The sequence below is a fragment of the Podarcis gaigeae genome, assembly GCF_964106915.1.
Source record: "Podarcis gaigeae genome assembly, chromosome: 5".
Classification (NCBI taxonomy): Eukaryota; Metazoa; Chordata; class Lepidosauria; order Squamata; family Lacertidae; genus Podarcis; species Podarcis gaigeae.
In genome coordinates this window covers 63,725,279-63,869,457 of record NC_139681.1, presented here as the reverse complement: position 1 = coordinate 63,869,457, position 144,179 = coordinate 63,725,279, and the positions used below count along the sequence as shown (strand labels likewise).

The 144,179-nt window shown below is 43.5% G+C and overlaps 3 protein-coding genes across 10 annotated transcripts; all 3 read left to right on the top strand.

Annotated features, from left to right (window-relative positions):
• The first annotated feature begins 64,100 nt into the window (after window positions 1-64,100).
• LOC310844554 (uncharacterized protein) lies at window positions 64,101-83,996 on the top strand. 6 transcript variants are annotated; one of them, XM_083738651.1, is made up of 12 exons: window positions 64,101-64,246; window positions 65,285-65,331; window positions 65,656-65,820; window positions 67,428-67,545; window positions 68,459-68,509; window positions 70,085-70,162; window positions 75,609-75,665; window positions 77,278-77,337; window positions 78,185-78,244; window positions 80,695-80,714; window positions 81,764-81,815; window positions 83,694-83,996. In XM_083738651.1, exons 1-11 carry the CDS (start codon window positions 64,232-64,234, stop codon window positions 81,795-81,797), a joined length of 705 nt encoding a protein of 234 aa, XP_083594777.1. In that variant the 5' UTR covers window positions 64,101-64,231; the 3' UTR covers window positions 81,798-81,815; window positions 83,694-83,996. The 6 variants fall into 6 exon arrangements, with proteins under 6 accessions (XP_083594777.1, XP_083594774.1, XP_083594776.1 ...); XM_083738648.1 differs by having other exon boundaries at window positions 78,185-78,249; XM_083738650.1 differs by having other exon boundaries at window positions 78,185-78,249; window positions 81,764-81,819.
• Window positions 83,997-88,229: 4,233 nt separating this feature from the next.
• Window positions 88,230-96,897, top strand: A4GNT (alpha-1,4-N-acetylglucosaminyltransferase). 2 transcript variants are annotated; one of them, XM_083741942.1, is made up of 3 exons: window positions 88,230-88,360; window positions 94,395-94,830; window positions 96,267-96,897. In XM_083741942.1, exons 2-3 carry the CDS (start codon window positions 94,420-94,422, stop codon window positions 96,888-96,890), a joined length of 1,035 nt encoding a protein of 344 aa, XP_083598068.1. In that variant the 5' UTR covers window positions 88,230-88,360; window positions 94,395-94,419; the 3' UTR covers window positions 96,891-96,897. The 2 variants fall into 2 exon arrangements, with proteins under 2 accessions (XP_083598068.1, XP_083598069.1); XM_083741943.1 differs by lacking the exon at window positions 88,230-88,360 and adding an exon at window positions 93,624-93,681.
• Window positions 96,898-99,910: 3,013 nt separating this feature from the next.
• On the top strand, window positions 99,911-133,742 carry DZIP1L (DAZ interacting zinc finger protein 1 like). Of its 2 annotated transcripts, none has more exons than XM_083741816.1 (17): window positions 99,911-100,184; window positions 104,711-105,289; window positions 108,720-108,804; window positions 117,660-117,772; window positions 118,816-118,977; window positions 119,600-119,737; window positions 120,403-120,465; window positions 120,750-120,890; window positions 121,449-121,479; window positions 123,385-123,432; window positions 124,478-124,611; window positions 125,784-125,976; window positions 126,224-126,446; window positions 127,704-127,906; window positions 129,752-129,891; window positions 131,270-131,673; window positions 131,776-133,742. In XM_083741816.1, the coding sequence occupies exons 2-16, from the start codon at window positions 104,774-104,776 to the stop codon at window positions 131,444-131,446; spliced, it is 2,367 nt and encodes a 788-aa protein (XP_083597942.1). In that variant the 5' UTR covers window positions 99,911-100,184; window positions 104,711-104,773; the 3' UTR covers window positions 131,447-131,673; window positions 131,776-133,742. The 2 variants fall into 2 exon arrangements, with proteins under 2 accessions (XP_083597942.1, XP_083597941.1); XM_083741815.1 differs by lacking the exon at window positions 99,911-100,184 and adding an exon at window positions 102,149-102,812.
• Window positions 133,743-144,179: the final 10,437 nt, after the last annotated feature.

Here is a 144,179-nt window from a genome sequence, read left to right as displayed (position 1 = left end):
TGCCTCCAATTCCCCTTGTAATAAAATGTCCCCAGTTTATAGAAAGCAATGTGATAATACTGACATTTTTAAAAGTTCTGAATATAGGTTCATACTATCTGGAGCCAGTGAAAAGGCAGGTTAGATAATATTCCTAGTGATTCTAATTGTTCAGCAGTTTTCCTAATATAGCAACATTTCATTTATATAGAACGAGGGATATGAAACCTCCCAGAAAGAATTCAAATCCCCATTTGTACACACTAATAATAGTACACACATAAGAATCCACCTGCTTGTTGAATTGCTCATTTGAATTCCACCCCAACTTGTGAGCCTGCTCCTCAATAGTTCATTTCACATAAAAGTTACAGAAATTTTTGTGCCTGCATATTTCACTCACAGGTTCACTGCTTTATGGGTTTTGTAGTAGTCTGTGCTTTGTTTTGTTGTTTGCTCAGTTCGAGTAAAGGCCACTAGGCATTTTAACCAAATTCACCAGTGACCCTCTATAAAACAAACTGTGGGCTTGGCAGAGTTCATTTGGCCAAATGTTCAGCCCAGCAAATATACCTGAGAGATCAGGAATGTTAAATAATCCACAGCCGGAACTAATCCCACAAGCTTTAGTACCACAGTTCAAAAGATGTCTGGGTGTTATCATAAATAAGTCAATGTCAGGAGGAAAATGGATTAGAAGTAGATAGCTAGAGTTATTGTAGATATTAATATTGCGCAGCTTCAAATAATTAGATGAATACAAATTGACTCCTCTTGGAATAAAAATTGTCCAGACCCATATTATGGTTTCAAAGCTTTCCTAACAGAACTTTCTTCTAAACAGAACATAAAACAATAGTGATACATCCAATTAGTTATGTAATATGATGTGGATGTCCACAACAGGTTCAGCTTCTTATAAAAATGAAATTACTCAAACAGAGCTAAAATCAGAGGTCTGTCTTTCTCCACACAGACTCTGTTAGCCTGGAGCTGTTTTCTCTCCAGGAGAGACCTCATTATCCCATCCTTTGTTCTCTGTGGCTTCCAGAAAAAGTCTCAAAGACAACTCCCTAAGATGGAGTTTTGCAATGGAATAACCTGCACACATGATCTAGAGTTAAACCCCATGTGAGAGAGCAGAAAACATAAATGGTTTATTATCAACCCATTTAGGTGCTCAGAGAGCTCTTCTTAGCCTTAGTCTATAGCCCAGTGGAATTCTCCATGTTAAACCTTCAGCAATACACATTCAAAGTTATTTCCATTTCAGTGTTACTTCAACAATTATAGTCAACAAGAGTTCCCAGGGGATAAGATTTAAAGTATAAAAAATATCAAAAAAATAAAATGTTGTTTTTAAAAAGTATCCTACTCATTCCCACAATACTTTTTTATGTGTATACAGAGAACATGTAACCTCTATCCTACACTGAGGTACAGGAATGCTACATGCATCTCTCCACACGCTCCTCACTACAGAGGGAGAAGAATGAGTTTCCAAGTCTCATGTAACACAGAAAGATGAAGCTATGCTTCTCCTGTTGCCACTTCTTTGTAACATCTGAAGCTGCCCTGAATATCTCCAATCTTTCCCAATTGCCTGGTTTATAAAGAACACCTCTACTTTTATCAGTGTGAAGATTCATACTCTCAAGGCTGGCAACCATTGAGGGGGCACAGTACTCTCAAACCCAGGGACCAAATGTCCTGGGAAGGGTTGCTGGAGCAAAGGCAGGAAATTGCTAATCAATGAAAGGTGATTACACTAAGAGTTACAGTCCCAACACAGAAATTAACCTTAAGAGAGAGCATATCCATGAATAAAACAAATTGACTCTTCTGCCGTAACTTTGCTGCCTCTCAGGTGAGTTATTAGTTTCACCACAGTGCACATTATCAGGTGTCAGGTCTGAAGGAAATCAGTCCACTGGTTTCAGAGTTAAGAGCACCAAGAGAGTCAATTTCATGGCTGTGTAGTAGATAGGTTCTTCTTTTTATTTGTTCTGCCTGTTGCTAATGTTTCTTTTTTAAAAAATTGAACAATTAAAGCAGAATCAGAAAGCTGTAAATTGTAAGGGTTATCTTCAAAAGTGGCTTAATTTCAACAATAACGAGCCTTGAGAACTCACAGATTCCCAATGAGCACTTGTTCGAAACAGTTTTTGCATCCATTAATGGATGGAGCATTGCATTTGTACTTCTGAGACTAGCAGAGCAATCCTAACACCGTCCAGCAAGTAATGAACTGGTGGATCCACTACTGCAAACCCAACATTCTCCCCACAGACCCCCTTGAAAATCGCTGAGGGTCTTGGAGAACCACTTAGTAATTTTTCTGCCTGTTGCAGCAATTGTCATGTGCTGTGCTAGATGCTGTGTGACTACCTGAATGAAGCTCACAAACCATTTGTGGCCCACAGACCACAGTTTGGCAGCCCCTGTGCTGCTGCATCCCAAGCCCTCCCAGCTCATGCTAGCTAGGGCAGGGGGTGGGGGTGGTTTAAAAGAAGAAAATGCTGTAGCAACTCCAAGCATGAGGACCTGTAGGACTTTGAAGCTAGCAGTTCCATAGCTGCTGGTTTGTTGTTGCTGCTGTTTAGTCAATTAGTCGTGTCCGACTCTTCATGACGCCATGGACCAGAACATGATATCAAGGCTTTCCATTGGTTACTGCCAAAGGGAGAACCACTGGCAGTAGCATCTCAGCCAACTGGATGAAGCTGGGAGCTGGCAGAGGCTTGTGGAGAGGCCACTATATACCATTATTAAAGACACATATACACTGCTATCAATGGGGGAACAGCAAAGTTCAGGGCAGTGCTCTTAGATTCCTTTCCAGCTGATCTTTCACAGTGCAATTCTGTACAAGTCTGCTCATGAGTAAACTCCCTTGCGTTCAAAAGGGCTTGCTCCCAGATCAGGCCTGCTAATCAATTTGATCCCCATTTTCCTCCCCATTATGGTGATGGAGAGGACAATAGTTATCTCTACCCTTCAGAGACCACCTCATTACAATGTTGGGCTAGGGTGATTTGGCATGAGACCAGAACTGCAATAGTGTATGACTGGTGTATGATTACATGTGTGTGTTTCTGTATGTGTGCAAATGAGAGGGAAAGTGTGTGATCTGCACGTTCTGTGAGTATGTATGTATGTATGCGTGAGCAAGGGTGGATGTGTGCTTGGTAGCATGGGTAGGTTGCCCAATTTTGAATGTAGCTCTCAAGCTGCCCAAGGTTAGCCACCCTAGTGTACAGCATTGCAGCCTTGTTGTTGTTTAGTCATCCGACTCTTCGTGACCCCATGGACCAGAGCACACCAGGCACTCCTGTCTTCCACTGCCTCCCACAGTTTGGTCAAACTCATGCTGGTAGCTTTGAGAACACTATCCAACCGTCTCACCCTTGCAGCCTTAACTCCCCTTAACTGGGCTGTCATGGACTGGAGCAAGTCACCATCTCCTACCCCTCAATTCGACACCTATTAAATGGGAATTTTAAAGGGTCTGTCTCACAAGGTTGTTGCAAAAAAGATTAATATAATGATGGTAAAGCACTTTGCATCCTATTCAAAAGACTATTTTTTCTGTAAGCTGTGAGCTAAAACTGACCCATAGTGACTATACTGAACATTTACCTTGTTATTATGCAACTTGAATCCCATTGAGGCTACAATTCTATGCACAATTACTCTAAAGACTTAGTTCCAAACATGCATGGAACCATGATTAATGATATCAAGCCCTGAATTAACCTTTTATTTCATTATCTTGGCTGATGTGTGTATGATCTGAACCAGTCAGTTCCTTACTCATCCCATCTGTCACAAAAGCTGATTGTCACTTTCATGTCCTGCTTGTTGCCTTCTCATTGGCATCTGCTTGGCCACTGTGGGAAAACAGACTAGATGGGCCTTTGGTCTGATTCAACAGAGCTCTGCTTATGTGTATTATTGTGGTACTGATGGTGAAAGCAACAGCTGCCGAATTTCAGTTGTCATAAAGCTCTTGCAGGCAGAAAGCCTCTGTCATGAAAAAGGCAGCAACCCAGCTTAAGCCCCAATCTACTTCAGTATCCCTGAAGTTGATAGCTAAATCGAGTGACCTCACTTGGTTTTTAACTATGGCTGAGTGGGAAGGGCTAGTTCCAAGTACTGCTCTGCCACACACCACTAAGAACAGAAATCATTTGGCCAGGAAGTATAAAGAAAGTGGAGGAGAAGAGTTTCTGGTTTCCCTATCCCCCCCAAACTGAGCAATCCCCACAAATCTGCACATATCTGGAGGTGGATTATGTCATACCCTCCCAACATTTCTCTGATGAAAATAGGGACGTCCTAGTCCATACCCTCCAACACTTTTTTTGATGAAAATAGGGACATTCTAAGGAAAAGTGAGAGCTGGACAACAAAGAAGGCTGATCGCTGAAGAATTTATGCTTTTGAATTATTGAGGAGGCTCTTGAGAGTCCCATGGACTGCAAGAAGATCAAACCTATCCATTCTTAAGGAAATCAGCCCTGGAAAAGACCCTGATGTTTGGAGAGACTGAGACCACAAGGAGAAGGGGTTGACAGAAGATGTGATGGTTAGACAGTGTTCTCGAAGCTACCAACATGAGTTTGACTGAACTGCGGGAGGCAGTGGAAGACAGGAGTGCCTGGAGTGCCCTGGTCCATAAGGTCATGAAGAGTCGGACACGACTAAATGACTAAACAACAACAAAGGAAAAGTGGGACATTCTGGGATCAAATCAGAAACTGGGACAACTTCCATAAATCTGGGACTGTCCCTGGAAAATAGGGACACTTGGAGTGTCTGCTATGTACATTGCTTTTGTGTGTGAGTATGAGTGTGTGTGTGTGTGTGTGTGTGCTTGTATGCAATTCACACACACCTCAGTGTCCATCCTGTTGGTTTCTGTGTTCTGACAAATCCAGTACGTCTCTCCCTGACAGTTGCCTGCTACTGCTGTGCAATTATTTTCCCTCTGTGATTTCAGCCATAGGCACTTTTTAACGTGAGGGTCACTTGCATATCTTTCCCATAAATATTTAGAGGCTTTTCTGCAACCAACCAAATGTCACTCTGCACTTCCAGAGATATGATTGATTTAATGGGTCCCAACTACTATGGATTTAATGCACCAGCCAACCCAGCTAACGGGGGCACATCACATACATTTTGTGAAAACCTTAAGAGCATGGTATTGTTCAAAGTCTATGAAATGGATCGAGGGACGCACATGAACCTCAGTATAATGAGTCTTTGTTATTCTTTTGGAACTGGGTGTGCCCCTGTCGGGATTGATCAAGTGTTCCGGTTCACAGGAACTATGAAAGAAAACTACATTGTTTATAGGCGGGAAAAAATAATGAAGCAAAACGGTACAAAAATCAATAGCTCATTGTGTTTTTATTTCAGGCCTGGTAAAAGCCTGAGATATTTACCTAGGGTCTCAGGAGTTCATAAACACCTTTATTTGCTGCTTCCAATTTGACTTTGTTCAAAACCGGGAGGTTGCAAATGCGTTTTTGTTTGCTAACTGCTGATGCTGCTACTTCCCCACAAAGGAATGAGCTGCCTTTTTTCATGAGTGCCTCATAAAATAGGGATTAAGAGTGTTTTTCTTAAATGTAGTTTTTGTAATAGCACAGTCCAAGCCCCTTCAATCAGAGAACTTCAGTACAACTTGACAGGCTAAACTGCCGTTCCGCAGCCCACAGACAAGCGGCCCCATTTGCACATGGTCGGTCAGCAAGCGTGGAAGATTCATGCTGCCTGCTAATTGCTTCTGGCAACTCTCCACGTCCAGAATGCCTCAACGTGGCTCACTTCTTTCCTCGTGGTTCTATCTTTTCAATTGCATCCCTTCTCCGTTTTAATGGCTCAGTGGCGGAATACATCTGTGCAGGTGGTTGAAAAATGGAGGAGGGAAAATATTTTAGAAGTACACAGGCAGACCACAGGAGCCAAATCTGGGTAGGTTTGAGTGGCAAGGTCATAATACAAGAATTTGTGAGGCTCGATAGCCTCTTTGTGCAAAGGTCACAGGCCAGTAGAGAGGCTACCTTCCACCTGCCCCAATCTAGAGCATCCCACTGTTTCACAAGATCCCAGGAAGGCTTAAACTGCAATCCTGCCTCTCACCAGTGACACTAGAGCACTCGGATGATGCTCACAACTACACACTCATTATGACATGGTGAAGCCTTTGTGTCTTGGGATTTTGATGCATATGTGCAACTCTGCATATAGTTCTTATTGGTTTCAGTGCACACAGTGTGGAATGCTCCCTGTCTAGCCTGAGGAATCCTCTCCCTCCTCCACTGGCACCAAAAAGCAGGGAGAAAACAAGGAAGTTCTTACTTATGATTTTATCCAGTCATCACGGTGAAAGACAAGAAATCCAGTCATTCCACAATGATGATGCTGCTCACACTGAGCCCCTCCCCCTTCCCTTCTAGCAACAACACCTCTCTCTACGCCGTTCTCCAGTGGACAATTGTCTCTGTGCCCTTTGTTCTTGCACCCTGAATGAATGCCATGTTTTGGGAAAAGGGGGGTCAGTTATCTGTCCCGCGACGTCCGCTAGCTGCTCTGTCTCCCCTCCTCCTTCTCCTAACACCACATAACTCTGCTGTTCACCTGCCCCTGAGCTGTTATCTTCCTCAAAGCCCTGCTATAATTTGAGACTGCCTTCTTCCCAAGGCAGGCGTGCTCCCAAGGGGGGCGGGGCACGGAGGGTGCCCTCCCACATGCCACAGTTCAGTGTAGGAGAGGGGCAGGGCAGCTGCTGCTCACTGTCGTCCTCCTCTCTGCAGCCGGGTCAGACATGACCCAGCAACAGAGCTGCTGTGGCTGGATGTGCCTCCCCACAACTGAGGAGAGCTGCTCTCTGCCTCTGGGTCAGAAGAGCTGCTGCTGCCAGGAGCGAGGTGTGCTGCCCACTCGCCTGCCGTTTTGTCACCCCCCTCAGTCATGACACCCGGGGTGGACCGCACCCCCTTCGTATGCCTCTGAATGGGGGGGGGGGGTCCCCACCATTCCTCTTCCTCTTCAGCCCAGTCCCTGACACTGCCTGGAGCTGAAGGGAATGTGACTATCCTTGCTCATGTGGTGATCTAAATATGTACACCTGAGCCTGTGGATTGGGGCATGTATGGTTTTCTGGGTGCTGGAATGTTCAGGGAAGTTCATCTAATTCAGGCATAGGCAAACTCAGCCATCCAGATATTTTGGGACTACAATTCCCATCACCTCTAGCTAACAGGACCAGTGGTCAGGGATGATGGGAGTTGCAGTCCCCAAACATCTGGAACCTTTTGTGTTTTCAATTTTCTTGCTAATATGTATTGGTGTGAAGCCAGTTAAACGGAAAGGGTCAGGAGCAAAAAGCCAAGATGATTTCAGACAACTCCCAACTCATAGCTATAAAGTCAGCATAAAGGAACAATGACTAGTAACTGGAATGTGCCACAATGATAGAAATTTATTATACAGTATTTGGTAATAATTTACCCCCTGGTATATCACAGAGGTTCAAGTCATGTTACAAAGCACCCAGTGGTTGGTGGTTAGTGCCCAGAGAAGCAGTGTGGTGTAATGATTAGGGACCTGGGAGACCAGGGTTCAAATCCTCACTTGGCCATGTTTACCACTGAATTGGAACAAATATCAATCCATAGGGGGTAGGGAAGTGAGTTCAATTAAGAGACTTATTCAAGGCTGCAAGTGAGCTCAGGTTTGCTGAGCAAGGATTTTTGATGCTGGTGTTCTCATTTCCATATCAGACTTGTTATTCTCTGTTTTCATGCTATCCTTAAGAAATGTTCTGTATAGGTGACAAACATCCTACTAACAAGCTGCTGACAGCTTCTGCTTTGAGGAGTTGTGTTCTGGGTTTTTGTTGCTGTTGTTGTAGGTTTCAGTACTTGTGTTTATTACTTGCATGCAGAGCAACACAGCTTGGCTAGATTTGCATTCACCTTGAATATATTATCAAGAGTTGCGCATAATTTTCTGAAGCTATGTCAGAGCCCAAGTTATCAGTAAAATGTACTGCATTAAGAGTCATTTTATCATATGTTTATGCAGTAATTAATTGCATATAGTTTATCAGTATATAAGGTCCAAAATTACACTTCAAACTAGGATAGGTTTTGGAGAAGAATGGTGAAAAGAACCTTATCTGGTTATTATTGGAAACTATTCATTACATCTGTCTTTCTGAGCAAATGTCTATAATACAAGGACCTTTCCCCAGGGAACCAGAGGTACAGGGATGGGCTGCACATGGTTCTCCTATGCTCATGGAGTTAACCCATCATTATCACCTCTCCCAGCCAGAGCTGATAATTTCCTAGCCTTCCCCTGCCAACTCTTGCAAGCTGGTACCAAACATACTGCTCTGCTTTCCTTTCGGCCACATCAGTGAGGCTGAGAGGGGGGGTCTTGTTGTCCAGGCAGCCCAGGTCCTCCATACACACTGCCCATGCTTGTGCCAAAGGGAGGTCACTTTGGTGCCATTAACACAGCAGAACGACTTCACCCCCAGAGGTGCACTCCATTCTCTCTCAAGACAGATGGATGCCAACAATGCACGAGACAGCAGCAAAATTTCTGGCAACCAAGCTTACCTATCTGACAACAGGCACCAATATTTTTGGTTTCTTAATGGTTTGATTGTTTAATCAGGCTAGGCTGGGGTGGGGGTGAGAGCAAGAGCGAGAGTGGGGTAACTTTTTCCAGCAGTGCTATGGCAGCCTTACCTCACCTACTTCCTCGGAGTCAGTGCATATTTCTTGTTTATCTACAACTGATTTCATAGAATCATAGAATTGTAGAGTTGGTCATCTAGTCCAACCCCCTGCGGCTCAGGATTCTCAGCTAAAGCATCCATGACAGATGGCCACCCAACCTCTGCTGAAAAACATCCAAGGAAGGAGAGACTAAAATCTCCCAAGGGAGTCTGTTCCACTGCCAAACAGCTCTTCCTGTCAGAAAGTTCTTCCTGCTGTTCAGTCGGAATCTCCTTTCTTGTAACTTGGATATGTTGGTTCAGGTCCTAGCCTCTGGAGCAGGAGAAAACAAGCATATGCTTTACCTTTTAGTGAGAACATGGGATTTAGTTGTTATGCCAATCCTGAGCATTTTGAACATTCTATAACAAGATCTATCTCCTCCTTAATGTCTTTTCCTGCACAATGTTCACATTACAGATAGGTAGCCGTGTTGGTCTGCCATAGTCAAAACAAAAAAAATCCTTCCAGTAGCACCTTAAAGACCAACTAAGTCAGTTCTTGGTATGAGCTTTCGTGTGCATGCACACGAAAGCTCATACCAAGAACTGACTTAGTTGGTCTTTAAAATGTTCACATTGATAACCTCAAAGCACTTGCTAAGGGAGGAGATACTTCATCTCTCTAGGCACCTATTTTGGTCTGAGCCACAAAGAGACTTGGGTCGGGCTTCCTGATCCCAGCCTGCCAGTCACTTGGGTCTTATTCTACACTGTTTTGCCTTACCCTGCACTTTATCACCCCACAAAGGATTTGCTTATTTTCCACCCCAACATCAGGGGTTGTTGCCTATTTAAAATGCACTCTTGTCTTCAGCATGCACCTACATACATATATTATTTCCTAAGACATATATACCCCTCTCCAAAATGGAAACAATTCTGTATGCATAAATTTAGAGGATTAAAAATATGTGTTTGGATTTCCTGTTTGCTTAGAAAGGATTGTAATTTCATAATATTAACTTAAAGGATGTATTGCAAGTTATTTCAGAAAGGAAGAAAATGCAGGGAGCAAATCATAGAGCAAACAAACATGAAATGAGAGAGAAATCAGTATATAACAGTAAATGAAGGGTGTGTTTGGGTGTGTGGGTGTGAAAGAGAGATTGACTGGTTAAACAACCAAAAGGTAATATTTGCAGAGACTAATATGTAGAGGGGGATTTATTTTTCATGGCAAGCAATATCCAACTGAAGGTTAAGTTTTGTGGTAAGTTGTCCAAAAATGGGGTATTCCATAATTATACATAATTTTACATTTCTTAATGTAAAAACAACCACAATAGGTTTTTTTGGCAAAAGAATTATAGAGAAATCTGAAAATGTCATACATTTTCTCTCTCTAGAAATCCTATTCTCTAACCCCTTATTTACATATTCAGCTTAAGCCAAACCTTATGCACATTCATCCCTTGTACTCAGGCCTCACCTCCTTCCTTTTGTTACCTCCTGTATTGTAAAAAGTTTAAACGTAACCTCCTGGATATGGAATGGAAGGAAGCAAGCCCCATGCCAGCAAGCTGCAGTGGGGAGGAACAACAGTAGCAACAACAGCCAGTCACCACTCACCTGCCTGCTTCTGTACAACAACCTTCCAGACATCCCTGTGTGGAGAAGCAGCCAGTCCCACTTAGGGGGTGTGTGAAGGGGGGGCAGGGCAGAGCTTGCAAACTTAAGGGGCTGGAGGGGTGAGAAGACAGAGCAGCAAAATTGGCAGTGAGAAGGGAAGCATTCTTTGAGTTGCTCAGTGATCAGGTGTTCTTCAGATATTGCTGGGATTGGCATAGGCTAGGCATTGGACTGGTGCCTGGGACAAGGGAGCTCCAACTACAGCCTAGGCCTGTTACCGTGGCAACAGGGATGCTTCTCCACTTCAACAGGAGAAAGGACCATTTTGCATGGCTCTGCAAGGGGCTAAAAGGCATGCATAGAAGTAACAGAGCCAGGATAATTCATCCCACAGCAGGGTGTGCACTAGTTGGGGTAGCTCTTTTTCAGACTCTGCATCCATAGTTGATTTCAGAGATTCTGAGCCCCAGGCTGACAATCCCCAACACTGACACAGGTTCTAATAGAAAACATCTAAGAGAGAGAGGGGAAGTGCTCCACTCTTCCTTTCTCCATCCCCAGACATGCCTGGGGGTTATTCTTCTATTATTCCACTGAACTGATCTGATGGGGCGAATAATTTTTTAACACATGTTTTCTTTTTCTGGCTCTGTGTGGAGAAAAAGGGGGCAATTGATTTGTCAAACTGGAGGGGGTGCAGTGGGGGCTCCATAAAAGCTAGACAGTTTTCTCCTGCTGTTGCAAGAGTGGTTGGATGCCCTTGAGGAAGACTTTGTCCCCAAATCAGTGCAGATTCGTGGAAGGAATTGGGACCCTATGCACACTTTGCTCACTTGGGGCATAATCAAACAGAAAAGGGAGCTCAAGGTTCCAGACAGCCAGCCATACCTTTTTTCTGGATACCCCATTCCATTCCCCACTCTCCCCGGTTTTTTATCTGCCCCCTCCAACAACCCACTTATTTTCCATGGCCACTGAGTATGCCCAGTCCACATTGACCTGCTTTGGGGTCTCACAAAATACTTAGTGGGGGGGTTTCACCTCTTAAGGAGGGTTTTTTTTGTACTTCTGCAAATCTTGGGGTTTGCACAAGCCTGCTGATAGCTGCCTGTGGTGAGTGGAGGTGCCATTTCTTCCCGCCTAAGGTTCACCTCTTGGAGAACGAGTTTGCTATTAGCATCTAGGATCTCCAGAGCTTTGCCTGAATATATTTACACTGCTGGATGGGAGGCAATCGCTGCCAATTGCCATATCTGGAGCCACCTGTGACGGCACCGCTCTACTGCCATTTGTGTCCCTGCTTATTGGCAATGCATTAACCTCTGGATGAAATGTTAAGCCTGAGCAACTACGCAGTGGCCTTTATCCCATCTGCGGTGATTGCTAAGTATTTCAGTGGGTTATGTTATTTATTCAGCACATTGCTAATGTCAGATTACAATGGGCCCCCCATCTGGAAGAGGAAGGGCCCCTCAGCATGAGGCTGGTGTGAGTTCATTATAAATCAGTGCTGCTTGGATAAAGTATATCCACGGAGACTATCTAAGCAGTGACCTTCATACAAAATGTATCACATCACATTTTCCATGAAAATAATAATAAACACAGTAAGCAGTAAACAAAACAATCAGAATGTGTCTTGGAAATAAATGAAGAGAGTGGGTGATAGATGGTAAGCTATTAAATGTACATTATGGGATGGGATGCATGCAACCAAGGACAATTTCTTCCTCACAAAAAAACATATAATTATGCAGTTTATAAAAACAGCAACAGGACGATCAGCAATGAAGGCATAATGCATGGATATGCCACCAGAAACCCTCTTGGTGACTCATTCACATGTTAGCTTTGTCGCTCTTATTATCCCAAGCAAAACATTGCAGGAATATGTCCAAACATAGCAGGGACATTTCATGTGGCAGCACATTGCAAAGAATGAGAGCTGCACAGAAACACACCTGCGCTGGGGAGTGCTTAGAGAAAAAGGTGGCTTACGGTGGGGGGGGGGGGAGACACACAATAGTGGTTTATAAAGTTATTGATGCATAGTGGGGAGAAAATAGATGGAGGGTGCATTCAGACATGGGAGATATTGTTTTAGTTTTCCTCATTATAATGCAAGAGCTTCTGTTACAGTTTCCAGTATTCCTCTCACATGGCAGTACCTGTTGCGTTATAAAATTGTGCATTTTTGACCGATATACCAACTTGCTGTGCTAAATTCCATCACTGGACAGTGTCACCTTATCCGAGCCTTTCCAAACATGTGTGCTTCTGTTCCGCCATGACCGCCCCCCCCCCAAAAAAAACAGCAGGAAAGAACTACATGCTGGTATACCGCCCTCAAATTTTGTCACTTTACTCCCATGATTCTCTGAGTTAAGGGATCCGCAAATACATTCCCCCCCCCCCCCCGGCCGAATCAGATAACACGGAAATGGGTGCTAAATATGTGCTATATTACATTAGCTTTCTGGAAGCTTTCAGGTGAAAGCTCAAATATGCTGTGGAAATTAACAGTTAGGGAAATGTCAGGGAAATGGAATAATCTGCTGTGTGAATGCAGCCAGAGACACACTTTTCTCACTCTCCCATATTACTATAACTTGGGATCTCTTGGGGAAATTGATCAGCTGTAAATTCAGGACAAACAAAAGCAAGTACTTTAAACAACACAAAACTGATGGATGGAGCCTGGGGAGCTCCTGCATCTCACATCTGACACAGCATCGCCTGCACCTGCCTTCATCATCCTGGTGACTTCCAGATGTTTGGGACCACAGTTCCCTTCCTCTAACAAGGCCATACTATCTTGGCTTGGTGGGGATTGTAGTCCAGAATATCTGGAGGGCACCAGGTTGCCAAAGGCTGGTTTAATTTTTTTTTTTATGAAATCTTTTCCACTTTTAAAGCAATCATTTTTTTATTTTTTTTAGAGTCTAAGTCTCACTGGGTTGGCTCAGTCAGTAGAGCATGAGACTCTTGATCTCAGAGTCGTGGGTTTGAACCCCCCCATTGGGCAAAAGATTCCTGCATTGCTGATGACCCTCGGGTCTCTTCCAACCCTACAATTCTATGAAAGGCTTTAAAACAAAATATCAAACACTCTGCATCTGGCTTGCCATGCTTCAATTAAAGCCCAGGGGAAAGCAGCCCAAAGGCATGTTACTAGAACCCTGATAGCTGTGGCCAGGTTATCATTGTGCAGGAAGGGTCAAAGCTGGTACACCTGCAGCTTTTGAGATTTGGTTCAGGGTTTGGAGAGTCCATCTCTGAAAGTCTTTCCTCATGTCCCAGTGCAACTGTATTTCTACATCTGGTTTATGGGGGTTTGGGGCGTCTGCATGACATCTGGATCATGAGGTCTTTCCTCAGTGCTGTCACAAACCACCCATGGAAAGTGGCATCAAACTGCACTGTCAGTTGCAACTTCCTATCTTACCCCCTATAAAAAGTCAAGGGATGTTTTCAGCTTGCTACCATTTTTAAGGGCTAAGAACCTGAGCTTTTGCACAGGGTAGCACCTTTCCGTGTCAGTCAAGCCTCTCTGCCAGCAGAGGCAATTACCTGGATTCTTGCGCTTGTGTCTAAATCAACACTTAACCCTGCCAAGATGGCATCAATTAGCAATATATATGGCCACTTCCAGGCAGCAACTGAGAAGTTGTTAGCTTTTCTTTTATGGTTTCAAGGGCCTCCTGACAATTGTCAGTCCATTGTTCTCTCCATTCTCTCCCTGTTTCCCGTTTCCTGACTATTAGGAATGATGTTAAACGTCTTGCAATAGCTGGATTTTTATCCTCACCAGAACCTTGGGAGGTAGGTTAGGCTGAGAGACTATGACTGGCCCAAGGTCACCCAGTGAGCTTCATGGCTTTGTGGGGATTTGAACCCTGGTCTCTCTGGTCCTAGTCTGACACTCTAACCATTACACAACACTGGCTCATGCTGTGCTAGTGTGTTCCATAAGCTCATTTTCTGTTGTGCAAAAAAAGTGCTTCTGCTTGTCAGCCTTAAGCCACATAGCCAGGTGGTTGTAGCATCATTCCCTGTGGACAATAGAATTTATCCAGGGAAGGAGGGGCATGGAGAAAAGACTGGGGGCTACTACAGACACCAGGGTCCCCAGGTGGTTGCTTGCCAACTACAGTTAATTTACTCCTTAGTAAATGGTAAATGTCTGCATTTTACTCTACGTTGTGTGCTTTCCTAGCTACAAAAAGGCTTCCAAACAGTGGCAAAGGCCCTCTGGGCATTTCTGCATTGCATGCTGTTCTGCGGCTATAATGATCTGATTGCACATGCAGGCTGTTCGGTGAACGAGGACGCTGTTCATTATTTATTTTTAGCCTCCGTGTTCCGTCATTCAGTGCTTTGCCTCGTTCGTTGCAACCCATCCAACTTGTGAAATGGATTTCTATATTGAATATTATCAGCCAGCGGCCATATGTGATTTCCCTTTTCTTAATGCTAATGAATCTAATAGTGTGCTATTATCAGGATTCCTTTATAATGTACATTTTTATGGATGGACTGCTAGGCAAATCTTTGTTAACGAAAACGAGGAGATAGGTGTGATAGGTATGCCAAGCAATGATCTAGCTTAATGTAGCCTTTAATTGTTGGTCAGTAATTAATGGATTTGGATGGTTAGGTGGAATTGAACTAGATTGATAAAATGGGGTGGGAGAACATCCTGTTTTGAACAGGGCCTGTAAAACATGGTGATTTTTGTGGATTCTTTTCGATGCATAACCTTTTGCAACTCTGTGCTAGATTTCAGGGGACATTTTGATCTTCAGCTCAACAGTGTTGCAGATATTCTCACTGCTACACCTGCAGCTCGGGCAAAAGACCCTGTGAGCAAAGGCTGCAGCATTTGAGGTGAGTAAGAGAGGACTTGAAGGAAGTGTATAAAAGAATGGCATGGAGAAAGTGGGCAGAGAAATGTTTGCCTCCCTTTCTCATAATGCTATAACTTGTAGACATCCCCTGAAGCTGAATGTTGGAAGATTCAGGACAAAAGAAACTATGTCTTCACAATAGTACATTAACTATGGAACTCGCTCCCATAGGAGACAATGGTGACCACCAACTTAGCTGACTGAATAAGAGGGAAAGGCAATGGCTAAACCCTGATGGCTATGTTCTGTTTCTACTGTTGGAGGCAGTAATGCCTCTGAACAGGGGCGTAGGAAGGGGGGCAGGGTCAGTCCGCCCCTGGTTCCATCATGGAGGGGGTGACAAATTCTCAAGGAACAATTACTGCCCTACTAGGGCGGTTCATAAAAAACTTATTTTTTAAAATGCCTGCAACAAAGGTCTTATCTTACTACACTAGGGATTATATAGCTGTACATGAAATTTCATGCATATCAGTTAATATATTGACCCTCCTCCACGAAAATAGCTGTTTACTTGGCCGTTTTCCTATGTCGTGAAGGTTGAAATTTCAATTCAGTGAAGCACTTACTGTTCGCAACCCTAACCCTCTAATTAGACTTTAATTTGATTTTGACATGTTTTTAGGAGGTAATTTAATTATTGTTTGATTTTATACCAATGTTATGTATCTGATGTTAGCCACCCTGAGCCCGACTTTGGCCGGGGAGGGCGAGATATAAATAAAAGTTGTTTATTATTATTACTTATTATTATTCCTTTATAAGAAAATATGAAATAACGTAAAACCATTTTTACAGGCAAAAAAAAAAATCAATGCGGGAGTGACAAGAAATTTTCCGCACTGGGTACCACCTGACCTTCCTACGCCTCTGCTTCTGAATGCCAGTTGCTGAAGACTGCAGGAGATAAAATATGCTCTTGTGCTCAGGTTCTGTTTAAGGGCTTCCTGTAAGCATCTGGTTGGCCGCTGTGAGAACAAGATGCTGGACTAGATGGGTCCTCAGCCTGATCCAGCAAGCTATTCTTATGTTCTTATGTCTTGGATCTTTCCAGTGCTGTGTATGCATCATTTAGTTACTAAAAGATGCTGAACATCTTTAAAAGGCTATCAACGGCTACTTAAAGCAAAACTGCATCAAGAGGAGGCTGCAGGACATTCAAAGGTGCAGGAAAATGGTGTGGATTTATATTGTAGCATTCTGACCAGACAGTGCCTTAAAATCTTGATCTTGTTTGTCCTCACAACAACAGTCCTTTGTGGCACCTCAATATAATTCCTGTTTTACAGCTGGAGAAACTGAGAGGGTGGGACTTGTGACAGCTACCCAATGCATCACTTGAGACGCAATTCTTCCAATTCAGATTCCAATACTCTGTTCCCTGAAAGCCCCCAAGTATTGCTTTTTCTGGAGACCTGCTGTGTGAAACATCTAGAGCTTTGCTGAATGTTCTACTGAATATTATTATCCCACATACGGAGCTTGTGGGGAGTTCAGACTCTGAATGAAAGCATCCCCCTAATAGCAGGCAGGAGGCCTTGTTCATCTGTGGTATTCTATTTGCCATCCTCTAGATTCCAGCCACTGTTGCTGATAAGCTTATCAAAGCTTTTTGGGTGCCTTGCACCTGCTTCAGGTTGCAATTTAATGCACTCTGACCTGGTAATAGATTTCCAAATAAACATGCAAAGGATTGCAATGGACGCATTTCTTTGCATTTGTGTTCTCTTTCCATTCATTGCTGTCTTTGCTCATTATTCAGGGAAATGTAGTGGATCCAGCTGATATTAATCATCATGAGGATAGAAGTCTGCTCTGGAATCCAAAACCTCTCACTGGTTTGTGAGGCCCTGAGCTGCCAACCAGTTTCCTCTGTCTCAGCAGCAGAGGAGCTGCGCTATTCAGTCCTGCCTCCCTTTGTTCCACAGCATCCACAATAAACAGTGCATTTTGCTTCCATGCCAAGTGCGTATGTGTTCAAAGGTTGAAATTGCTAAAACGAGACACTCTGATGCCCCCTATAAATGAGCAGTCACTGCCCGCCTCCCTCCCTCTCTCTCTCTCGCTTGCTGTTTTCAGAAACTCAACAGCAGTCTTGGATTTGAGAGGTAAAAAAAAAAAACTACAGCAGTCTTGGATTTGAGAGGTAAAAAAAAAAAACTAAGTGTAAAAAAGAACCCTTTCCCCAAATTTAATCAGTAAGGGTCACTTAAGTGACATGCCAAAGATAACAATGACAGCCATCCAGACCGTAGCAGCTTCTAATGGAGCAATGCTGCCATCTACGGACAAACAGAAATAAAGACAGTTTCCTCACTCCCATCAAGGCCAAAGACCTACAACAGATACTATGCAGAGCTTGAAACCTAATTCCTAAATGAATTTTAGCATTTTAATACCTATTACTGGGTCCTAATGCTTACGTTTCTACTGCCTTGATTCCATTTAATTTAAGCAGTTATAATATTATTCCCTATTGACCTATAACTGTTCAAGTCGCACCATTGCTCTATTGAGATAAGTATGGTCTACTCTACACCAGTGGCGTAGCGTGGGGGTGCGAGGGGCCAGCCGCACCGGGTGCAACATCTGGGGGTTAGGGTTAGGGGGTGCAAATCCACGGGTTAGGGGGCGCAAATTACTTGCCTTGCCCCTCGTGCTGACAACCCACGCTACGCCACTGCTCTACACTGACTGGATTCATCCCTCCAATTGGGTATGTTTAGCCTGGTGAAGAGGAGACAGAGAGGAGATACGATAGCCATCTTCAAATATCTGAAGGGCTGCCTATCTCATGGAAGATGGAGCAAGCTTGGTTTCTCCTTCTCCAGAGGGTAGGACCCAAACCAACGGATTCAAATTATAAGAAAGGAGATTCTGACTGAACATCAGGAAGAACTTTCTGACAGTAAGAGCTGTTCAACAGTGAACAAACTATCTCAGAAGGTGGTGGACTCTCCTTCCTTGGAGGCTTTTAAGCAGAGGTTGGATGGCCATCTGTCGTGGATGCTTTGGCTGAGATTCCTGCATTGCAGGGGGTTGGACAAGATCACCCTCAGAGTCCCTTCCAACTTTTCAGTTCTATGATTCTATGTACAAATGCAAATTTAGACATAATTACTGTGATTTAAATAGAAGTATAATAGGGGAGAAGACCCTGACCAGGTGCTAACTCCTTATGGGCAACTTCAAGGTCCCTACTGCTCTCCCTACTTAACCCTGACCAGGTGCTAACTCCTTATGGGCAACTTCAAGGTCCCTGCTGCTCTCCCTACTTAAGGTCATTTATCTTAAGAACGTAAAATGAAGCTGCTGTATCAGGCCAGTGGCCCATCCCGGCAAGCATCCTGTTTTCACAGTGCCTGTGGAGAACCCTCAAGCAGGACCCAGGCACAAGAGCACTCTCGCCAGTGTGGTGTAGTGGTTAAGAGCGGTAGCCTCGTAATCTGGGGAACCGGGTTCGTGTCTCCGCTCTTCCACACACAGCTGCTGGATGACCTTGGACTAGTAAAACTTCTTTGAAGTCTCTCAGCCCCACCCACCTCACAGAGTGTTTGTTGTGGGGGAGGAAGGGAAGGAGAATGTTAGCCGCTCTGAGACTCCTTCGGGTAGTGATAAAGTGGGATATCAAATCCAAACTCCTCTTCTTCTTCTTCTTCTTCTTCTTCTTCTTTTTTTTTTTTTTTAATAAATTTTTATTAGGGGTTTTTACAAAATAAAGTACAGAAATAAACAACCTTTCTTTTATCTCAACAAAGTTTCATAACTTCTTTGGACTTCCTCACATCTCCCGCTGCCATTTTCATCATCATAAATTTTTCCCAGCAATTTATCATCTAATTTGCAAATTTTATAACCACTCATTTAAATATAATCCTCTGTAAATTAGTTTCTCTTAATCTCACTTTACATCCCATTTCGATCCGATTTTGTGGTGGCCAATTATTTATGATCAAACATCCTACTTAACTTTCCGCCAAATCACAATATTTTTGTAAATAAATCTTAAATTTCCTCCAATCTTCTTCAACCCTCTCTTCTCCCAGGTCTCGAATTCTGCCAGTCATCTCGGCCAGTTGCATATAGTCCATCAGCTGCATCTGCCATTCTTCCAGAGTGGGTAGATCTTGAGTTTTCCACTTCTTGGCGATAAGTATCCTTGCTGCTGCTGTTGCGTACAAAAAGAATGTTCAGTCCTTCTTTGGCACCATCTGGCCGACAATGCCCAGGAGGAAGGCCTCTGGTTTCTTAAGGAAGGTATACTTAAATACCTTTTTCAGCTCATTATATATCATTTCCCAGAAGACCTTCACCCTGGGACAAGTCCACCAGAGGTGAAAGAATGTTCCTTCATTTTCCTTACATTTCCAGCATTTGTTGTCTGGCACATGGCATATTTTGGCTAGTTTAACTGGGGTCATGTACCACCTATAGGTGGTTCTTCTTCTTCTTCTTCTTCTTCTTCTTCTTCTTCTTCTTCCTGTGGCTTCTAGCAACTGGTATTCAGAAGCATTTCTGCCACAGTTCTGTTGGCAGAGCGCAGTCACCAGCTTCACTGGGTGTCCCTGATATCTAGTGTTATGGGGGGAACCTTTTCTTTATATGCTTCCTCTGTGCCATGCATAATTTTATAAATTTCTATCATGTTACCTCTTAACTCACCTTTTCTTCTAAACTAAAAAGTCCCGAATGCTCAAATTTTTCCTGGTAGGGCAATTGCTCCATCCCTTTGACCATTTTGGTTGCCCTTTCCTGAACCAATTGGCTTTTCATATTTTGATGGAGAGTCCTCTCTAAAGCATGGCACATGGTGATCCTAATGTTCAGGTGAGTTAGACTGAAAATACTGACTTATCAAACATTACTACTCACTGAGTTGCACATGTGTTTGGGGGACAGCACGATCCCGCAAGAACAGGGTTCCAGACCCTCATCCCGCTCCGCCCCCTTCTTTCTCCCTTTAGCTACTAACTAGTTCTGAAATTGATTAAAATTCAGATTTTAGAATATGCCTTTGCAATCAAATTACAGCTGGGGTTTGGCAGTAAAAAGGTTATTTTCATTATGAAGCTTAATCCAAAATCTGCATTCGGATGTGGGTGGGATAGCTTGAACCCTTAGGCCTTTGCATTTAAACTTCAGCTCCTGCAGCAGTTTTCAATATTTTGACACCCAGGCATTTTCATTTCAGAAGCATCCAAGTGTGCCCTCTGCATACTAATTAAACGAATCTGAAGCAGCAAAGTACTTGATTCTTCCCTCCAGCTGACTGCATACTTGCCCTTGGCTCCGGACAGTTTCCTAAAATGGGAATTGAAACTGGTTGAGCTGGCCAAGGATAGTTGGGTGCACTTCAAACTGAGAGTCCCTCCCTCCCCCCCCCCCCCATCCAGGCTCCAGCATCTTTCCTCCTGCACCACCAGAGTACATTTCTTTCACAATCTACATAGATGGAACCAGGGACAAAATCCAGGAAGGGGCAGGATGCCAACATACCAGAGTATTCTAGAAGGTGGATCCAGTCTACCTTGCTGTTTGTGGTGTTATTACTTTAGTTTATTAACTGCCCTACACACTGAGGTCCCAGGGCAGGTTACAACAATTAAAACACAATACTGAAAATAGATGAAAACAATGTGCAATCATAAAAATCGGTTGTGTCCCTAAAATATACATTTTGGATGCTAAAAGCCAGGGCTGAGAGATGTCTCTCCAGCATTTCCTGAATGCTGCATAATGAAGATGCCAGGCACAACTCTGTGGGGAAGGTGTTCCACAACTTAGGGGCTGCCACAGAGCATGCCTTCCCCATTAGCCACAACCCCCTCAGCTTCTGAGGGCAGTGGAACAACCAAGAGGGGTGCCAGGCTTTGGGGAATTAACTTCTTCCCCCGTGGCAGTAAATAAGATCAAACAAAAGGCACGTCTTACCATTTTGATTATTTAATAATCAGTGAGAGGGAAAAGAATACGTCTCCCTAGAAATGGCGGTGCTCCCAATTAAGGCTTACTCCCCCCCCCCCCCCCGTCCCTATTAATCTACGTCACTCCTACCTCTTATAATATGAGCTTGTACTGTCTGCACTTACTGTTCTGAGACTTTATGAGCTCTTCGTGACTTTGGGGAGATCAGAGGAATGCTGTCCAACAATTGTGAATCTGTTAACCCTCTCTCTTCCAGTGCTTCTTCTCCTAGCTGTAGCCCATCCAGCATTTCCCAGCTTCTGTCTTCTGAACTATGCCCCTTTGAAACCATTATTCCAAATCTATACTGTCCTCCTGATTCAGGATCAGGATCACAATCAAGGGGAGGGGTGGCTCCCACCATTCTTCCTTAGTGCAGCCCTCTTCATGGCAGTCCCTGGCAAGGGGCACTGTCTTAACCATACCACACAACTGTCCTGTTTTAAGCAGGACTTCCCAGAAATCTGCTCCACTTCCCAGTGGGGAGGAGTTACGGTAGACCACGTGGCCACCCAATCCCCTCCGGGGGTGGGGGACAAAGTTCTGCATCCCCCAGAGGTTCCCAGCCATGTCATTCTCCTGCCAGCCAATCCGATGGCTGGGGGGCATGACCGGGCCCCATTTAAACTGAGGCGCAAGCCGGAGAGTTTCCTCTTGGCTCATTTCCTCAATCTGCTTGGTTTTGTGCTGCGCACCCAGCTGTCTCTTTGCTCCAGCTGCCTGCCTTTTCAGGAGAGCACTAGGCTTTGGGGGGCGTTGCCGCTCCAACCCCCATGCTAATGGCTTGCCTCACGCTTCGGGAGAGCAGCTATCTACCGCTCTACAGCTGGCCCATGGCTCCCAGAAGGCAGCACGCAGAGGGGATTCCCCCTATAATAAGCAGGTTTTCTTTTAGTGTGAAAGTGCTTGTGTGGGTGGTCTCTTGGGTGAGCTAGGAGGCGTAGTCTCAACAATACTCAGGTTTCTTTGCTGTGCGTGTTGGTGTTCTGCGAAGTGGTGTGTGTATGTGCTGGGAGTTGAATGGACCGTGTTCCCTTACTCAGGCTTTCCCGGATGTAGCATTTTGGGGAGCTATTACTGAGGCTTTACAATAAAGTTAAATCATTGAGCAGTGCCAGATTCCGGAAGTATGGCAGTAGCAGTGAGCAGCCAGTGGCAGGTGGCAGACAGGTGGGTGGCGGCAGCAGGCGAAGGTGTGTGAGGGCCCATCAGCAGGGTGGTGCAGGTGGAGGAGTGGTAAGAGCCCAGGGAGGGAGCAGGAGCAGGAGCAGGAAGGAGCCAAAGAGAGATGGGTTGTGTCCCAATTTGCCTCACCCCTAGTATTTACAATTTTGAATGGTCCAAGCGACTATGCAAATTTGATTCTCAATAGATTACCACGCTGCCTTTCTCTTTGCAATGACAGAATGCATAAATGATTAACCAGTCCAGTGCTGATTCCAGTAATGTCAGCCTTCCTTTTCTGTCATTTTCACCCACAACTGTACCAATAATTCGAGCACCAGAAAGTCCCAGTGCTCAACCCAAAGCAAACTGACAGTGGCTGATAAATTGGCTGTGTAACTAAATCCAGCCCAAACTGGTATGTGCTGCCCAAATTCTTCTCTGACTGTGGCAAATTAGTGTTTATTTTCTAGTTTATTTATGGTCCCCTACATTTCGATCATCCATCTCAAAAGCTTCTCCTTGTGGTGAAATTTGCACTGTTAAATTATTAAAATGTTATCAAGGCCAAGCAGACATGCTCAGTATTTTTCTTCCTACTGCTGAATAAACTGTTGTATAATTCAATTTTTGTTCCACTTTCTTCCTTTACTCTAAGAAATGCCCAACAAGTCCTTCTTTGCTTATATGGGATTTTTTATTTTATTTTTTGCTACATCTTCTTCAGTATTTAGCATAACAAATTAGGTTTCTAAAATAAGAAATCATAATAAATAAAAGGACTCTTCTTTTATGAACATTTCCTCTTAGCTAATTGTAATATCAATGAAATAACATGGAATTCAAATTGCTGGTTCTCTGTGTCTTAGGTCCCGCGCCACAGATAGATACTTGATATTGTTGCTCTAAAACACTTGGGCTTGCTTCAGACATAACAGAAAATTATGATTTCCTATCACAAGAAGGTGTTGTAATAAGCCTCAGGTCCATACACTCCTCCTCCTCCATTCTACCTTTTTATTGTGTCGGGGGGGATAAGGTTCCTGCTTGTGATTTGTTCCAAACCATGGTTTCCTGTTACATTGAGTTGTGGGAAACTATGGTTTGCTCACATAGATGGTTATAACAATGTGGTTTCAGGTCTACAGCATCTCATATTTGGGTGTAAAAGGAAATGGTAGTTTGTTCTGACCCAAAAATAGAAGCTTTTTACTTCTTCCCTTGTGTGAAGGGGAGAGAAAACACACAGTTCCATGGACTGCTACAGCAGATTCTACTAAAAGGAAGTTGTGTCCTTTGGTTATATCTGAACAAGGCCTTTGAGTCTGCACTTAGGAATAAGGTCATTATATTCTGGTACTGGTGCTTGTGAAACTTGGGGGGGGGGAGTGAATTCGATGCAACTGCAATAACCAATATGTATTGCAGGATGTGTAAAAACATAAAACAGTTGCATACATAAAAACAGTTAGAACTATTGGATGGATGGATGGATGGATGGATGGATGGATGGATGGGATAGATAGATGACAGAGAGACAGACAGTGATAGATGATAGATAGATGATAGATAGATAGATAGATTAGATGATAGATAGATAGATAGATAGATAGATAGATAGATAGATAGATGATAGATGATAGATATAGATAGATAGATAGATGATAGATAGATAGATAGATAGATGATAGATGATAGATATAGATAGATGATAGATAGATAGATATAGATAGATAGATAGATAGATAGATAGATAGATAGATATAGATAGATATAGATAGATAGATAGATATAGATAGATAGATGATAGATAGATAGATAGATAGATAGATAGATAGATAGATCATAGATATAGATAGATAGATGATAGATAGATAGATAGATAGATAGATAGATAGATAGATCATAGATAGATCATAGATAGATAGATAGATAGATAGATAGATAGATAGATAGATGATAGATAGATAGATAGATGATAGATAGATATAGATAGATGATAGATGATGATAGATAGATAGATAGATAGATAGATAGATAGATAGATAGATAGATAGATGATAGATATAGATAGATATAGATACTACAACAGCAGCAAGAATACTCATCGCAAAGTATTGGAAGACACAAGATCTACCCACCTTGGAAGAATGGCAGATGAAGGTGATAGACTATATGGGACTGGCAGAAATGACTGGCAGAATCCGAGACCAGGGGAGAGAGACAGCAGAAGAAGATTGGAAGATATTTAAGGACTATCTTAAGAAACATTGCAAAATTAATGAATGTTAGAATGACGTTGGTTTAGAAATTACGTGGTTTCCAGCTGTAATGGATAAGTAAAATGAAAAGAAAGATTAAAAATTAAATGAAAAACAAGGGAAAGGATTTGCTGAATTAATAAATTAGAAATTGGAATACAGAAAGGGGAGGTATGAGGAAGTCGGGGAAGTAAGTTATAAGAAAATAAGGGATTGAAATTATACTTGTTTTTTGTTATTTTTGTCTGTTTGTATTTTTGTTTTGTTTTGTTTTTATATAAATCTCTGAATCTTCAATAAAAATCTTTTTTAAAAAAATAGATAGATGATATAGATAGATAGATGATAGATAGATAGATAGATGATAGATAGATAGAGATGATTGATAGATAGATGATAGATAGATGATAGATGATAGATAGATAGATAGATAGATAGATAGATAGATAGATGATAGATAGATAGATAGATAGATAGAAAGATAGATAGATAGATAGATGATAGATGATAGATAGATAGATGATGATGATAATAGATAGATAGATAGATAGATAGATAGATAGATAGATAGATAGATAGATGATAGATAGAGATAGATAGATAGATAGATAGATAGATAGATAGATAGATAGATAGATAGATAGATAGATGATAGATAGATAGATAGAGATAGATAGATAGATAGATAGATAGATAGATAGATGATAGATAGATAGATAGATAGATAGATAGATAGATAGATAGATGATAGATAGATAGATAGATAGATAGATGATAGATAGATGATAGATAGATAGATGATAGATAGATAGATAGATAGATAGATAGATAGATAGATAGATAGATAGATAGATAGATAGATAGATAGATGATATAGATAGATAGATAGATGATAGATATAGAGATAGATGCTAGAGATAGAGAGAGAGAGGGAGGGAGGGAGAGAGAGAGATAAAACAAAAGCACATAATATAAGCAATGCAAATCCAAGACCGATGCCAACTGGTATAAAGTTGTCCATTTAGAAGGGTTGTTGAAAGAGGAACATCTTTTACAGGCAATTGAATAGAGCTGGGTATCATTGGTGCACTTATTACATCTCAGCCTGTCTGTCTGTCTTTGACACACACAAACACACACACTGGGAAGCAGATAGATTGGGGAAATATTTATTGATTTCTTTATTCTGTCCAAAATATTTATAGCCCTATTGTTCATGGCAGCTTATGAAAACAATAAAACACTAAATATATCAGAGCATACCCAATTCCCCGGAGTCTGTGTGGCCTACCGCAACCCTGTAGTCAATGACACTGTGGTTTTGCAGATTGCCTCTCTCCACCTAGGGGACATATGTACATAAAAGGAAGCTTTTCTGTGTGTATCCTGTTTTGATGAAAAACCCCGAGTGCAAACCAATGATGTTAACAGTGGCTCTTTCTTGGATCCAGCTGTTGCAAAATTGCTTTAAAACTACTTGAACTTCACAGTACTGGCATGAAGTGCTCTTCCACCAAGTGCCACTGCTGAAAAATGCAGTAAGATGCAACACTTTTGTATAATCATATTTCCAGCTCAGCCCAATAGGCGACCTACATGCCCAGAGCAGCCTGTTGCTTGCCTACCCCTACCAGGATGAGAACCCACACATTCTACATACAAAAAATCAGACCCAAACTGGTACTGCAGGTGCCATTTCTTCCCAGATCCAGCTGGTACGTCTGCATATGTGTGTAGTTCTGTTAGAAAAACAAGCAAAGTATCCAATACATTTGTGAAGAGGGGTGTTGCTGTCCCTACAGCTGCGCAGTCAGTTGCAACATAGGACGATGGCTTATTACCAAGTCAGTCTGTTGGTGCATCCAGTTCAGTATTGTCAACACGGGCCAGCAGTGGCTCTCCAGGGTCTCAGGCAAGGAAGAGGTCTTTCCTAGGCCTATTTGCAGACGCCAGGGACTTTGCATGCAAAGCAGATGCTCTCCTGCTGAGCTATGGCCTATTCCTAGTGCAGCACATTGAGCAATTTTCTGGCATAGCCATGTTTGGGTGATCTCAGCCATGTGTACACTGCCGGAATGGAACTTTTAAGTGCAAATTAAAGAACTAATATTGGGAATATACCAAATTCTAGCATGATCCAATTTTGAGCAGGACACAGAGGAGGAGGCAGCTGTCCCAAGTCAAAGGGTGCTGAAGTCCAACCCGGATCCCAGTGCCACACCTGAGCAAAAGCAAATTCAGACTGGGATAAATTTTCGAAAGTTCCACTTATTTCAGAATTTTATAAAATGAAGTTTGGAAGTCTCTGTAAAGAGCAGGCTACATAGACCTTTTTTCTAACCCAACAATGTAGATCATTTACCCAGAGGTAGGATCAGAAAGAGACACCTAGTACTGCTTCAATGGCCACAGGAGCTTTTCTCTGTTTCTCTGAACTGCCCCTCTGTTTGGAACAAAGTTGTTGCATTGAGACCTGCCATTCTGTTTGCTGATCATCTGTCATGTATGATTTGGCAGAGATTCTTACATTGCAGGGGGTTGGGCTAGATGACCCTCAGGGTCCCTTCCAAGTCTACAATTCTATGGTTTTATTATTCTATGGCCAGACAAATTCTGAATTATTGCACTGGACTCCCTTGCCTGTATGTTGTCTTTTTATTTACTCTGATAGTTGCTTTCCAGATAAATGGACAAATTGGATAAATGGGGGTTCTTCTGTGTGCTAAGAAGATGTTGTTAGTAAACAGACATTAATGCTGTGATTAACTCTAGGAATCATATGCATTTTTCATGGTTCTTTACTCCTACAGATCCCACAATTCTCTCATCATAGCTCATCTTTTAAAACTGCACTTGTGAGGTTTTATGATCAATAGTGTTTGGCTGCTGTTGACTGTTGAGGGCATTGCATCCATGAAGCCTTGTACTGTAAGCATGCTTTAAAAAAAATTTGAGAAGACTCGAAAACAGCACTTCCTGTTGTGGCTTTTCTGGACTCCCAAGTTCCCTCTGTCTTTGTCTTAACCCGTTGCCCAAAATGCATCACTATTCATTTATCAACTGCATATTGTGAGAATAGTATTGTGCTTTGAGCCAGGACTGGGAAGAAAGGGGGAAACTTGTTGATGCTAAAATCCAAACAGAAAGGATCACAAGAAACTCTGAAAGAGATAGGCTTCCTTTCCCACCAGAGATGTTCAATATAGCAAGCACAGTAGGAAGAAAGAATTTACAAAATGAAGCTCCATTTCAAAGATATCTCAAATCATCAGCCATTGCTCTTGGGAATTCTATTTTATTTTCAGTTTCAGGTGTTCCTGTGGTCTTGTCTGTCCATTAGGAGGGGATCTCTGAATTCTGTGTGGAGATTAGTTGTTTGAATTTCACCTGAACTGATGCTAGAGAAATTGGATTGTATTTGTGCTTTGAAGTCTCTTTTTTCTGGGGATGTTGTCATCATGACAGCAGCTTGTGGTACAGTATCTGATCCATTTCCCTTCTGGCTGAAAACATATAAGCCCATTTTCCCTTTGCCTCTCAACAAGGCATACTTGGGAGAAAACTTTAATTTGAGGGGCCCCCCACACCCTCTTTTTTACAAGCTAAGCTTCTGATGTCCAGACCCTGCAAAGATGATGCAGGGATCAAGCTATATAAGACACATTCTCTCTCTCTCTCTCTCTCTCTCTCTCTCTGGCTAGGAAATGCTTCAAACTGCTTATTGTAATTTAAATTTGATCACTGAGCTGCATTCCTAGTGCTGGAGGGTGAGGGTTATTGCTGCAATTCACAACTTCTGATGCATATGGATGGGGGGGGGGAGTCTGTTTGAACTTGCAAAAGAGGCAAGAATTAATCTAATGTGACTGCATTTGTGATGAATACTCCCTTTGCCACCCTTATACTGGGATTCATAACAATGTGGTGTTTAAACAAATGTAATTAAATGCCCATGTAGATAACACTTTTTGGCAAATAAAACCTACATTTTGCAAGACAAGAATTTACTTGGAATTATACAAACTTTGAAAAAAAGGAAAGCAAGCATGGGAGTCAAGAAGATCTTAGATGTGAGTTAGAGACACCACATAATGTTGGCTAATAATCTGCTTATTTTTTGCCCTTTTTAGACCATGATTGCAAATATCAATCTTTTCTCCATGTGTTTATTCATTAGTTATTATTTTATTTCAGGTGACTTCATGCATGTGCTACTTTTAATTTAATCATATATTCTCTTACCCAACTATCCCTTCGTTCTTTTCATATTAAACTGTTTTTGAGAGTTGCACATGTATATTCCTTCCTGAGAACAACCTTGCTTTGAAATAAGCTTCCCTTTTTGTCTTACTAGCTTTCTTTGTGCAATGACATTTAAAGGGCCGCTTGCACTTTGTAAATCTGCCTGGACCTTATGATCAGCATCAAAGCCCTGCTGATGGGCCTGTCAGCAAGATCAATTAGATTAGCTGGCCCTAGAGACAAGGCCTTTTCACTGGTGACTCCATATATGTGGAGCTCTGCCCCTGGAGATACACATCCTGCCATGACTTTTTAAAAGACCTTTAACAGCCCAGGTGTTAGTCAGCTGACCAATTTTTTTCAGACTACAATTCACCTAGGTCCTGTTCGCCAGCTCCAGTTTTACTCTCACTACTTAGTTTGAAAGGTTCACACATTTGAGTTGGTTATTATTTGTAGTCAGCCAAAATCCTGCCACTCTTGCAGATGCAGACTCCTCAAGGGACTGAGAAGTTAGCTTCTCTCACTCCAAAGTCAGGTTTTGAGGACACTTGGAAGCAGCAAGAATCCCCCTTGAAATTTTGAGTGTTTTCAAAGCATGTTGTGAATAGAGAGGGGCCCTCTTCCTCCCCCAAGTCCTCTGTATTCCGAAGGAGAGGAGAGGAGAGAGAGAGAGAGAGAGAGAGAGAGAGAGAGAGAGAGAGAGAGAGAGAGACTGATTCTTTTGAACAGCATGGTCTGATTATGAATATATAAAATTAATGTGAACAAAACCTGTTGTCTTCCAGCAGGTTTCTAGTCATTGTGGCTAGGGATTGGGGAAAGAAAGTAGGTTTTGTACCTAATAGTAAATGGGGGGGGGGGGATTATTCCATTCACATTTAAAGATGGATCTATCAAATTCACAAATTCCAAAAATAATATGTGAACTGAAAAACAGCTAGCCTTTAAAATTCACACTTGTCCATATTTTGTGATGCAGCCCTCCAACCACCCAGTGTTTACAAAAATGTATATATTAGGGGAAAGTATGCACAAAAATAGGGACATTGGTGGCGCTGTGGGTTAAACCACAGAGCCAAGGACTTGCCGATCAGAAGGTTGGTGGTTTAAATCCCTGGGATGGGGTGAGCTCCCATTGCTCGGTCGCTGCTCCTGCCAACCTAGCAGTTCGAAAGCACATCAAAGTGCAAGTAGATAAATAGGTACTGCTCTGGCGGGAAGGTAAATGGCGTTTCTGTGCGCTGCTATGGTTCACCAGAAGTGGCTTTGTCATGCTGGCCACATGACCCGGAAGCTCCCTCAGCCAATAAAGCGAGATGAGTGCCGCAACCCCAGAGTCGGCCAGGACTGGACCTAATGGTCAGGGCTCCCTTTGCCTTTACCTATGCACAAAAATGAATATAATTGTATGCCTTTTGTATGGGGAAATGGCTTGCCAAACTAGTCAAATTATTCAAAACTGCATATAAAAATGTGTTTATATTGAGAAAAGCATACAAACATGTTGATGAATTTTCATGAGGGGTTGTTTTTTTTTAATGCAAATTGCTGCAGAAATGTCGTGAACTGAACTTGAGCATGGAAAATTAGAGACTGGGAGAAATGAAATTAACAGTTCTCTCTATTCCTAGTGCTTAATTTGTAGTTCCTGAAATGATTTGCAAGTCCAAATGCAGTTTGTTTTTGTTGTTGTTTAGTCGTGTCCGACTCTTTGTGACCACATGGACCAGAGCACACCAGGCACTTCTGTCTGCCTCCCACAGTTTGGTCAAACTCATGCTAGTAGCTTCGAGAACACTGTCCAACCATCTCGTCCTCTGTTGTCCCCTTCTCCTTGTGCCCTCCATCTTTCCCAACATCAGGGTCTTTTCCAGGGAGTCTTCTCTTCTCATGAGGTGGCCAAAGTATTGGAGCCTCAGCTTCAGGATCTGTCCTTCCGGTGAGCACTCAGGGCTGATTTCCTTAAGAATGGGGAGGTTTGATCTTCTTGCAGTCCATGGGACTCTCAAGAGTCTCCTCCAACACCATAATACAAAAGCATCAATTCTTCGGCGATCACCCTTCTTTATGGTCCAGCTCTCTCTTCTATACATTACTACTGGGAAAACCATAGCTTTAACTATACGGACCTTTGTTGGCAAGGTGATGTCTCTGCAGTTACCCTTTGAAATTTACATTTCTCCAAATTTTGGAATTCAGATCTCCAATGAAAAACTGTGCATAAATAATGTGTATATTTAGGGGAAAGTGCATAAAATGGGGGTGGGAACTATATTGGGGAAATTGCTTGAAAAATGTGAATATTAGAAGAAATGCACACTAAAATGCTGACTTTTTGTGATGGCCTTTTTTAAAAAAGAAAGAAAGAAAGCAACACATTGCAAATGGCTGCAAAAATGTGGTAAACTGAACTTAAGGTTGGGAAAATGTGAAAATGAGAAAAATCGTAACTAGCAAATTCATCCAACCCATCAGTACTCAATTCCACTAGTTTCTCTGATCCTATTCTCTAGTTTTACAAAAATACAGAGATAGAATCACTGTTCACAGGTAGCCCCTTTCGAACAGAGACTATGTTTTTTTGTATTTTTTGTCACCTGCTGATCCTTGACAACTTGGTCCACAGAGACCAGGTACATCAGAGAACCAGGCAGGTAGGACAGGTTGACCATCTAAGAACAATTTGAAGGTGTTTATGTATGTTCCCAAGAGTTCCACCTACAGTATCTTTCTGGGAAGTATGAATGCATCTTCTCGCTGTACAGAACCCTTTGCACTTGCTTTGCTCGTTCAATTTTTATCCTCCTCCTTGGCTTTGATCACAATGAAGGCTCTCCCCTGTGGCCTCAGCACTGTACTTGCTATAATTGCAACTGAATCCATAGAGATTGGATAATGGGCTATTGATGTTCATTATGTTCTAATTCTCTCCCTGCACCACCTTTACATTTCCTGTCACCCATTGGCAGGTAATCCTCAAGTGACCTTTTGGAGAAGTGCATACATAGAAACTACTTGGTATTCAGAAGCTCCAGAAGTGCATCTAGAATTAGCAACTACTCCAGGTTGCTCTCTGATCATTTTGCAATGTGCCACTTCACATCCCTTAAAGAGTCTGATTCGGGAAGTAAACGGGGTTTGGAGCAGGTGAAACATTAAGTAATTACAAATTATTGGGACACTTCATGGTGTAAGGACTCTTCAAATAATTTTAAATTGCTCTGCACTAATTGTGATCAGTGCTGCGTGCACTTCCAGCCCCTCTTCAGATTGACAGCAGTGTTGTATTTTAGTGCCTGACGTACAGAGCCAAGGCTTTTTAAAAAAAGATCAGATCTTGTTTTCGTTTTTTTAAAAAAAGTTAAATACTTCTCTGCAAAAGAATTGAAGATCATTTCAAAGTCCTAGCACACTGACTTTTATTTTTCTAGCAGAATGGTATGCTAACTGAAAGGTCAGAGTGGGTGAATTCATAATGCTGCTAACCATGACTTCGCAACTTATAAAGTAGCACTATGTGCGTTGGCAGCTAAGAAGATCAGGAGAAAAGAACTAGATAAAATAGCGGTCAATTGCAAAGGAGATTTGGACATTTAAGCTGGCACATTGTATCTGAGAACCCCCTGCTATTCTATTGTATGCAACAAATAATTTCTAGGAAACGTGACCATGGTTTATTGTATTTGCAGTGTCTGATGTTTTTATGGTTTTTATGGTTATTGTTGTTTTTCCTTTTGTTTCCCTTGTGAATGATGCCATGGACTTTGGCTAGTGCAATAAAGTTTATGATGACGACATAATGCTGCTTACCAAGTGATAATGCATGCAAGTATACAGAGGAGTTGATCATTGGCAGTATCTTTCCATGTGGGGATGAGTCAGTGAGACTTTTGTCATGTCTCCATCACAGTTTGGAACTGCAAGGAGAAAGGGGCATGGTTACACTCCCTTTGTTTCTCTCTGTCAGCAGAACCTACAGAAACCTGGTTCCACACAAGGCTGCATGCACAAGGCAGGAATTTCCCAGTTTGTTAAATAGACATTGCCAGCCACCTATTCGCCTGCTGGTCAATGTGCAATTAGTTAAAGTTGTGTTGGGAAATGGCCCTTAAGACTGTGATTTAGAATACATTGGCTGGAACACAGTGGGACTTAAATTCTTGCTGGGTGTTCCTTCATGTCGATTAATGTGTCTGGAGGGATACATTGGGGAATGTCCCTGATGAATGCTCATTTCTTTGGGGGACCCTGTGTGTGATCTGGAGCCCAGCAAAGTTTGACTTTTATTACTTTTTTAGTTACTTGTCCATCTAGTAACTATATGGATCTGCTGTGATGATATCCAAACATAACTATTGTATCTGTTAAATAAAGATCCCTTTACAGTGGTACCTCGGGTTACAGACGCTTCAGGCTACAGACTCTGCTAACTCAGAAATAAAACCTCGGGTTAAGAACTTTGCTTCAGGATGAGAACAGAAATTGCGTGGCAGCGGCACAGGGGCAGTGGGAGGCCCTATTAGCTAAAGTGGTATCTCAGGTTAAGAAAAGTTTCAGGTTAAGAACGGACCTCCGGAATGAATTAAGTTCTTAACCCGAGGTACCACTGTTTTTATTTATTTAACGACTTTGGAGGGTGGTAGATCACTGCGAGTTTTTGATACTTGTTGGTAGATCGCAGCTAACTTGAGGTTGGACGTGCCTGGACTAGATGAACCTTTGGCTCCCTTCCAACTCTACAATTCTATGATTCTATGAAATACTGTCCCTTTTTAGCAATGAACCTTTCAGAATGCCCCTGGAAACCTTTTGCTAATCTGAAACTTGTGGGTCATCTTGAATTTATATTATTATTATTATTATTATTATTATTATTATTATTATTATTATTATTTAAAAGGGGGTTAAAAGAGTAAAATAACTGTAAAATGTGAACACATTGAATATAATCTATTATGGGGTTTTCCCAATAATATGAAGTATAGATTTTCCCAGCCTGTGTTCATAGTCTCAGCCACCATATCTACATGATTGTAATATTTCATCATGGATTAGTATAATTTCCACTGATTATACTTCAGAAGAAAGTAAAGGGGATAGCATGAAATGCAGTTTTCTAGCTTCATTCACAGCAGGACTCAATTCAGCACCAGTGTTTCCTTCTCTCTCACTCTAGATTATTATTGCTCAGTCTTCATTTCTCCATCACTGTCATTCATGAAAATATAAAATTGAATGTGTGATCCCTGTTGAGTCCATATGTTTGACTTCGAGATACTGACAGCCCATAAGGTCAATAGACAGATGGCCAACATGCTGAAAAATTGACAGAGCAGAAATTCAGCCGCGACATCCATCATTCAAAGTGACAGGCAAGATAATTATTAACCTTAAACATCTAAGCAATACCATGCTGCTTTTTATGCAGGCTGCGCTATTCTCTCCAAAGTTGGGAGCACACTTAGAAACAAAAAGACAAATGATGCCGACAATTGTAGTGATTTTTAAATGCTGATTGTAAGAAGCCACATACGTCTAGAGTTTCTCAGAACCCCAGTAAAGAATACTTGCTCTTTATACCAGAGGAAGCCCACCATAGAGAAGCATGATTTGACTTGAAATGTTTAATAGTAATAATTAACCTTCTGCCAGGAGCTATGCCTTTTGCCTGCCTAGCTGGTCCTTTCCTCGGCCGTTAACCATTTCCAAGACCCCATTTACTCCCAGCTCTTTTGGTGTTAGTCTTATTTTCAAAAACACCCTCAGAGTGTCTGGCAAGAGATTGCTTCCTACTTGAGGGACATGTATGCACGAGTGTCTATTTTCCTGGTTGCCTTGCCACCAGATGCCTAAAGTAAGCTGTGAGCTTGCCATTTGTTCTTCAAGGTGGTGTGTGCCTTGTGTTTCCGTAATTTCATTTACTGCCATTCAAATATACATTGAAGAGAGTATTCAGCTCATCAAGAAAGTTTATCCACCGGGGCCTTGCAGTTGTCTTGGCATGTAGGGGATTGCTGAAGCCTTGAGTCACAGCCTTAGAAAGGGGCACCAAGAGGTAGAGAGAAGAGATGACCTCTGAAGGTGATAGGATAGTTGTTAGGAAGGGCAGTAGCTCAGCAGCAGAGCACCTGTTTGCATGCAGAAAGTCACTGACATCTCCAAGTAAAATCCTGTCTGTAATCCTGGAGACTCACAGCCAGTCAGTGTAGATTATACTGGGCAAGATGGAGCAGTGGTCTCTGTCTCAGTATAAGCAGCCTCCTTTGTTCCTATTGGCTTGGGCTAGGCAGAGTGGGAGGAGGTTAGAGGGGAGTCTTAAAAGAGTAGCATAGATAAGGGAAGTGGAAATGGGTTAGTGCCTGAAAAACATGAATAAACCTCATGTAGTTCTCTGTCCTGTGGTACCCCGGGTTACAGACACTTCAGGTTACAGACACTTCAGGTTACAGACTCCGCTAACCCAGAAATAGTACCTCGGGTTAAGAACTTTGCTTCAGGATGAGAACAGATATCGCGCGGCGGCGGCACAGTGGCAGCGGGAGGCCCCATTAGCTAAAGTGGTGCTTCAGGTTAAGAACAGTTGCAGGTTAAGAACAGACCTCCAGAATGAATTAAGTACTTAACCCAAGGTACCACTGTATTTGCTTGGGTCCCCCCCCCCCAAATAATAATAATAATAATAGAATATCAGGACATACCACATAATGAGTGCAATTTTTTTTAATAAGAACCACATATGCTATATACAAGGGTTTCCCTGTATTCTTATTACTGGGCAGATCCAGCTGTGTTTAGCTTCAGAAATGAAACTCCCTGAGGCATCATTCTCTGAGCTTTTGTGACACTCTGCTTGCCTGCTCTCCTTTAACTTAGAGCCACTTTCGATGGTGATTGACTTCCAAAGGGCACTCTAAGAAAATCATTAATGGAGCTCCATGACTGAGTGAAGATTTGACTCCAGATATCCCAGTCCTAGTCAGTCTGACCACTATGCTAGTCTGATTCTTCTCACGAAGTGAGAAAGCTGTTGGCAAGGCTGCTTCCCAGACAAAGGAATGCACGTGGCAGATAGTTAAGTCTTTATTGTCAAAGGTAACACTTACAGTCACTTCTACAGCTCTGGATAACCACACACACCAATCTAGCATCTAGGCAATGATGTTCAGGTCTGCGTTCTATGCAGTAGTTGTAGCAACAGGGTGCCATTTCCCTCCACCAGTTAATGTACCTTCCCCTGATGGGCTGTGCACATGCACCCGGAGACTAAGCCTGCCCGAAAGCTTCCTCTGCTTATCCCATTTCAATCCCTTGTTCTGGGACACAGTGGGGCAGGACAGAATGGAGAAGCACCAGGCCTGACCTGCCTCTTCCTCCTCTTCTTCTGTCCCACCCTGTGCTCCACCCTCCAGCTCCGAAGCTTCCCTGCCCCTCGACTCTTGCCTCCTGGCTGGAAAAGTTCCCCACAAATCACTGCCCCCCTCTCCCAAGTCAGACGCCAGCCCCTCTTCCCCGATGCACACTCTCTAGCATCCTGCCATACCCTGCCAGCTATACACACCTGTAGTTCTCTAAAGGTTGTTGGACTCCAACTCCCATCAGCCCCAGCCAATATAGTCAATTGTCAGGGATTATGGGAGCTGTAGTCCAGCAACAGTAGTTCTGAATCCCTGATTTGTGCCTTTTGTCTTCTTATAGGAAGTGTTGAATTCCTCAGCCAATCCACATCTTACTTTCAAGTAGATGCAGGCAGATGGAGCCAGTGTGGTGTAGTGGTTAAGAGCGGTAGTCTCCTAATCTGGGGAACCGGGTTCGCGTCTCCGCTCCTCCACATGCAGCTGCTGGGTGACCTTGGGCCAGTCACACTTCTGTGAAGTCTCTCAGCCCCACTCACCTCACAGAGTGTTTGTTGTGGGGGAGGAAGGGAAAGGAGACTGTTAGCAGCTTTGAGACTCCTGAAGGGGAGTGAAAGGCGGGATATCAAATCCAAACTCTTCTTCTTCTTCTTAATCCTTCCGATGTTATGAATTTTGTCACTCAGGCGATTAAGGGAGCCCTCTCTCAGTGAACGTTTTACTGTAGGAAATGCCCCTCAACTATCTGGAATGTAAGAGTAGTCCCATTGACTTAAACTGAACAAGTCCCATGGTTAACATTAAATATAAAGTGCTTTGCTGGATTGAGATTAGGAGGAGCATGTGCACCACATCAGATTCACATTGAGTTTATAATTAAAGCCTCCTGCCACCCGTTATTCTTTCAAGAGCAATTTAATAAGGTACCCATACAATGCAATGCCCTTGTGGTTTGCAAAGCAATATGAAAATCATGCATGCGCATATTCAATGTACACTCGAAGCTGATAAATATGTTCATTCATATGCATGCAGAGTGGTCCTACAAATCAGTCATTTTATATCCTTTACTTACTAGGAAAATTGGAGATGCAAGGTGCTTCTCAAGCTACAACAACAATTATTATCCACAATATAAAAACATCCAAAATTATGTAAGTATCAAAATTAAGAATAAATTGTGAATCCAGCAATTCTGGGATCAGTATTGGCATTGTAGGGTTGTTTATTCTGAAAACATTTGTTTTAAGAGCTTATTATAAATTTTCCTCCTTCAACTGTTCACCTTGGCCTGGTAAGCCACCCAGCCATTGACATTCAGGTCTATAAAAAGAAAAGAAGCAGAGTCTCAGTGCTCTCAAAGCTAGAGAACCAGTTCCCTTACTGGCTAATCTGTTTTCTTTTCTCCCCATCCCTCTCTTTTCCCCAGCATCCATACAACACCGTCTTCTAGTAGCAGCCCACACCTCCTTCTGCTAAATTTGGATTTTCCTGATCCACACATAATCTGATATTTTAATTTTGTCTCATAATGAAGGGAAGGTTTTTGTTATTTTTGCTGTTTTGTCATTAACTGGGATGTTGCCTCAGGTTTACAGTTCTGTTTTGTAATCTTGAGAATTTGTGTATAATTTACAGCACACTTAAGCACAAGAACAATTTATGCAAGAATATATATATATATCATCCAGTTAATAACAGAACCCAACACCGGCATAATGAAACATCAATAATTGTACAAAAGAAAGTTTATTTTATTGCAGTCCTATGGTCTAGCCTGTTGGGATGCATGACTTTCAGCATGCATATTATAAGACTGTGATGAAGAACTGAAAATTGTGGCTTATATTCTATTTAAGGCATTGACATATACGCTTTTGGTTTGGAGTTGGCACCAGTTTTGCCCAGCAGATCACTTGCTACTTGCTACACCCGGTGGGCAAAACCGGATTAAATTGAATGCCTCTCCTCTCTTCATCAGCCAAACCAAGTTGACACATTTATCCAGGATCAAGTCTTAGTTTGCAAAGGTCCTCCCACGTACTGGCCTGGCATTAAGAACATGAGAAAACCCCAAGGGATCAGATCACTGGCCAACCTGGTCCATCATTTTGTTTCCATAGTGCCCAACCTGATGCCCACACAATCAGGCCATGAGCATAAAAGCAACTGGTTATTCTGGAGCATACTGTTTCTGGTACTGGGAGTGATTAGTCATCATGGCCAGTAGCCATTGCTAGACTTATCCTCCATGAATCGATGAACTGTGGACTAGTTCATTTTGTCAGTCCAGAATCCACCTTCAGCTTGGAGGATTCTGGGTTCTAGTATTATGACAGAGGGAGAAAACCTTCCCTAACTGCTTTCTTCGTGCCTCTTATGATATCCCCATGTAATCACCTTTTTTCCCCAAACCTAAAAGCCCCAAGACATGACAAACAGAATTGTATACATTATTCCAAGTGGAACAGAACCACAGATTTTTAAAATAAAGGTATTGTGTTAGTGGCAATTTCTTTTTTAAAACATCTCTTTCCTGATGATCACCAAGATGGAATCTGTCTTTTTCATATTACCTGCACACAGGATCTACATTTTCATCAGTCTATGCACCACAACCTCAAGATCCATTACCTGATCAGTCACTGCCAGCTCAGACCCCATCAATGTATATATGAAATTTGGCAGTTGATGCCCCATATTTCATTTGATTTTATTGAACTGCATTGGCCATTTAAATGTCCATTCCCCCTCTCAGGACAGATCCTTTGGAGTTCTTTGCTATCCTTATTTGTTTTGTTTTGTTGAACTACATTTGCTATTTTATTGCCCCTTCAACCAGTTTGAAGAGATCTTTTGTGCAGCTCCACACAACCCTTTTCTGTTTTTGCCACCCTAAATAATTTGGTGCCAAAAGCAAACTTGGCTACCTCTCAGGTCTCTCTGAACTGCAGATCATTTATGAACAAGTTAGAAGGCATTGATCCAAGACAGTACAGATCCTTTGTAAACCCTGCTCATTACATCCCTCTAGTGTGAGCATTGTCTATCCATTCCTTCTCTCGGCTTCCTGTTACCATTTTGCAAGAGGACCTCTCCTCATCCCACAACTATCAAATTTGCTCAGGGGTCTTTTAGTGTGGGGCTTTGTCAAAGGCATTTGTTCCATAATTCGTTATTTTTGTGACCTCTGGGCTGCTTTGTTTTTCATTACACAAAGTACCACCAATTAGAATGTTATTTATTTAGATTCTGGCATTTTCCCTCTGGCCCGAAAGGGTCAAGGTTGGTCCACATTATTTACAGTTAGGGCAAAAGAGGGTGGGGGATATTCTTTTGCTGCAAGCACACAGAGAAAAGCCATTGGCTCATTTTGTGGTTGGTTTTGGTAACGGTTTGTATTAGCAGCAGTGTTGAAAAGAAATCTGGCATGACTCAATTTACCAGCATAGGGCATGGCACTTAACCTTTCATTAACGCTTCCTAGAGCTAGTTGTTGACACATGCTCAGTACATAGCATTTCATGGTGCCGTGATCATAGAATCCTAGAGTTGGAAGGGACCCAGGGGTCATCTAGTCCAACTCCCTGTAATGCAGGATGAGTGCTCTGAGTTGATTCTGGCAGTTCAGCCTGACCTAAGTAGAGAAAACCTGCTCCAGTATGGTTGAGAAGACCATGGGTGGCAGTCCCTCTGTCAACACAGACTCATCCTACCCATTCCTCTTGCAGACCAGAGATTTGTAGGCTAAACAAACAAGGGCAGCCCATTCTCTCCTGCTGAACAGTGCAAACATTTAATGGGGGAAAGTCTGGATTCAGTTTCTTCTGCCTCCAATAAGACGGCTGGAGCTGACAACATTAGTCATTGTGCTCAAGCCCTGCTTGCATCTTTCCCATAGGCAACAGATTGGCCACTGTAAGAACAGGATGATGGACCTCTACCCTGATCTAGCAGGGCTCAACTAGCCAAGAAGGGGATGGGTGGAAGTGCTGCTTAGCAACTAATCAGAGTGGCATGGTCTTCAATGAGCTAGCATATGCTCTGATTGGTGGTGTAGTTATGAGGGAGTTTTTCCTCTGTACATTTGGTTGCATGTCTCCATGCTGTGTACAAGGCCTGAACTGAGAAAGACAAAAAAACCAAAAACCATCCTTCATTTCTCCTCAAATTATATCCTGTTTTCATTCAGTTTGCTCAGTAAAGGGCTTATCCACACTTATGTTTCTTCTGTGTTTTCCAGGTATGGTCCACACTTGAAAGCTGAATCAGACTGAATGTCAATCTGAGGAAAACCTCAATTGCCATTTGATCCAATTCAGCTTTAAAGAGCAGGCTTTTGTAGGGAAAGTTCCAGGGTGGGCGGGGGGGGGGGGAGATGCTCAGACACAGAGCTTTAAAGTGTTGTTGACCTGTACCTAGAAAGAGCAGCATCTTAAAATCTTAGTAGAGACATCACCTTGCCTACAAAGTGTTACCATAAAGCAGCAATGCTGCAGCAAGCAAAGGCTCTAGCAGCTCAGTCAGCTGCTTGTGGCTACAATGCCAAACAGGATGTTTGTGACTGTTGCCATGGGAACAAAGGGGCAGTGCATTCTCCTTATTGAGCACCGGATGTGAGCTCAGTGTGTGTCATATGACCTGTACAGGATGTACATGGGTGGAGAGAGATTCTCTCTGTTGTTCAAAGAGTGCAGACATCTTTATCTGTATGGCTGCGAAAGACAGAAATAAAGACATGTAAATACGTTTCTGTCTGAGTCTGATTCCCCTCCCTGGGGAGCAGGGAGGAGGAGAAGCAGTGGTGTGTTTTTCTCACAGTCTGAGAAAAATCGCCGGAACGGACCTCGTCTGTTTTCCTGCCGGGAGTCGCAGGAGGGAGGTCAGAAAGGAATTCAGCCGGTGCCTGGAAGACTGGCACATCCCTCTGACCGAGGCAGAATTCTAACAAGTGGTAGCAGCCCTGCTGGTTTCTTCGATCCATGGGAGTCTGCATCAAGAGTAGCAGAGCTACTGTATTCATCGCTCCATGGAAGCCTGAAGTGAGAGGCTAATCCCTCTGCAGCCAGAAGCTGACCAGACGAAGCTGACAGCCAAGCCACGGAGCCCAAGGTATGAGATTTTCGGGCTTAAAAGTGTGAATGCAGATTGATTCATTCTCTGCTTTATGGGGAGCAGCGTTTGGGAAAACAGCTCCAAGTGAGAAGAGGCCTGCATTCCAGACATTCTTGTGGTTTCCTGTCCAAGGAACGGAATGCACTGTTGCTAAGCAACGCCCGTCACTGAAGTGAAAGTTACTCGAAAGGGCTGGACAGTCAGGCTGTGCCTCAGAGAGGCAAAAACAATCTATGTTTTGACTAGGCTCTAACGAACTGTTGGAAGGAACTTTCCAACACAGCCAGTGTCAGAGCTGCCAGGTGCACAAGAGTGTAAACAAACCAGCTTTTGGATTTTAGAGGCTTGTGTTTGAGAGTTAATGCAAGGACTCAAAATGGATGCAAAGAAGGGAGGTTTGCCTTCTCCATCCCTCCTGACCAATGACAATTATGCATCTTGGTCTATTAAGATGAAGGCCCTGCTGCAGAATCAGAGACTGTTTGGGGTGATTGAGAACCCCATCCCTGCAGCACCAACGCGTGCTTGGGAGTCACAGGATGTGAAGGCCAGAACGGCTATAATTCTGTGTGTGTCAGACTCTCAGCTTATTCATATACAAGATTTAGAGCACGCGAAAGATGTTTGGGACACGCTGAGAAGGACACATCAGAGAGATGCAGGTTCTTCAGCGTTGCTGTATTTTGAGAAGCTGACCAACCTGAGGCTTGCGCCTGATGGTGTGCTGGACCCGGGGGTAAGGTACCGTGGGCGTAAGCAGAGTCCACACGAAGAGGGGCGCGGTCCGAGGCGGAGAGCCGGGCGGGGAACAGGAACGCTGGAACAGGAGGCCGAGCAGGGAACAGGAGCACCGGATGGTCAGGAACAGGAGGCCAGGCAGGGAACAGGAGCACCGGATGGTCAGGAACAGGAGGCCAAGCAGGGGTCAGGAACACAGGAAGGTCCGAAGCCAACAACGACGTTGCTGCCGCAACCTGGGACCGGGCTGACTAGGCTTTTATCCTCTTCTAAGGCCGGGGCGGTCCCGGCCCCCAGGAGCCCCGCCTCCTCTGGCCTTAAGGCGAGACTCCTCCTGGGAGCAACCAGTTCCCTTCGCCTCTCTGCCCTAAGCCTCTGCAGATCAGGAGAGGCCGAAGGGTTACTGGGCCCTGGAGGAGGCTCACCTGACGCCACTGAGTCCTCAAGCACCTCTGGGGCCAGAAGGGCTTCACCTGGGGCCAGCTCCTGGTGCTCTGCCACAGGTGCAGGCTCTTCAGCATCTAGGCCTTGCCCCAGTTCAGCCGGCCCTGGAGGCGGGGACTCCTGTGCAGGCTGGGATTCCTCTGGTTCATCCTCTGAATCGGAATCCCAGGCCATCACACTATCCCCCCTCCCAGGCCCCCCCCCTCAACCGAGGGTCCGGACCCGGCTTGCCGGGGTACGTCGCATGGAACTCTCGGAGGCAGGCAGGTGCGTGGACGTTGGCCGCTGGTTCCCAGGAACGGTCCTCCGGTCCGTACCCCTTCCAGTCAATGAGATACTGCAGCTTTCCCCTGCGGTATCGGGAGTCCAGGATGCGTTCCACCTCGTACTCAGGCTCTCCCTGAACCAACACTGGCTGCGGTCGGGAACGGTTTGGGTGGAACTCGTCGGGTGGGGCCACCGGACTCAGAAGGGACCTGTGGAAGACCGGGTGAACCTTCAGGGTTGCGAGTAACCGGAGACGGAATGCCACAGGAGAGACTTGGTCCACGATAGGGAATGGGCCGGTGAAGCGGGCGTCCAACTTCCACGAAGGTCGAGAGGGGTGGAGGTGGCGAGTGGAGAGCCAAACCAGGTCACCGACGCGAAGTTCCGGCCCCACCTGGCGGTGGCGGTCGGCCTGGGCTTTGTACGCTTCCTTGGCCTGGTGCAGTTGCTCCACCAAAAGCTGTTGCTGGGATTGGAGCTCTTGTAGCCACTCCGTCACCGCCGGGACCGCAGAAGCCGGCAGCACATCTGGAAACAGCCGTGGATGATAACCGTAACTGGCCTGGAACGGGGTCTGCTGGGTGGACGCATTCGCCGCGTTGTTGTAGGCGAACTCCGCCAATGCCAGGTGGTCGACCCAGTCATCCTGCTGGTAGCTGCAGTAACACCGGAGGTACTGCTCCAGCACCGCGCTCGCCCGTTCCGTCTGGCCATCGGTCTGTGGGTGGTAGGCTGACGAGAGGCAGACCTCTGTCCCGAGAGTCTGGTGTAATGCTCGCCAGAACCGGGACATGAACTGAACGCCCCGGTCAGACACCACGCGCTCAGGTAAGCCATGCAGGCGGAAGACATGCTGAAGGTACAGCTGAGCGGTTTCCTTGGCTGTGGGTACAGATGGGCAGGGGGCGCAGTGCACCATCTTGGTGAAATGGTCGGAGAAAACTAGAAGGCAGGTACAGCCACGAGACGGGGGTAAGTCCACTACAAAGTCCAACGAAACCGTGTGCCAAGGGCGTGGTGGAACTGGCAATGGCTGAAGTAGGCCGGGGGTCACCCGGTAGGGCCCTTGGCGCGCCAGCAGACCTCACAACCAGCAACGTAGCGAGCCACGTCAGCCTTCAGGCGGGGCCACCAAAACTCACGACTTACCAGATGGGTGGTCCGATACCGTCCAAAATGCCCCGCTGCTGGGGCATCATGAGCCATCCGGAGAACCTCTAGCCGCAGTGGCCCTGGCGGGATATACAGACGACCGTGGTGCAGCAGAAGGCCCTGATGCAGGAGCAGCCCCGGATACTGAGGGCTGGACCCCTCAGCGAGCTCCCGGAGTCGTTCCTGGGCCCAAGCGTCGACCCGCTGCTGTTCCCGCACCCGAGCCTGCAGTGGCTCCGCCTCCTGGGTGGCCAGGAATGCAGCTGGAGGTAGGATCGTGGTGGGTACTGCTTGCTGTACCGTGTCTGCGTTGTCTTCAGGTTTCCGGGACAGGGCATCCGCTTTCTGGTTCTGAGAGCTAGGGATATAGCGGATCCGGAACTGGAACCGGGAAAAGAACAATGCCCACCGGATCTGTCTTTGGTTCAGCTTGCGGGTGGTCTGGAGGTACTCCAGGTTCCGGTGGTCGGTTCTCACCTCCACCGGATGTCGTGCCCCCTCAAGATGGTGGCGCCAGACCTCAAAGGCCACCTTGATGGCCAGTAGTTCCCGCTCCCACACAGTATAGTTACGCTCCGCTGGTAGGAGCTGGCGGGAATAGAAGGCACAGGGTAAGAGTGGCGCTTCAGGTCCATTCTGTTGAGACAGGACGGCACCGAGAGCCGTACTGGAGGCGTCGGTCTCCACCACAAAGGGTCAAGAGGGGTCAGGGTGTTGTAAGATTGGCGCCCTCTGGAAACAGGCCTTCAACCCCTAAAATGCCTCCTCTGCCTCCTTGTCCCAGGAAAACGGCGTCTTTGGGCGCAGTAGCCGGGTCAATGGGGTGGTGCGATGAGCATAATCTGCAATGAAGGTCCGGTAGTAGTTGGCGAACCCCAGGAAACGCTGTAGGTCCTTGCGGTTCCGGGGTGCCGCCCATTCTCGAACCGCTGCCACCTTCCCAGGGTCCATCCGCACCCCATCTGGAGAGAGCCGGTGACCAAGGAAGTCCACAGTCCGCTGATGGAACTCGCACTTGCTGAGCTTTGCGTACAAACGGTGCTCACGCAAGCGCTGCAGCACGGTCCAGACATGTCCCTCATGGCGAGCCGGGTCACAGGAGTAAACCAGTATGTCATCCAAGTACACCACCACGTACTTGTCTAACAAGTCCTGGAACACGTGGTTGATGTAGCGTTGGAACACAGCAGGCGCGTTGCACAAACTGAAAGGCATAACCAAGTATTCAAACTGCCCGTACCGGGTCCCAAACGCTGTCTTCCACTCATCCCCGGCTCGGATCTGAATCAAGTTGTAGGCCCCCCGGAGGTCCAGCTTGGTGAACACCTGTGCCCCTTGCACCCGCTCCAGCAACTCCGAGATAAGGGGCAAGGGGTACCGGTCTGGGATGGTAATTTTGTTCAGGGCTCGGTAATCATGGCAAGGGCGGAGTTCCCCACATTTCTTCTTAACAAAGAGCACTGGTGCCGCGGTAGGCGAGGTGGAAGGCCTAATGAACCCATGCTCCAGGTTCTTGCGCAAGAAGTCCTGCAAAGCCTCGCGCTCTGGCTCTGTTAGAGAATATAAGCGACTCACTGGTAAAGGCGCTCCGGGTTGGAGGTCTATGCCGCAGTCAAAAGGCCGATGCGGCGGCAGCTGGTCTGCCCCCCGTTCCTCGAACACGTCCTGGTAGTCCTGGTACACGGCTGGGAGCGTGGGTGCTGCCTCCTCCGTGGGCGCGGCCGCCAGCGTCTTGGATTGAGCATGGGAACATGGGTCTGGGAAGTGCACAGTCCGTTTGACCCAGTCAATCTGAACGTTGTGAGCTTCCAGCCAGTCCATCCCGAGCACTAGGGGGGACCGGGGCATAGAGGCAATGTCCAAAGTTCACAACTCCCGGTGCTGCTGGAGACACAAGACTAGGGGCTGGGTCTCCTGAGTAATGGCACCCGAACGCAGGAGCCGTCCATCAATTGCCTCCACCTGTACCGGTTCTGGCTTGTTCCGAAGTGGCACCTGATGATGAGCCGCAAAGGCAGCGTCCATATAGGAGCGGGTTGCCCCCGAATCTACCAGAGCGTGGGTAAGAATCCAGGGCCCACCTGGAGGGTAGAGACGCACCGGAACCATGAGATGTCGCAATTCCACTGGCGAGGGCCCCTCTTGCATGGTTTGGGACCCCAGGTTGCTAGGGCCTTCGGCTACCGAGGTTGGCGGTTTTCCTGCGACTGGCATCTTCTCGGGACAGGATCGGGCGTAATGTCCACTCCCACCGCAGTAAAGACACAGGTTCCCCTCCTGACGCCGCGTCTTCTCCGAGGGGGAGAGGCGAGGTCGCACAGCCCCGAGTTGCGTTGGCTCGTCCGGCAACTCAGCTGTGGGCGTGGACCTGCTGGGAAGGTCTGGAGCCAGGAGCCGGGGGTGCTGGCGGTCCCGGGCCTGGCGACGGTCCTCCAACCGATCGTCTATCTGCAGGCTCCACTGAATAAGGGCGTCCAGCGTGGTGGGACGATCCATCATGGCCAGCTGGTCCACTATCTCATCCGAAAGCCCCTCAAGATACTGGTCCCGAAGTGCAGAGTCATTCCAAGACAAGTCTTGCGCCAACAACCGAAATTCCATGGTGTAGGCGGCCGCAGTAGACTTGCCCTGTTTCAAACGCCTAATTGCCCGGTTGGCCTGACTCTCCTTCTGGGGGTTACCGTACGCGGCCTCCAAATGGTTGCAAAACCCCATATAGTCTGCCAGCAAGGGGGAGTCTTGCCTGAGTAGCGGCAATGCCCACTTGGCCGCCTGGTCCTTTAACAAACTAATCCAAAAGTGCACCTTGGTGCGGTCGTCAGGAAAGTTCCGGGCTCGCCCCTGAATATACAGCTTGGCCTGGGCAAGGAACATGGGAAAGCTGGCCGGGGCCCCATCAAATTACTCAGGCAAAGCCACTGGGTACTTGCCAGGAGCCGGGGCGTCGGCCCCAGGAGCCGGTAGGGCTTCCAAGCGCTGCTGAAGTGCCGTAACCGCGTCGCTGAGCTGCTGCACGGTGTGAGTCAAGGCCTGGTTCTCCTGGGCCAAAGCCACCAGTGCAGCAGCCTGGTCAGCCATGGCCTCTGGCTCTTCCCGAACGCACCCCAACGAAGGGGGAGTGCGGGTGTGGCGGGAGCAAACTGTGCTGGACCCGGGGGTAAGGTACCGTGGGCGTAAGCAGAGTCCACACGAAGAGGGGCGCGGTCCGAGGCGGAGAGCCGGGCGGGGAACAGGAACGCTGGAACAGGAGGCCGAGCAGGGAACAGGAACACCGGATGGTCAGGAACAGGAGGCCGAGCAGGGAACAGGAGCACCGGATGGTCAGGAACAGGAGGCCGGGCAGGGAACAGGAGCACCGGATGGTCAGGAACAGGAGGCCGAGCAGGGGTCAGGAACACAGGAAGGTCCGAAGCCAACAACGACGTTGCTGCCGCAACCTGGGACCCAGCTGACTAGGCTTTTATCCTCTTCTAAGGCCGGGGCGGTCCCGGCCCCCAGGAGCCCCGCCTCCTCTGGCCTTAAGGCGAGACTCCTCCTGGGAGCAACCAGTTCCCTTCGCCTCTCTGCCCTAAGCCTCTGCAGATCAGGAGAGGCCGAAGGGTTACTGGGCCCTGGAGGAGGCTCACCTGACGCCACTGAGTCCTCAAGCACCTCTGGGGCCAGAAGGGTTTCACCTGGGGCCAGCTCCTGGTGCTCTGCCACTGGTGCAGGCTCTTCAGCATCTAGGCCTTGCCCCAGTTCAGCCGGCCTTGGAGGCGGGGACTCCTGTGCAGGCTGGGATTCCTCTGGTTCATCCTCTGAATCGGAATCCCAGGCCATCACAGATGGAGATGTTCAAGCGCACCTGACGGAAATGAAATATCTGTGTCAACAGATGGTGGAACGTAATTTCCGTCTGCAGGAGGAAGTGTTTTGCTTCATGGTGATAAACAGCCTGAATCGGACTTACAAAACCGTTGCCAGTCAGCTGGGGTCCCTCCCAGCGAATGAATTGACTTTGGAGAGGGTCTTTGCCGTGGTTCTGAATGAACAGGACAGACTTGCTGCCCTGGAGGTCAAGGACAGGGGGAGACAAGAACGGAGTTCTGACACCCCCACTGCTGTTGCTACTGGAGAAAATGCTGTAGCTTTGAACGTTGTCCGATGTTACAATTGTGGACAAACTGGGCATCTTCAGCGGAACTGCAAGAAGCCACGTCAGAACAAAGGAGCCAAGGGAAGCTCCACGAAGTCTGAGGCATCAGGCAGAATTAAACCAAGTCACAGGCGAAGCCTGCAAAGGCCTTGATGTCGAAAGGAACCACGCCAGAAGTGAAGAACGCTTTTGTCATAGACACGGGCGCCACGTTTCATATGTCTCCAAACAGACAGCTATTTTCGTCGTTTAAGAAGCAAAGCTTCGCTGTACAACAAGCCAACGGTCAAGAGCTGGAAGCCACCGGAATTGGGACTGTGTATCTTAAAAGTCTGAACTTGACTATAAACAATGTTTATTTGGTTCCAGAGTTGAAGTACAATCTGCTCAGCGTTTCGCAGATTGCCAAGAAGGGACTAAAACTGTCCTATGATGATGAGAACTGCGAGATCTACAAAGATGGAGAGTTGTAGCTTTCTGCCAAAGAGAAAGATGGACTGTATTTGTTGACTTTTGATCAAAGTGATTACATGAAATGTAATTCTAACATGATCTCTTTTGCAGGTGTAGCTGAGAAGAACGCCCAGCAGGTCACCTCGAGGGTCAACAGGGCATTTCAGCGGGTGTATACTGATGTGATTGGTCCTCTAGCAATGCAATGCAAAATATTACCTAATATGTGTTGATTCTTTCACAGGTTTTGTCTGGATTTATCTTTTGGAGAGACCAAAAAACACCTTAGAAAGGTTTAAAGAGTTTTGTGACAAAGTTAAAAATATGCATGATGCTGACATAGATTGTCTTTGCACAGATGAGAAGCCAATTTTTCTCTTACAGGATTTCCAGAGGTTCCTGAAGAAGAAAGGGATAAGACACAAAATTGCTAGTTCCGAAGAAGCTTGAAAGAGATGTGTCTGTGTTAGGGTGAACAAAGAATTGCAAAAGGGAATGCATGCGCAATTGCTTAGTTCGCATCTGCCACATGAGTACTGGGCTGAGTCGCTAATGTCATTTACTGATACGTGGTTGAGAAAGTTTTCAAAAGAGTTGGGAAGTTCTCCTTTTGAGAAACTGTTCCACAGAAAACCTTCTGTTGCCCATTTCAAGGTTTTTGGGTCTCATGTGAGAACAGAAGCTCCAGGTGGAGTAAAGAATGCCAGAGGCATTTTTGTGGGTTATGAAAAGGGTCTCTACAGAGTAATTTTGTCTGAATCTGGTCAGGTGATTCTCACAAAATTTCTAGAGAGTGCTCCTGAACAGGAGAGAGTGATTGTTCACACTTTTCCCACAGGAGATGATGATGATTCTGATGATGATGATGATGATGAGTTTGATCTTATTGAGTTCAGTAGCACTGATGATGACAGCGATAGCTCAGGGAGCTCAGTTGTCACAGTCATTGAGAGGAAATCTCACATAATGACTAGACCCTCAGAAGAGGAGGATGAACCACTGATTAAGCTTAGTACTGGTTCTCCAGAGAGTTCAGAGGCTGAACCAGAAAGCAAGGGAGAGCAGCACCTCTTACGTAGGTCTGAGAGAGCAACGAAGGGTGTACCACCCAAGAGGTATTCAAAGGAGTTTGCTAACCTAGCTATTGCATGTGTTGCTGTTGTAAACGACCAAGGTCAAATTGAAGCTGTGTCTGAGTCAGAGACAAAGGCACAACAGAGAGTTGCTAACCAAGGTAATGCAGATGCACTCATTCCTTGGAAGTCACACAACCAGAGAGGTACATTGGTGAAACCAATGGCGGGTAGTTCCAAGGGTGGAACTGAAACAACAGGGGAGTGTTATAAGTATAACAACTGTTTGTTTTCTTCTCTGGATGACGCTTTGCTCGCAGCACGCATTGATACTTTAGGGGGAGTATGTTACCATAAAGCAGCAATGCTGCAGCAAGCAAAGGCTCTAGCAGCTCAGTCAGCTGCTTGTGGCTGCAATGCCAAACAGGATGTTTGTGACTGTTGCCATGGGAACAAAGGGGCAGTCCATTCTCCTTATTGAGCACCGGATGTGAGCTCAGTGTGTGCCATATGACCTGTACAGGATGTACAAGGGTGGAGAGAGATTCTCTCTGTTGTTCAAAGAGTGCAGACATCTTTATCTGTATGGCTGCGAAAGACAGAAATAAAGACATGTAAATACGTTTCTGTCTGAGTCTGATTCCCCTCCCTGGGGAGCAGGGAGGAGGAGAAGCAGTGGTGTGTTTTTCTCACAGTCTGAGAAAAATCGCCGGAACGGACCTCGTCTGTTTTCCTGCCGGGAGTCGCAGGAGGGAGGTCAGAAAGGAATTCAGCCGGTGCCTGGAAGACTGGCACATCCCTCTGACCGAGGCAGAATTCCAACACAAAGGTCCGTATTGTTAAAGCTATGGTTTTCCCAGTAGGGATGTATGGAAGTGAGAGCTGGACCATAAAGAAGGCTGATCGCCAAAGAATTGATGCTTTTGAATTATGGTGCTGGAGGAGACTCTTGAGAGTCCCATGGACTGCAAGAAGATCAAACGTATCCATTCTTAAGGAAATCAGCCCTGAGTGCTCACTGGAAGCACAGATCGTGAAGCTGAGGCTCCAATGTTTTGGCCACCTCATGAGAAGAGAAGACTCCCTGGAAAAGACCCTGATGCTGGGAAAGATGGAGGGCACAAGGAGAAGGGGACAACAGAGGACGAGATGGTTGGACAGTGTTCTTGAAGCTACCAGCATGAGTTTGACCAAACTGTGGGAGGCAGTGTAAGACAGAAGTGCCTGGCGTGCTCTGGTCCATGGGGTCACGAAGAGTCGGACACGACTAAATGACTAAACAACAACAACAACACCTAGAAAGAGCAGGGCAAAAGGTAGCTGTGGATAAGCTGGAAGTGTCATCAGGACTTTTCTCTCTGGATACCCCCTGTGTTATTTAAGTGATTTTGCTAACATTCTCATGTTTTTTGTCTATTTGGTGCTACATCAGGTGGAAATGGGGGTCTGTTCTTTCTTCCTCCAGCACCTTATTGTTTAGAGAAGGGCTATCCATGCACACTTACCACTTTCTGTCCTTTCTCCTGAATCAGGGTGATGTTAACAACACCGATAGGAGAATCATGGCAGCTGTTTGGCTGCAGTGTTTTCCTCAAAAGGTTGGCAGTGTGATCTACATTTTATTCATCTCCATCTTTACCATTTTTAAGGTTAATGAAATTTCAAAGAATGCGCTGAGGACCGAGTCCTGACTAACAATAGGAACCCACAGTATATAATGAACATTCTACTGCCGTATGGCAAACAGAGCTCATTAGTATTGAAATTGTCTCATACATAGTTCACTTGCAATTTAGGGTCCAATAAGCTTTCTATTTAGAGCCAGCAATGCTATGAATTTATGTCTTGACTGAAAGCCGGTGTAAGACTATTGCATAGACATGCAATTTCATACAGAGATAAGATACTGATCTGCTGTACTCTGATGATTCAGAACATAATTTGATATGCTTTTACCATCTCTCCAGGATAAAGGAAACACCCTTTAATTCAAAGAAGAAAAACACATTTTCGCTCCTATGCTCTGTAATGGCACAAATAGGAAAATGGACAGATTATACCCAAAGAATGGGGGGAAAGAACTATAGGAAGGATGCTCAAGGCTGAATTCATTTCTGGAGATCTTTCATATGACTTGGTATAGTGGTTCACCCTAAAGTTATTTTGTCTTCCAAAATGTCAGGCTAATGGTTTTAATGTGATATTGATTCACACTGCCCAACTGGCTCAGTACTGTCTACACAGAGGTGGCTAGCCTGTTGCCCTCCAGATGTTGTGGAACTACAGCTCCATCCGTCACCACCAGCAAGGCCAGTAGAAAGGGATGATGGGTACTGTAGTTCAATAACATTTCCCAGCCTATCTGAAGATGCCAGGGACTGAACCAGAGACCTTTTGCATTCAAAGCAAAACGTGCTCTACCCATTGAGTTACAGTTCTTCTTCAACACATATATATCACTGAGGAACAAGAAAGCAGTACAACCCAGGCAAATTAAGCTAAAAGGCATTAGGCCTAAACTGTACCTACGCTATACCATTTAGTACCATCAAGTTTGGGGCAGAGAGAGATGTATTGAATGAAAGCACTTGCACTTAGCAATGTGGCTGATCAGCTGTAAAAACTGGATTCCTTTCTGAAATATTTGTACAGTGGTACCTCAGGTTACAGATGACGCTTCATGTAACAGACTCCACTAACCCAGAAATAGTACCTCAGGTTAAGAACTTTGCTTCAGGAAAAGAACAGAAATTGTGCGGCGGCGGGAGGCCCCATTAGCTAAAGTGTTACCTCAGGTTAAGAACAGTCTCAGGTTAAGAACAGACCTCCAGAACGAATTAAGTTCTTAACCTGAGGTACCACTGTATAGGATTGGGATTGAGATGAATGCCTTCTCATGTTACCTTCCAGCCCTGTGATTGTGTAGCTGTAAGAAATGACCAGACAAAAAAAAAATGGCCAAACCAGTTTCTTTGTTAAGTCAGTAACCTTGCCAGGATCTCTTAAGTTTCTGCTTTTTATGTGAGCTTGGGCCAAAGTGTTGCCATAAAAACTAAAAAGAAGGAGACACTTATGGAAGGTGAGCTGAAGGGGGCATGCCTTCCCCCGCCCACTCCTGCCTGGAGATGACATGTTATTTCTATTGTAAATCACTTTGGGACTTTTTAGTATGAAGTGCAAGTTTAATAAGTGTGTATGAGGGAAAGAACAGGCAGCTTTGGGACTGGAATTGAAAAGAGACACTGAGACCTGACTTGCTCTCCTTGCTGAAATCAAAGCTATGCCCACCTCCAAGAAGTAAAAACATAAGAGGGAGGGGGAGGATCTGTTGGAGTGCTGATACTTTGAGCCTTCCATCTTATGCTCACCTTGTGTGTATGTGTGTGCATAAACAAACCTTATATTATACAAGCACAAGTCTCCAGTAACCTTCATTCCAGGGAAATTAAACCCAAGACATGTGCTGGGACTCCTGAAACTTCTCCTTATTTAGAGAGTGGTGTGTGTGTGTGGGTGGGTGGGTGTCAATAGGGGCTGTGATTTTCAGATAGATAGATAGATAGATAGATAGATAGATAGATAGATAGATGATAGATAGATAGATAGATAGATAGATAGATAGATAGATAGATGATAGATAGATAGATAGATAGATAGATAGATAGATAGATAGATAGATGATAGATAGATGATAGAGATATAGATGATACAGATACTGAGGCTCTCATAATAGATGCTTTAGATATTGGAGTTTCCCATAATGAACACTGAAAACATTTCCCCTAAATATTGGGGAGGGAAAACACTATGCCGTTTGTTACTTAACATTTCATGTTGTAAAGTTTTAAGAAATATACCTTACAACTGGGACTGGCAACAAAATGTTGCAGCATGGAGTTCTCTTCTTCAGTATCCCAACTAGCTAGCTATGCCCCCCCCACACACACACACACTATTCAAGTTGTGTTTTTTACAGATCAGTTTCATTTGTTGTGAGACATTAGTGTTGCATGCAATATTATGTTAGGAAGAAAAGAGGGGCCTTTTCTAGGACACTCAACCATTCTCACTACCCCTGGTGTTCTGTCTCTCCTCCCCCCCCCCCCATTCTAGCCCTCTCAGGGTTTCTAGAAGTTAAATCTCTGAGTGAGAAGCAAGTCCGTAGTGACTCTGCTTTTGCTGCATATCAAAGCACACTGACATACAATTCTGGCACGTTGCTTCTCTTCCATCCCTGCCTATGCAGAGAATAAATGCTGCCGAACGGGTCTTGGCTGCAGCTATTCTGTAATAACTACAAGAAGATCACTGTGAGATTAAAATTCTATTAAAGTTTTCTTTTCTTTTTTAAAAAGGTAAAAGTGTTATCACCGGTTTGCCAAGACACCCTGCTTCAAAATTCAGTGCAGGACAGGCTATGTCATTGCAAGTGAATACAACATATATCAGGTGGAGGAGAGCCTTCAGCTGTCTAATGGGGAGGAGGGATTAAGCTGTGATCTGTGGGGTGAGAACAGCAATGCTAAAGAAGTATACAGGGAGGCTCACCTGGCTCCGTTGTGTATCTTTAGGCACCAGGCATAAACATTCCTCATTTCCCAGGCCTTTGGCTAATTGATCTATGGCCTTTTATACCGGGCAGTGGAGGGAAACGTTTATTACTATTGTTTTTTACCAGTGCTATTTTTCTGGAAACAGAGGTGCCAGAATTCACCATGAACACCTCCCTTCTTCACTTATACAGTGGTACCTCAGAAGTCGAACGGAATCCATTCCAGAAGTCCGTTCAACTTCCAAAACGTTTGGAAGCCGTGGAAGCCCTGTCGGATGTTCGGCTTCCAAAGAAAGTTCACAAATCAGAACACTCATTTCTGGGTTTGTGGCATTTGGGAACCAAAATGGACTCGTACCAAGGCGTTCAACTACCAAGGTATGACTGTAATGGTAATGGCGTCCATTTGAGAGGTGCCAGAACTTGGTTCCTGTGAGTTCCGCCTGAAGAATGACCTGTTTGTTGTGCATTTTTGTGTTTCAATATTGCACACTGCTCTGTAATCAGAGGTGGTAATGCTTCTGAAAACCCATTGCTGGAAACTGCAGGAGGGGAGAGCATACCCTCCAACATTTGTCTGATGAAAATAGGGACATCCCATTCCATAATGATAATTTTACTATTTATACCCCACACATCTTACTTGGTTGCCCCAACTGCTCTGGACAGCTTCCAACATATAATAAAACATTTTTTTAAAAAAAAAAAAAAAACCTTCCCTATGCAGGATTGCCTTCAAATGGCTCGGGGGTTGGCTAACTCCATACCCTTCAACATTTCACCAATGAAAATAGGGACATCCTAAGGAAAAGTGGGATATTCTGGGGTCAAATCAGAAACCGGGATGGCTTCTCTAAATCATGGTCATCCCTGGAAAATTGAGACACTTGGAACGGCTGAGAGAGTGCTCTTGTGCTCAGGCCCTACTTCTGTGTTTTCCACAGACGTTTAGTTGGCCACTGTGAGAATAGGATGCTGGACCAGATGGGCCATTTGCCTGATTGAACAGGCTCTTCTCATGTACCCTTTTAACTTCTAGAAACTCAGTTAAAACGATCAATGTGAAAAACGTGGGTAACTTTCACAGACAAAAAAAAGGAATTGATTGTTAGAAAAATACAGTATTGACCAAGCAAATGCCAAACGGTGCTGCTGATACAGAACACAAATCACAATCAGGGAGAACATTCAATTGCTGTTAAAAGCCGATGCAAACTCTCGGGTTGGCAAAAGAGAAAAGCAAAGGCACTTCAGATTGCTGTGCGCTGTGCAGACTCCTGCAGTGCACACTTACGAGCTAGCCTAAACAAAGAAGTTTCGGACTCTGCAGAAGCTCAAATGCATGCAAATATGCCAGAATGCCCTTCCAGGCAGTAAAGTAATTCTCCCGGTTAGAGAAATTGAAACTCCATTCATTGTTATATAAAACATCATCTTGGGCTGTGATCGACCGAGTGACTATGTTTACCTCAGGCACCTTTGGAAGCAGCACACACTGAAGGGAGGTGGAGAGGTATCTTTGTTGCGGCAAAACAGGAGGAATGTTTTCTCTCTGGCTGCATTGTTGATAAGACAGCCCTTTCATGGTGGTGATGGTGCAGTTATTCCTTAAAGGAGAATGTGGCCAAGAATTGTGAAACTGCCTTTTCCCACCATGCTGACCCATGTTATACGTGTACCGTTATGCAGCAATGCAGTTTAGATCATGTTATACTCTGGGCTTCAGAAAAGACTTGCCTGGTGAGTCAGAGCTGCAGTGTGTGATGGCCTAGGACTCGGGCTGGGACTCAGAACCAGAGGAGTCTCAGTCTGCACCGGAACCTTTGCCTCAGGCATCATCTGAACTAAGTTTGGGGCCTTACCCTGAAGAGTCCCAGTCTGCACAGGTTCTCCTGCAACAAACACCAGCTGGGCCAAGTCAGGGGCCTGAGCCTGCCCTGGCTCCAGATGTGGGGATTACCTCATTGCCTTCAGCTGGGCCATCACTTACAGCTGCTCCACTTGGGTCAGGGGGTGGGCTGAGGCGGCCTCTGGGTCTAGTAGCCCACCAACGTCTCCCGAGCTGCAGAGACTAAGGTCTGAGAGAAGGAGAGACCTGAGTACTTGCAGGAGGAGTGCTCGCCTTCTGGTGAAACAGGGTGGTGAGTCGCTGGGCTGTTACCCCGACAAAGATAAAAGGCTGTCGGACCCTGTCCCAGGCTGTGGGGGTGACATTGCTGTATGTCAGATCTTGCACCTGTCCTTGCCTGGTTTCCTGCCTCGGCCCTGTCAGACTGACTCCTAGTGGAACCTTCAGATTCTAGACCAGTCCTGGACAGCGTTTCACGGGTTACCCCAGGCCCAGCACACAGTGCTAACTTCCTGGCAGCAACATCAATGACAGTTACTGGGAGGGCTGGCAGCCTTAGTCCAGAAACATCTCTAGGGGAGCAAAACATTGACTACCCTTGTGTATTCTTCCACTTACTTCAAAAGCCGGTAAGCCAACTCTGCTGCACTTGGGGGCTCCCTTGCTCATTGTGCTGAGTTGGATGCTAGAGTTCTGCTCCAAAGTCTTCCCCCGACTGCATCCCTATTTCTGTGTTGAATTTGTAAGTACTCTTCAACCCATTGAATTTCACCAGCATCTTCCACCGCTGGTTACACTCAGATGCAAACTGCTGAACTAAATGGACCTTTGGTCCAGCGCAGAGTGTTCAGTGAACTACTCACTGACTGGGTGGCTTATAGCCCTAAAGTGACTCGAATCCGAGTACCAAGATTTAACGGGATTGTGCATTGGGCTGCAGCTCTCTTTATGTGAAGATTAGCTTGGATTCATCCGTTTGACACAGCTCTACAGATTTAATCCGATCTATTGCATTTGGCACCCATGAGCGTGAGGCCTTGTATCATTAATCCAACTGAAAAATGAAGATGTGTTTCTCTTTGCTTTCTGCCCCTATCAAAATAGCATGCAATTTTGTTCCCATATTTCATCTGAACAAGCCACCCTTTGTACAACCAGAGAGAGCGGAGATATCAAATGGCTCCTTTTAGGAGTGCATTTACGGTTTCAAAGTCTTTAAGAGAGCAAGAGGCAGCTCATTCAGTTATTCATTTGGACTCAGTACTGTTAGACACGGATCTTAATGGATAATATTGATTGAGAGAAGCAAAGCACATTCGCGTGCGGCCCCCCTCCCCCCTCTTTTTGCTTCAAAAAGAGGACTTTGCAGAGAAGGATGGTCGGCGTTTCACTCTCATGACAGCAAAGTGCTGTACTACAAAATCCACAAGAAGCCCTCAAGATAGAATCCCAGCAAAGGAATGTGCATTAAGAGAGTGGGAAGTAGAAATCAAAGACAATGAAGGGAATGCTTCAAGCAGCCATTGGCATTCTTGTTCCCATTGCAGGGAAGCAGCCTAGGTCAGGAGGAGCCAATGCAGTGTCCTCTGGTTGGGCTCCAACCCCCATCAGCCTGGCCAGCTGGTCAGAGGTTATGTGAGTTGCAATCCAACAACATTTGAATGGCATTGGGGTGGCTAGTCTTGGCCCAGGCTTTTGAATTAATTCTGACCTGGAAATTCTGGCTGGCACACAGTGGCGTAGCGTGGGTTGTCAGCACCCGGGGCAAGGCAAGTAATTTGCACCCCCTAACCCGTGGATTTGTGCCCCCTAACCCTAACCCCCAGATGTTGCACCCGGTGCGGCCGGGCCCCCCTGCACACCCCACACTACGCCACTGCTGGCACAGAAGTGTCAGTGGCATCACCTTTATGATCCAAGAGTGGCTTCAGCTCTACTAAGGCATACCCTGCAACATGGCCCAGAAGAAAACTGGGACATGCGTCTTTCTGGGCCGCACTGCCCCACAAGTCATGTGACTCGCACAACAGCAGGGCCCCCCAAAATGGGATGCCCTGCTTAAATTGGGACAGTTGAGACATATGCTAAGGACCAGTTTCAGCTGACCCTTGCTTAAGTTTGGAGAGTCTTTCCCACCCCTTATAGCTGAAAAACAGCTATTATTTCTATATATATTGCTCAGTAACATATAGCTTAATTTCATCATCATTAGTTTTTCTTTCCTCTTTCCCCCCAGTTCCTATCTTTTCACATTGTTTGGAGATTCTTAAGGTGGTCTGCTTCCTTCTTACAGAAGTAGGGCTTCGTCAAGTACACAAATCTACCTCTGCATATACTTGAATTCCCAACACAGGAAACCATGTTTTTTCAGGAGTGTGCACATGCAGCAATCTCACCTTCTGCTTGTGAATTGTTGTTGTTGTTGTTGTTGTTGTTGTTGTTGTTGTTGTTGTTATACTACCCCACCCATCTGGCTGGGTTTCCCCAGCCACTCTGGGCAGCTTACAGTCATTAGCCCTATTCATACAGCATATAATGGGATGTGAATGTTTGGGTGGGAGAAATAGGATTGCACCCCCACTCCAGTTAATGCTTTCACCTGAACCTGAGATCAGAGCCTGTGTGCACACCACAACTTGTGCATGCCTAGGCTCTGTACATACAAACAGGAGGTAGCCGCAGGGCTTTGAAAGCACAGATTAGTGTTGCAATATCCTCTGTCCAAGAAGGGGTGGAGCTTGTGCAACAAATGGAGCAGAAAGCACTTTTGGCCACTGTAACAATCTCCTATAGCAGGGACGGCCAACTTCCAAGAGACTTAGATCTACTCACACAATTAAAAACTGGCAGTGATCTACCCCGTTTTTCTGAAACAGTCAGCCTCGCAGCGAGAGCTCCGTCTTTTGTTCTACTGATCTAGAAGGCGGGGTGAGGGGTGGGGCCAGATGGAGGAGCCAGCGATCGACTGCAATCTACCAAAACCTCCCAGGGTTCAACCACTAGATCGTGATCAACCTGTTGGACATCCCTGTCCTATAGTCTCTGGATCAAAAGCCACTCAGAACCTGTTCCAATGATGAATATGCATTGGATCTCAGAAAAACCAGCCTTTCCACTTCCTACTAGTGTCACCTCTGACTTCCCTCAAGCCATCTCCAGTCTGTTAACCCTCTTTCAAATGCTGATTTAATTACGTAACCCAAATCTCATTCCTGGAATACTAGGAACCTTTGGGTCTTTGGCCTCTTTTAATTATTAGCTGGACAGTATGTTTAAGCGATGATGTAGTGATCATTTGCAAACATGGACCCAAGCCAGATTTTGCCTAGTAATCTGTTGATTGATTGGCGGTATGTTCAGGACAGACAAAAGCAAGCCCTTCTTCACTCGATGAATAATTGACATCATGTCCAGCCTCCCTACCAACATTAGCTACAGATATCAAATTATAATCCAATGATTCCTCCCATTTTACAAATTAGCCTTCCTCCTGCGGCATCTGTGATTATTTCCAATATGAAATAAAACAGTCAGACAACTCAAGAAAATTGGTTATCTCCATAGGAGCGGGAGAAGGTGTGGTGCTCTGTGCTCGTGACAAAGCCGCAATGCTGTGCACCTATCCTGCACGTCCCCAGCTGTACAGCTGTATCTCAGTAGCAGCCTATGCATACATTTATCCCACGGATTGCCTGGCAGTCCCTGAGCCTAGAGTAAATATGCCTCCCAACTCGACTGCCACTGGCAGAGAAACACCTTCTGTTGATAATCTACGGTGCTCTCGATTTGAAAGCATCGGTTAAACTCCTGCCCAAACTAGTTGGACTTAGTACTTTCTCTCTGCAGACACGGCCCATAATTCATAGGCATGCTCCAGCAATTTTGTACTGCTCCTTCGGTATGAAACAACCATTAGCCAGGTTTAATAAGCCAGCAAGGAGGAGTTAATAAAGTGTGCTTTCCTCTGTATGTTATACACCCGGAAAGAAGCTTCACATACTGTCAGCTAAAGAACGCAGTGTGAATTAACAATGCCTGCCCTTCCTACAGCAAGGACTGGGCATCATAGCCAAATACTTCAACCTGCTTCAGGGTGGTACTGTTGATGCAGGAGAACAGCTCTTAGTTTTTAGTATTTGGGGCTCTTCTGTGCTAGGGCCCAACCTAATACCACCCCTTGTGTGCTACAACAGCTTCCAGTACTTCTGCACTGAGGACTGCTCCTTGCTATTGCCATGATACAATGTACTATTTGCAGGAGGAATCAATCATTTGGAGATCTGAAGAAGGAAATGCAAGCGGAAAGGGCTCTCTTTGGGTGTCTCATGCAAAATACCAGGATCAGGCAGGTGCTCTACAATACTGTAGTGTGAAGGCTAAGCTAGACATAGTATCAGTGGCATTCATACAATTTACATGCCTGCTTTTTGATCTGTAAATAGCAGCCACAGGGCAATCTGAGCAGCTTCAGGACTGTGTGTGGGTTGGTCAGGAAGTTTAACCCTTTCTCTTCCTGCAACAGCCCTGACAAAAACTGCCTCTCTGAAGCTGCCATTTGTACTTCAGGGAAAGCTCCCATTTCCCTTGAAGTGATAACAGTAGCTTTGGAGAGGTACTTTATTGGCATGGAGAGAAAGAGTTGAACTCCCTCTCCTCACCCACCCATCTCACAGTCTTCAGGCTATTCAGATTCCCCCATGGCTAATATTTAAATAACTCACCCATGCAAGTTAAGTGCACTCATGCAATTAATGTCAGCTTAGTTTGGAATTTATTTATTTATTACATTTAGCTTTTCTCTGGGGAGTTCTGCTATCCATCCATGACCAGACCTAGATCTGCTTGACTTCAGCAATATTGCTGCATCGTGCCTTTAGAACAAAGAATCTTTCAAACGTAAAAGGAGCTCAGACCAGGGTACACATCCATCACCCCATCATAATTTGTTGCCATCATAACCCTGAAGCTACAAACCATCTCTAGCTATCATGGAAGCATAACCATGTTGGAAGGTGCAGGGTCATGTGTGCCATCCCAAACTCCTCTATCCATGACTGTGTCGGGATTCACAGAATGCTGTGTGAGACAGTAAGTCTGCAGGCTTGAGTTTGCTAGTTGATGCAACTGGCTGATGCAATCAGCCTGCAATACTTTCTCTGGAAGTGCTGGGTCAGAATGACTCAGCAGTAATGTGCTGTCAGTTGATTGGCTGTCATCGGTTTAAAAGGGAAACCTGTCCAGCAGTAAGGGTGGTGGTGTAGAAGAGTGTGGTCAGAGAGAGAGAGAGAGTTAGAGGTCTTCCTATTTGCCTTAAGGTGCAGCCAGGTACTCTGTTTGACTGTATGAACTGCTCGTGTATTGTAGCCTGTAGATATTTGTATATATAAAAAGGTAAAGGGACCCTTGACCATTAGGTCCAGTCGTGACTGACTCTGGGGTTGCGCGCTCATCTTGCTCTATAGGCCAGAGAGGTACCTATTTATCTACTTGCACTTTGTCATGCTTTCGAACTGCTAGGTTGGCAGGAGCAGGGACCGAACAATGGGAGCTCACCCTGTCGCGGGGATTCAAACCGCCAACCTTCTGATCGGCAAGTCCTAGGCTCTGTGGTTTAACCCACAGCACCACCCACATCCCTATTTGTATATATGTTGTTGTTTAGTCGTTTAGTCATGTCCTACTCTTCGTGACCTCATGGACCAGAGCACGCCAGGCACTCCTGTCTTCCACTGCCTCCCGCAGTTTGGTCAGACTCATGTTTGTAGCTTCGAGAACACTGTCCAACCATCTCATCCTCTGTCGTTACCTTCTCCTTGTGCCCTCCATCTTTCCCAGCATCAGGGTCTTTTCCAGGGAGTCTTCTCTTCTCCTGAGGTGGCCAAAGTATTGGAGCCTCAGCTTCAGGATCTGTCCTTCCAGTGAGCACTCAGGGCTGATTTCCTTAAGAATGGATACGTTTGATCTTCTTGCAGTCCATGGGACTCTCAAGAGTCTTCTCCAGCACCATAATTCAAAAGCATCAATTCTTCGGCGATCAGCCTACTTTATGGTCCAGGTTTCACTTCCATACATCACTACTGGGAAAACCATGGCTTTAATTATATGGACCTTTGTTGGCAAGGTGATGTCTCTGCTTTTTAAGATGCTGTCTAGGTTTGCCATCGCCTTTCTCCCAAGGAGCAGGCGTCTTTTAATTTCATGACTGCTGTCACCATCTGCAGTGATCATGGAGCCCAAGAAAGTAAAATCTCTCACTGCCTCCAGTGAGAGATTTGTATATATATTGTATATTTGTGTATACATAGCTCACAATAAATATACTGCACTGAAGAATCTGGAACTCTAAGCATTTTTGCTAAAGCGCCATGAAGAATTAGCGACAGACTGTGCCACATTGACCAGCAGGGTCTGAGGGGGGCTTGCAAGCAGGTTCACTTTGACAGGTTGACAAGACTCCTCTGTGATCAGAAACCCCATGTGACCTGATCTCCCTGCCCTTTCTCCCTGATATTTGCTTCCCAGTGCAGAGGGACTATTTTGTATTAAGGAGCATTCAGTGTAGCGCTGGGCCAAAGTCTACCTCTGTTAGACCTCTCCACCCACCACTAAGAAGAATGGGAGGAGAATCCTGGAGACTGTCAGATGGGGTGTTAACTAATACCTATAGTTTACAAGCCGGCTGAGGATTGATTCCCCCCCCCCCCGGTCCTCTTAGCAGTCCCCCTACTGCAGAGGCATGATTTGAAAATGGGAACTGGAAATGTCGTGGTAGCATCTTTCCCAGGGACATTTCTGGGCCAAATTTCCAAAGCATGTCTCAGTGGCAGTGAGGCTACCAGGTGCACTTTATCATTACTTGAGAAAGCACACACAATGGGTTTTTTTAAGGAAAGGGAAGAAGAAAAACCCAACCCTTGGATATGTTGTAAACTGTGAAGTCAGAGGTAGGCAGTCCTTTTTCTGGTGAGGTCCATATTCCCTCAGGTTAATTTCTCAGAGGCTCCATATGAATGGAACCACAGTCAAAAGTGAGCAGTGTATCTCTCTCTCTCTCTCTCTCTCTCTCTCTCTCTCTCTCTCTCTCTCTCTCCTATTCCCATTTTCCCCATCCTTGCCATCCACAAGAAATTAGGCCAAGAGCTATAAGAATGTAGGACACACTGTTTCCCACACCTGCTACAAATATTAAGCAATACCCTTACTCAAATGTTCCACCACACTACTTTAATAGTCACCTTCGCTCTCCAAACTCCAAAGTTCATCTTGGTCAGACAATCAGCACAGCCGCAATTCAATTAAATGAGCCCCCATCTTCAAGCTGAAGTGGTACAAGCCTTATCTGAACTGGTCTATACTGTGTTCAAAATAACTGTTACATTATTTATTCCTAAAATACACTGCAGATTTTTTCATTCACTTTCTTAGCTATTGCCGATTTCCCCTCTACCCCCCTCAGTTTCTCCAGAAATTCTAGAGGCCGGACATCCAGAATGTTTCCAATGCAACAATGAACCTGAGGGGAAAAACAATTTTCTGGAAATTCCGCTGTATTGGAGCAAAGAGAAAAATGAAGCTCTTTTATGCAAAATTAAGAATGTATTTATACAAACTGAAGTGGAACTGTGTTGCCATCTAGTGGTTTAAAAAGTCACAATGGGACCCTCTGAAATGTAATTTCACCTTGTGAATTAGCTGGGCCCAGGACCTCAGAGAGCTCCTGTACTTTCAAAAATTGTAAACACTTCGGCATTTAACCTCGTGCAATTTTGACCATCAAAGCATGGGGGGGGGGAGAAGCTGTACTTGGACAGTTTCCCCTTTTGTATGGTTTTGAAACTATTCAATATGTAAGTCCATATTATCAGTTACTTCTCAGAGCAATCCTATGAAATAATCCATTGCATATCGATTGACCCTGAAGCTGAGAAAAAGTCATTTGTCCAGTAAGACTGCAACATAGCTAGGATCTGAACATAAATTTTAATTCACCAAACAATTCCTTGCATGTAAGTCTGCATCCAGCACAGAGTGCTTTCTCTTAGGAGACTGCTAAGCCCTTTGTGACATCAGAGGCTGCAGGGACACTACCCAGAGAGAGTCACACAGACACACAGAGCACACAACACAGATAGGCTATGCATGGACTCGGCTAGGCTACAGGGCAAATCAAATTAGACATATCTGAATATATTTCTTGGCAGAGAATGACATGAGTGAAGCAAAGGTAATGTTGATGCTAATGAGCAAGGGTGGGTCTCTGCATGGCTGCTTGTAGTTCTGAAGCTCTATAATAACTAGTTGTGATGGAGCATGGCACTGTGTTTAACCCACAGGCATTGTTGAAAGTGAGCCCTTTGGGGGAAGCGTCACAGCTCAGTGGTGGACATCTGATTTGCATGCAGAAGGTTCCATGTTGGTGGATTGTGAGAGAGGAAACTCTGCTTTCCTTTCTCAAAGTAGGCTAAGCAGGACCCCGCCAAGAACTGGGTGGTGGTGATGGTTGTTGTGATCAGGGAAGTTTCTGCTTCTTCAGCTGCTGCTGTCTGCCACTCTTTGTGTAAAGTGACAGGAAAACCCACCTAGCTGAGAAATGAGACATGCGTTCTCCTTAAAGCTTATGTTGAAGCTATGATAGCAGTCCTGTAGGTAGACCTCTAAGCTAAGTAATCACCATTTAGGGCCTCAGATTAAGAGGAGCCTCTAAATAAAAACAACTGAATTTCAGATTTACATAACTGGTTACAAAATACAGTGGTACCTCATGTTACATACTTAATCCGTTCCGGAGGTCCATTAGTAACAGGAAACCACTCGTAACATGAGGCGCACTTTCTCTAATGGCACCTCCCACTGCTGTCGTGCCACCGGAGAGTGATTTCAGTTCGCATCTTGGGGCAAAGGTCACAGCAAGGGGCATCTACTTCCAGGTTAGCGGAGCGCGTAACCTGCAGCATTCGTAAGGGGGACGATACATAACACGAGGTACCACTGTAAAGGAAACAAGAAAAACAAGACTCTATGACTGACATTGTCATTCTGTTAATGACAAAAATAATGTGCAAGGCATATTGTGGCTCTTTTGGGGGCTCATGGTAACAAACTACTGAGGTCATCTGAAAAAAAGACTGAGCTGAAAAATATCAACAGTGAACTCTGGACAACAATGCTACAAGAAAAACTGTCTGCCCTAAGCATTATTTGCAAATATTTTGCTTCTGGAAGTTAAACAAAAATTCTAAAAGAATGTCATTTCTGCCAGCAGATTTCTGAAGCCTTTACAGCTGTCAACATAGGAACCAAAAATGCCAGGTAAGTGTTCTTAAGTTAAGGGAAGTGGGGTCAACTGGGAGGGGAGCATGAAACAGGATGGCAACTCACACATCACCCAAAAAAGAGGAGTATTTGTATACATCTGCATGTGTTAATGGTCAGAATTCAACATCTGGAGATTCTCCAGACACACAGACCCATGCTGAGCCAATTTCAAGGGTGTGCAAGGTGAGAGAGAAGCCCTGTTGCACAAATGGAAATCCTTCTGCAGGTCTTCCGCTTTAACTTGAACACATTTTCTTCTTGGATTCCAAGTTTGCAATAAGTAAGATACTGCATATTATCTTTTAATATCCCAACTAGGGACAGTTGGATAGCAGCAAAAGGAGCCTCCATCTTCCAGTCCAGGCATACAAATATATGGTTGAGAGAACAAATTAACTGCCTCATTACAGAAGGGAACAACATCAAGGCAAATATTTTGGATTTGCAAGGAGCTATGAAGAACATGAAAGCTGAGCTCAAAAGGCACGTGTCAATAATCAATGGGGTGTTGATTGAATGGCTGGTTCCAGCTTGTGAACAACTATTTTTCAGAAGGTTTGAACCTTACCAAATTTTCCCTGGAAACTTCACAAAAATCAGTTGCATGCTATAAAACCACAGTGTTGTGATGAAGGCAATTCTGATGGTTGTTGGTGTTTTCTCCTAGTTAACCAGGTGGTGGACCCTCCTCTGGAAAAGTCAGATCCTGTCACACACATCTGGATTGCATCCAGCGGTGGCCTCTGGGGTGGGAAAGAGCTGCCCTCCCAACACTGATATCATCGTAGTGTAGTTATATGGGTCCCAGTGATGGTGAGAGAGCCCAATGGTCCACTCCAGTGGGAAATGTCACACTTGAGCATCTTGCCCCATCATCCCCATTGGGAAAAGATGCTCTTGCATCATTTCTTGATGCAGGTTGCAGGAGCAACCCTCCTCTGGGGGCTGCTATGTATGTACTCCCCCTTTCCCAGTTTAAGTCTTTTATTTTCCTTGGAGGAGGGGAACGAGATAGCAGGCACTAAACACTCAAGGGGGACAGATGCTTTGGAGGGCAAGCATTTTGATTCTCGCCCAACACTGCCTTCCTTTGAAAAGTGTCTGGGAGCTTTATTTGGTGCAAAAACAGCTGCAGGAGCTAGAATGTTGACACGATTCCAGTTCTCAGTTCATTCTGATGGTTGGAGGTAGTTAGCCTTCTGAATACCAATTGCTGGAAACTGTGGGAGGGGAAAGGGCTCTTGTGCCCATGTCCTACTTGCAGGTTTCCCACAGGCATCTGGTTGGCCACTGGATGCTGGACTAGATGGGTCATTGGCCTGATATTATGTTCTTATTTGCCCTTTACGACTTCATTGGCTCTGGGTTTGTTTCCAGGGACAATTCAAAAGGTTGGCTTTGACCATAAAAACCCTAAATGTTCTTGTTGTTCTTGTTATTTATTTGATGCCTTACCTACCTGTCACATTTTAAAATACAATATGAAAATCCATTTCAAACAAATTACAGTCAAAAGAATGTGAGGTGGGCTTTTGCACTAGTATTATCTGAAGGATAATAATTTCCCCCCATGGCTTTACCCCATGTGACCCAACCTTCATGTTCTGACTGTCTAGTGAAGAGCTGCTCTATGCCCTACACTGAGCTGATGGCAATATGGCAGGTGAGAGAGGGCCTTCTCAGTGGTGGCACCTGGGCTTTGGAGCCCCCTGACTTGGGACAGTTGGATGATGTCCCTCCCCATTTCTGCCTTTCCTGGAGAAGCAAAACTGCTGCCGTTGCTCAGATGAGCAATTGATTAAAGCACTCTCTAAAATAAGCTTAACTCTTAGTTTCCCCTGTACTTAATTTTTTTTGGATGGTGCAACATTGTTGCTATTTTAGATGTTATTCTTATTTAAGTAATTTGTATACTTCTTCATTCATCAGTGGTTTACTGTGATAGTTAGCTGCCTTGATGGTCTTATTTGCGGCAGAACAGGGTACAAGGGGGGTACAAGTCTTTGAATTATTATTATTATTATTATTATTATTATTATTATTATTATTATTATCAACACTATCATCATCATTACCTCAACCATATACAGGATAAAGCAAGCTGAAGAGAAAATAACCTATTTAGAAACTGAGATTGAAGCCACAAAGAAAAATCAGGAAGAAGAGACTGTAACAGCATCTTTAGAGGAGCAGTATCTTAAAAAGCTGGTAGGCAAAATAAATCTTCCTGATCAGAGTTTAAAGAGTGTGTGTATGTGTGCACGTGCATTCACGCACACACACACAAACACACTGCATGTCATCATTAAAACAACAAAACCCAAAGATTTGTTGGCTAGGTGAACACTGTCTGGTGATATTATTCCATAATCATTTTTTAAAAAGAAAAACTGTATTGATTTTGGACATTTACTAGCCTGGTATTTTCTGTGGAGTCAATAGCCTCCATCAACAGCCTTCACCAAGCTGATGACTTTCAGATGTTATAGACTACAACTCATACTTCCGTGTGGCTTTGGGGTGTTGTAGTCCAAAACATCTGTAAGGCACCACCTTGGTCAAGGCAAACCAAAATCTTGTGTATTTCTATAGCATGAATAATTCAGTCAATATAGATTCCATTCTGTAGGCCTCACCAGGTATAGACCTATTTGTATTCATCATGTTTCATCTGCTGTGCAAAGAATAACTTACACAAATCTGAGGGAGAGCCTTGTGAATGGGAGGCTCATTCCCTAAAAATAAGGAGATTGCAAAAGCAATCGCCTGGAGGCTTTCCATATTGCCATCTGTGAACAGCTATTTATCATGTGGATCCTCTGGTGTTTCCCCACACCACTACAAAACAGGAAAGAGGGAGGACTGCAGCAGACGACACTTGCTGTTGTTATGGCATCTGCTGGGGCTACCACAGCACAGGAAACCATTCTGCATCAGCCGAATCAAATTCAGCAGCACTGGAACTTAGAATTGGAGAGTTAGGACTTTGAGTTGTGTGTGACACTTTCCTGAGGGTTTTCTTTAATTTGTAATGAATTGTTGCATCCCTTCAGCTGCAGCCCAAAGAGTCGGGTATATATCAATCTTTGCAACTAACTGTGGCAATTTCTTACCCTCACAGGAGAAGGATAATGAAAATTTACACTTGAGGATCTTCATGCTTTCTGAGAAGGTACACCAATAATCAGATAGGTTTCCTCTGAATTCCATATGTGACCATGTCCTATCTTTCCCCATGTTTGTGAATGTGCTGCAAGTGTATAATTCACAATCACCTCATCAACGTCAAGCCACTGAAAGTGAGTCAAGAGATGGAAAAAATAAACACTGGTTGAGTAGTGGGCTGGATTTCTGATGAAGTATTCACACCTGTAGTGGTTGGGTGGGGCGGTGATGCTCACCTGATCTGTCACTAGCATTGCTGAGCTTCCTGGGAGGGAGATGGGCAAGGCAGTGCAGAGGCTGGCATGGTGCAAATGCACCAGAAGGAACACTGGATGTTTTTGTGCCATGCTGGTGTGTTTACACCAAGCTGCCTTTCTGCCCTGCGCCATCCTGGTAAAGCACAATGAAATTGGTGACAGGAGGTCAGCTAAATGATGTTGCTTCTCCCCACTGACCACTATTGATTTGCACAATTGCTATTGTCAGCTCTGCATGGGCCCACCCAACCCACATTCTCAACATGCCAGTTTGGGTGCATGAACCAGTCTTCGTGTTATGCTGGTCCTGAATAACTGCATCAGATTTCCACTCTGAAATGAAATGGAAATGGAAATTGACGCTGTTGCATTAGTGTTCGTTCAGTCATGTCAAAAGAATCCCGTTTTTTTAAAAAATAATGTAATACATCTATTATCTCCCTGGTTCTCCTCTTTCTTTGTTGTATGCCAGTGTTGGCAGCACCAAAGCCTTTTTAAAGTAGGCATGAAACAGCATGCATATCTGAATATCTACATTGTATGCTCACTTGTTGTAGAAGTCAATGTTATGCTTGAAGCTCTAGGCTTTGACAGACCGCAGTCCTTTTCACTGCATAGCTTTGCAGTTACTCTTTAATTTCTACTGGAATACATATTAATGTTATTTGATAGACATTGTTCCACTCAGCTGTTCTGAAACGAATGTCTAAAGCAAAGCCAAAAATGACAAAGCAGATCCATGATGGTGATTTCCCATTGCTTTTGTTTTGCTTACAAGCACCCCCACTGGGACTTAGGGACACAGGACACTCCCTTGCACCAAATCAGATCTTTGGCCAACCTAACTTAGTATTGCCTTCACTGATGTCCACAGCTCTCCTGGGTTCCAGGCAGAAGACTCTCCCAGCCTTACCTGGTGATGCCAAGGATTGAACATGGCCCATTCCACATGCAAACCAGACTCCTCCATTGAGTAAATGCCCTTACCTGACTCCCTGGAAGTTGATGGATGTGGCCTAAGTGAGGGGGTTTTACCTGTTCCTCCCATGACTTTGCCCCATTGAAACTCCTTCCTCCCCATCTTGAAGCTCCTATTAACTCAACTGAGAGAAAATACCACTAATTAGTGGAAGGAAGGAAGGAAGGAAGGAAGGAAGGAAGGAAGGAAGGAGGAAGGAAGGTCCTTTATTAGGATCACCAGGGTCATCTCTGATTTGCCCTCTAAACACTGAGGTTGTAACAGAATAGCAAAGAAGGTTTGGGCTGGCCAGTGCATATTGGTGAGACTGAATCTGAATATTTGTGTGTTTTGTGCCCCAAACCAGAGCTCAGCATTGACTGCATCGATGAAGATCAACCAGCAGAGTTACCTGCAGCTCTGCTGCCATGTCAACAAGCTAAAAGTGAGTAAGATTATAGAACTACAGTAGTAAAGTAAGGTTGGAGGAGGAAGGTTAAAAGAAGTGTCCACTGGAATTAATACAAAATACATGGGGGACAATACATGGGCAATTGAGAAAAGGAGATAGCAGTATTTGTGAAGGTGGCATATATGGGGGTAACGAGAAGATTTCACACATCCCTGTTTGGGTCACCTCTGCATTTCCTGTTTATATGGAACTCCAAATAGATGAAGTTCTTTTGCTGCACTATGCTAAAGTCTTCTGGCTCTGCACGCTAGCACCTGGGTATGACAGATACAGGGGGGCCAGTTGAAAAAGATGGCAGTCCAAAATATCAGCAAGTCATTTCCATTTTGTGCCACGGGGGATTTGGAAGATTTTGAGGATGCAATCCAAACCTCTCCCCTCGACCACAGGGCTGTGAGACCACAGCCACATATGCACCTCTGTGGTTCATGGTGGCCAAGTTGGAAGGTGGTGTGTATGTGTAGAAGATCACTGGGCCAGCCTACAGCTGTCACAAAGATGAGGCCCAGATTGAATCCAATGCCATTGTGTGATGGTAGCGAGACTGGCTTCGAATCCAAAAGATCCCATGCCTGCTCAGCCCCTCTCCACCCCACTTTGGGGCTTTTGCTGGTTACTACTAATGAGAATTCCACTGACTTCACTGCTATCTAGCAGGTGGAAGTGCTGCACCAGTGAAGTGACTCTTGGGTCACTCGGTCATCATCGGCTGGTGGAAGTCCAGCTTATCCTGCAGAGCTGGGCATAGAGACACCTCTATGAAATGAAATCCCCTCTATACAAGATTGGATCCAAAAAGCTGACAGAATATGCCAAATTAGATGGTTTATCAGAAAAAATAAAGAATAAATCAAAACAGGAATTTGTTTCTAAATGGGAGGTTTTCAAAGAATATCTGAAAAATAAATATAGTAGTTTAAATTCAGTTGCAGCATTCGAGGAACTTCAGTAATAGTTGCTAGGTAGATAGAAGAAATTAGATTTATTGAAAATAAGTTTAATTATGGAAAAAACGTGTACTGGCAATAAGTAATATGAATTTGAAATATGGAACAGACGGGAAGTTGGGTCTTTAGTGTTAAGACCAATAGATGTTTTATTGTTTGCCAAGAAAATTATGTGTCTATGGTTATTTTTGTAATTTGTGTGTAATTTGGTATTTGTGTGTTTTTGTGTGTTTTTTCCGTGTTGTATAAATAAATAAATTAAAGAGAGAGAGAGAGAGAGAGAGAGAGAGAAAAGAGAGAGACACCTCTACCCAACCCAAACTCAGTAGGACATAAAGAAGGTTTGGATTGCTCTGTTAGTGTCCATCAGCTTTTTAGTTCAACGTGAATACTTTAAAAATGACTTCATCTAAAGTAAAGATATATAAATGTGTATACTTTGCTATATATTGGCACTCCAAATGAGGGAAAGTCGGAATTTTTCAGGAAGCTGCATGAGACTATGCTGGATTATTTGGACTATAGTAACATCATTATGCTGGGTGATATGAATGGGGTTGTGTCTGTAAATATGGATAAGTCACAAAGTGCCAACATATCGAAAGACGGCAGACTACCTAAAACTTTTTTTGAAATGACAGACAATATGGACTTAGTTGACATCTGGAGGGTTAAGAACCCTCTAGGGAAAGAAGGGACTTTCTTTTCTGAAGCTCATCTGACATGGACACGAATTGACCAAATATGGACAACTAGAGGACTGGCACCTAAGACTAGAAAAGTGGAAATCTGCCCAAAAACCTGCTCCGACCATAATGCTTTGAAAGTGGAATTGAGACTTAATACAACCGGCTCCTTTAGATGGAAAATGAATGACACCTTATTAAGAGATCAGGAGATTGTGAAGAAGGCCCAAAAAACTTTAAAGGACTATTTTGAGATAAATTTGAATACCACCGTGGAAAAAAGAACAATCTGGGACGCAAGTAAGGCAGTTATGAGAGGGTTTCTAATACAACAAAACACAATTAAGAAAAGGCTCTGGAATGAAAAGAAGGAGAAGATATTGGAGAAAATAAGAGAAGGAGAGAAAAAATTAAGATCTAGGCCTAAGTCGAAGGATGTGTTAAGAGAAGTGAAATTTTTCCAGGCGCAATATTCAAAATTGATAAACCAAGAGGTGGAATGGAAAATTAAACAAATGAAACAAAGATCCTTCGAATCGGCGAATAAGTGTGGGAAACTGCTAGCCTGGCAGTTGAAAAAGAGACAAAAGCTTAATACGGTTACAAATCTAGAGATCGAAGGGAGAATGGTTCAGAAACCTGAGGAAATCAGAAAGTGCTTCCAGAGGTACTTCAAAGAACTTTATACACAAGGGCCGCAAAAAGCCCCAGAGGTGGATCAATTTCTTAAAACTAATGGATTACAAAAAATACCCCTGGAAATGAGAACAAACCTGAACTGTAACATTACACAGCAAGAAATTGAAAGTGCCATTCAAAATCTTCAACTTGGCAAGTCTCCAGGCCCGGATGGCTTAACCTCCAAATACTATAAAGTTTTAAAGGACGATTTGATACAACCTTTGATGGAGGTTTGTAACCAGATAATGGAGGGAAGGAGGGCACCGGAAACGTGGAAAGAAGCTTTCATCACATTGATACCTAAATCAGAGACTGAAAAGACCCAACTTAAGAACTACCGCCCCATTTCACTCCTAAATGTGGATTACAAAATTTTTGCTGATATCTTGGCAAATAGACTTAAAAAAGTACTAAATGAAGTGATTCACAAGGACCAGGCTGGCTTTCTCCCTGGTAGGCATTTGTTTGATAACACAAGAAACATCATTGACATTTTGGAACTTCTACAAACAAATCTGAACACGAGAGCGGTTTTGATCTTTGTTGATGCAGAGAAGGCCTTTGATAATATTTCTTGGATGTTTATGAAGAAAAATTTGGAAGGGATGGGAGTGGGGCGGGGGTTCGAAAATGGTATAGAAGCAATCTATACAGAACAAAAAGCTAAATTGATAGTAAACAATGTGGTGACAGAGGAGTTTAAAATTGAAAAAGGGACACGACAGGGGTGCCCTCTATCCCCCCTATTGTTTATTTTAGTTCTGGAGGTGTTGCTAAATATGATTAGAAAGGACCGGTTGGTTCAGGGAATCGAGGTCGGAGTGAAACAATACAAATTGAAAGCATTTGCAGATGACTTGGTATTAACACTTCAGGAACCAGTCTCCAGCACTAAAAGAGTGTTAGAATTAATTTCTGATTTTGGTCGGGTGGCGGGGTTTAAGTTAAATAAGCAAAAAACTAAGGTTTTAGCAAAAAATTTGACAGTTACAGAAACAGATGAGTTCTCCAAAGAAACGGAGCTGAATGTGGTTAAAAAGGTAAAATACCTAGGGGTGTACTTGACCTCCAAAAATTTGAATTTGTTTAAAGATAACTATGAGAAATGTTGGTCAGAAATTAAAAGAGACTTGGAAATATGGTCAAGATTGAAACTTTCCTTGTTAGGCCGAATAGCTGCTGTAAAGATGAATGTATTGCCGAAAATGTTATTTTTGTTTCAGGCCCTACAGATCGTGGACAAGGTGGAATGTTTTGGAAAGTGGCAGAAGGATATCTCTAAGTTCGTTTGGCAGGGCAAAAAGCCCCGAATAAAGTTTAAGATATTAACTGATGCGAAAGAAAGAGGGGGATTTGCCCTGCCAGACTTGAGGCTATATTATGAATCTGCTGCCTTCTGCTGGTTGAAAGATTGGATTTTATTGGAGAACACTGACGTCCTGGATCTGGAAGGGTTTGACAATGCGTTTGGGTGGCATGCATATTTGTGGTATGACAAGGCTAAAGTGCACAAATTGTTTAAAAACCATATTGTCAGAAGAGCAATTTGGAGGGTCTGGATAAAATACAAAGACTTATTGGAGAGTAAAACTCCGAGGTGGCTCTCACCGGTGGAGGCCAAGGCACGTAAGAGACCCAACATGGAGGCCCACTGGCCTAAATATTGGGAAATAATTGAAAAAATTGGAGACAATTGGAGGCTGCTAAGCTTGGAGAAATTGAAAACTAAGGTACGAGATTGGCTGCACTATGCGCAAATTCAAGAGGTATTTAAAATAGATAAAAAAGTTGGATTCCAGGTGGAAAAATCGAAACTAGAGACTGAATTGTTAGAGCCAAAAAGTAAGCTACTTTCGAGAATGTATAACTTGCTGCTTAAGTGGAATACACAGGATGAGACAGTCAAATCCGCTATGATAAAATGGGCTCAGGATGTGGGGCATAACATTATGTTTGCAGACTGGGAAAGGCTATGGAACACCGGTTTGAAATTCACGGCTTGCATTGCCTTGAAGGAAAATATTATGAAAATGGTATACCGGTGGTACATGACCCCAGTCAAATTAGCCAAGATATATCATCTGTCTAACAACAAATGTTGGAAATGTGGAGAGGCGGAAGGGACATTCTTTCATCTCTGGTGGACCTGCCCGAAAGTGAAGGCCTTCTGGGAAATGATCCATAATGAACTAAAAAAGGTACTGAGATTTACCTTACCTAAAAAACCAGAGGCCTTCCTTCTGGGCATGGTGGACCAGAGAGTGCTTAAGAAGGACAGAACCTTTTTCATGTATGCTACCACAGCAGCAAGGATTCTGATTGCAAAATATTGGAAGACACAAGATTTACCCACGCTGGAGGAATGGCAATCGCAGTTGATGGACTATATGGAACTGGCTGAAATGACTGGCAGAATCCGAGACGTGGGAGAAGAAACAACGGAGGAGGACTGGGAAAAGTTTAAGGACTATTTGAAAAAACACTATAAGCTGTATGAATGTTAAAAAATGCACCTTTCAGGAAATTCTAGCTTCAGCAAATGTAAGTTAATGAAATGAAAATTAAGACACAAGAATTCAGAGGTAAAATAATGAAACAACTTTATTGTGTTTAATATAAAACATATAAGAATTGAGTTACAGTAAAATTGAAAATAGGGAACATGATAAAATGGAAGTTACAACAAGTTTTGAAATAAGTTAACAAATTGCTGATGCTTTATAAGACAGAGAACGCAGGGTTCGGAGGATGTGGGGAAGTCCTATAGATTAGATGGAAAAAGAATATGGAAATTTGTTATTTTTCTATCTTATGCTCTTATAACTACTCTTTATTCTTTTTTCTGTATTTCTGTATTTCTAAAAAGTAATAAAAAATATTTAAAAAAAAATGAAAGTATATTGGCACTCACAAGGGTTTCCAATGTGAGGCACAATCTGTTGAGAAGGTCTCCGGTACAAGCAACATTGACATGTTCTCTTGGAAGGCAACCATTTCCTTTCACTGAGGATTGAATCTCCTGGCCAGAGTGGAAAATAAAAGTCTTACATGTGTTTGCTTCAGAGATGTTGCCAACTGAAAAATTATATATTTATTTTTAATTAGAGAGAGCTCCAGGAATGCAAACTGACCTGCGGTGAGGAGGATGAAGTTTTTACAAAGGTAAACGTAATTATCATATACATAGGAGACAGCCGAGCCAAAGTTAAGCAGTTCTGGGTTCCGTTGCTTTGGGCTAACCCTCCCGTTGAAATCAATTAGGCTGTAACATACACAATTTTGCCCGTGGGTTTATTTATTATTTATTTTCCTACATTCCACCTCTCCTCCAAGGGGTCCAAGGTAGGTTTCCCCCTCCCCATATTATCTGCATAACTGTTACAGTTGCTACAAATGGAATCCCTGACCTGAACCCATGTGCGAAGTAGGAAAATGTTTCAAAGCTTCCCTGGAAACAGTTTTAAAATGGTTACAGATAAACAATATAAGATACAAAATAATACCTCAAGGACCGCTTTTCCCCATATGAACTGACCTGAACCCTGTGATTATCATCTGATTAACATTCTATGTCCTTTTAAATGTGTTTATGGGAGGGGAGTTATTTGGTGTGTGTTTTTGTTTTTATTATGTATTTTGTGCTCTCATTTTGTATTTTTGTGTTGTGAACCACCCTGAGATCTTTGGATGAGGGGTGGTAAACAAATTAAATAAGTAAATAATAAAATAAGTAAAATGTTGCTTTTTAACAGCGAGCAATGCATTCCCGTCTTCTTTTTAGTCCTTAATACTGTTTGATATACTTTCCTCTATCTGGTCCCAGAGAGAGATCCACAGCAATTTGCTTCTTCATCCCTGCAGAGATTAGCCGCTGCTGTGGCTGCTGTCTCCATCAATGGACTAAGATACTGAGTTTTCATGTTTCATCTTCCTGCTGTGAGAGCTCTCTGCTTGGCTTTCCAGTGATGAGTCATCAGTTAGCATAAAGGCTGAACAGAAAACATCCAACCTTTTCTGGCACATTTGCCAGAGTGAAACCTTCTCCCTAATGCAGACTTCTCTACTTTGCAAATGCAAATTTTAAATTAGTTTTTCAAACTTCAGTACATACCAACATTACTTTTTATGCAAATAAAACTTATCTTTAGTGATAACAATCAAGTGATGTAGGTTAGGTTGAGAGACAGCAAGTGTCCCAATTACACCCAGTAAGCTTGATGGCTGGATTGGGATTTGACCCCTCATCTCTCAGGTCCTAGTCCAGCATTCTCTAACCACTGCACTAAACTGGCTGAAGCCGCATCATCCCAAATAAGAAATACCCATCACTTCCTTCTCCTATCTTCAGCTGATAAAAAACTATTTGACTTTTAGAAGACATCTGAAGGCAGCCCTGTTTAGGGAAGTTTTCAACGTTTGATGTTTTATTTTGCTTTCAATATTCTGTTGGGAGCTTCCTGGAGCGGGGGGGGGGGGAGCGTAGTAGGCAATGGAAGGTTGACATTAATCAGGCCCTCTTTCTTGTTCAATGCTCAATCCCAAATCCCAAGGCTTTCAAACTAAAAGATAAGAGGGCCAGATTGATTTTCAAGGTGAGCACCAGGCTGCTTGGCCGTGCCTAGTGGTGTCTGATCTATCCCTTGAATATTGATGAAACACCTGGAATTGGTATGATCATACTAGGCAAAAATTGTAAGTGTTCTGACTAAAAACCCAAGGCAAGAAGGATTACAAGGATGGGGCAAAAGAAAAAAGGCATGTTCTTCTTTTCCAGATGAAACACCAAATCTGGGAACTGGAAGAGTATATACAAGAATACAAAGTGAAAATACAGGTATCTGTGTGAAATGCTTAACCATTGATGAACTGAATAAGGAAAGCAACAGCTGCCTAATTTAGGTTGCAGCATTAAACACATTTACCAGGGAGTAACCACAACTGAGTATGGTGGGACGTACTTTTGAGTAGGAGTGCAGGAAAAATTGATTCAGTGTGTATTTAAAGCTGAATCTATCACACTCACACTTTCCAAAACAATACGCAAACCAAAACACAATTATCTTTTGAAATTCACACTTATTCAAATTTTGCAATGCAATTCTCCAGCCAATGTTTACAAAAATGCATATATTTAGGGGAAGTGTGAATAAAATATATTAGTGAAAATAGCATACAAAAATGCATCATATTCAGGAATATTGCTTGCAGTAATGTGTATACTGGTGAAAGCTACATGGAACAATGTGTTGTTAGGAGAAATTCACACTAAAATGCTGATAATTTTTCATGAGAATGTTCTTTTCTTTAAAAAATTACAATTACTGTAAATTGTGGAAAACTGAATTTTATGGTTGAAAAATGAGCAACTGAGAGAACTGAAATGGACACATCCACCCCTACTTATGAGTAAACATGCATCGGAAAGTACAGCTTTGTTTGGTAATTCTGAATATTTGGATTTAGTATTTCCCCATTGGTTGTTGGGGAGAAGAGGCCATAAAATGTCAAAGCAAGGAGTGCATAACAAAGCAGAAGCATAACATCTGGAGGGCAGCACACCAGCTACCCGTGTGTATACAAAATTGCTCTAGGTCTTGATCTGTGGGGATTACCAGAGATCTCTGGGGGGAGGAAGAAGAAACAGAAACTTGAAGGGGACTTGCTGATTATTTTGTTTTCAGGTTCTTCAGGACAGAGAGAAAAGCCTGCAGGATGAGCTGTCAGCTGTTGCGAAAGACAAGGTTCGGTAAGACTCCTCTCTGAGTCCAATACTTTCTGCAACCAGTGTCAGTCCTTGAAGCATGTCAGATGAATCAAAGTCATGGTAATTCTTCTAGTGAAGAGCACACCTTTCAGTTGTAACATATGTAATACTACTGAGCCAAAGAGACAGCAAGGAATAGCTGAGGTTATTTTATGAGTGCAAGCGGTCAAGGAAACAGCAGATTCATATCATTTTCCTGAGCTATATTTGATGAGGCTGTGCCAGGGGTTGACCCAGAAGGTGCAATCTACTATCCAAGGTATATATGCTGATGGAAGTGAACCTTTGCAAAATGCAAAACCAATTTACTGGACCAAAGGCCACTAAACTCATCACTCTGTTTTTATCTGGATCCATAGTTCATTCTTCACCAGATATGTTTCAAACCCAACCTTTCAAGTTTTAATCACTCTGGTTGGCCTGCTCATTCATGAATTGCTTATGCCACCTATGTAATTTCACACATACACATCACATGGTCTGGACTTAAACTGCATTGAGCTAGGCCATGACCTCAATGTAATTATCTCTGGCCAGGCACTCTGTTCTTCTGTAACCCTGCTTTTCCCTGGCCGTGGACTTGTTTATTTTATGTATCTCTGTCCCTCAAAAGACAACAGAATTACCACAAGCACTCCTCAAGACTGTCCCTCTATCACACTACTTTTTCCACTTGCAATGGTATACAGTGGTACCTCTAGTTACAAGCTTAATTCGTTCTGAAGGTTCGTTCTTAACCTGAAACTGTTTTTAACTAGAAGCGTGCTTTCACCTAATCTTGTTGCCGCTGCACCCCCGGCACACAATTTCCATTCTCATCCTGGGGCAAAGTTCTCAACTTGAGGTAACTCTTCTAGGTTAGCAGAGTTTGTAACCTGAAGCATTTGTAACCTGAGGCATTTGTAACTCGAGGTACCGCTATACATCTCAGGAAAATGCCAGCAGTTTGCTTTGTGCTGATGAAACAGAATGACATCATAGAACTAACTAGAAGAGACTGCTCCTCCTTTTGTAAAAGGAAACTATATGGCTCCACATACAGACTGCTTATGGGCCATCTTTGTGGTAATACAAGTGCTCTCAAAGTTATTCCCAATTTCCTCTTTATTATTCTCCAGACATGCTGGCTACCTTTTAGCCAGCTGGCTCTTCAGAGTTCAGTTCAGTTCAGAGCAGTCAGTAATTGATTTTAAATTTGATGAAATGGCTGCTTGAAAGTTTGATTCACTGTCAACCATGATCTGGGAAATAAATTCATAAATTAAAGGGATTCCTCATTTTCAGAAGCATTTATTATGCACTTCCACAATGGTCCTCACAGTCAAAGGGAACTGCTTCATAAAGAGCCCACAGAGAATCTACATTGTATCTGAAAGAGCATTAACTTATTAGGAGTTAAATTGAAAGTGTTTTACTTTGCATCCTAAACTATTATGCATGCACTTAGCCACTAGATTTGCAAGAGAAACCTTTTTAATCTTCTTTTTCCTTCAGTGATTTGATGTTAGGCCAGATATTGAGCTTGAACTCCAATACCACAAACACCATATATTTGTCTGCCTTCTTAAATAATTGGGAGGAGGGGAACAATCTTTTAGTTCTAATTCATAGCCATTAAAGGGAGTTTTATCATCATGTACATATGTACTGAAAAAGGTGGGGCAATCTATCCTTTGCCACATTTTAACCATTATAACCAAACCATCCTGTTAATGTGGATGTGTTATGCTTACAATGTGATCTTCAGTCATTCTTGGATTTTGGTACATCCTGGCTCTGCATGTATCATGTGTAGTATGCTATGTCAAAATAACTTCAGGATCAATCCATTTCTAGTCAGTTTCACACGTGTTTATTCATAAACCCATTCCATCAATGTTTCCACATTAATCTCCTAATTCTTTTCAAAATAAAAGCTATGCAAATACAGAAGTGTACATAAATTCATATTTTATCACAAAACAATATTCAAGCATGTACAGTATTTTATTTCAATGTAAAATATGTATTTCCAAACCTATTTTATCCTAACATATACATATTGGTACGTTATTGGAGTGAATAACTGTATAGTAAAATTTGGTGAAATCTGAAATATAATTATGTTCTGATCTCTGCATTAGTCCCTGAGGAGCAAAGGAGGTCACTTCACTTAAAATTGTGGATGAATTGAAAATCTCCTACATCCATATGTCATATATTACATGGTTCTATCATGAAATGTTGGTTAGAAGGCTGCCAGCTCCCTCAGGGAGAGCCAGAATCTGGCTTATCCACATGCCTTACAACATTTTCTTCTTCAAGGAACCAGAGGAATTTGTGCATTGCCCTGTTTGGGACTGCAAAGAGGACATTCCTGTAATTCAGAGAGACAGAATAGCTGCTACAAAATCTGCTAATGATCCAACCTTTTTTCAATTATTTCAGACATCAGAGCAAGTTGCCAGGCAAGTTTTTGAACCTTCACCCAAAGAGCTTGATGTATGAATTGGCCAGGGCTGAACTGGTCAGTAATCTTGATTTACCCAATAAAGAGAAAGCTATCTGGTCAGTCTTGTGAGCATGAATTTTAGTTCATCGATCAATAAACAGGAAGGTTTTGATTTTATGCTATACATAAAGTTGACACAGTTATTGCAGCTGAACCCCGCAGGGTCAGGTCAGCAGCATTGGCGGCTTGGTTGCCCCTTGTGTTTGGATGAGAAGGTAGAGGGAATGCTATTTAACAGCTTCTGAAAGGAAGGAGCTGTGTGTTGCCTGCTATGTGGCCAATGAATGCATCATCTTGTTAGAAAGCCAAGAGGAATGCACTGTCCTACAAGTTCTGGCTTATCAGCCTGATCTTACAATCTCCTCTGCAGTGGCAGCAAAGCACTGAATCTGGTACAAGAGCTTAGCACTACTCCAAGGGAATGTTTTGTCATTTTGCTGTTGGTTTGTGACCCAATTTCAGCCTCTGTGCTGTGTTTCAATAACGCCCCCCTCCCAAGCATAGGTGTAGCACTTTTGCTGTTTTACTAGACATAGTGGCTATATGCTACCTTCATCATTTGAGGCAGCATGCCTCTGAATGCCAGTGGCTGAGAAATAACAGTGGTAAGGAATCTCACTGGCCACTTTAGAAAACACAGTGCTGGACTAAATAGGCCTTTAGGTTGATTCAGAAAGGGCTATTCTTATTATATATTGCTCATCACAAGCAGTTAAAATAGCCATAGATGCTGTTCTAACTGCTGTAGTGCAAACTTGGGCTTGCCTCACAACAACTGGCATGGTGGGAGAAGTTTGTGGTTTTAATTGGCAGCATGGCTATTCTGGCGACAGATAAATTGCATGGCTAGCCAGTTCCATTTTCCTCACTTCACTTTGGAGAGTCACACAATTTAGAACTTGAAAACTCCAAGTAATGAACTGCTTTGAGTTCCTTGTTCATTTACTACTACAAGTGTATGTGTGTTGGAGGGGTAACTTTTTCCAACTTTCTTTTTAACTACAGGAAGAAAAAATGCGAAGAGAAGAGAAATTTGTGAAGAAGCAGCTTTGTGGTGGTAGGTTAGTGAAGAAAATGTTTACTATTTGTCACCACCTTCTCTTTGTAAAAACACGCACCCATAAATGCATAACAATGCAGACATTTGCAGCAATAACCTCTGGCTTATATTTCATATAGTCTTATTACTTTGCGAACTGGGAGTTGGTCCCATTATTTATGGTGAGACTGTGTGAGACTTCTGCTTGGATTTTCATAACTCTATGATTAACTGGTTATGGTACCAAATTCCATAAAATAAACAGAATCCAGAGGTGGGTTTTACCTTTCATCCATGGCAGTACTGCCTGTTCCAAACAATGCTAGGACTTAACAAAAGCAGCAAGATTCTGTTACAGGTTTGGAAACCTTCATTAACCACAAAACTGTGAAAGTACCACTGGCAAAAGGGAATAAGAGAAGAAGAAACTCCAGATGCTAAACAGAGGGCATTGAAAAGTACATATGAATGCAGACAATGCAAATAAATAACAATGACTTCCTTCCACCCATCAAGATATGTGGAAGAAGTACTGATGTGTGTTTTTTTCCAATGGTTGTCTAATATTGAAACTGTCCATTTTCTGATGTGGAGTAATTAATGTTAGAATTCCTGCTCCATGATTGCAGTCATGGGATTGCTGTCTATCACATGACGGTGTATGTTTTGACTCCACAGAGTGGGAAGTGACGGAGACAGGATGTTTGTGTTACTGTGTTCCGAGAAGTGGGACTATTGTCCTTTGTGCTTTTTCTCTTTGCTGTCTGATGCTAGAGAGAAAGGGAGCCATGTTGCAGTGCTCCATGTGTGTTTATATGTGAATAAAGTAGATTAGCCAAAATGCTGAGTTGCTAAGGTCTGTTACGCAAGCTGCGAAGACTCTGCAGATCCCTAAGTGTGCCGGTGTCTGTTGGCATCAGTTGCTGTGATGTTCGGGCTGAAGAAAGCTTTTGAAGCTCCCAAACGAATGACCAGGAGGGAGAGATCATGCCAGTCAGGCATGTGTCTCTACCAGGGTCCTATTCAAGTGTAGGATGGGCTCCTGACAATTAATAGGTATAACAAATGAGCAAGGTACATGGAAGGTATTATTAGGTGTGACCAGCCCTGTCCACCTGGTATTCCCAGGCATGCTACTTAGCATCTTCTACAAATCAGGCCCACTCAAGGTAAAAAGAAAGACAATGTCAAACTAAAAGGAGATGTGTACAAGCAAGCATGTAACTGGGCATGGAGGGTACATGGATGGGTGAAGCAGCAAAGCATATTGTTCATAATCTCTGAAGCGTGTTCTGAAGTACTTAACAATTATCATCTCCAACTTCCAGTGAAGAAGGCTAGGGTGAGGAATACTGACTTGGTCTAAACCCTTTCAAAGAACTTTATTATTGCAGGGATTTGAACATGATTCTGCCACATTCAAATCAAACATACTAGCCATGGAACCATACAGATAGGAAGGAATCGAATGGTCCATTGCCTTTTTCATCTTAGGCTATTGTGGTATTAAATGTTTAAATAATGGTGTTTGTGTTGCATTTTCCTCATCTGTATTTGGAATGCAATGTCAACCTTGACTGGCTTGAATGTATCTTCATTTTCAACCAAAATGAATTTCTTCCAGTTAAATGCATTACAAAACCAGTGATCATAATGTGCTCAGATAATACAAAAGGGCCCCACAGTGGTGCTTTTAGTGTCACTTCCTAAAAACCCTTGGAGTCAATTCTCCTTCATTAAAAGCCCAAAGTTCTCTCTGATCTGAGTGACAACCTTTTGGAACCGCTTATGTGCTCATTTTGCCCCATCAGCAGATTTTCACTTGGGACCAAGAGAGGACAATGACACCCTGCCTTGTCTTTATAAACTGCAGGCCTCTCTTTTCTTATTTCACAGGACAAAGATCACCTGGGTCTTGATAGGCTTGTGGCACTTTGCTGGTGTCCTGCTGGTGATTATCTTGACCGTCCTGCTAGTCACCGTCTTCATCCTCACTGCCTGCCTTTCCAATCACACAGTGACAGAGGCATATCAGCGGCCTGTGTGGCAGTTCCTGGACTATTACATCCAGCCATATATGCAACTCTACAGCACCGGCATCTTACCAAAGTGATCTCAGGATTGGAAGAAGCTGCCGACTAGAGAGAGCCTGTCATTATAATGTATCTCAGAGTGTGGATAAAGCTCATAACCTATCAAGGTTTTCTGGTGTGTAATGATTTGGGAATGTAATTCCCCCCACACACACACACACTGTACCTTACCCATCACTGGAGGCATGCTCAGTTTGTGATGCGCCAAGCCAAATACAGCACAATACCCATGTATGGGCAGGCTGTCCTGGACGCTATAAACATCCTGGTTTTACTTCCTGTCTGGAGTATAAAAACAGAGGCAGATTAAGCACAGCACATGCAATGTTATAAATTGTATAGGTATGCATTAACGAACTACATACGATCTTCACTGGAGATCTTAGCATGCATTGTACCAATATGCTGTCCCATGTTTCCTCCTGCCCTTCTATTTATCTCTGTGTATAGGACAATAATGTGCTTGGTGTCAATTTATCCTTCTGAGAGCCAGTGCGATGTAGTGGTTAAGAGCGGTAGTCTCGTAATCTGGGGAACCGGGTTCGCATCTCCGCTCCTCCACATGCAGCTGCTGGGTGACCTTGGGCCAGTCACACTTCTTTGAAGTCTCTCAGCCCCACTCACCTCACAGAGTGTTTGTTGTGGGGGAGGAAGGGAAAGGAGATTGTTAGCCGCTTTGAGACTCCTGAAGGGGAGTGAAAGGCGGGATATCAAATCCAAACTCTTCTTCTTCTTCTTCTTCTGTCTTTTTCTTAGCCAGAGTTGGGGAGAATCAATCTGCTTCTTTTCTTGATTATGTAGAGAGGTTCACATTACAAACATGCTATGGGGAATAATGATGCCCCATCTATGCCGCACCTCTTAATACAATATTTGTAACATATAATATTAACTGAACTGTTGTTGCATAATCCCTGTGCCATTATTATTTATCCATTAGGCATAAAACTTCTAGATATCATATCATAGTATATGTTTGCCCTGTTATGCTTGGCTGCATTAAGAAGTCCTACATCCTTTAGGTGTTTTTTTGCAACAGGATCTGTCTCATGTTGAAAGCAAACATGGAAATATTCTACAACACATGATGTTTCAGCCAGCTCTCTTCCAGAAAACACCCACTACCTACCTATACAATGGCCAACATCTGAATAAAACCAGATTTATTTAGCTTCAGTCAGGTCCCGATATTGGAGCATCCTGGATAGTGCAAGGTTGCCAACTTTTCTAGTCTGGCCAGTAAACTGTTCTGTCAGATAAACAGCATTGGGTTTTGAGAAGCCAGTAAACTTCAGATTCTGACATGATCCAGCAACTTCTATTTCACCCATAAGTCATGTCAACCAGATTTGCTCTGGCTCTAGCCCCGATCCACCCCATTCATCTTGGCTCTGCTCCTCAATGGTGTGCAGTGATATTTTTAAATAGAGGAACAGTTAGGGCCAGAGGCACCAACCTGTGAAGGCGATGGGGGCAGTCTGTCGACGTTGCATGTGTGAGCATTGCACCTCCCTCCCTAAGCTGGACAGATGCTTCCTTGGCTTTGGGAAGGAGGTGCCCCATACTTTAATACTCTAATTTACCAGGAACATTTTGGGAACTAGCCTAGTCCCCCTAGGCCACTGACCACACGCCACTGGTACCTTCTCACTACTGTGAAATTTTTACCAAAATATGCTTTAATATAGAGCTTTGTGGGTATCAGGGTGGAAGAATGTGGGGTATACAGGCTGAATTATCAGGATGTGAGAGCCTGCTCATGCCTAGAAAACCACCACTACCTGTTATAGCACAGGGTTGCCTCGTACCTCCTTTCCTTCTTACCACCAGTTCAGGGAATGGCACTACAGGTCACCTTCCGCCTCCTCAGCCTCAGTTTTGCTCTTGCAGAAGAAGAGGAACAAGTAAGATGGAGACAAAACTAGAGTGTGTTTACTCTGTCTCTTATGAGGAGATTTCACCCTTCCCATATCCAAGAATCTGCTGATTCTCCAGAGAGGAGGGGGATTTCTGCTCTTTACTTATTCCGCTCCAGCACCACATCAAAGTGTCATTGTGTCGGGGAGAGAGACTGAGTGTTAGAGAGAGATCGTGTGTATAGATAAGGTTGTTGCTAAGAGCAGCTGCAGACACTCAGTGCAGTTCAGCATTCATTTTATGTTTAGACCTCATTTAGCTCTATATATAGTTGTGTATTATAGTTGTAGATAGAATAAAGAAGATATTCTACAGAGCTGCTCTCCGAGTTGCTTATGCTCTGCTATACTCTGCTATACTCTGCTGTGCGACGACTGTCTTCTTGTGGAAGTGAATCCGGTGCTCACAACTCTAAGCTGTGAATCCACAGCACTTTGACCTGTTCCTGTGCAGAAGGTGGTCTCTGGAAGTGCTACCCAGCTCGCCTAGCCCAGTCGGGGCTGAAGTGGATAAGTCCAGTCCGTGGCACTGGCTCAAGGGCGATGCTGACATCTCATTGGCTCTGGCTTCACCTACTATTGGTCTACCTGCCTTCTGCCCTGTGAGTCCTAAAGAGCAATAACTACCACTATGTACAAGTAACTCATTCTCCAAGTGCCAACTCTTATATGTAGCCAAAATAACATCATCTGTGCACAAGACAGAGGTATCAGAAAGCTCAGGGGAGCCAAAATAACCCAGCAAGGACAGAGAGAAAATGAGGATGAAGGGAGAAGTGGGAAGTGGGAACTGCCTGGCTCCTGAACATACACAGTCCGTAAGGCAAAATTGGGTTATGGGTCTCACTTCTTAGAAGGCTAGGCACCAATTCTTACTGTTACGTTTGCCATATAATGCTTGAAATAACATAACCATTACACGTTAAGTGTGCTTGCTTGGTTATTTAATTGGTTATCAAAGCAAAGATAAGATTTAATGGAAAGAGCTTTGTTGCAATATGAATGGATTAACTGTGAATGGAAGAAATCTTATCACATGGCAAGCTTGTGGGCTGGTAATGATGTCTCAACAGGCCACGTAAATTGGTATCTGAGCCTCTCTTACACACAGGAAGACGAGGGTTGTATTATGCTGCATTTGGCTTGCTTGACACCACAACAAGCTTGCCATTATTTGATATAATTAGTTCTGTGTCAAAAAAAAATCCTCCCACCTTTTTGTAAAGTGTCCTCCAACAATTAATGAGGAAAGAAATTGCTTTTGAAAATTATCAAAGCAATTAAGGCAGTGACTTGCCCAATATCACCCAAGGAGTTCATGCCTGACAACGAGGGATTTGAAACTAGGCCTCTCATTCCAGCAAGCTAACTAGGGAAACCCACAAGGTCATTGATACACTCTAGCCCCCTTCATAAGTTATGCCCCCAGTACCCATGTGTGTTGCACATAGATGTCCACGGTGAATATGTTTCAGAAGAATGGGTCGTCCACTCCATGAATCTTGCTAACAGATCATCCCTGTGACCAGCGACTATCCAGCAGTTTAACTTTAGTTCAAAAGATGGTCTATAAGAAAGCTGTATATATCATTGTGAGATCTCTTCATGTGGAGGCACCTGATGGAATCATTCCAAGAAACAAGCCACAAGATACCTATTGTTTCTAGTGTAGTTGGGTTATGTTTCCCCTCCGCCCTGAAGCATTTTCCTCTCATCCCCACCCTCCGACAGCATCCAGTGAAAGAAGTGGCAAGTTCAGTATATACAGTAATATATCCTTTTCAGAGCACCACAGTATCATCCCCAAAGGAGGGTGAAAAAGGAGTTACATTAAAGAATCTCTCCTTCACAATGCGTTCAGCAGAGGATTGGTGATGAGGAGATAACATGTGTATACTGGGTTGGATCCACACTGAGGCTGCAATCCTAACCCCACTTACCTGGAAATTAGACCCATTGGATTCAATAGGACCTGAGCAAATATTGTTAGATTGCACTGTAAAGTGCACAAGTCCCATTGCAATCAATATAAAGAGTTATTCACGAATAACTTAAGTCCCATTGATTTTAGTGGTAACAAAACAGCACTTGCTTGGCCTGGATTCAACCTACTGTATCTAAGCACCCACTCCAGAACACTGAAGAAAATGAGCTATCTGTTATATGTTAATCTTGCAGATTGTGTTGTTCCACCTGAGCCTTTATGCTTTTCCCAGTACATTCCTACTTTATTGTGTTCTTATTATCATTCCAAAGTGTTTGTCTGCTGCTTTCTGCTGGCAAGCTCTTATTACTACACTGTACATGTCTTGGCGGTTTTATTTCTTCCTTACCTGTACAATTTTTTCCTTCTTTAAAAAAGCATTTGTTTCCTCTGCCTATCTCAGTGCAAGTAATGTGCAAATATCACCTCTAGGGTTGCTGCATTAGAAGTCAGAAACAGTGGTGCATGTCCTGGATATGAAAGGTTCTCCTGCAACTTCTTCACCATATATGTGCACCCAAGTCTAACCATTGCTTGCTGAAGAATCTTCTGCTTTTCCATGTTTTGCTGGTAAGTTCTCGCTTATTTTGAAATGCATCATATGGGAATTAAACAACAAGAACAGTGAGAAATTTAGATGGGAGATTAATTACTTTGGTTTATGCTTATTAAAATGGAAAAAGATGGATTTTGATTACCCATCACATAATATTTTTTTAATTTTTTAGAGAAATATGGTCTTTCTGTTGAGTGGTTTGAGTCAGGGCAGTGCATTATGCTCTGATAATGAATGTGGCCATGTCAAGAGGGTGCATAAAGGTCTGAGCATGCTGTGACAATAGCAGAAATGTTTTCATTTCTTTCAACAGAAAATGGAAGGAAGGAACCATTTTATTTTTAAAAAATAATACTTGTAGGAATAAACAAATATATAAATAGCAACATCCTATTTATGCTTACAGAGAAGTCCCACTGAGTTCATTGAGACTCACTCCCGATGAGAAAGTGTGCATCAGATTGCAGCTTTAGTGTAATACATTGATGTTGCATAAAAAGACAGTATAATCAAAGAAGTGAAATATGCCTACCACAAAGGGGTGTTAAGCACTACAAGCTCTATAGTTAATATGTGCCATGTTCCAAGAAGAAAGTGTTCAGATTTTGGAGCTGTAAGCTAGTCTATGCTTCCAGGTGTCATAAGAAAGCTGCAGAGATAGTGCAGGATAGCACGCACCCCGGAAATGATCTCTTTCAGCTTCTGCCTTCTGGAAGAAGGTACAGGGTTATAAAGACTAGAACTAGCCGCCTGAGAAACAGTTTTTATCCAAATGCGATTTTGGTTTTAAACGCAGTATAAGGTAGTCTCTGTAGGAGTATATTGTATTTAATTATGGGGTATCAGAGTTTTTAGGGGGTTAACCAGGCTGGGATAGCTGGGATAGCAGGCTTGTTGGCTTTTGAATGTCTGACATAGATTTTTTTCAATTTCATTGTTCTGTATGGGACAATGACAATAGAGATTATCGTAGTGTAGCGTAGCGTAACAGTACACATTTGGATACGCATATGCAATTACCTAAACCTTGGGACTGGTGATCAGCTTCCCAAAAACATTAAATTAGTGTTGTACAGAAAATTTATTGCATCTTTTCAACCATTCTTCATTAATGAGAAGAGAAATTGCATTCAAAAATGATCAAAGAGGATGGGGTGGGGAATCAGTTACATTCTCATGGTTTTTTCCATGCTTACTTCACTTCCAAGGTGGTCAGAGGTTGTTTGTGTGTGTCCTTTCATTCATTCTATAATCTCATCAGTGTTCTGCACTCTGTAGGCTTCCCATGCTTCAGTTAAGCCCTGGGGGAAGACATCCTGTGCAGTGGTATAGTGGTCCAGTGTCGCAGGGGGTTGAAGACCTGTTGCTGTTTCTGCAATAGGGTCCCTATTCTAGATCCTAGATTTGCCCAATCAACACCAAAGAGAAGCTTTTCAGCCATGGTATGCTCCAAAGCTAAGCATTCAGAAGCACTGAAAACACAATGTGCCTCAGTTTTGTTTTTTGTTTTTATTAGATTTTATAAACAAGGATCATAGAAATAATAAATGGTATAATTAAAAAGACCAAGTCTTCTAATGTCATCTGTACATTGCAAAAACAGCAATATAAATTTGCAATAATATCTACAACATAGGATTCATTATTAGTGGTCAATGTGCAAGTCCTTGGTTTAAATAAACCAAGTGGATTGGATGGATTAAATAAAAGCAGCAAATGGAAACAGGATAGAACTACTCAGCTCTGTTCTGTTTAAAGCTTCCTATCTTTATTATTATTATTATTTGGTTAGGAATAAAAGAGGGGGAAATGGTAAGTAGGGTGGGGCTGGGTGGTTATGCTTCTACAATGTGCTTCAGTTTCAAGAGAATGGTGTGCAAGTTCAGTTATGTACAATGGAACATCGTGGAAAACACAAGTCAGCTCAAATGAAGGTAGTTGAGTACTCCAAATCATGTGTCCATGCATGTTCTCAGAAATTATCTAGTTCAAAGGCAACACATGGAGGTCTGCATAAATTGTTTCAATGCAGTCCTAATTATTATTATTATTGTAAAATGGTAAAGATCATTGTATAATCTTAGAAGGCTGCATGTGAGTGTCTTTGAGTATGATGAAAGAACCCTGCAGGCTGCAGAGTGTTTTGTTGTTGTTGTTTAGTCGTGTCCGACTCTTCGTGACCCCATGGACCAGAGCACGCCAGGCACTCCTGTCTTCCACTGCCTCCCGCGGTTTGGTCAGACTCATGTTTGTAGCTTCGAGAACACTGTCCAACCATCTCGTCCTCTGTCGTCCCCTTCTCCTTGTGCCCTCCATCTTTCCCAACATCAGGGTCTTTTCCAGGGAGTCTTCTCTTCTCATGAGGTGGCCAAAGTATTGGAGTCTCAGCTTCCGGATATGTCCTTCCAGTGAGCACTCACGGCTGATTTCCTTAAGAATGGATCGGTTTGATCTTCTTGCAGTCCATGGGACTCTCAAGAGTCTCCTCCAGCACCATAATTAAAAAGCATCAATTCTTTGGCGATCAGCCTTCTTTATGGTCCCGCTCTCACTTCCATACATCACTACTGGGAAAACCATAGTTTTAACTATACAGACCTTTGTGGGCAAGGTGATGTCTCTGCTTTTTAAGATGCTGTCTAGGTTTGTCATTGCTTTTCTCCCAAGAAGCAGGCATCTTTTAATTTCGTGGCTGCTGTCACCATTGTTAGAGCCATGCTTATAAGAAAGAGAACCCTTGGCCACCTAGCAGTGATAAGAGAAGATCAAGACCCCACCCCCACTAAAGAAATTCTGAAATGCCCCAAAAATGAGGCAGAAAAATGGAAATCCTTTTTCACAGAACACGTTGGAGAAATTTGAGAGTTTGGCAGGATGTTGCAACATGTACTTCCATATCTGGCTTTCATAAAGCAAATTGAAGAAAAGTAATTGGCTTCAATTACACACACACACACACATTGATTTTCAAGATAAGAATACAAATATAAAGAAAAAAGTAAACATATAACCAAGCTTATCGACTGAAACATTGGTGTAGGTGAGCACATAATGCAGTATTATTATAAATGTCCTCTTAATTATTATTTTTTATTATTTTAAGAATGGTATGGTTATGACTCGACTGCACCGATAACAAAAAGGAAGTTGGACAATCACCATGTGTGCATGATTATGAAGTCCATATAGATTTGGCTGTTTCTGACAGAGAGATGCACATATTTTGGTCTATGATAAAGGGATACTGAAATGGTTTTGCTTTACCCTGTTGCAGCTTTAAGTTGAATGTTATCTTTGCAGAGATTTCAATAAACAAGATGTCCTTATACAAGATGTCCTTATTGTATAGACAGATTTTCTAATTCCTTCCAATTAGAAAAGGACTAGTGGCAATTAGTAAAAATGTTAACAGATAGAATATCCTTGTTTAATCCTCGATTCCCCCCCCCCCCAAAAAAAAAAAGTTCTGGAGTACAATGAATTGATTTTTGCAGTATTCTTCCCCCATTTCTGTATATCTCACTATCCAAAATGCTTATAAGTGTGAGCACTCCCACCATAAATGGAAATAAGTTCCTTTTCTGTCAGATCCATGCCAGCACTTGATTTTTATAGTCAATGTAAATGTCTGAGTCCAGCAACATCTGGAAAACCATAGGTTTCACATCCCTGATATTACATTTCTGCATCACATTCCACAAGAAAATGTCTCAAAGTGATTTACGAATCCATAAAATACCACAGAGTTTGGCAATCATTTAAAAACCATACCTACAGAAGAAATACAACAGAACAAGATTTCAAAATGTTCTCCATCAACAATAACTATAATAATAATGAACTCCATGAAACAGGTCAAAAGTCTTACAACACTACATTCCAAGTGAATAAACCAAAGGTCTGGGCAAAAACCCAGGCACCTAAAAGCTGGCAATGATGGTTCCAAACATGTTTTCCTGAAGACAACATTCCACACTCCCTAAAAGTGAGCAAAAGAAGCACATGCAAAGATGCACTGGAAGAAAATGATAATTTATCTCACTTCTCTTTAGCATCCTGATTTTGAGTATCGCAGAGTAGTGAATATTCACTTAAAAGGGATTAATCTGCAAAATTACCCTGACACATCTTTTGAACAGGCCTTTCCTCCCCCAAAATGATGCTTTAATGACAATCAGTTGCTTCCGAGAATATTAAATTATTCATGCTGTTTAGAGTCTGCAGCCTTCTTCCAACAGCTCATCGCTTGAAACGACTCCAGTGCTGTTGGCTGAAGCACTGCAGCCGAAAGTTTCTACTGTGATAGGCAAAGCCGAGAAGGAGTGGATAACATTTATTAAGCAGCCAGCACTGAGATCAGCATCTTGGCTGAGGAGAGATTTGCAAACTCCACTCAGCCACTTGTCTCGCAATGATAAATAGATCTTCTCCGCAGAAGGAGCAGTGCTTAATCAGTTCCAACCCCTTTGACGGCAAAAATGATCTTCTGGATGGAAAAGATGGATGTTGTGGGAAAGAGAGAACAGTCATTCCTTGTCCTTTGCAAACTAGAGGGTGTTCCAAGGTACCAACATAGAGAGGGTGCTACCTTTTGAATTATTATTTTTTAATCAGTCAGACATGTTTGGAGAGATTGCAACTGAATTCAATAAAGTCTCCATTTTCTGAGGAGCTGAGGCTGAAGACATGGAGCAACACCCAAGATGCTAACCTACGGTATATGAATTCCAGCTGCTGCCTCTCCTGAAGTCTCCTGCAGACACAGCTGGCCTAAAGTACTACAAGGCATCTGTTGAAGACATTGGGCTTATGATGATCTATGGCTCGTGCAGGACATTCTCAAAATAGCCACACAAGCAAGCTGGCTATCACAATCTCAGCACGTCAGAGTTTGGGAAGAAGGGACGTTCATTTTCTCCTGAAAACTGTATTACCCTCCCAAAATTGGAGGGCGGCATTTTTTTTTCTAACTTTGAGCAATTACTAAATAATTTTATTCATCTGCCATCCATCTCTGCAGCAGAGACCTGACATGGGCTTCCTATTCACCTCCTTTCTGCTTCCATATTATGACAGAGACACTAATCACCGATAGAGAAGAAAGAGCTCCCGTAAATAATTTTATCCCATCAGCATCCTGTCTGCAACAGAAGAGAAAGCCTGGTGCTCGGGAGGGGAATCAATTCAGACTTTGGTTCATTTTCTGAATGCAGCCCCACTGGGAGCACAGAATTCAGCAGTAGCAATGGAGTCTACTCAGCAACATGAGGAGGGTTCTTTAAGTGGCCCAGGAAAAGAATCCCCTTAGGCGGGCAAAGGAATCTAGGAAATGGTGGTAAGAGGACATCTATATTTATTTTTTGAATTTTACCATGAATAACGCTGCTGCATCCTGGAGTGTCTGCTAATTATCTCCCTAGAATTTGCAGATCTTTCCAGGATTTTTGCTGAATTTCAGATCTTTTGCCATGGTTTGCATGTACAGTGAGTAGCTTTGCACCCTTAGAAATTGGATGGGATGGGATGGGATGGGAAAGGAAAGGAAAATCCACCCAAATGCAAGCTGCAATCTTATATACACTTACTTGGGAGTAAGCTCCACTGAAAATAATGAGACATATAGGATTGTATTGTCAACCACTAACCCAGTGTTGATGAAGCTGGGGACCTTCAGATGCTGCTGGATTACAACATCCATCATTCCTGGCTATTGGCCATGTTTGACTGAGGCTGGCAAGAGTCCAACAACATTTGGAGGGCCACAGCTTTCACACCCCTGCTTGAACCATTCTTTTTAACCATATATTTTTCCAGGATACCGAATGAATTCATTCATGCTGTAAACAAGGCTCCTCATCGCACATCTCCATTGCAACCCTACAGAATCTGTTAATAGGGCACAACCTTCTGCTAAGAAGGATGGCGATCACCTATTGTTAAGGTTTTGAAAAGCAAGAGTGCAACAAAAGTGTGTGTGTGTGTGTGTGTGTGTGTGTGTGTGTAGAAGAATAAAGGTATGACTAATATTTATTATATTTTTTTATTAAGATCAAAAGTTGGAGAGTCAGTCAACATGCTGAAGGAGAGCCAGATGTACCTATGTATCTTCTTTTTGTTGGCATTTGGGATATTGTATGAGTTCTCCCTAGAACCTGGTTGCTTCTTTTCTTGCAAACCTGTTGTTAAACAACTCGTGATGCCCCAAGATGTCCTCTCTCAGGGGAGAAGTATCATCTTTCTGGAGACAACTAACCGTCTACAGCCTCCACCACTGGTTTTATGCGCTGTGGAATCTGCTGCTAGAATCTATTCAGACAGACCCATCATGTTTTTTATGAAAGGGCTGGACAATAGCACAATGACAGATTTCAAGTTGACTTCCCCTTCACTGTCTTTCTTATCGGCTATGAAGAATGTTTTCCTTTTCCCCCTGGAGATGGACATTTTGTTCCAGGACACACCTCTGTCCCTGTGGTACCATCAGGTGAGAGAGAAAGTGGTATCATTTTCTGGTGGGATGCATTAATTGCAAAGTTAGTTGCAAAATATTTTTGGTGACAAATATCAATCTCCCTTTTAAAAAAATGCAAGCTGTTTACTGGAGACTTTATCAGTACAAAGGAAAAGAAATTGTTAACTGCCTTTTCCTATCAAGACACTGAAATGTCATTGTTTGCTTAAATTTAGTAATGTTTGGTGAAGATGCAACTTCAAAGCATGTTTTATTATATCTTTTGGTTCATTTTACCGTATACAGCACAGTATTAGTAATCACCATGCATGGCAATCAGTCCAGGTAGTGAGGAGAATTCAGAAGAGGGAGTCAATATGATGATAAAGAACAAACCATCAAATACAGTGGTACCTCAGGTTAAGAACTTAATTCATTCTGGAGGTCTGTTCTTAACCTGAAACTGTTCTTAACCTGAAGCACCACTTTAGCTAATGGGGCCTCCCACTGCTGCCACGCTGCTAATGGGGTCTCCCGCTGCCGCTACACCACCATCACATAATTTCTGTTCTCATCCTGAAGCAAAGTTCTTAACCCAAGGTACTATTTCTGGGTTAGCGGAGTCTGTAACCTGAAGTGTCTGTAACCTGAAGCACCACTGTATTACACTTGCACTGGGCTTCAGAGTTTCAAATTCACAATTTCTGTTTTCCAGAAATTCTGAATAAGCTGGCTACAGTGCTACCTCGGGTTACATATGCTTCAGGTTACAGACTCTGCTCACCCAGAAATAGTACCTTGGGTTAAGAACTTTGCTTCTGGATGAGAACAGAAATTATGTGATGGTGGTGTAGCGGCAGCGGGAGACCCCATTAGCTAAAGTGGTACCTCAGGTTAAGAACAGTTTCAGGTTAAGAATGGATCTCCAGAAGGAATTAAGTTTGTAACCAGAGGTACCAGAGCAGTTAGTATTCAGCATGTTAAAAATTGATGTTTTCCTTTTACACTAAATATATGCCAATATAGCTCAGTATTGTTTACTCTGACTGGCAGCAGTTCTCCAGGGTCTCAGGCAGAAGTTTTGCTTATCGCCTACCTGTCATTTTAACTGGAGATAGTGGGAATTAAACCTGGGGTGTTCAACAGGCAAAACATGATGTCTGCGGTCTACCACTGGGCTCTGCTCCCACCCACAGGTTAAGTGGCCTCTGTAGGAGCTGAGATACTGATTGATGCAGTGATCCCACTGATACGTCCAGGCCCTACACTTTCTCAGGTATGCCTGCATAGAGGTGAGGTCTTTTCTAGTGGGAAGTCACATCCAGAATTTGAACCTAGGATCACATACATGTGACACCTGAGCTGTTCCAGTAGTGGAAATATTGCAGACATTGAAAGGAAGAAGTAAGGAGTATGTCTTAGGAGCTAGGGGCTGCCCCTTGATTCTGTGTCCATTTTTAACCCTGCAGGTGAATGCAACACAGGAGAAGAACTGGGTCTATATTATCTCTGATGCAATCAGGCTTGCAATGGTGTGGAAATATGGTGGGACTTATATGGATACAGATGTCATTTCCATCCGACCCATCCCAGTGGCCAACTTCTTGGCAGCCCAGTCTTCCCAGTTCTCCAGCAACGGGATCCTTGGTTTTCAGCGTCATCACTGGTTCCTCTGGGACTGCATGGTAGATTTTGTTCAGCACTACAATGGAGCCATCTGGGGACATCAGGGCCCTCACTTAATCACAAGGATGCTAAAGAAGCTGTGCAACCTCACAGATTTCAATAATGTGGAGGATCAGACATGTCACAACATTTCCTTCTTGCACCCCCAGCGCTTCTATCCCATCCCCTACACACTGTGGCATAAGTACTATGAAGTGTGGGATTCAAAGCCAGACTTCAATGAGTCCTACGCTTTGCACCTGTGGAACTTCATGAACAGGAAAGAGAAGAGAAATGTGACCATTGGGAGCAATTTCCTGGTGGAAAACCTGTTCAGAACACACTGCCCTACTACTTACCAGAGTCTTATTCAAGCTGCACAAGGAAGCAAACAGATGTCTCAAAATAAAACTAACTCATTGTGGTAAAGCAAAAGGAGGATATTTTACCATATGCAATACTTATCCTATTAGGCGTATAATTTAGGAACCTCAGACTCCCAAGCAGATCACCTTCCACTGCAAGATGATTTTTAATATTGAAATCAGAGAATTGTAGACTTGGAAAGGGCCCTGAATGAAAAGCATCTCAAAGAATTTAATCTAAAGCAACCCTGACAAATGGCCATCCAACCTCTGCTTAAAAACTCCAAAGAAGTAGCGTTCACCACTCTCTGAGGCAGGGGAGTACGAAGTAGGGGGCGGAGGGGGTGGGCCGCCCCGGTGCCACTCTGGAGGGGGTGACAAGATGGCCCCTGCCTCCCCCCAGCTGTAGAGCGGCTGAGGGCACAAGCAGTCAGTATGGGCGCTGCTCATGCGGTGTCTGTACAGGCTGCCACTCGCATGCACCATCCATATGGGCTGCCATGCGAGCGCACTCTGTACAGAATGTCACACATGTGCAGTTTGCACGGGATGCCCCGCATGCGTACTCAGTACAGGATGCCACTCGCGTGGCAGCCCATACGGTTGCCATGCAAGCGGCAGTCCGTACAGCTGCTGCACACACACGGCAGCCTGTATGGTCACCGCGTGTGCGCACTCCATATGGGATGCTGCACATGCGCAGTCCGTATGGATGTCGCACATGCGTCACCGGGCGGTTCACCCCACCCCTGTACCACTGCTCTGAGGGAGTTCATTCCACTGTTGAAGAGTTCTTACCATCAACAAGTTCATTTTGTAGCTGAGTCAGAATCTTCTTGTAACTTGAATCCATTGGTTTGAATCCTACCCTCCAGAGTGGGTGGGAGGGGGGACTTGCTCCACCTTCCATGTCATAGGCCTTAAGATGTTTGAAGAAGGCTATCGTATTTCCTCTCAGTCTCCTCTTATCCAAGCAAAACATACCCAACTCCTCCATCCATTCCTCATAAGGAGAGGCTGATACTGCAGTTACTGAAAAATTGCCAGAGATCAGGTCTTTTAAAAGATGGGAAGATAACTTGAGAGAGATTAGAATGCCATGGTTTGGCAGCAATGCCACCTGGAGGAATCTTCATAATAGCTGAATAAATAATAAAATAAATGGCTATAGATGGAATAGTAATTGTCATTTGCTACATAATTCTATCTTTTGCTACTGCCACTGAAGTCAGGCAGATTTTTGTTAAAAACAATGTCTATAGCCCTGTTGATACACATAATGCTAAAATGCTATGTGTTTGTCGTGGTGATGGATACTATATTGTGCATCTGTTTGCATCTGTTTTTCATTATGCTGTGGTTGATATAATAAATAAAGCTGTAACAAATAAAGAAGACTGATTTCCAGTGCAATCCTGTACATATCTGATTTAGAAGTAAGCCCCGTTGAATTCAATGGAGCTTATGTCCAAATAATACAGGATTTCAACCTTCGGTATGTATGCAGGAATATTGGGTCTTGACATAATGAATAATGGTCTTTGTCCTGCTATTCTTATATATATTGTTCTTCATTTGACCCTCCTGCCTCCTTTTTAATAGATAAGCTACAGTCAACTGTCTGGTATGGTGTAGCTTATTTATATACCATATTTATATGACAATTTGATTGCATGCAGAAATAAGTGTCTACTAACTTCTGAACTTAACTACATATATTATCCTCTTCAACTTTCCTAGTAACTTTTTTTGTGTGGGGGGGGAGAGGCCTTTCCTTGCTTTGACAGGCACTCAATACACCACTTATTAAGGGGCACTGAAAGGACAAGGACAAAGACATTTCGTTTTGTCCATAAGATTCATGGAGAATCATGAAACCCTGTGCTGGCCTCATTTAAGGACAAGGATGGGGAGGTGGATAAGCCATTGCTTGTCAGGCATATGATTCTGCTTTACCTACTGCAAAACAAGTTGCTATTTAAGCTGCTGCATCTTGAGACAATTTATTGTAATTGAGCAGACTAGAATGCCCCCAATCCATCAAGGATCAGATGCAAAGTTCTGTTCGGTTTTGCAAACTGCAGTTTGGGCAAGGGTAAATGACATGGCCAGAGGAACCGAGCAAAAGAAACCCAGATAAAACGTATTATGTATGTAAGTAAGTTGGTTGATTTCATGTCACCAAAACTCTTATTGAAAGAGAACTTACAGCACAATCCAATACATATCTATTCCAAGGTCGGTTCCATGACTGAGATCAATGGGGCTTACTCCCAGAGATAGAACTGTAGTCTTGCATTTCTATGCACATAGTAGTGAAAATAACATAGAAAAATGCTTTACATTAGAGGAAACTAGCTTGCAAAAATGCATATACAGTGGAACCTCTGATTACGTACTTAATACGTTCCGGAGGTCCGTTCTTAACCTTAAACTGTTCTTAACCTGAGGCACCACTTTAGCTAATGGGGCCTCCCGCTGCTGCCATGCCACCGGAGCACGATTTCTGTTCTCATCCTGAAGCAAAGTTCTTAACCCGAGGTACTATTTCTGGGTTAGCAAAGTCTGTAACCTGAAGTGTATGTAACCTGAAGTGTATGTAACCTGAGGCACCACTGTATTAGGCAAAATCATATACAAAAGTGTGTCTTATCAGGAGAAATCCATGCCCAAACGCTGATCAATTACCTTGAGGACTTTTAAAAATCATAATCATTGCAAACTGATGTGGGAAAGTGGCAAACTGAACTGAAGACTGGAAAAACGAGTAACTAACAGAAGCCCATGTTGACAGATTTACCCGTCCTTAATTGCAACCGTGAGCCCAGCCTCCCCACCTGCAGTTACATGTTCGGGTGCAATTATAGCCACGGGGAGGCAGCTTTGTTATCCAACATACAGCAGCTTAATATCCCCCTGGGCATCGATGCTCTAATGCACTTTTATTACCTGATCCTCCCTCTTTCCGCGTTAGCAAAGCCAAACAAGAAGGGAAAGGGAAATCAGGTAGGGTGTTATTAGAAGTTACTACAGCAACGGCTTGGCTTTGGGGACGGCCTCGCAGCGATTCCTCCCCCCCCCCCCCCATCCTCGAGGGAGCAGCTCTCTGCGCTCAATGCCCTGGAGCTGCTTTCTCCCGCTTCAGCCTGATGTTGTGCATTTAGGCCGAGGCGATTCGTCGCTGTGGGGAACCAGCGCTTTGCTGGATGGTGTTGAATTTCCTGGGTGGGAGGAGAGAAGGAAGATTCCAGCTCGGAGAGAGTTGCGCCTCCAAATCCAGGCTGCTTTAGATCTCTCTCTTTCTCGCACGCGCCCAGTTCCCAACCCCACGCCACAAAACATGCGCCCTGGGGACAGGTAAGGATTTGCTTTGTTTGGTGAAGAACTGAAACGTTGCACCGTGAAGCTCTGTGGCAAGAGAGTTGGAGGGAGGGAGGAGGGAGGGAAGAGGGGGAGGAGGAGGAATGCAGAGAGGTGGGACTAACCAGCTCCGCTTTGTTCAAGCTACTGCTCGCCTTCTTTCCCTCTTGCATGTTCCCACCGCTCAGGAAAACATCAGCCGATGAAGTGGCTTGTTAAATTGCAAACACTCGCAGGAACCTCCAGACTGGAAACTTAAGGAGCTGAGCTGACCAAGCGAACTAAATCTACATAGTAGCTCCTCCCTCGCTGTCCACCCAGCTGCTCCTGCCTGCAGCCCGTCTAGGAAACTTTTCTCCAAAAGCCGATTCCTTGCAAACTTCACTGGAGAATCTGAAGCGGCTAAGGGGAGGACTTGGGGGCGGCGTGACAGGAAGGGAAGCAGGGGCGCTGAGTTGGGGCATGCTCGTTATAAAGTAGCCTGTCACAAAAAAAAGGAGGGAAGGAAGAGAAGGAGGAGGAGGAGAAAAGGCATTGCTCCTTGTTCAGTTTTGAAACTGCCTGAGTAGAAATTGCTAGCCAAAATTTGCGGGGGGGGGGAGGGGAGTTCGACATTCCGCGACCAGCAAGGCCCTGTGCATCCATCTCTTCGGAGGCATCCGAGGTTCTTAGCCCTTGGAAATCCAGGGGCAATTTTCCAGAGAGGTTGTTGAGGGTTGTCAAGAGAGACATGTTACTAAGGCCATTCTCTTCTATGGTGTGAGAGAAAAGGTAGGGGGAGGGCAGAAACTCAGTGTTAGGGCATCTTCACTGCATGCAGAAAACCGAAGGTTCAATCTTTGCCATCTCCAGGAAGGGCTAAAAAAGACCCTTGTCTGAAACCCACGTCAATCTGTGTAGACCAGTGTTTCCCAAACTTGGATCTCCAGCTGTTTTTGAACGACAATCCCCATCATCCCTGACCACGGGTCCTGCTAGCTAGGGAAGGTGGGAGTTGTAGCCCAAAAAACAACTGGAGACCCTCAGCCCTCTTAATCAGGGACGATGGGAGCCGTAACCCAACAATTTATGGGGGACTGAAGATTGAGAAACACTCACGTGGACAATACTGAGTGAGATGGACTGATAGTCTGACAGCATAAGGCAGCCTCCTGTAATTCTGTTTAAGCAGCTTCCTGTAATTCTGTTTAATTACCACCAATGATGCTTTACAATGTGGCTCGCCGCCTTGCTTCTGACAGGGCCCCTGGGACTTCAGAAGCTGCAAGCAAATTTATTTGTCTATTAATATTTATTAGATTTATATACCACTCAAAAGATCCCAGGGTTGTTCACGACATAGAAATACAAGATAAAAGCACAAATAAATAGTTAAAACAGAAACAACAAAACAACAACCCCCTCCTTCCATACGCACATTTAAAAGGCTTTAGAGTGTTAATCATCCAAGGGCCTGGTTGAAGATTACATCAACCTGTACATTTTGCCCCTTTCATTCATCGGCAAGTTAAACAGGGTGAGGGGAGTGATAACAGCCCTGCAACATCAGTAGGTCTGCCCCAGCAGGAGGTGACCTGAGAAAGCACTATCTCTGTGCGCAGGTAAACAGCAAGTGCTTGAGAAGTGCACTCCCAGCACAAAGCAGATTATAACCATTGCGGCAGAATGTGCTTCAGGCGGGCAAATAGTGTGGGACACTGGGACAGCATGGGGAGGACATTGTGTGTACAGCATCCCTAAAAGGCACTTGCATCCAGCATTGAATGCACATTATCATGCAGGTTGTATATGCCCCAGGAGTCCTATGGCACCTAAAAGACTAACAAATTTATTGTGCCACTTGCTTTTTGTGAACTACAATCCACTTCATCAGATGCATGAAGTGTTATCCTGAGGTTTTGGTATGGGGGGGGTGGGGCAGGTAGAGGGAAATTGTTAAAAGTGAAGTCAGAGGGAAATGAAAAGCAGAAAAGTACAGACAGTGATAATTCCATATTTAATAGTGGGACTTCACAAATAGTTATTGAGGGCACAGGCACCACGCTTTGTAAAGCAGTTAACATCTCTAATATGCTAAAATCCTTTGTCTCGGTTCAGCCCACAAGTGATAGCATTGAACCCTTTCATTCAATTCAGTGGTTTCATATTGCAATCTCCCTTTGGATTTCCCTTGCTGCAGGATGGCTACTTTAAGGTAATTTACAGAGTATTCTGGTAGGTTGAACTGTCCCATCACTGGTTTTTGAATATTGCCACTTCAAATGTCAGACTGGTGTCCATTTAGTCTTTCATATTTAGACTGGCCTGTTTGTCCTGTGCAGAATGCAGAGCAGCTTTGCTGGCAGATGAGAACACATGTTATCACCTAGTTGTTCATTGTGATCCTTGTTTGCTCATACTGGAGCTGCAAACAAATACATACAAAGCCAAGAATGAATATTTAACCACTTGGAGCGTGCTGCTTAGCTATGGTATATTTGTGCTGCTGTGAGGGAAACTTTGGAGTCCTGTTACCATCATGCCAGGACACACCTAGTAACACACCGTTGCACAACACAACTGTCTGTTGTGAATAAGCAAGGGGTCCAGATAGATCAGAACAGCATTTCTATACTGGAAAAAATGGTATGTATAATTTTACAGCACTTTCCCCTAGAGGCTGCTATCCTATGCACACATTCCTGGAAGTAAATCCCATTGAGCATAATAGAACTTTCTTTTGAATAAGCATGTCTAGGATTACATTGTAAGCGGTTTTGTAATTGTGGCAATTAAATGTTGAAAGCAAATTGTTATAATAAGAGTACCATATCAGATGTCCTCATTTTTTTCAGTCCTCAGAGCTGAAAGCTCAGTGACTCTCATGCATTTTCTATTTGAGTAGGAATCAACACAACTCAAATTATAGTTGTTTGAGTACATGAGTCCCGGAATGTCTTTTATATGGAAGCTGGAACCCTCGCCTGTACTCTTGATAAGCCTATACTGAGAGCCAACTTTGAATTTAATAGCGAATGAATCAAACATTTCAGCTATAAACAGCAGTCACCTTGATTTGCTCACCTATTCATTTTGCTATTTTCTTCACTTATTTGAAATCTTAGTAGTTGTTTCTAATCTGTGGTTATTTAACCATCTGGTATGGTAATAAGTAAAGTGATATAGAAACATAGAATTGTAGAGTTGGAGGGCACCATGGGGGTCATCTAGTCCAACCCCCAGTGCAGGAATCTTTTGTCCAACATGGAGCTTGAATCCATGACCCTGAGATTCAGGGTCTCCTGCTCCACCGACTGACTTCTCCCATGTGCCCGAGGACTGAGTAGAATAATATAAAAGGAAATCAGTTCTGCAGGCTATGCAGAAAAGGGCAGCCAAAATGATCAAGAGGATGGAGCAACTTTCCTATCAGGAAAGGTTGCCCCTTTTGGGGACTTTTTAGTCTAGACCAGCGGTTCTCAACCTGTGGGTCCCCAGATGTTGTTGGACTACAACACCCATCATCCCTGAGCTCTGGCCTTGCTAGCTAGGGATGATGGGAGTTGTAGTCCAACAACATCTGGGGACTCACAGGTGGAGAACCGCTGGTCTAGATGAAGGGCAGGGAAGGGGTGACATGATAGAAATCAATGGCATGGAGAAAGTGGATGGAGAAAAGGTCATTTTCCCTTCTAGCATAATGCTAGAACTCACAAACATCTAATGAATCAGAGTGTTGGATGATTCGGGATGGATAAAAGGAAGAACTTATTTATGCAGAACATAGTTAAAGTATGGAACTCCCTCCATCAGGAGGCAGTGATGGCGACCAACTAGAATGGCTTTAAAAGAGCATTAGACATAAACTACCAGTCACTATCGGTGGGACGCGGGTGGCACTGTGGGTAAAACCTCAGCGCCTAGGACTTGCCAATCACATGGTCGGCGGTTCGAATCCCCGCGGCGGGGTGCGCTCCCGTCGTTCAGTCCCAGCGCCTGCCAACCTAGCAGTTCGAAAGCACCCCCAGGTGCAAGTAGATAAATAGGGACCGCTTACCAGCAGGAAGGTAAACGGCGTTCCCTGTGCTGCGCTGGCTCGCCAGATGCAGCTTGTCACGCTGGCCACGTGACCCAGAAGTGTCTGCGGACAGCGCTGGCTCCCGGCCTATAGAGTGAGATGAGTGCACAACCCTAGAGTCTGTCAAGACTGGCCCGTACGGTCAGGGGTACCTTTACCTTTACCAGTCGTTATCAGTCATGATGACTGTGCTCTGCCTCCAGGGTCAGAAGCAGTAATGCTTCTGGATAGCTATTGCTGGAAACCACAGGAGTGAAGAGGGTTCTTGTGTTCAGGTCCTGCTTGAGAGATTCCCATGGGGATTTGCTTGGCCACTGAGAATAGGATGTGAACTAGATTAGCTGGATTCAGCAAGCTCTTCTTACATTCGTACATGTTTTGGGTCTGCTTCAAGTACACAAGTGTAGTCTATGAGCTCCCATTTTGTTCCAGCCCTAATTCACCTTGTATCCTTTTCATTGCCCAGCCTTTCGTTGCTAATATTTACTACCCACCACAACTGTCTGCACACCATCGTTATTGGGCAAGTATGCCAGGCTCCACATTTCCTGTGAACTTCCCAAGCAGCAGCCATCTCTTGGGCAGCATGCTCGCCGGTCCGAGCATGGTCCCCGCCTTTAAATTCCAGTTGCGGCGAGACGCAATCGACTGGAGGCGGTTCAGTGCCATTGATGTGGAGCGGGTGGCTCGCGAGCTGGACCTTGCCACTCTGCAGGAGAACATCAACAGCGTCACCTTTTGCAACCTCGATGCAGAAAAGTGCCCCTACTGTCAGCAGCCAGTTGACCCTGTGCTCTTGAAGGTCTTCAAGATGGCCCAGCTGACCATCGAGTATCTTCTGCACTCTCAGGAGTACTTGAGCATGAGCCTGGCCCTTCAGGAAGAGCAACACCAAGCGACCCTGGAAGACCTCAAACGCGTCAAGCAGGACTGGGATAAGCAAGCAGAAGAGCTGAAGGGTGTCAAGGAAGAGAGCAGGAGGCGTAAAAAGATGATTGCCACGCAGCAATTGCTCTTGCAAGCTGGGGCCAATAACTACCACAAGGTGAGTGATGTGGCTGCATGCTTTCTGTGCAGCTTTCATAATTGTAAGCAGGGCTAGCTGATATCTAGTATTCAACATTGTGCTATATCAGCAGCTAAATACCATGTTATGTTGATATATCATGATGTCTGGAATGTAACTCGGATGCTTCTTCCTCCCATCACCCAGTCCTAACAATAACAACAACAACAATTTATTTATACCCCACCCATCTGGCTGGGTTTCCCCAGCCACTCTGGGCAGCTCCCAACGGAATATTAAAAACACGATAAAACATCAAACATTAAAAACTTCCCTAAACAGGGAGACCTTCAGATGTCTTCTAAAAGTCAGATAGTTGTTTATTTCCTTGGCATTCCATTGGAGGGTGTTCCACAGGGCAGGCACCACTACAGAGAAGGCCCTCTGCCTGCTTTCCTGTAGCTTCACTTCTCTTAGTGAGGGAACCCCCAGAAGGCCTTCGGAGCTGGACCTCAGTGTCTGAGCTGAACGATGGGAGCAAGCCCCAATACCTCTGTGGCTTATCTGAGCCAGAAGGGCAGGGGCTTCATTAAACTGCTCAGCTGGGGGCAGGAAGCCTCCTGCCTCCAGCTGAACTAGCCCTCATACTGCTCTGGCTCATGTGAGCCCGAGAAGGGGGCTTCCTCAAAGGCACAGGCAGATGGAGGTGGAGAAAGTGCTTGCCCAGAACCTTTTTGGGCTCTGTCTGCCTGTCTGTCTGTGCTTTTGCTGTTTGCAGGCAATTTGAGCTGGGAATACATCATGGCTCCTTGGCCAGCAGAATGTATCACCCTAGGATAGCCTTGCTCTCACAGTAAGGATCATCGTTGGAGTATGCCTCCCCCTGCCGCCCGCCTCATCCTAACCGTAATGGTATGCTGTAGGAAGTATTTGAGCTACGTGTATTATTGGAATAGACAGCTATTGGTGGGATGGAAGGGAAGCTAGTGGACTTTTCTGTGTGCATATATATGCACATGGGCAGAACATGCCATGTGTCACACCAGCAGTGGCTGATTATAACAGTGGCACAGCCACCACTGCATCAGCAACCCTGCTGCTCATGCCAGCAAGGGTAGGTGGTGGGGCAAAAATGCACTTTTGCTATACCAGCTCCCAGACTAGGGCAGCAAAAGGGCCCAGGCTGGGCCAATTCCCGTCAGTCGACAGCAACAGGGTCGCCTCTATCCCCTCCTCTCTCCCAGAATGTGCTCCTACATGAGGATGCACAGGCTGCTCCCAGCAGGGATACTGCCGGTGGTAGCTCCCACCTATTTGCTGTTTGGGTGGGTGCATTGAGTGGAAAGTAGGAAAAGACCTTGAAGGTGGAGCTGAGCCCAAACTTCTCAGATGGCACTTCCCTGAGAAAAAATGCCTGAGATCTTTCTTTTTGCCATCCCCTCAGCCTGATTTAGTTTTAATTAAAATTCCAGCAGAATTTTCTCCAGATATTCTCCTCCATTTTGTTCTGGCGGCCACCCTTAGCCCCGCAGTGCTCCAGGATGATGCTCACCAGGGGACTGATGAGAATGTAAAATGATGCCCATTCTGCCAATGCTGCTGCTGCTAACATTTGCAGTGGCAGCAAAAGGAGAAGGGGAAACATTGTAGGTGGTGGGTGGAGATAAGGTAGTGGAGATACTGGAGAAATTTGGTGAAATGAGCCTGCAGGTTTCTCTGCCCACAAACACAGATTTGGAGAGATCGCCTGAGCACTGTTGTACCACAGGTCATCTCGTCCAACCCCTCTGTTCAGTGCAGGATTTACAATGCAGGATGCAACTACAGCATCCCTGACAGTTTCTGCTTAAATACCTTCTGTTTTCTGAGGACTGTCCTTGGTAAATAGGGACAGCTGGAGCATACGGAGCTGCATTATGCACTGTGGATTTTCAGTCAGCAGCCTGTCAAGGAAATGTGAATGATCTTTGTTTTTCTTCCAGCTCATCTGCCTGATTGTGGTTGCAGAAGCAAAGATAGATTAGCAAACATTGGGTGGGGGGGGGGAGGTTAAAGCTGTCTGGGTGTTAGTACTTCAGCAGCCGTTCACAAACAGCCCATGATTCAGATTTAGTTTGAGCATCTGGTCCTGCATTAAGCTTGGAGTTGGCCTAGTGGAATGCTTTGCTCCTCCTCTGGCTTTTTAGGTCTGTGTCAGGGGACAGCAACCTTTTTCAGCCATGGGCTGGTCCACTGTCCCTCAGACCTTGTTGGGGGGGGGGCGGACTATATTTTGAAGGGAAAAAATGAACCAATTCCTATGCCCCACACAGTGGCGTAGCATGGGTTGTCAGCACCCGGGGCAAGGCAAGTAATTTGCGCCCCCTAACCCGTGGATTTGTGCCCCCTAACCTGTGGACTCGCGCCCCCTAACCCGTGGATTTGCACCCCCTAACCCGTGGATTTGCACCCCCTAACCCGTGGATTTGCGCCCCCTAACCTGTGGATTTGCGCCCCTAACCCGTGGATTTGCGCCCCCTAACCCGTGGATTTGCACCCCCTAACCCGTGGATTTGCGCCCCCTAATCCTAACCCCCAGATGTTGCGCCCGGTGCGGCCGGGCCCCCCCCCTGCACCCCCCACACTACGCCACTGGCCCCACAAATAACCCAGAGCTGCATTTTAAATAAAAGGACACATTCTACTCATGTAAAAACACGCTGATTCCTGGACCGTCCACGCGCTGGTTTGAGAAGGCGATTGGGCCACATCTGGCCCCCGGGCCTTAGGTTGCCTAACCCTGGTCTATGTGATAGCTGTCAAGGTTGTAAAGAAGGACACTCATGGACACATAGGCCAAACTCACACCATGTTTTTAAAGCACCATGATACCACTTTGGCTTCCCCCAAAGAATTCTGGGAGCTGTCATTTGTTAAGGTGCTGAGAGTTGTTGGGGAACCCCTATTTCACCTCCATAGTTTTCCGTTTTTCAGGGTGATTTTACAGTCAATCCCTCTTCCCAAGGCTCTCTGGGAATTGTGTGGGGAATAGGGATCTCTTAACAACTCTCAGGACCCCTAGCAAACCACAGCATCTTGAATTCTTTGGGGGAAGCCACAAATGTTTAAAGAGGTGTCATAGTGCTTTCAATGTGTGGTATGAATGTGTTCCTGGTTTGTTTGGCTTAGCATGTGGTCTAAATCCAGAATCGTGATTCAGGTTTCTTCTCCTTGACCTGCTGCCAAAGTTTGTCCTGCAGTTACAGGTCATGGTCGTGAAGGAGGCATCTTCACCCTGATCCCTGGTCTGAGTGACAGGCTAAGCAAAACTCTGGCTTAGGTGTCCTCATAGGGGGAGGGAGAGCAGTGTGAGTTCCTAGCTGGGAGCCAACACATTCATGCGGTCATGATGAGCCACATTCTGGCTTACCTTGATGTGTCAACCAGGCCAGCGTGTGACCTATCTATCCTTTTCTTTGTCTTTCTCCAGTGCCAATTCTGTGACAAGACCTTCATGAACTACTCCTTTCTTCAAGCCCACATGCTGCGCAGACACCCAGAGGTCACTGCAGCAGGTGAGCATAGAGGCTTATTTCATTATGTACTGCTTCATATTTCAAGACTAATAATAATTGCTAATTGCTTTACAGTGTCTTAAAAATATGACAAATACAAAAAGAAACCAACAATGCCGCCCCCCTCTTTTTAGCAGCACAGAAGATAAGAATTATATATGTCTTAAAACATCAGTATAAATAAGCACTAACATATGGGGACCATAATAACTAATAACCGATCCGAAATACAGCGGGCATTGTTATTCAGTGTGCTTGTTCCTTCAGCACAAGGACTTTTAGCTGTACAATGGAACTTCCCCCTTCCCCTCCTCACAGGACGCCCTGTGTGCCCTCTAAATCTGTTCTGGGAGTTCCCCAATGCTCCAGAGCACATTTGGGGAATGTGCAGAGCACACTCATGAAGAGAATGTCATAGAAAATCTACTCAGTATTGATCCAGAGCAGAACTCCAACATATAGTTAGCAGAGTGAAAACTTAAACAAATTGCAGGATTCCCCAAAAATAAACCAGAGGCAATTAATAGTTCATGCAGCAGAGCTTTACTGCTACTGAAGACAAATGAGCATAATGGTTGCAAATCCAATATATTCAGGATTGGCACCATCCATAAGAAATCCAGTTGCAGCAGACTTAACTTAAGCTTACAATAACTTATACCTCATGTTGCGTTAGGTTCATGTTACGTCTTTTCAGCTTCCGAAGGCAACAAACCCGGAAGTGTATACTTCCAAGTTTCACCGTGCATGTGTGCGCAGAAGCGCCGCTCTAGTTGCGGACTTTTCGGGATGTGAATGGCACCCCGGAACGGATCGTGTCCGCAACTAGAGGTACCACGGTAATAAGTCTAAACCTTAACACTATATACAGAACACCACACCAGAAGGAAGAGAGATAGAAAGAGAAAGTGAAATTCAGGCTCCTTCTGGCCTTACTTTGATAGTCATCATGACCTTGACAGAAGACATAACGGAACCAATTTAAACCAGCTGTGCTCAGTTTCTCTGAAGGCAGTGCTTTTTTTCTTTAAAATAATGTTTAGGGGTACTCTCATTTTCCTACTCATATTGAAATACTTCCCCTCAATGAGGCCAAACTTAGACTCACAAAATGTTTAGGGTATCCGTACCCCAGCCCCCTCCCCCAGAAAAAAGCACCATCTGAAGGAATAACCGAAACATCATGAACCTTCTGCTTGTTTCTTTCACACAGGGAAGCTTCCAGAGACCACTTGAATTAATTAGAATAGGAAAGATCTCTTTTTTTTTTTATAATAATTTTTTATTGTTTTTACAAAACAAAAAAAAAAAGCAGGGAACAAGGGTATAGGAAAAACAAACAAATCACAAACAGATACATAAAACATGACTTCCCCATACCTCCCCTTCTCTGCATCATTATTTTATAATGTGTCAGCAACCCTTCAGTCAATTTCTCTATATATTCTCATTAAGTTTCCCCCTTTAATTTACGATTTACAGCTGTAGTTCTTTGTTTCTAGCCTCTCGACATCTTAACCGTCCGATATTTTACAATAGTTCTTAAGATATACTTTAAATTTTCTCCAATCTTCCTCCACCGCCTCCTTCCTCTGGTCACGGATTCTGCCGGTCATCTCTGCCAATCCCATATATTCGATCACCTTCGTCTGCCATTCCTCCAGAGTGGGTAGTTCTTGCATCTTCCAATACTTTGCTAAAAGAATTCTTGCTGCCGTGGTTGCATACATAAAGAAAGTCTTATCCTTCTTCGGTACCAATTGGCCCACCATGCCCAGAAGAAAAGCCTCTGGTTTCTTTGAAAACGTCCATTTAAGGACTTTCTTAATTTCATTATAGATCATTTCCCAGTAGGCCTTAATTTTTGGGCAGGTCCACCAAAGGTGATAGAAGGTTCCTTCAGCTTCCTTACATTTCCAACATTTGTTATTGGGCAAGTGATAGATCTTAGCAAGCTTGACTGGAGTCATGTACCACCTGTAAATCATTTTCATAATATTTTCTTTCAAAGCAGTACATGCTGTGAATTTCAAACCGGTGGTCCATAACTGTTCCCAGTCAGCAAACATAATGTCATGACCAACATCTTGTGCCCATTTAATCATAGCTGATTTTACCGTTTCATCCTGTACATTCCATTTCAGCAGCAGGTTATACATTCTAGATAAGTTTTTTGTATTGGGTTCTAACAGTTCCGTTTCTAGCTTTGACTTTTCACTCTGGAATCCTACTTTCCTGTCCAGCTTAAACACTTCATTTATTTGGTGGTAATGTAGCCAATCTCTAACTCTATGTTTTAATTTTTCATAGCTCTTTAATTTAAACTTTTCTCCATCCTTTTCTAACATTTCATCATATTTTAACCAATTTGAGTCCATGTTAAGTTTTTTAACTGCTTTTGCTTCCATTGGTGATAACCATCTGGGGGTTTTATTTTCCATTAAATCTTTGTACCTGATCCAGACATTATACAATGCCTTCCGTACCATATGGTTTTTAAAACTCTTATGCACTTTCACCTTGTCATACCACAGATACGCATGCCAGCCGAGGTTATTATCATAACCTTCTAAATCTAAGATGTCTGTGTCCTCAAGAAGTAGCCATTGTTTTAACCAGCAGAAAGCTGCTGCCTCATAGTAGAGCCTCAAGTCCGGCAGGGCAAACCCCCCTCTATCTTTTGCATCTGTTAAGATCTTAAACTTAATTCTGGGCTTTTTGCCCTGCCAGACAAATTTAGATATATCTTTTTGCCACCTCTTGAAACACTCCATCTTGTCCAAAATTTGTAAAGTCTGAAACAAAAATAACACTCTCGGCAATACATTCATTTTGATAACAGCTATACGGCCTAACAAGGAAAGTTTCAGTCTAGACCATATATCTAGATCCCTTTTGATTTCTGTCCAACATTTCTCATAATTGTCCTTAAATAAATTAGCATTTTTTGATGTTAAGTTTACCCCCAGATATTTAACTTTTTTAACAATTTCCAAACCCGTTACATTTTGAAATCTATCTTTTTCTTCCGGTGTCAAATTTTTCCCCAACACTTTTGTTTTTTGTCTGTTCAATTTGAATCCTGCCACTTGACCAAATATCTCAATTAGGTCCAACACTCTTTTCGTACTCTCCTCTGGCTGTTGTAATGTTAGAACTAAGTCGTCTGCAAATGCCCTTAATTTATAATGTTTCGCTCCGACCTGAATACCTTTAACCAGCGGGTCCATTCTAATCATGTTTAACAAAACCTCCAGGACAGATATAAACAGGAGGGGAGACATAGGGCATCCCTGTCGTGTACCCTTTTCTATTGATATATCATCCATCACCATACCATTCACGATTAATTTTGCTTTTTGTTCTGCATATATCGCACCTATACCATTTTGAAATCTTTGGCCTACCCCCATTCCCTGGAGATTCTTCATCATAAAATTCCAATTGATATTGTCAAAGGCTTTCTCCGCATCCACAAAGATCAAAACTGCCTTTTTGTTAATGTCCATTTCCAACAGTTCCAGAATGTCTAAAATATTTCTCACATTACTTGACATATATCTCCCTGGGAGAAAGCCTGTTTGGTCCTTATGAATCTCCCCTACTAGCACTCTTTTAAATCTTTTTGCCAGAATGTCTGCAAAAATTTTATAATCCACATTCAACAGTGATATAGGCCTATAGTTTTTTACTTGGCTTTTGCCAGTCTCTGTCTTTGGTATAAGTGAGATGAATGCCTCTTTCCACGATTCGGGAGCCTTTTTCCCCTCCAAAATTTGATTGCAAACTTCTTTCAATGGTTGAGTCAACCATTCTTTTAACATTTTGTAATATCCTGCAGTTAAACCATCCGGTCCTGGAGATTTCCCCAATTTCATATTCTGGATGGCACCCTCTATTTCTTGTTCTGTTATTCTCCCATTTAAGGTCATCTTATTCTGTTCTAAGATTTTTGAAAGTCCATATTTTCTGATGAATTCCTCTATTTCTTGCTCGTTTGTTGGGCCTTGCGCGTACAGTTTTTTGAAGAAGCTTTGAAAACAATTGCTTATCTCATTTGGTCTAGTGATTATTCTTCCATCTTCTTCCAAAGATGTTACAGTATTCAGTTTTTGTCTTTTTTTCAATTGCCATGATAGCAGTTTCCCACATTTATCTGCCGATTCAAATGTCTTTTGTCTCATCTGCTTTATCTTCCATTCTATTTCTTGATTCATCAGTTCCATATATTGCGTCTGATAAAATTTTATTTCTCTTAATATTTCTTGTGACTTTGGTTTAGATCTTAACTTCTTCTCTTCTTCCTTTATTTTTTCCAGGATTTTCTCTTCCCTCTCCTTTTGCTTTCTTCTCTTTAGGGAATTCTGCTGAATAAGAAAACCACGCATCACGGCTTTACTTGCATCCCATATTGTTCTTTTCTCCACATTTGTTCTTAAATTTATCTCAAAGTATTCTCTTAAAGTTTTTTGGGCCTTCTTGTAGATTTCTTCATCTTTTAAGAGGGTGTCATTCATTCTCCATCGAAATGTTCCTGCCGTTGTTTGTTTCATTTCCATTTTTACAGCATTATGGTCGGAGCAGGTTTTTGGGCAGATTTCTATCTTCTTAACTTTTGATGCCAGATTGCTGGAGATCCAAATTTGGTCAATTCTAGTCCATGTCATCTTTGCTTCGGAGAAGAAGGTTCCCTCTCTTTCTAGAGGGTTCCTTGTTCTCCAAATGTCTATTAAGTCCATATTGTCGGTCATTTCAAAAAAAGCCTTTGGTAGTCTCCCGTCCTTGGATATCACAAGTCTTTGAGCTTTGTCCATGTTTGTGGAGACTACTCCGTTCATATCGCCCATCATTACAATTTTATAGTCCATAAAGTCTGATAGAGTCTCATGCAGTTTCTTGAAAAATTCCGCCTTCCCCTCATTAGGTGCATACACCCCTACTATTAAAAGTTTTTCTCCTTGCGATTGAATTTCAACTGCCAAATATCTTCCTTGCTCGTCCTTAAATATCATTTTTGGGGCCAATTTTTCTTTAATGTACATCACTACGCCTCTTTTTTTGACTTTATCTGATGATATAAATTCCAATCCTAGTCTCTTATTTATCAGAAGCTTCCTGTGGGTTCTGGCTATATGTGTTTCTTGGAGGCATATTATGTCCAATTGTTCTTTTTTTAGAATGTAAAAAACTTGTTTTCTTTTTTGGGGAAGGTTCAAACCATTGCAATTCCAGGTTAATAGTTGCAGAGACATCTTGGTTTATTGATGGGTATCTGTTCCTCCGACCGCACCCAATAATTGTTCTTCTTCGGTTGGTGGTGGTGAAGTAAGTCCAAATGATAGATTTGAGATGTCTGTTGGTTCTCTTAGGGTCACAGTCCCTTTTTGTAAGTCCTCAAAGTTTCTTTCCAAAAACTGGTCCTTGTCCTGTATTGTTTTGATCTTTATCTTCCTCCCTTTAAAGTTGAAGGACAATCCTTGTGGAAATTCCCACCTAAATGGGATGCTATTTCCCTTCAGCAGGTCAACAAGGTCTTTAAAGTAGGTCCTTACTTGCAAAATGTAACGAGGGATGTCTTTAAAAATCTGTATCTGAGAGTTTCCTATCACCAATGCCTTCTGAAAATGTAGATTTAATATTTTGTCTCTCTCTTCTCTGGATCTTAATGTGATTAGACAATCCCTCGGCTTTTTGCCTTGTCTCCTGCCCAGCCGGAAGGCTGTGGTTATCTCAAAATCTTCTTCTCCTTCCCAGTCCTCCAACCAAAATCCATGAATATTCTCTGTGAGGAATTCCTTAAGGTCGTCCTTTTCTTCCTCAGGGACAAGTCTTAGCTTCAGATTCTTCCCTTTTCTCTCAAGTTCCATCAAGGCCAAGGTTGCATCATGTTCACCCACTTTCCTCTCAATTGGAACAAATTTTCCTTTAAATTCCTCAACCGTACTTTGAGCACTCTCGGCTATCCTCCTCGTTTCTGTATTTTCCTGTATTAATTTATTTATGGAGTCAGTATGAGATGAAATCGTTGTTGTGTTCAAGTCTAATCTTGTTGTAAGTTCTGTCAATTTTCTGGAATTTTCTGCCAACTTCTTAGAGTTGTCTGTGGATTGCTTTGTCAATGCCTCTAGAGACTGATTTATTTTAAGCAGTGCCTGTGTCATAGAATCCATTGATGCTGTTGTTACTCTTTCCTGTGCAGCTGGTAAGCCTGCCATGGAGGCCCTTTTCTTTTGTGCTTGTGCTTTTGTTCTGGCCCTTGTTGATATTTCCTCCACTGGATTGCTCATAGCCAAGGTCGTTCTCACAGGAAAGGTTTAAGTGGAAAATCCCACTGTTATTTTTTCCAATGGAACAATGTCTCTCTTTCCCTCTAGGGGGAGTAAAATGTATCCCAAAAGTGAAAGTCACAAAGAAGCCTTAAGCATATATCGATACAAATCCAATAGTCCAACACGAACTTTACTTTGTATCAAGGTAAAACAATCTTCTAAATAAGCCAAAACCGTTACTTTTTGTCAGATAGAGTCATTCACATCTACAGTCCGATTTTGACAGCTCCCTTTTGACAGTTCCCCTTTTCCGGCGATACAACTCTGATCAGGCAGCCCCTACCAGGGGAGTTTAGCGGTGAGGAGGGATAACTTCTCTTAATGTTTTCAGCAGGTTAATAATGTCTCTTTTTTTCTTCTTCCCCCCCTATTCCTGCCCAAAAGGGGGGGAGGTTACTCTCTGATGTCGGGCTTGTAGTTTTAAAAAGCACTTGTCATATAAAAACAACTTGATTTTTTCGTTGCTTGATTAAACATGCAGTTCCAGGGGGGCAGACTTCCTTGATTTAATGCCTCCCGTTTTCAGCCAAATCCAAGTTTTTAAGTCCCGTTAATAGTTGTTTTAAGTTCTTACTCACGGGTATCGATGCCAATTGTAGTTTCAGGAAGGAATCGGCGCTCTCCGTTAATGGCGACGCGGCTTCACTCTGCGGGCTGGGTAGCGACTCTCAGCACCGCGCTCATACCCGATGCCGCTCCGGAGCCTTTAAAAAGGCTCTTTCGCAGTACCGGGGGGCGCAAAGGTGCCCACCGAGTCTCCTTGTTCGCAGGCTTCAGCGCCTGCGATTTTAGGGGTCCCCCGCTCGCCGTAGCGGGTCAGACCCGAACTCGCAGAGCAGTCTCGCCTCGGAGCTCGAGGCTAAGACCGCCATTAAAACGCTGGCGCCGACCGGAAGGAAAGATCTCTACACATCAGATCACATAGGAAAGATCTCTACACATCAGATCAATAGTTTCTGTACTAAGAAATGCAAACTGACAGAGAAGGGGGGGAGTTGTGTTGCACAAACAGAAATCTTTGCACTGATGAAACATTTTACTTCATATTTTCCCCCATTCTCTTCTTTTCCTTGTCCTTGTTAAATTTAATAACTAACTAACTAACACAAAGGGACCCTTTGTTTTCCAGATTGCCTAGAGCAGGGGTAGTGAATGCAGTGCTCCTGCCCAAATTTATTTTGCTGGGCTCAAACACACATCAGCTGCATTTAGCATGGCCAGTAGTCAAGGGTGATGGATGTTACAGTTCATCTGCAGGACAGCATAGTTACTGCCCCTGATCTGAAGTGTTATTTGAGAGCATCAGGGGCCCATTGGCTCAATCAAACTGTAAAAACATTTGATTTTTGAGTGCCTCTCTCCATATACAGGTTGATACCCAGTAGTTTGTTACTAATTAAGCATTCAGGCATTTTCTTTCCCTTAACTCATTTGTGGGTAGAAAATCTGGAGAGATTTCCTTTTACATTAAAAGATCATGATAATGAATCAAACTGTTTAGCTTGCCCATTATCTACAAATAAGGGGCTCAGTAGCTATCATTTTTTTCTGAATGGTTTCACATATAAACCGATTCTGAGCCATACTGGCAACATCAGAAATTAATGTACTTACATCCAGCATTTTGGAAAATGTTAAGATGTTATTCTGCAAATCTGGATACAATCATGCAACCATAACTGCCCCACCTCAGAAGGGTATACTTCATACTCACATAATTATCAGGTTAGCCATAAAGCATATAGATTAAAACATGACAAATACATTTTGTTCAAATTGATTTACCTCACCAAATAATATGCACGAGATTCTCTGAGGTACAGCTTTGGATTTATGACTGGGAACAAAATACTTCTAGGAAGCCTAAGAAAACTGCATAATATACCACACACATACTATTGAGGTGGTAAAGGAAGTTCACAAAATGAGAGGAAAACAAAATCCACAAACCTAGAGGAAATTCAACCTAGAGGTTTTGTCCAGCAGAGGGCAGTGGTCCCGCTATAATTTATGATGACAATCCATTATAGGGCTAGCTGTGCTGGTGTGTTTTGAAATCAACAGGCCTAAACACATTTACTACTGGATTGAAATGTGGCCCATGTTAATTCACTTGTGTCAAATATTATTTTCCTGACATACAAAGCAATGTTTTAAGTAAAAAATAAATGAAAAATAGAGTTTCAGGCTGGGAAAACCAAGCCAGATGAGCAGTGTATTTTTCTTACTACTACTACTACTACTACTATTATCATTATCATTACCATCATCATAAGTGCTTTTTTCTGGGGGAATGCGGGAGTACGCATACCCCTAAACCTTTTGTGAATCTAAGTTTGGCTTCATTGAGGGGCAGTATTTCAATATGAGTAGGAAAATGAGAGTACCCCTAAACATTTTTAAAAAATAAAAAAGCACTGATCATCATCATCATCTTACATTCCTGGGTACCTTCCTATACACGATTAAAAATGTTTGCAATTGACGCCATAACTAACTGTGCCTTTTTCTGAATGAACTTAATAGAGCAGGAGAAGAAGAAACAAGTGGTACAAATGGAAAGTGAGATTGAAGAACTGAAGGTCAAACTGAAGGAGACCCATGCCCAACTGGAGGCTGAGAGCCAAAGCAGGGCTCAGGTATGAAGTCACAAAAGCCAAAACCCTCATAGCTTGCTGAATTACAATGATCTGTTTGTAGCCAAAGTGAAAGCAGTGCATGCGAATGATAATGCACTTTTGCACCACAGCAGCTGGAAGGGAAGAGGCTTGTCATTTGTTTGTTTGTTATATGTGAGTCCTATTTTTGCATTTTGAAAGTAGTGATTCAAAGTGATTTACACAGTAAAAAGTAAAATAACAAAGACATTCAAATCAGATTAAAAACAGCAATGAACAAATCCTTTTTTTAAAAAAAAATACCCATCTGACAATATTTCTTTTGTTCCAGTAAAAATAAATCCAAAGGTGAGTTGCCTCCATCGCAGAAACATGCACGCTATGAAGGTGTGAGGGGACCCTGAAGGGCAAACATTTGCAGGCACATGGAAGTCCTTCAGAACAATGCCAGTCATCTCAGACAATCTCTTGGCCTGGGTATCTGCTGTTCAGTGGGGTGGCCAATAAACCAGTGGAAAGGAATTCCTTGTGGGCCTCACGTATATCAGGGAATGGCTGTAGCTCAATGGCAGAGCTTCTGCCTTGCAAGCAGAAGACCCCAGGTCCGATCCCTAGTGTCTCCAGGTAGGGGAATCTTCTACCTGAAACCATGGCCAGTCAGAGTCTATTGAGCTAGATGGACCATCTGCCTCAGTATAAGATAGCTTCCTATGTTCCTGTGTACAACAATCATACACCTTGAACTCAGTGGGACTTAGCTTTGACTAAACAAAATAAGATTGTACTTTTAATATATTTGACAGGGCAACTTGTCTGCGCAGGTCATTGCCATTCCATTCATCCCCTCCCACTGTTGCAAGCTATTGGTTGTTGCCATGTTGAATATCCAGCTTAAACTAGCCGGGCAAGAATTGGACCGTCCTGCCCTTTGCTTGGAGTATTTCCACTTCCGTTTGAATGACTGGGATTTCTGGAAACTGCTGTCAAATCATTCCATAGCCACAACTTTTTGTCTTTTCTAAGCAGCTTATTTCCAGCTTTGGATCTTGTTGTTTCGTTGATAGGAAGCAGAGCACATGAGGCAAAGAGAAGAGGAAAGCAGAAGAAAATTTGAGAGATGGAAGGAGGAGGAGAGGGTAAAGTTTCAAAGGGAGATGGAAGACCTCCGGCACCTGTTCCTCACTGAATTCAAGGACATTGCCAGCAAGAATTCCGCCTTGGAGGGGGTAAGGCGAATGCACAACTTTCTCTTTCCCTTGAACATTCAGGGCAGTCACAGCCTTCAATAAACAGGCATGCTGCTTTTAAATATTACCACAAAAGAACAGCAGGGCCTTTTCTTCAAGGAATGGTAAAATTCCCTATGTTAGAGAAGGATGAATCACTTTGTTTGAGCATGGATGGAGCTTGGTAATGTGGTGCCCTGTGTGTCGCCAAAATTTCCATCCTTCTCTGTAGATTATTCAGTAGAATGCACTTTTCTGGTTATAAATAGCCTGGATAATTTTGCAAGGTCTTGTTCACTTAGCTGAATTTCCATCACCATTGACAAGTGCAGAAAGTGGAGAGCCATGTGTTTGGTTATGCTCCTGTTTGTGGGGAATATCCGCACTCTAGCTAGTCGTCCTTGCCCAATCAAGATAGTAAAACACAAAGCAAGAAGCTGGTGTTCCTCCCAACAGGTATTCATACCTACATAGGGAAGTCCCAACTTACATGAAAACTCTGCTTTTTATATTCCATCAGATATGGCACAGAAACCTAACCTACCTGAGAGATGCCTTAATAGCTCTGGCCGCTGCTCTTTGCTAGCAAAGTGTTTACATGTACCACTTATTGCTCCTCCAGAAGCTGCAGGAACTACAAGGCAAGAGTGAAGTGGTCTCTAATCTGGGGACATTGCAGGATGATGAGTCACCTGACCAGCAGCAATGGAAGAAGACTCAGAGGGAACTACAGGGGATGAAGGCAAAGATTGAGCAACAGGTGCGTGAGCATAGATGTGGTGGTTGTGAGCTCTGCAATATATCATCTCTTGCTTGTAGAATATAACAGAGTAGGAGGAAGACACTTAAGAGTACAATCTTATTTTTGCAGTCCATTACATTCTAAGCCCCACCCCCACCCCAGGAGCCAAACCATAAAACCTAAGCTATATAACTATTGTGGGAAGTGGGAAATGATGACAGCAGACAGATTGTTGTGGAGTCACTTATGCTGATGTCCCTTGTGCTCTGACAGTAATACAACATGGTTTAACAATAGGAGGCAAAACATTTCAAAAGAAGACATTGGTAGGTGAAGTCAAATATAAAAAACACATTTAAAACAGCATAATTAAGAAGAAAATAAAATATCATAAGCATGACACAGCTGTTTAGCAGGCACAAAAATATGGGGCCGTTGAGCAGCCTTCACGCCCCACAGCTGGGCGATGGTCCTCCGGCCTCATGAGGAGCCTTTTTTCTAGGGCTGGGTGAGTCTGGGGCCCGCCCCCTAGGCTAGGTAGAAAGGTCATTGTGGGGAGCGGCCTTCATGCCCCACAGCCAGGTGATGTTCCTCCGGCCTCATGAGGAGCGTCTTCAGTAGGGCTAGGTGAGTACAAATAAGTTTGGCTAAGACTGAGGTTGTTGCTGTTTTTAATTTATCAGAAAACAGAATGGAAGTGGAAACTGAGGGATCTTCAGAAGGAACACCAGATGGAGAAGGAAGAGGTGAGTGTGCTGAAGAATATATGTTTCACTCTCATTAAGAGTTCAAACATTGTAATGGTGTACAGTCAGTGTCCAAACAGGAACAGAATCTGCCCACACCTGTGTAGAGCATGATACACAAACAGAGATTATGCATATACAATGCAACAAACTATTACATGCCCAGACTCTGTGTATACATTGTGCTGGATGCTGAGGGCAGAGCCTGCACACACAATATCACTACCTTCATGCAGTGGGTCCTCATGCCCAAATCTCTAATCAGATTGTTCTTATCTCCTCAGCTGAAGGGTGAGAATGAGAGACTACGGGCCTCCTTGTCTTCTGACCAATGGAAAATGGCCGAGCACAGCAAGCAGCAAATAGCATCGCTCAGCGCACAACTCAGGGAACAGGTCAAGATCATCCAGTCACAGGAGAAAACAGTAAGTTGAATATGGTCTCCTGCCTTCAGTCCTGTAAGAAGCACTCTGTTCACCTCTTGGGACTCAGGTTCAACAAGAGTTTTGAGTCCTGTTTTGAAGCAGATTGTTGCTTCTGCTCTAAGACTCAAACTGCACAATAAGCAGAATTACATGCTGCTGCTCTTGCCAAATAACAGGTGGTAATCTGCATGTTTGAATGTTCCCCTGATATTAAACTCCCTTGTTCTACACTGTGATTCTTCTATTCAAATTGTTTTGATGAAGAGAACCTTTCATATGATAGTAGGGCTTATACCAGAGGACCACTTTGAATGAGATCCTGGTTCAGGGATGGGGAAGCTGTGCCCCTCCAAAAGCTGTTAGTCTCTAACTCCCATCCATCCCAGCATGACCAATGGTTCCCCATCTCTACCCTGCCTAAAGAATACAGTGCATCTTTGGGGCTCCTTTTTCAGTTGTTTTGCTTTTTTCCTGATTATGTGGACACTCACAGTAAGTAAGCAGTTCCTAAATCTTGTAAATAAAACTGATCTTTTAATAACGTATTTTGTTTTGCAGATTAAGCTCTTGTCTTCTAGCAAACCTAAAGGTAATGGTCGAAATCTAGACTGAAAGAATTTCCATAGTTAACACTAGATGCTTCTTTTTCTCTTTTGACAAACTGTATAAAACTGGGGAGGTTTAGGCAGGCAGATAAGGAAACTCTGTAATAGCCATATCTATTGATTCAAAAGCTCACAGTGAAGTTAATTATCCAGCTCTTTTTCTAAGGTCATTCTGAACATTTCACCTCTGATTTTGGTGTCCGTGGGAATTAAAATTGGAACTGAGGCCCAGAAGCAAAGGAAGACCCAATTGATTCCATAGTTATTTGCTGTTATAGATAGTGACAACCACAGATTGCTTTCTGGAAACTAAGATTTCTTGCAGCCCCAGTACAAACTGCACATCAAGGATTAGTGATTAATAGTGGCTCTAAGGTTGCAGTCTACTTGCAGAGTTAAAAGAAGAATTATTCTTAGAGCACATCTGTGAGGGAGAGTTACTACAGTCAATTTTTCCTCATTATGCTGCTAAGGGGACCGAAGTCTTTGTCTCTAGCGATTTAGCAGACAATAAGAATTCTTGTTTTTGGAATGAGAGCAACCTCTCTTTTCTTCTGCTTGTTGGAAGAGTCCAGTATACTGTCACTGAGTGACAGATACTGCAGTCAAATTAATCACTGAATTATAGAGCCACAAAGGAAGTGTCAACAATAATTGAAGTTATTGTTGTTGATTCAGTGTGCATGATATCTGACAGAGTACAAGAGGTCAGGTTCGTATCCCAAGGAGCTTCCAGTCTAAACTTTGATACATAGGAGGAGAGGGGAGGGGAGGCAGTGGTTAACAGAGAAAGAATGCATTTTTTTTTCATTTACACATTCTTAGAACTGGTAACGTGTAGTTGCTGTAGAACTTGAGAACGTGTTAAAGTACTGTACACTTGCACCAGGTCTTTAAATCAGTTGATAGGCCTGGAGAAGGAAGGATTCATAATCACATTTAAACCTCCCCCCGTTCATAATTGAATTGGTTAAAATTAATGGGACTTAACTGAAGTATGAGAAGATTCTGGAATGATCATTAAGTTGCTTGGAACTCGGCGTTGAAGGCTTTTCCTTTGTGCTGAAATATGCAGTCCAACAGTAGCAGAAAATCTGATTTATTACTGCAAATAATAAAATTACTCTCAAAATGTTAACCCTCTAACCAAAATATGCAATCCAGTGGGAGGAGGAGGAGTTTGGATTTGATATCCCTCTTTATCACTACCCAAAGGAGTCTCAAAGCGGCTAACATCCTCCTTTCCCTTCCTCCCCCACAACAAACACTCTGTGAGGTGAGTGAGGCTGAGAGAGTTCAGAGAAGTGTGACTGGCCCAAGGTCACCCAGCAGCTGCATGTGGAGGAGCAGGGAAGTGAACCCAGTTCCCCAGATTACGAGTCCACCGCTCTTAACCACTACACCACACTGGCTCTCATCAAAGCTATTCCATGATCATCCAGCAACTTTTCAGTGATTTCATTCCTAGAGGTCTTTTGAAATGTTTAATGCGCTCCATAACAATTGAATTGTTTTTATCATCCTGAACACTATAAATACAATTTAGATCATATATGTACTCACACAAATTCACGTGTACAAAAAAACCTAGTGTGTTTTGTATACTTCAGCACTGCAAGCATACAGCACATTTAAGCACTTGTGCGATCTTGAGATGTGAAATAGGCATGCACAGTAACTAATCTGAGGGATTCTGGCTGATCCTCGAGAGCTCCAGAAGAGTGTTTTTCTCCCAAGTTCCATATGGACAAAACTACAAATCAATTTTTTTTCTGGGATAAATGAAACTGTACAGCTTAAGTGCCATGCTAATGTGTAAGAACCATGAGTTCCACCAACTGGAATTTGAATAATGTGCCTTTTTCTAAGTTACTGCTTTTAATTTCCAGAAATAACTGTTCCTAAGGCAGAAACATCAGAAGAATCTACTGAAGAAGGTATTTTTCACCAATTTCAGCTGTTCGATTTTCTGCTAGATACCGTTGTTGTCCAAAGTCCAACCTGAATAGTGAACCTTTATAGGTCTCCAGAAACCAATGGCTGGCCCATTCCCTCTGGAACCCAAGACACCCCCTTGCACAGGGAACAACCTCCCCCCCATAGCCCACCCTACCCTCGCTAATTACACAGGACCGCACTTCACTGATGGACGGTTTCTTAACTTTAGTTTGTTACCTCCAGATAAGCATCATATTACTGATTATAATAATTATTAATTGGATTCTGTCAAGCTGCCATAGGATGCAGGTGGGTTTTAGGCCTACTTTATATATTTAGAACCCTATTTGCCCCCCTTCAAATAGCAAACAAATAAAGTATTGCAAGCTCTCATTCAGTGGCAGAATACAGTTGTACCTTGGATCCTGAACGCCTTGCGAGTTGAACGCTTTGGCTCTCGAACGCCGCAAACCCAGAAGTGAGTGTTCCGATTTGCGAACATTCTTTGGAACCCAAATGTCCAACGTGGCTTCCGCAGCTTCTGATTGGCTGCAGGAGCTTCCTGCAACCAATCAGAAGTCACACCTTGGTTTCCGAATGTTCTGGAAGTCAAACGGACTTCTGGAATGGATTCCGTTCAACATCTGAGGTACGACTGTAATTAGAAGTTGATAATTTAGGCAGTATTGCAAAGAGTAATGCTGGTCCCAATGTTACTGGCTGTGCTCACGAAATTATTTCATATTTCTGATTGCCCGAAACAAATGTTTAGGTGTCAGCCTTATGCTGGGATATGAAAATTATGGCAGCATACTAAGGTGCCAGAATCCTTTAAGCAGTTCTGATGATCACTCTGAACATAGTTTTCCTCTCTGTCAAGGTGTGTGGAGAAGTTCCTCTCCATTCAGCAAAGCACTGTGATGCTGCCCACTGGTCCTCCTTCCCAAAGAAAGATTGTTTGGGGACCAGAGCTGACCTACAGGCTGGTGATTTGCCACCATTGCTTAAGATTTTTTCTGGTTCTTGCCATTGGTTTCACTACAGAACTGGAAGATACTCTGGACAGAAAGAAGAGGGTTCTAGAAGCACTGAGGAGGAATCCAAACTTGCTGAAACAGTTCCGGCCAATACTGGAAGAGACCCTTGAAGAGAAACTGGAGAGCATGGGCGTGAAGCGGGTAAGTTCCATGAGAGAGGGAAAGTAGATACAGAGAGCTTTCCCCCTTGTGGTCAATTGCCCAATGTTGAATTCCTTTTCCATATCCAACTGAGGATTGCAATGCCTAATATGTCTGAGAATTTAGAGTCAAGTCTCATTACAAGTTCCTCCAACACAGCCTCAGCCTCCTGACCACAACCTGGTCAGGAAAATAGACACCCTGGTGCTCTTCAACACTAGGAATCTTCATCTGAGGAAAATGGCTTGCAGAAGGGACCATATCGGGGGAAGTTAACACTGTGTTCCTTTTCATAACCAACTTATTAATGGAAATTCTGTAAATTTCCCATCTTGGGTCCAAAAAATACTTCCCCACAGTTCACTTGCAGTTATTTTTATGACAGCACCACAATGTGTTTGCCTGTCAGGCCTCACTCCAGGTTTGAGGGAGGCCTAGGCTAAGTGTCCTCTGGTTGGCCTATTTCTCTATTAGCAGATCTTGACAAGCTTACCTGGCAATAGGGATGGAAGGATCTATTAGTTTCAGTTCTCTAAGACTGGAAAAAATGAGAATTTTCAAATTGCTCTAGAAATGCAGCTAACAAAAATAAAGAAAGAAAAACCTCTCATGAAGATACTTCAGCTTTTTAGAATGCATTTTCCCCAGCAAACACGTTGATGTAGTTTTGACAAATGAACACGTTTTTTGCAAGCAATTTATCCTAATATAGTGCATTATTTTCACTGATATAGTCATTTTAACGCACCCTTTAACCTAATATATGCATTTTTGTAAACATTGGCTGGAGCAACTACATTTCAAATTCAGAAAAGTGCAATTTTCAAAGATGTTTCTCACTTGACTTTGTAAGGTGTGAATTTGATAGAGTGCAAACTTAATGGAATTTCTCCTCCATCCCTACCCGATAGCTGGTAAACTAAAGATGGAAAATCTGTGATCCTGCAGATGTTGTTGAACTCTAACTCCCATTAATCCCAACTACTAGCCAGGTTGCCTGGCAGTGCTGATGGGATTTAGAGTCCAACAACACCTGGAGGGCTCTCCACCCCTCCGTCGAAACGTATTTGTTCTATGTGTCAGTTGTGAATGAAAAGGACTGTGGTCTACCACACAAGAACAGAATTACGCAGTGATGCAATCTGCATTATTCCTAATTGTTTTTCTTATAGGGTTCAAAAGGTATCCCTGCTCAAACCTATAAACATTTGAGAGATGTGATAAAAACCCAACAGCAGCAGAAGGCCAAAAAATTTCCACAGCTCCTCACCTTAAGAGACAAAATTGAGCAAGAAGTGAAAAGGAAAGTCAGAAGGGGTCAGAAGGATGAAAGCGATCTCTCGCTGCCACTCTCAGGAACCTCAGGTAAGAGGCTTTGTGACCAACCTTTGTCAACCTGAAGCCCTCCAGACTACAACTCCTATCAGCCCAAAATCATAGTCCAAAATATCTGGAAGGCAATGTTGCTTAAAGTTTCTCTATGATATTCTTAATTTAGAATACTGATTTTCAGCACATTGCTTTTATTTTATTTGGGGTGTGTGTATTATTTACCTGGATCAGATACTGGTCAATTTGTTTTCCTCCAGATGTTTCCAATCATCTCTTTCAGGTAAAAGCCAAAGGAGCCCACAGTCTCCGATCCAGGTTGTGTCTTCTAAGCCCAGAATGCAACAAGTTGAATTCAAGCCTTATGCCTCAGAGATGCCCCAACCAGCCCCTCGGAGCAAAGTGAACTCCAAGGCCAGTTCAGTGGAGACCCCCAGGATGCCTTCTCCAAAGCAAGTGAGGAGCAGCACACCATCTCTTCAATACTCTGCTGCCCATCATCCCAGGTGGGTTAAAGTTTTGGGTTAAATTTCCATTTCCTTGTTTTTATGCTGAATTGTCTTGGTTATTGTGTATGAAAGCGGATGATGTAATTTGAAGTGTTGTCATTATGTTTTAGGCATTTTACAAACATTTTTGCAAGCTTTTAATTTCATGAAGAAAAGTGCGGCTTAACTTTTAATCTTAATTTTGTGTGAGAGAGTGTTGCTCCTTGTCCTAAAACAGCTATTTCCAGCAGACCTTTTTAATTGGCTAAGATTTGCAAAGTACCCTGGGAATCTCTCAAAAGTGTCTCAGTTGGATGTTGCTCCAAAACTCTGTAGGCAGAGTTGGGGATTTTCATTTTTACCCATGTCAGTTTCACATGTGTTTCTTCATAGATCTGTCCTGTCCTGTCTCGATTCGGCATTAATCTGTAGTGTAGATGTTTTTTAAAAATAAATAAATTCATATTTTAAATTCATGTATAAATATGTACGTCAGTATGTATTTTTATCACAAAATATACCGTACATTTTTCCTCAATGTGTGCATTTCTAACCTTATTTCATCCTAGAATACATACATACCCTTACACACATTTTGTGGGGGTTTTGTTTTTGTTTTGTTTTGTGTGTGTGTGCATGTCCGTGTGCTTGTGCGTGCATGCATGCATTGAGCTAAGAAATCATCCCAAAATTTGGCGAAGTCCAGAATTACATTCTGATAAATATATTAGCCTGGAAGTGTACTGAAGGAGATCAGTACGCTTAAAAAATGCACCAAATGAAATTCTCCTCCATCCGCCCAGTAGTGGAAACAAGAGGAGATACCGACGATAGAAGAATGGAGATTAAAATTGATAGACTATGCGGAATTGGACAAATTAACTGGGAAAATCAGATATACTGAAGACCAAAAGTTCATCGAGGACTGGGGAAAATTGCTGGATTATCTGAAAAACATATGTGGTGTAAACACAACGCTAGTGGGATTTCAAGAGGCACTGTAAAAAAACAAATAAGTATTGTTTATTAGAAATAATGGGAGTAAGGAGGAACAATGGCAATATGAAAAAAGGGAATGTGTATTAAAGGTATAAATATGGATGATTGTCAGAGACGCTGAAGGAAGTCCAAAACAGTCATAATTTGTTGTATTCGGGTTAAAATGTATAACTGGGTGAAAATTAATAAAATTTATTAGGATGACAAAAAAAAAAAAAGAAATTCTCCTCCATCCTTTGTTTCTGTTTCCCACTCTGCTCTGTTTCCATTCTCCAGCACTTCACCTTTCAGCTCTGAAGAAGAGTCTGAAGAGGAATCAAACTTTACATCTCCAAAGTTTACACCCCGCAAGACAGAACCAGACCCTCTCAGAGCAGCGCAGAATGAAGAGAGTGACTGGGATTCATCTGACATAGAATTGTCTGAGGGGAAAGGCAGTATGGGAAGGGTCCTTGCAACAGCAGCAGAGACTCGTTCGGGTGTGTGTGTGTGTGTGTGTGTGTGTGCATGTTTTAATATATATTAATGCACATCTTAATATGCATTGAACTGTATATTTTAATGCTTATTTAAATGCATATGTTCTCTGAAAATGTGCATTTAAATCCATATTTGGTGCTTGTCAACTACCAGGATTTTGTTGCAGTATTGCAAGAAGTGCAAAATGTGTTGGCTATGTCGTTTTGATATGCAGTTTGATCTGATAAGTGCAGATCAGGACATTTCATACAAGAATTTGTGAGGCTCAAATTCTTCAGGCTTCTCTAGTTATAATGCAACAGGGTAGGCTAGAAAGCTCTTACCTATGTAGTTGTTCCACATGGCTGGCATAGCATTTAAAAAACGTTTTCCATGTGCTGCAGCCCATTCAAGGGCAGTATTTGTATGCCAACAATCTGTGACCTGAGAGGATGCACAACTGCTGTGCTATCACTGTGCACGGATGCTTTTGTTACGCAGTGGCAAGTTGTGGTTCGAGGACCCGACCCCGCAAAGTGAAATGAAGACACAAGGACACGTGATATAAGGTTAATGGGCTAGAAAAGGCCACAACTTTATTGATTACAGCAATGAAAAGGTATTGGCTTAGGCATTGGATCGAAACAAGTGGGTTTATTCACCAGTAGGTGGAGCCAGTTGATGCTGATCCAACTATAGGCTCACCTCCTGCTGTCACCGAGGGTCGTGCCATGGCCTCCCGCCAAGCAGGCATCGGACAGAATACACGACCGCCAGATTCCTTTAACGGAATACCCCTAAACATTGAAGGCATAGGCGATGGCCACACCTAGCACTTCGACACACCACAACACATTATTCCAATGCCTAACCTACCCACCAATACCACAAGAAGTTGTGACGATTGCTACGAGGTAGGCAAAAAAACCCCCAAAAGCCTAATGCCAAATGGAAAAACTCCTACCAGGCCCCCCGGACAACCAGGGCGACCAACCTAAGGTCCATAGCAAGGCCAATGACCTAGGCCCTAACTAAAAGGGAGTGGAGGGTGGGTGACTCGCCACGGGACGACGATGAGGAATGAGGCCAGGGAGAGGCTAGTGCTGCAGCAAAAGGCTGCTGAACACGCCCCCTCTGTGGCACCTGGTTGGATGGCCACAGGAGGGGGCGTGAGCACCAGCCAGGTGAGCTGGAGGCAGGGGGCAAATGCCCCCCTGCTGGGCGGTGCTCGGGCTCCCGCCCACAACCACTCCCCTCTCTTTCAGGGAGGAGAGTCTGTTTCGTGTACTAGATACTTATTGCCATAGGTTTTCCTGGACCAGCTCTCCAGTCAGACACACTGTCATTCGGAGAGCTTTCATTAGAATTATACAGTTTCTTAGGTCAGCCATAACCTCCTAAGAAGCCATTTATTATGAACAACTTTGCTGTTTAAATCTGATGTCTAGACTCGGATCCTAATTCTTAATATGTATATGAATTGTAGGTGTTTTGTTTGAATTTGTTAATGGTGTAATGTATTTGGGTGGAATCCAGCATAGCACTAAGGTAACTATTCCACCATCCCAGGGAGTTTTGCTTGCTCATCAGAACATCGTCTCCTTCTCTTTCTTTGCACCCACTAAATCTGTTATCAGGGTTTCCCCTGGAATAGATTTGGGGAAGGTGCAGGACACATGCAATGGAGGAGAGGGGGATACTCCCATTACACAAGTGAAAAATCTTGCACTGATGGGACTTGTTAGTATAATACCACTCTTTATATTTTAGATGTGTTGCAAGTCACTTGGAGACCTGAGTAATGCACAACTTGAGTAATGAATGACTAGCAAGTTTAATGAATAACAATTCTTTGCTTCTTGTAGAAACAGTGGTGCAGTCAATGGCTAAAAATCTGGAGAGGACACTGAGTGCATCTGGGAAAAAGCCTGCTGGTGGAGTTAAACTCTTTCCCATCCCTACCAAAGAAGTTCCTAAACCTGCCCCAACTACTAAAAAAATCCAGGTACTATACAATACACATTAGTTTAGGAAATCAGACAGGTGGTATCTCCCTTTCTCTGCCGAATTCTATTCCATTCTTATGGAACATCATTCCAGTTTTTGCTCCGGACAATTCATTCAGCATGATGAAGAATTCTGGAGAGCTTGAGAGCTTGCTCACCCTTACTTCATTTTATGCTTGATGACCTAATAAAAATATTGTCCTACTGTGCATTTTGGATTTCAACCCCCTCTGTTGGGCCAACACAGCTACCTTTGCTTTTCATTCATCAGTTCTTCCCAAATAACATTATACTATGCATATTTACTCAAACATAAATGCCTCCGTGTTCTATGAGGCTTGCTCATGAGCGTGTTTAGGATTGCAGCTGTCAGGGACTCAACTAACAGGGTGCAATCCATCAGGTGGTTCTCCTGCACAAGACACATGGAAAGAGGTGCTCTTGAGCAGCACCCATTAACTGTGATAGTGCAAGGCACCCAACCACTTGAAAACCCACCAGTTATATACTGACTCATGGGTAGTAGGTGGCAAAACTGGTACTGGGCATAGAATGGGAAACTTGAATCTACAGCTCTGAATTCAGAATTATTTACTTATTCATTGTATTTATATCCTACCTTTCCTTCAATGAGCTCAAGGTGATGTATATAAAATAGGTTAGGCTGAGAGACTGTGATTGGCCCTAGGCCACCCAGGGAGTGTCATGGCCAAGCAGATACTTGAATCCTGGTCTCCCAGCACTACATGGCCTAGGACCCACGTACCTATGGGACGGCATCTCCTGGTATGCCCCGCAGAGGACCTTAAGGTCCACAAATGACAACATTTTGGAGGTCCCAGGTCGCAAGGTGGTTAGATTGGTCTCAACTAGGGCCAGGGCCTTTTCAGTACTGGCCCCAACTTGGTGGAACGCTGTCACAAGAGACTAGGGCCCTGCTGGACTTGACATCTATCTGCAGGGCCTGCAAGCCAGAGCTGTTCTGCCTGGCCTTTGGTTTGGACTCAGTCTGACCCTTATGTTTCCCTCCCCTTATGGTCTTGATTTATAGGCTACTTTTAAAATGAGGCTGCATTTTAAATTGCATTTTAACCAGTATTTTAAATTGGTTTTTTCCCCCCATTATGTTTTTTACTGTGATTTTATTGGTGTTAGCTTTGGCCGGGGAGGGCGGGGTATAAATAACATTTATTATTGTTATTGTTATTGTTATACAACCCTGGTGGGGTGTGCCTTCCCCGAGAAGTATCTTCTTCACTGATTTAGGGTGATTTTTAAGGAGGAGGATTTGAGGCATTGCAGAGATAAGAGAGTGTGGCCAGTCTTTGCCATCTGCTGCTTGCTCTCCTATCTGTTTTCTCTTCTCCCTTGCTGCAGTTCATTGAGGAGGAGGACAGTGACTTGGAGATTTCTTCCTTAGAGGAAGTCACCCCACACCTGGAGACCAACAGCAAGCTGAAGAAGCCACCAGCCGCAAGGAGCAGCGGGGACTCAGCTGATTCTCGGGGCACCAGCCTCTGGGGTTCTGGCAGCACAAGGGCTGGCGCCTGGTAATCTTTGCATTGAGCCGAGCTGTGTGAGACAACAGGCTCCATTTGAGATGGAACAGTTCCTGAGGCAAGTCAACGAAAAGGATGCTGAACTTTCAGAGAGAGAGAATGTGAATAACTACCATACTCAGGATCATATGTTTTGACTCAAGTGTGAAGTTGTTTTGCTTGAATGTTTTCCTCCTTAGTAAAAAAAAAAAGATAATGAGATAAAGTACTCTTTCACTGGAAGTCTCGGGTAACAAAAGCTTTGAAACAATAACTTGTAGGACTGAGAAGAAATATCAGCCCTAACTTTGTAGCCCCGGCATTTCATTGATGCTTCAAAGGGAGGAGTTTGAAGGGAGTGAGGTTCACCTTTTGATGAAGGGAGCACATCTCCACTTGATGCTGAACTAACAAGAGGAAGCTCCCTGCTCTTTTTTTCTATGGAGGAGCATTCAGTCATATGAGCCCCCAACTGTAGTCTCTAAAGTGCAATAACCCCAGCACAGGAGCATCATTATTGCTTCAAGTATAGCTAGACTTAAGGCATTCAGAGCCACACGTCTACTGAATGCATAGCAACATTTCTCCTTGCTCTTTACCCCGTGTGTTTTTGCACAATATATATGAGTGTAAATAAGTTTTTTTAAAAATCTATATTGAATGCTTTTCACACTAAAAACGCTTTCATAATTTTAAAGACTATTTTTCTATTTGGGGTATTTTTCTATAGAAACTTGTTCCGATTGGACTAGTTGTCGGAGATAACATGATCCAATGGAAAGACATGTTTTCCCCCCAAACGGGGGGGGGGGGGGGACCCAGTTATGGATGGCAATTTAGATTGGAATGACAATGTTGGAGAAAGAGTAAAACCACCTCCCATCTCATTTGCCCCCCTTTCCCAATTGCTGTTTTTAATATGATTTTAAAGAACTGTGAGGAACCTCATCTGCTGTGGCTGATAATTATAACATATTTGAGTTCTAGAAACACAGTTAAATAAAAAGTTGCTGGATAGAGGTGACCACTTGATGGCACCACAACTCAAGAAACATACGTTTTTTGCTTTGTTTTTTGAGATGCTGCAAATGGCACTTGCTACTAGAGTAGATAAAAAAAAAGAGTATTCAGGAAAACAAATGGAGTAGGTAAAAATGAGGCATCCTATAAACCTGCCCCAAAAAGAAATCACACAAGAGCAAAACTGGGGATGATCATAAGGGGTCCATATCCCCTTCTGCCCTTTCTTTTTATATTAAAAAAACCCTTTCATTAAAAATAATAATTTTGAAGCATTTGCTTTATAGAAGTCCCATTTGCTCATTCCCAGATTTCTCAGGATATATGTGACCATATGTGCTGTCTTTGCAAGTAACCACCCTGTGTGTATCTCAAGAAGGCAGATGCATAGAATACCTGGCAAAAGTTATTAAGCATCATGATGACATTTGCAAGCTTGAAGATAGTATTTATTGAGATCTTCCTTTTTCCAGTAAGACAATAAAAATGATCGCGGTCAGCAATAATCCTCAATGTAAAGTACAAAACCTACAGAAATGGGATGTGGGATCCATCTGACCCCACACATTTTTAAAACGTAAAAATAATTTACCATTAAGATAGAGGTAGAGGGTGGCGCTGTGGGTTAAACCAGAGCCTAGGACTTGCTGATCAGAAGGTCAGCGGTTCGAATCCCCACGACGGGGTGAGCTCCCGTTGCTCGGTACCTGCTCCTGCCAACCTAGCAGTTTGAAAGCACGACAATGTGCAAGTAGATAAATAGGTGGGAAGGTAAATGGCGTTTCCGTGCACTGCTCTGGTTTGCCAGAAGCGGCTTAGTCATGCTGGCCACATGACCTGGAAGCTGTACGCCGGCTCCCTCGGCCTGTAAAGCGAGATGAGCGCCACAACCCCAGAGTCGGCCACGACTGGCCCTAATGGTCAGGGGTCCTTTACCTCTAGCTTGCAACTTATATACCATACATTTAACCTGTGCACATTCAGCTTTTCCACGGTGGGCATCCGTGGAAAAAATACTTTGGCAGTTCCACCTGCCATAGAACTCAAAGTGATTTAACTCTACATGTTTTGGGCTTTAGGCTCTATCCCTGGAATGAATCACCTGTATGTATAACTATAATATTTGCACAAGTATAACAGCACAATAATCATGATTTGTGAGTGACTCCTAAACAACAAATGTTTAGCTTCGAAGTACAGATATGAATGTTTATAAGTTCAGATGTTATTGGTTGGGTTTTCTAATTTTAGAAAAGGAGGGGCATCTCCAGAAATAAAAGTTTTTCATGCAACCTTTGTTTGTTATGTAAACTCTGGTTGCATGTTTGTGTGCTTAATATTTGAATTTGAAATAATTTTTAGTAGAGGGAAAAGGCAAAGTTAAAAAAAACAGAAGTCAACTCAACTGCATGTATGGTATGTTCTTATTCTGAACGCATCCTAAAGTAAGGTATGATCTCGACAGTTTTCATGATGAAATAGTCTCCGGATGAATATATTTATTTCTTTTCTCCTGTATTACAGAATGTATGTACAATGCTTTTTAAAAACTTTCCAAATCTTTGCAAATCCACGCAAAGAGGAAGGTCAGTCCCTGAATGAATGTGTATGTGAGCAACAAAAAGCATACCCATTCATTCAGAATGAATGGATATTGAACTGAATGGACCCCACTCAGTTAATGTTTTCATTTCTTGTAAAACAAAGGCTCACCTCTATTTTCAATTTTTCATCAAATGGTTAAACAAAGAACTGGAAAATATGCAGAAGGCGTGGGGAAGGTGTGTGTCTCATAACTGATCACCTACAATAGAGAAACCTCTGCAATTGTGCACTCCTTCTGAAGGTTTGGTTACTGCAAGAAGGTTTGCCCTCTTTAGTATGATGCTAAATCTATGGGCAGGGGAAGCATGCACATAAGTATTAAACTCTTTCTTCCTTCTGGTGTACACTGAGCACAGCCACAATTGCAGAAAGAGTATTGTGCCAAAAACACAGTTAATTATGGACGTGGCATGGAAAAGACTAAGATGAATTAAATGTGAATCTGATCAAGCCCAAGGTCATGTTTAATTAGCATTCTATACGGAATCATATCTGAATATGGAGCACTATTACAAATAGTATATTAATTAATATTATCTAGAAGAAAGTGCAACTGTGAGAGATATCCAACTATGTCATACTGAAAGTACTTCCAAAGAAATCAAAATCTGTTCATTTTAACTGGTCTGCTCTGGAATGGCGGAAGAGTCGCCCTGTTCGGAGTCAAAAGTGGAGTCGCCTGACTTGATCTAGGCATATCATGATCTGGATCGGATCAATACTCCACTTCAGACTCTGCAGCCCAGTAGATTCATTTATGAGGCAGTCAGGACTGTGCACAGGATCATTTTTTAAAAGCTGAAAATCACATTTATGGCTGGGCATTGGAAGCTTTTTTAAAACAACAACAACAACCTGAGGGCCACATCCCCTTATATATAACTTTACAGGGGCCACAGGTCAGAGGTGGGTGGAGCCAGATTGTGTGTGTGTATTTTTACAATCAAGCGTCCTATAAATTTTATGAAGTAAATAAAAAATAAAATAAATAAAAGTGGACAAATGAAACAAATGAATAAAAGCCATTATATAGTAGGTTAAGGGACGCGGGTGGCGCTGTGGGTAAAACCACAGAGCCTAGGACTTGCCGATCAGAAGGTCGGCAGTTCAAATCCCCGTGACGGGGTGAGCTCCCGTTGCTTGGTCCCTGCTCCTGCCAACCTAGCAGTTCAAAGTGCATGTAGATAAATAGGTACTGCTCTGGTGGGAACGTAAACAGCGTTTCCGTGTGCTGCTCTGGTTCGCCAGAAGTGACTTAGTCATGCTGGCCACATGACCTGGAAGCTGTATGCCGGCTCCCTTGGCCAATAAAGCGAGATGAGCACTGCAACCCCAGAGCAGGAGCGTAGCGTGGGTTGTCAGCACCCGGGGCAAGGCAAGTAATTTGCACCCCCTAACCCGTGGATTTGCGCCCCCTAACCCAAACCCCCAGATGTTGTGCCCGGTGCGGCCGGCTCCCCCTGCACCCCCCACGCTACGCCACTGCCCCAGAGTCGGCTATGACTGGACCTAATGGTCAGGGGTCCCTTTACCTTTATAGTAGGTTAGTTTCGACACCCACCCCACACAGCCACTTCAATCCTCCCTCCAAGACAAGGAAGAGGCATTATCACAATTCCTCAAACCTGAAGTTCCACATCCCTGATTTGTAACATCTTTAGATCAAAACTGTGACAAATCTTTACAGGAATACTAAAAACCCCACCATATAGAAGAACATTGGATCTATTTTATACCACCCATCTATGCAAACTGACTGGATTTTATACAGTTTTATATAGTATTAGACTATATGTATTTCTAAGGTGGCTTCATGACACTGCCACATATTATAAGGATTAAGAACAAGGCATCATTTTCAACTTTAACCACACGGTGGTGCTTTTTAACTATTTTGATGTGCAACAGAAAATGTAATATAATGTGCCCAATGTGCCCATGTAGCTGTGTAGTTTCTATATGCAGGAAGAAACTGTAACAAGTATTTGGCCATTTCCAATATCATTCTAGCAGAAATTTCACACCAGGGATGTGTGTGAGCTTATAGCTATTTCAGTGAACAGAAAGACCCACAGTTAATAAGAGGAGCATGTTAATAAGATACATATGGCCTGAAGAGAAGCTGTGGATGAGGCAAGGGAGGAAGTGCTACACAGTAAGCAATAGAAAATAATCTGGAAGGAAGGACCACATAGTTCAGTGGTATAGTATCTGCTTTCTATGAAGAAGGTCTCAGGTTCAGGTCCCTGGCATCTGCGGCCCGTCAGTGTGAACAACAATGAACCAGATGGACAAATGGTCTGGCTCAGTATACAGCAGCACCCTATGTTCCTAATGTGCACAAATACAACACAGAGATACATTATTTATGTGTATTGCCTCATGGGTCCATTTCACCTTCAGTATCTCCCAAACTTCCCTTTCCATATATACACACCCATTTATTCACAAACAGTGCTTTTTGTAGAGGTGCTCAGTGGTGCAGAATACTGTCACCTCAAATTATTATTATTACTATTGTTATTGTTATTATTTTGATGTCCATGGCAGCCATTTTGTGCTGGCATGCATGGCACTTCATCAAGTATGAGTGCCGGCACCTCATTTTTTACAAAAAGGGGGGAGCAGTACTCACAAGCAACAGTACTCAAGCATGCCATTGTCATACACAGTCAGAATCGGTCTAACAATGGGCTAAAAGTGCTGCTGATCTTTCCCCCAGCAACAGAACAGAGCCTCATCAATTCCAAGGACTGATGTGTCAGCAGGTTTTTTAAACTTCAAGTTCTGAACAGGTTGAATGTTCTTTAAGCGCTGAGCCACACTTCCGCTTGTCCCGTGCCTAGATAACACACGTCTGAGCAGATTTCCCCTTGCCCCATACCTTTCCCAGGGAAAACCCCCTCTTTAGTGCTAAATGGGAGCAAACTAAAGAGAAAACCTGAGCTGCTATGTGCTCCGAATGAGAGCTAAAGAGTGGTTCACTCCAGGGGAAAGCAGTGTGGTGCAAGAGGAAGTGATAAGCCCTAATATTCCTAAACAGCTCTGTAGCTTAGCCAGTTGTTAGGAAGAATTCATGTCAATCCAGAAGTGGATGTAGGGGAGCACGACCGGTCCACCTGCACTGAGCTGCCAGGGGACCACAGCGGGTATTGCAACAATGACAAATGACAGAAGGGGAGAAGGGGGGGTGCGCCAAATTTTGGCATTGCAAAGGGCGCCGCTGAAATTTAAAAGCCCAAAGTCTGCCACTGCTACAATCTAACCAGATCTTTCATAGCAAAATCAATTGTTAAGGTGCAAGGACTACATCGTGCCTCTACTTGAGTTACTTCATTTCTTGGATGTACAGTGGTACCTCGGGTACCAGACACTTCAGGTTACAGATGCTTCAGGTTACAGACTCCACTAACCCAGAAATAGTACCTCGGGTTAAGAACCTTGCTTCAGGATGAGAACAGAAATTGTGCTCCGGCGGCACGGCAGCAGCAGGAGGCCCATTAGCTAAAGTGGTCTTCAAGTTAAGAACAGTTTCAGGTTAAGAACAGACCTCCGGAACAAATTAAGTTCCTAACCCAAGGTACCACTGTATCTGGTTTCAGAGTAAGGCTGTGTCCACATCTCTGTTTGCTCTGCATTCAGTGCTCTTCCACCACTGGTTTGGAAAGCAGTGCACATACAACATCAAGCACAAGCCATATCCCCCCCTGTAGCTATATTGTCATTTCTTATGGGATATTGCATTTTGATATGTTTTTTCCTGAAATCAGCTTCAGTCAGAATTGAGAAAAAGAATGACCTAGCTGTATTTTAAATGTACCCACAACCTTGAATTGGCAAAGCCACTCTTTTTCTACAACATCTGTTTATGTTCTGTTCTTGCTTCGATGCATCATTTATCTCTCTTCAGATAGGTTTAGTACCTTACAAGATTACCCCAAGCTGACTTGGGCTTCACAAATTAATGTAGAGGTCATAATCATCATTGTAATGTATGCATTATCAGCTAAATATCTGTCATGTTGCCCCTTTCAGAGAAACAGCTATGATGCAGTAGGCCAGCTCTTGGAGAACTGACTCAGAGATGTGGCCAGGTTGGAGAAGATAGTTTCTACTCTGTACAGCCTCCCAGGCCTAATCAAGAATAACGTTTAATTAGCCATTAGCTCAGCTTCTACTGTGTTCCTAGATAAACAGCAGAAGACAATAAAGTCCATATTTAAGCATAATGTGCCCATTTTCCAGGGCACGAATGGGAGAATCTGATACAACAAATAGCATGTACCTCCCAAATGTTAGTGATGCTGCCTTTACATCCAGAGGCCACTCTTTGGTGTATAGATTTCCCAAGGAATGTGGTACTGCATTAATTAAGCATCACTAAGGGTTGCAATATCCATCCCTTCAGCTCAAAACAAATAAGCGTGACACCTCCGAACATTAATTTCCAAGCCAGAAAACAATACATAACAGATGTTAAAGAGATCGTGCTACACTATGGTTGATTAGAGCAAAAAGCCAGATATTATCACTGGCTATCTCTGCTGCCAGCTGATGAACAAGATATGTTTTGACTAAGAATGCAACTCAATAAGCATCAATCTTTCTGGGTTTCATAGTTAGCTACAATACAGGCATGAATGCAAATAGTCAGACTGATATGTTTATTGAAGTGCAGCATCAAAATACGGCTGCATAATTGTATCTGCTATATATATTGGAAAGTGGTTTGTCTGGCTGCTTTTCTGTTTGTTCAGATGCCTCTTGAGATATTGTCACCGAACTAGGCACAAAGATTCCTGACGTGGCGAAGTGGGTCTATGTTGATGTGTCAACGCCAGGCACCATTTTAAATCAATATAGCAGACTGAAATGTCACTTTGGCATGACTTTGCACATTTTTTGACATAGATTTGGCTTGAGAGATCATCACCAAACTCAGCATGAGGGTTCCTGAGGGAGGGAGTGGCAGTCTTCAACACCAGGCAACCTATTGAATCAAAATGGTGGACTGAAACATGACGTCACCCAATTTTGGACATAATGGGTCCAAACTCACAAATTACACTCTCAGTATAATTAACAATCTTTTCTTTTTTTCTTTTTGGTTTCTAAAAAAATCCCAGGAAGCACCAGGCATTCCCTCTTAGGCTCCTATGCTATTTACCTCTCAAGTGCCATGTTCCTCTAAACTTTCGCTTAACTCACATGAGTCTGTTATGTGACCCAGTCCAACTCATATAAGAACTTAAGAGGAGCCTACTGGATCAGGCCAGTGGCCCATCAAGTTCAACATCATGTTTTCACAGTGGCCAACCAGATGCCTGTGGGAAACCTGCAAGCTGGACATGAGCACAACAGCACTGTCACGGTCCAGTTCACAGGCAATCGAAGTCCTGGCAGGGGATGTCAGGACCGGGAACAAGATGGTGGGGTGGGAGCAGGAACGGGGGTCCAGAAGCCAGGAGTCAGGAAGCCAAGAGTCTGAGGGTCAGAGAGCCGGGAGTCAAGAAGCCAAGGGTTGGAAACCAAGGGGTCACAAAGTCAAGGGTCTGAGGATCAAGAAGCAAGGAGTCACGAAGTCAGGCATCCAGGGATCAAGAAGCAGGGAGTCACGAAGCCAAGGTTCAAGGATCAGGAAGCAAGAAACCAAACGCAGCAAGGCAGGAAGCGTGTTGCTGTGGCAAAGAGCTGAAGGGAAATGCTAACCTTTTATCCCTTCCCAGCTCTTGCCACCAGGTGCTGTGAGTTACCAATCGGCCTCACCTGTCAGGCCGCGCCTTGCCTCTTCAGAACAAACTTAGGAAGGCCCCAGTCCTGCAAAGTCCTCTTGATCACAGGGCCTGGCTCCTGCATGCATTCTTGACAAGCACACTGTCCACCAGAGATTCCCAGCAACTGGTATTTGAGGCACAATGCCTCTGAGAGTGGAGGGAGAACATAGCCATTATAGCTCCTAGCCGTTGATGAATCTGTCATCTTCAGTTTCTCTTGTCACCTCATTTTTTTCCAGTTGTTATGTTCTGTGTTGAATAGGATCCAAAATGCAGCAGTCTGATTGGTCCTAGAACAATAGGATTCAAAATGCAGCAGTCTGATTGGTCCTAGAACAATAGGATTCAGAATGCAGCAATCTGATTGGTCCTAGAACAATGCAGCAGTATGATTGGTCCGCAGGAGCCACCCAATCCAGATTCAGGTGGAAGTGAATCCACAACCTGATTAGCCTACAGGAGAATCCCGGAATTAGCCAATCACATGCAGCCCATTGTGTAAATAATGTATATAAAGCAGATATTTGGGGGGAACTTTCATTCCTCCTCACCACTATGAGCTGAATAAAGAGCTTGAAATCCACTCTCGACTCCGAGTATATTTCACCAGTCTTAACCCACTCTGAACATTTTCACATCAGTTAATAAACTTGTTTTTTAAAGGGGGAAATTTGCAGGCCTTTTAGTGCAAAGTTTCTCATAATGCACACATTCCGGTTTGGAAATGTGTCTGATACGTACACATTTTTGCAAGCCGTAGCCCCTAATAAAGTGCATTATTTTATGCTGTTTTCACTGATATAAGCATTTTAATGCATACTTTAATACGCAGGTTTTTGAACAGATCATTTGGTTGGAGAACAGCACCTCAAAATTCAGGCAAGTGCAGATTTTGAAGAATAGCTATGTTTTGGTTCGCAGATTGTTTCAGGAAATGTGAATTAAGTAAATTTGCTTTGAATTCCAAATCAAACTGAATTCCTACCTCCCACCACCACCCCATGTGTAGTACCCAGATGGTGTCATTCTTGGACCTATCCTCAAGCAAGCCTTCTGAAGCAGGTTCCAAGAGCGAGGGGAACCTTCCCGGAATCCAAAGGATTTCCCTCCACCAACTGCTCATGTATTTTCTGTCTGCTTCTTCCCTTTCTCACATAAAGGCAGCAACATGCCTGTCTGAGCCTTTCACCCTCCAGCAGCATACATGCTGAGGGCCAAGGCAAAAAACACACACGCAGCAGTGCTGAAGCAATTAAATCTCTTGCCACTGCACTATTCTGTAAAGTGCCCTGCGACCCAGTTTCGTCGCTGATGGCTGCTCTAACCCTACATTCCTTATTTCCCTTCCTACCCTTTGCCTCTGCAAAGGTCCACAAGGAGAAGCCTTTACCCCACAGTGCTTTTCAGCTCGTGACGATTGAAGTCAATTCCTCTGTTACCTCATCAAATGCTGAAGAGCGTTAAGGGCTCAGGCAAGCTACCTGAAATCTCTTCACCATGTGCTTGTCTGCAAGACAAGAGTCCACTCAAGCCTAAAGATGTGTATTGTTTGTCGCCCCTCACTTCCCAGAGTTCCAAGTTCCAGGTGAAGACAGACAACATCAGTTTCTTTGTGACAGGAGAGTGTTGATGACTGACGCTTCTTTTATATCATACTCTTGATTTGCAGATGTAGAAGGAGAGCAGCTAGAAGCAGGGAGGTAGTATAGATGCTGACAGCCAGTGCTGTTTGCATCACTTCCCACCCACCCCTCCTCCAAGGCAACAGGAAACTCTTGCAGGTTCCTGAGGCTGCTTCTCATCAGCCAGCTCTTCAAACTCACAGCTCCCCAAACTCTCCCCTGCCCTCACCGGGGGCCTCTTTTAGGGGTGCTAGCAAACCTTGAGAGATGACCATGGCCATGGCTGGCAAACCTAGAGAGAAGGCTTTGCACAAGAGAAAAGAGTGGCTATAAGATCACCACATTGCAACCCAGAAAACTACGTTGTACCTCAAGGTTTCCCAATGAACTGGAAAATAGGGCATCCATAGCTCTTTCCACTGGTACTTTCCTCATTCCAGTTGTCTACTCTTGTTCCTTTTTGAGGTGTGGCATGACTAGATCTCAATTTCTGTAAAAAAAAAAATTCTTGTTGGTCTGTTTTGTTTTCTATATGGGTACTATTTCTTTTCTTTCTTTTCTTCTTTATAGTGCTTTATCTTACTCTGTCCACTTGTAATTGTGTATTTTTTATCTTTCAATAAAGAATAAAAAATTTAAGGTGAGAGAGGGAGAAGGTGACAGAAACAGGAAAGGGAAGTTCTGGGGTGAAATCTATGTTCTTTATTTCCTACTGCATCAGGGAATCCTAGGAATCTCCAGGTTGCAATCCAGCAGCCCTAGACTATGATCCCTTTCAAATGTCCTGTTTATTAAAAAGTCATCCTGACTTGTTTGCTGATATTCTCTACTTACTGAGTATTAATTCAGATTTGTTTACACGGAAGTTAGACAATGGCCACCAAGCAAGTGTTTATTCCACACTTACCTGTGTATTATCCTGTCACTCCTTATCTCGAAAAGTCCAATTTTGGGGGGAATCTACTTTGCACAACCTGAATTTCCCAGTATATGATTGAATCTCACCTGAAAATAACAACAGTCTGGAAGCACCCAGTAAAAAGATTACTCCTGGTATTATATATCTTCTGGTGTCCGAATCTGGTTTTTCTTATGAGTCGAATTGCCTTGTTGCAAAATTGGGATTTGAGTTCAATGCACACTACCTATGATCCACTGCTTGTATGAAAAGCTAGAATTAATACACTGAACAATTATTCCATGTTCTTCATGTACTCTGCATTTATAACACATCAGAGAAAAGGAAGGGAAGCAAAGAGATTACAGAATTCAAGAGAATAACGGAAAAAGAAATGTGTAAATCCATAGAAGACAATGTCAAAAAAGTGCACACTGAAGGGAGGGAACTTACTTTTAATCGAGTTTAAATGGAGAAACAGGTGCCCTGATAATTCCTTTACACAAAGATTTGTTTGTAATGGCATTAGAAAACAAATTTAGCTTTCCCACAAGAGAAATAGAAAGGAACAAAAGCTTAATCCAAAATGAATTTCCTTCTTTCTGCAAAGATGAGATTCCAAAACAGCCACGAGACAATGAAATCCTATTACCGGCACATGCCACTGGGACTGGGGTAGGCCAGCACTCGGTGTGAAAACGCATTTCATGCAAATTGAAGATGTTAATATGTGGTGTGACTTGTAGCATATTCTCCATTCAATAACACACGAAAACAAAAACAAGAATGCAGGAAACTGCCTTTTGAAATCTTTGGGTCTGATCCACAGCTGGTGTAATCTGGCAGAGCTCCCAAAAATCATAAATGATGAAAGTAAAACAAACACACACACCCCTAGTCCATTGTTCCTCTTTCTGACCAGAAGATGAGGGGAGCAGGGGGAGGAATGCTAAATGCAAATGGTAGATGGAAAACTCAAATATGGGGAAGTCATGTTTCTCTGAGCAACGCACTAAGACTGCCACAGGATCAACACAACTTCTGCAAAGTAAGTCCCCTCCCACTCACCTTCTGGAGCCCTGTGGACATTGGGAATGTAGTAAACATTGTTTGCTTGGATTTTCAAAAAGCTTTTGACATAGCCCCTCACGAAAGACATACATACATTATATTTATATGCCACCTTTCCACAGTTTAAAATGTGCTCAAGGCAGCTTATTACAGTATGAAAAAAAAACTCCTGTAACTCCAACACTGACTACAACTTTAACTAGGCCTTTGGCTGATTGACATCCAATACCCTTTTAAAATATGTTGTGGGCAGTGGGGATTATTGGATTCTTCTTGTTTTCATTTTGTGCTTTTATACAGTGGTACCTCCGGTTACAGACACTTCAGGGTACAGACGCTTCAGGTTACAGACCCAGAAATAGTACCTCAGGTTAAGAACTTTGCTTCAGCATGAGAACAGAAATCATGTGGCAGCAGCAGGAGGCCCCATTAGCTAAAGTGGTCCCTCAGGTTAAGAACAGTTTCAGGTTAAGAACGGACCTCCAGAACAAATTAAGTTCTTAACCCGAGGTACCACTGTATTGTGAATTTATGTTGTGAATCGCCTTGAGACCTGCGGGTATAGGGCAGCATACAAATTCAATAAATAATAATAATAACATAGAAAGCTTTTTAAATATATATATATATTCAACAAATCCCTGGAGGAGAAGGCCACTGAAGGTTACTAGTCATGGTGGCTATGCTATGCTTTTACAGCTGGAGGCAGTAATGCAGGCTTCCTCAACCTCAGCCCCCCATATGTTTTGAAACTACGAT

Coding starts and splice junctions, on each gene's coding strand:
- LOC310844554 (XM_083738647.1), top strand. Junction 65,821..67,427: donor ATGAAAGCTGAGCTCAAAAG/GCACGTGTCAAT, acceptor AACCATATACAG/GATAAAGCAAGCTGAAGAGA. Junction 75,666..77,277: donor AGGATGAAGTTTTTACAAAG/GTAAACGTAATT, acceptor CTTCTTTTCCAG/ATGAAACACCAAATCTGGGA.
- A4GNT (XM_083741942.1), top strand. CDS start 94,420: ATGCTGAAGGAGAGCCAGATGTACCTATGTATCTTCTTTTTGTTGGCA. Junction 94,831..96,266: donor TGTCCCTGTGGTACCATCAG/GTGAGAGAGAAA, acceptor TTAACCCTGCAG/GTGAATGCAACACAGGAGAA.
- DZIP1L (XM_083741815.1), top strand. Junction 105,290..108,719: donor GGGCCAATAACTACCACAAG/GTGAGTGATGTG, acceptor GTCTTTCTCCAG/TGCCAATTCTGTGACAAGAC. Junction 127,907..129,751: donor AGCAGCAGAGACTCGTTCGG/GTGTGTGTGTGT, acceptor TGCTTCTTGTAG/AAACAGTGGTGCAGTCAATG.